This window comes from Jatropha curcas, chromosome 7 (genome assembly GCF_041381405.1).
Source record: "Jatropha curcas cultivar XTBG-Jc1 chromosome 7, XTBG_Jcur_1.0, whole genome shotgun sequence".
NCBI classification, from domain to species: Eukaryota; Viridiplantae; Streptophyta; class Magnoliopsida; order Malpighiales; family Euphorbiaceae; genus Jatropha; species Jatropha curcas.
This window is the reverse complement of record NC_143157.1, coordinates 28,145,420-28,267,315: the sequence shown is the minus strand read 5'-3', so window position 1 is coordinate 28,267,315 and position 121,896 is coordinate 28,145,420. Positions and strand designations below refer to the sequence as shown.

Genomic DNA, 121,896 nt, shown 5'->3' with positions numbered 1-121,896 from the left:
TTATATAGATATCAGTAACTGCATTTATTGGTGGCTTTGACATGCAGTGATGCAGGTATAGATCCAAACTACATGCCATATTCATTTGGTTGCCTTTTACTATTAATAAATGAAGGAAAAGTTAATTATCTAGGATTTTTTTTTTTTTTTGAGATATGAAAAACGTCATTGTAGAGCTAGGGTATAATAATCTTATTCAGTTTGGTCAATTTATGTTATGTGGAAAGTGTATGTGATAGAGTCATCGTGGTGTTGTTATTGAATAAATTACCGTTTCTTCATATTTATCATGATTTATTTTCCTTTTCACTATGCTCTTTTATCATTTCTTTTAAACTTTTCTATATTTCTATTTTTTTCCTTAAATTTTTAGTTAATGAAATTATATTTGTCTAATTCATTTTTTGTATTTCTCCATTCGAGTAGTTATCAGTTTTATACATATTAAGAGATTGTGGGCAAATTAGTTTTAATATTTTTATTTTAATTGATTTATTTTTAGTGTCTATTTGTAATTTTAATCTTGAAATTTATTTTTTAGTCATTTTCTTTCAATTTACTTTCATTTTAATTTAATTCACGTGGTAGAATTACCTGAAGGACTGTGCTACATATGTTAGATTAACTTAAAATATTAATAGAATCAATTTTAATTTTGCTTTTATTTTTCTATGTTTTATAGAATTAATATTTAATAATAATAAATCAATTATATTTTAATATAAAATAATTCAATTATAAATAATATTTATGCATATGTTATTCATATTGAATTATAAAACTTTATCTATATAGAATTATCAATTACAATATTTAAATTGTTTGAATTATAAATTTTAACTAAAATTTGGACATGATTAATTAAATATATAATTATTTAAATAAATTTAATGGAGTAATCCACTGAAAACATCTCTTAATAATATATTAAATAAATTTATAAAATACAATATATAATAATAGACCTTGCAAAACGTGGGTGTTCAACTAGTTCAACAATAAGCGTCACACATCATGTTTATATAAATAAATGTCATGTTTATATTTTCTTTTTTAGAAAAAAAAAAACAAATAGAACTTCTTAAAATAAAATCAGTGTGGTTATTTTGCTCGATGTAGAAATAGGATAAATCATAAGTATTGAAATAAAATAATACATAAAGGTTCACGATGTGCATAATAATATGCTTATAAATTGGCAATCGCACACTAGACGTGCAGGGAAGTTCTTTTCTATGTGTCTGTGGTCCGTTCTTGGAATAAGTCTTTAAAAATTATATGTGCGAACAAATTGTTCCAAAATAATATGTGTAGTACGTAATCAATGCCTAACCCAAACCCAACCACTCAACATACGCTCAGTCAATTTTACTCTAGTGCTTAGCCACTCTGTTTCAAATTTCTAATGCAAAAATCATAGATCCAGTTGTAAAAATTATTATTAATTTAAATGAAATCCAACATAAGATAACGCATCTAGAATTGATATATAACCTTAATTATCTAATTGGTACTCTGTTGTCAGCAATTGTTTACACGAAACCTTAAAGAAAACAAACAATAAATTCTAATTATGATGATTACGGATATTAACTGTAGAATGATTAATTTTGCAATTGACACTATAATTAATTCATTTTATAAAAAAATTAGTATTATAATCATGCATTTCCTAATTACTCTTATTTAATATGCATCTTTATCCATAAATATTTCACCATAATTGGATTATAAAATCTTAAAATATCAATGTCCATGTTAATCAAATCTTAAAATAAACAAATTATTAAAAATAATGAACATTTCATATTATTAGACTAGGAAAATAATAAGGGTATATTAAAAGATTAAATACAAATTAAAAGATTAAAAGACAGAGAGTATATAAATATTAATTAAAATTATATAGATTACAAATTTAAATTTAAATTTAAATTTTATATGTTAAATTTCCGTATAAATTTAAAGATTCTATATAAGATGTATGTAAAAAAAAAAAATTCTGTTTATATAAAAGACTATAATTAAGAAAAAAAGGAAAAGAAAAACTAACGGAAACTTAAAAAAAAAAGTTTTAAATTTTCATTAGTTAAAATAAATAAAAATTCTTAAAAAAGAATTAGTGTTGATGCTTGAAACAAATTGAGCCTAACTGCCCAATTAGTTACCTTCTACCTAACGCACATCCAACTCAGCCAAACGAACACCAACTGCCGCCTCTTGAGTATTGACCTGGCCTCTCCTTTCCCGCGTCACCAAAATTCCTTCCCTCTTCCCCAACTCCTCGCACTCCCTATTCCTTTCTTGCAAGACTCATTCAAGCCTCTTCAATCACTACCGCATTAAACAAAACAAGACTAATCCCCTTTCTGTCTTCAAAATCTCAATTTTCCATTGCATGCGCCAATCTCTCCGCCATGTCCATTCTTCCTTTCATCTTCTTCATCCTTTCTCTTCTCTCCCTTTCTGTTTCTCAAACACCACCTCCTAGAGGTAATGATCACGCAATCACTTCACTTCTATTTCTTTTCGTGTTTTCTTCGCTGTAAACCTCATTTTCTTTATTGCTCTGTTTTTTAGGTACTCTAATCGATTGCGGTGCCACCGCTCCTTCTACAATTGATGGTCGCCAGTGGCTTCCGGACGCCGGCTTCATCTCCACTGGGACTTCCAAGAACCTTACAATTCCAGTCCTCGCCTCTATCCTTTCCACCGTCCGATCATTTCCGAACAATGTAAACCACAAATCCTGCTACGTGGTTCCGGTTTTCCGCGGGGCGAAGTACATGATTAGAACTACATACTTCTACGGAGGGATCAATGGCAAGGCTGCGCCTCCGGTGTTCGATCAGATTGTGGACGGAACTTTGTGGAGCATTGTGAATACTACGGAGGATTATGCGAACGGCAGGTCATCGTATTATGAAGGGGTTTTTCTGGCTCAAGGGAAATTTATGAGTTTGTGTATCGGGGCCAATTCGTATACGGACTCGGACCCGTTCATTTCGGCCTTGGAGTTTGTGATTTTGGGAGGTTCGTTGTATAATTCCACGGATTTCAATCGATATGGCCTTAGCTTAGTTGCCAGGCATAGTTTTGGATATAATGGATCTCTCATTCGGTGGGTGAAAATTTAAATTGGCTGTATGAATTTGGTTCTTATTGTCATGTTAAAACTTTAATTTCGTTTTTTAACAGATATCCTGACGATCAATTCGATCGGTTTTGGGAGCCATTTGGGGAGAAAGATCCAACTGTATCGAACAACAAGAATCTATCACTTTCTGGTATTTGGAACCTTCCTCCCTCGAAAGTATTCGAAACAGAACTGACATCAGGTGGATTTGATCCATTAGAATTGAAGTGGCCACTGGCGCCGCTTCAAAACTCTAACTACTCCATTGCTTTATACTTCGCTGATGATCTTAGTTCATCTAATGGATCTTCAAGATTCCTCAATATAAGTATCAACGGAATAACTTATTACAAAAATTTGAGTGTGACACCAGCAGGCTGCGTCGTCTACGCTACGCAGTGGCCTCTTGGTGGTCTTACGACTGTAACTTTGGCACCTGTTGCTGGCTCTAGCCTTGGTCCAGTGATCAATGGTGGAGAGATTTTTTATGTGACGGAGCTCGGAGGAAGAACTCTTACTAGAGACGGTATGTTTAACACACTTTTGTTTCTTTTTTTTCTCTCTTTCAATTTTTTTTTTTCTTAAATGGGTATCATACTTCTTGTTGCAGTAATAGCTTTGGAAAGTCTGAAAAGCACTCTCCGGAATCCTCCATTTGATTGGAGTGGTGATCCCTGTATGCCCCGTCGCTATTCATGGACTGGAATCACTTGCTCTGAGGGTCCCCGAATTCGTGTGCTTACATTGTTAGTTGAATTTACTCATGTGACAGAGATTTTTTATCTATTCATCAATTATTATTGCTTCAGAAATAATCTACTCTTTAACTTTCCACCTTGTTTACAGGAATCTGACAAGCATGGGCCTTTCAGGATCATTACCACGAAGTATTGCCAGATTGACTGCATTGACGGACATGTAAGTTGTCAAAACTAAATTCATCTATATATGAATGGAACTTAATAGGGATTATTAGATTGACTATATGTTATTTTGACAGCTGGCTTGGAAACAACAGTTTGACAGGTTCCATACCTGATCTCAGTTTATTGAAGATGCTGCAGACATTGTAAGATTCCCCATTTTTCCTTTTATTTCCATTTGCTTAAATTGGACAATTGGCTCAGCATGCATTTCAATGACATTATTGACACCAACTTGAACATACTAGCATTATGCTTTTGTTGTGATAGAATACTTATAATATCCTTTATGGGCTTGCTTATATTGTACATTGCTTTATGTGCTTTATCCCAACCAATTTGTTAGAAGGTTGGGACAAGTTATCTAACTTATATATTTGCAATTTGTTTTCGCACTTCTTACCGGACATTTCCTTTCTCCTTTTAAAGGCACTTGGAAAATAATCAACTCACCGGAGGGATCCCCTCATCACTTGGAAGCATTAAACCTCTGCGTGAACTGTAAGTCTAACATGAGAATTTCTATATACTTCTTTTTCCTCTGCCTGTCATTCCATTTACATGCATTGCTTACTTGCCCCAACTACTTGTTGCATATAACTTAGCAGCCAATATGGCTGGCATCTGAGTTGTATATCCTGCTATATGCTTTTTATTGTTTCCTGCTGTAAGAGTAGTTCTTGAACAATAAGGATTCCAGGAGTCATATTCAAGTCATACGTAAAGATGTACTCACTTGACATTTTCTGAACTGGTTGTCTGTTCTCTTCAGATAGGAAGCGTGTCAATGTAAGGATTTGTCAATGTTATATTTAATTTTATCCGACAAATATGTGGTGCAGAAACATATGATTTCCATCTTTTAGGTCTACTAAATCTCATGATTCTTTTTAGGATTAGGTCAATTAAGCCATTTGAAAAAGAGATTTATGTTGTTTGCTACCTTTTTTATGACTTTTCCATAAACTTTGACAGCTTTTCAGTAGTCCTTATAAATTGAGAAACAGCACTACGATTTTTTTTTTTTTGGGTTAAAAATTTAAGCAAAATCATTGCTTTTGGAGTAAAAAACCATATCCAATCTGATTGGTTTATTGTCTATATTTTTTATATAATATATATATTATACATATAAATAGTGTGTTGAGAACGTTCTGTTCTTCTAGTCCAAAATAGTTATGCTTAGTCTGGATAAATTGTCAGAAAAGATCACCCATACAGCTTATATTTGGATGCAAGGACTCTTGATAAAATTATAAATTTTTTTGTATAGTCTTCCTGCAAAATCATTTATACATTTTTTCTTTTGGAACGTTGGAAATCTTTGACGGGAAAATATTGCTAATGGTTGAACCCTTGGTCCTGCATTACAAGGCAGGTACTTAATCACTTGGCTGTGGATCCAATGACATCCTTTAAACTCTGCTTCTGTAAATTTTCACACCTTAACTTATGCTTCAAGCTCCAAGCTCCAAGCATCAACTAGTGGTAAAATCGTTCCATGATCAACGAGCATTAGAAAAAAAATTAAAATTTTTTATGCTATTTCAGAGTTGTTTGATATATCACAATCAGGGATTTCAAATTAATTGGCATCTGTTACTGTAGATAAAATCAATAGTAAGATGTCATTTTCAGTTGATATAAAATCTTGGCTGCATCTTATAGCTATAGCCTAAGAGAAAACATGTAGTATCCTCAAAAAACCAGCACAGGAAGGAATCGATACTAGAGAACTTGCAAGTATTCCAAGCAAGTAAAGAAGTTAATGATCTCTAGCCAGATCTCAGCCTGATCTTTAGATATTTGCATTTAAAAGAGGCCGACTATCAAGAAAACTATAATGGTGACTTTGTTTTCAAGCAAATCTGGAGAAATACTGTCGTAGACTCATTTACTGCATTTTACTCCATTACCATGGTTACTTACATGGATGCAACGTAAGTCACTTTTTTATCACCTAAAAGGCATTTCTCTCACCACATTCATTTCAGTGTTAGGTTTTGGGGTGGGGATGTTGTGGGGTTGCTAGTAAATTCAGATGTATGGAAGCGTCCATTCTTTTACGATTGGTATATTTCCAGTTGCTGCCTACCCATATTAAATTCAGATCATTTTATTTATTTCAAAATCTTCAGACAAAAAAATTTAGATCTCAAATTTATTATTGATATTTGAGAAGGTGAACCTTGGTATTACTGTAGCAGTGACGCATGTCCTCGATCTATTGCACCTGATTTCTTACCTATACTAGAAAGAATAATCACAGCTAAAACTACGCTTGTTCATAGGGTTTGTAGCAAGTACTGCAGGATTACCATGTGATCTGTCTTCTTTGCTGGTGGGAGTTGGTAGAAATGCTATTTGATGCATCTCGCTGTCCTTCCCTTTTTTAATTGACAGAGTTGTTTCGTCAATTTTGGATATCAAAATTATGCATTGCATTTTTTTTGGTATCTTGTTAGCTTTTTAGTCAATTAGCTTGCTGTGCTCCTAGCATTTATTGCTTGTTTTTTCACTTTGGCTAAAGATCCAGAAGCCATGTTTTTGAATACGGTCCTAACGGTGCTATTGAATGACAGAAACTTTACACATCCGCTTGTGTTCTCCTTATGTTATCTTTTGTTCTTTCTGGATTGCTAATGTGATAATTCTGATTTGATTCATGCACCTGACTTAGCTCTCGTCTTTTCAGATTCTTGCAGAACAATAATCTGACAGGACAAATTCCAAGTAATCTCACTGGAAAACAAGGCCTGGATCTTAGGTAAAATTTAATTAGACAAGTCTTAGTATCTGCATCTATCAGTTGTTATTAATCAAGATAAGCATTATTAATTTCCAGTTTAATCTAATTGTCTAAATTGACATACGTTAGGACCTCTCCTGGAAATCAGTTAACACCTCCACCAGCTTCTTGAAGGGGGAAAAAATCAATGCAACCAAAGCAAAGGAGAAAAGGATGCATTTAGAAACCTCATCTCAATTGATTAAATCTATATATATTCTGTCTAGAGATATGTAGAGTTTTTGAAAATTTTGCTGGAGGTTTTGCCGTTAGAATCATTCTTTGATTATCTAGAAGTTTTGCGGTATCATCTTTCTCTGGTTTGGCCAGACACAAGCTGCTCAATTCAAGTTGCGGCATCTACAACTGAAGTTCACTCGGTTTGTATGTAAATTACAGGTCTATGTGCAGTCATTCTTTATTTGTGCAATATTGTTATCTTCATGTAACGTCAACATTATGTTTCCTGCACTTCATAAAATGACAGATTTGATCGTTTTGTGTGGCTTAATTTCTCCTATCATTCAGTTGAACTTACCAGTCAAGCTTGAACTCCAATTCTTTTGTTTTCTTGCTTAACATGAGGAATCTTTTTGCTTTTTTCCTTTTTTAAGTGTCTATAAGCAATTATGAAGCTTTGACATTGATGGGTAAAAATCTTTTCAATTTCCTATTTCCCTTAAAATGTACCTTTCCAATTTTACTGATTGTGAAGTTTCCTCTACCTTTTGTCCTTTGACAACTGAGAAAGGTTAGTATATGTACTGTGGAAGTAACAAGAAGCAAGAAAATGGATGGTCATAAGTTTGCCACATGATACTCCAATCTTATTTTTAAAATCAAGACCATTAATCATCAGATCCTCACATATAGATCGTCCTAATTCTCAGGCTCTGCCTCCTGCATGTGCTCTGATCTCTCACCTGCTTGTTCTACTTCTCGGTACTAAGAAAAAGAAGAATCTATGGCTTAACTAAGCTCACCTTGGCTTTGGTTCCTTTTTCAATGAATTGAATTATTTAGCTCAGAAAAAAAAAATTTGGAAAATTATTTTGTCAACAATATATATAATGTCATGATTTACATTATAATTTATCGGATCCATCACAATTAACATTAATCTAGACACAAATGGTAAAGGAAAAAAAAAAATCAAAAGTAGAAAATTTCCAAAATGAAATAAAAGAAATCAATTAACATATATTTAGCCATCCTAGAGAAAGAAAGATAAGCGTTAAACTACTCAGATTACAATAATAATTATTCTAATCTTCACCTTTCTAATCTCCCTTTCTTGAGTGGAAACAAAGGTGGCAAAGCAGTGCTCTTCACCTGTGTGCAAATAGGTACATTTATCATTGGCCTTATCCGAATAGTAGCCGATCTTGTTCTCTCCAGTCCTTTCTTCATTCTTTTCCCTTGCTTCTCTCTGTTTCCAGAACCTTCCTTTCTTTCTTCTGTCACAACAATGTCAGCTAAAGAGCTAGAAGAAGACGACGTGGAAGAGGAAGATGATGATGGTGATAAAGAAGAAGCACGTTGCTTTTTTAACCTTAACAATTCTTTCCATAAAACGGTACACTTTGGAGGTCTTGGAGACGGATCATCATCAACAAACCAACTTACTCTAGGTTGATCTTCTTTGTTGACTTCTTCTTGATCTTCGTCTTCTTCATTTTCTTTACACTTAAGACTTATTTTATGGAGTTTCTCAGATTGTTGCGTTTGCCAAAAGGGAAGTAATTTCCCTTCGAAAAAAAGCTCATCTGCAGTTAACATGGTATGACTACTCGTGTTATTATTTGAAAGAAACTCAAACTCTGCAGTTCTTGCTTTTTCTCGTTCCATCTCTTCATATTTTTCTGCTTGTGGGTTTGGACTAATGGAAATGAAGTTGTCTTCGTCAAGAAATTCTGCAGAGAAAGAAATTCTAGGGCTTGAAGTTTGGTCAATGGATCTAGAGGCAGCTTGAATAGTTTCTAGGGAGACCATTTCTTATTTTTCTTTCTTTTTGCAAAAAGAAGAAGAGGAGGAGGAAAGAAAGAGTTATGGAGTTGGGTATAGTGCTGGAAGAGTGAGTTTGAGGTTGATTGGATTTCTGAATTCTGGTATATATATATATATATAAACATAAAGGAAGCCGATGCTTTCTGTCGTGTCTTGTAAAAATTTAATTAATGAAAGCTAATTTGTATTGTAATTGTTAGTAATTTGGTTTGGACGGTGAGCTTAAAAAAATGATTATGGTCTGGTGAACCCGAAACAATTGAGCTACGAGAGTGTTTAGAATATAGGAACAGCACATGGACATCTTGGAAACTAAAGACAAACCTTTTTACTTTTTACTAACTTAGTAGTTTACATTAGTTTCTGTTTTTTAGCTTTCCGTTTCTAAATCCCAATAAAAAGAGGGATCTCAATCCATTAATTCTGAAAGAAAGTGAATTATTTTTTTAAATATTCAGAACCTTCTCCCAATTATTATTATTATTATTATTATTATTTAAACATAGAACCTTCTCTTAATTATTCAGTGACCATCGAATATCACAATATAAATACATTATTAATATGATAATAAATAATAAATTAAGTGTTTGTCTAATTAATGTAAAAATAATTAAATATGTTTCTTAATTATAAAAGAAAAATCAACTCTTGATCTTTTTTTCTTTTTTTCGTAATTATACACAAACCTGATAATTAATTAATTAAACAAGGTTTTGGTTTAGCTTAGTATAACAAATGATGATTAAGTATTGGATCAGTCAAAGATTAAGCTCTGTAGGATTGACTCTAACATGGAAAGGAAAGAGAGTCCTTAGCATGTGGTCACATGAGAGTAATTTCGTGCCATGTGATAGCTGAATCAAAGATACATGAAGATACAACCAAAAGACCAAGATACCCTTGAATGGGCTTGGCCTTTGCAGGTATGACATGCAATTTTATATAAATTAGATGGGCTTTAAAGGGATATGAATAAGTTACAGATGGTAGATATCATGCCTAATGCTTAAAAAGCTTCCATTAAGATTTGAACAGGTCTAATTAAATCCAGACAGCTAATAAACATAGGACTAATCTTTTGATTATAATACATGCTAAGTTATTATATATATATATATATGCTGAAGCATTGTGGCCCTTCGCTGTTCTATTATTGAGGGAAACAATAATGTTAAAGCTTTAAACAGACCCAATAACAACAAAAACGACATGTGATAAACAAATTAAATTAGGATTAATAATTATGTTGTATTATTACGGTTAATTTTGTTTTTTTTCAGCTTTTGCGACTCCATGATGACAATTAAACTCAGACCTTATCCTTTTCATTTAATCAATTATTATTAAATTTCAGTGTAATTTTTTGTCGAAAAAAAGAAATTATAATGTTAGTACGAACTTTATTAATAATAAATAAACATCAGTTTAAATTTATACAATTAATTCATCAGATAAATAAATAACATTACGTTAATAATTCAGTGATCAAATATTTTTTATTTTTTATAATATAATAAATTGAGATTTAAATTTTAATTATTTCCTCTTTTTAAATATGTCAGATTTTTTTTTAAATAAATGACAAATTAATTTGGAAAATTATAGGATGCCATGATTTGGTGTTTGACGAACAAAGGAGTAGAGAGCAGTGTGCAGAATATAATAAGGAAAAGCGATTGACCCGGAATGGACTCCAAGGCAAAGCAGTGTGACTCCACCTGTTGAGGAAGTAGGGGACCACAAACTCATCATTATTGGATTAAAGATTAATTAAAATTTAATTACTTAATTAATGCATGGATGTAGTCTGTTTTCATGCAAAGCCTAGCTGTTAACATCAGACACCACCTTGGTTAAATAGAGACATTAATTGTTGAGGTCCTATTTTTTTATTTTTTTAGAAAACAAGTGGCCAATAAATCAAAAGAAGAATATGAAAAATAGTTTTACATTGAGCAAAAGTAAAAGTAACAAATTGATAAAAATAGTAAAATAAAATTATTTAAAATAAGAATACAATTTCGATTTGTACCTTTATTTTTTTTTGTCACGTTTATAAATTTGAAACCCTTTTTATCACATTTTCATCAATCATAGAGTGGAACCCTATTGAACATTGTACAAAGACTTTACTTCCAACCCCACCATCACAATCATCTCTCCATAGTACCATAATATGGGGTTATGATGTTTATCTTTCTATGAAGAACAACACCTTGCAAGCTTCTTCTTCTTTCCTTAATTTCTTTTTATATTTTTCATTTAAAAAAAAAAAACTTAAAGATCTAAAAAAATCATAATATCTTACTATACAAGATAAATATTCAAATGAGATCAGTCCATCCCTCGATTTTTAAAAACAATTTACTTATTTAGCAATCAATTTTTTTTTTTTGTGTGTTAAATCATCCAGAATTTGAAATTTATTGACTCGGTTAATCCGGATTCGCGTCAAGTAAGCTTACGGAAAGAGTAAAATGCATTCCTCTTCCCTTCGATAATTGCATTTAATTAAGTAATTATACTTCTCTAGCATCTAGAGCAGCTAAAACTGACTTAATACTAATAACGTAGGAGATGAAAGAGGAACAAAAGCAACATTAATTATTATTACCTGCTTCTACGCATGTTTAATTTTTACTATGATAAACTCAACATTTTTAGACAAAACAAAATTGAACCTCAAGCCTCTTAGGCCTTAGCAGTAATTAGCAACCATTCTCTAAACCAGATCAGTTCAACCAGGACAACATGTCTGTGAGCCAGTTAAGTAGGACCTTTAATTAACATTAAATTACTCAGGAAATTAATATATGCATGCCATTATGGTAGGGTTGCATGCTCTAGATCTGAACACTACCAATACCATTATTGTGTGTGCCAAAGGATTATTATAGTAGAAGTACCTTTTTGACTGATTTTTACATTTTTGATTTCTTGTTGGTACATTCAATTAATTCCTATGCCCTGCTTTAATTATTATTATAATTTATAGGAGATTTGAGTTATATAAAAAAAATCTGGAGACACGATGAACAAATTAAATTATGAAATTTAACAAATTATAAATGAAAATCAAATTAAGGCTTCGGGTGTTAGTATGAGAAGATTTTTTTACATTAGATGACAGATATTATCAGGACTCAAGAAAGCTAATGCAATGGTCATTATAAGCTCTCAAACAATCAAAATGCTGGCCTTTTTTTCTAAGACACGTAAGTGATGACAATGAAATATGTTATGTATGGATTAGCAAATTACAAACTGCAAGGGAGAGACAAAAGGATATATAAAAAAAAATTATATAAGGACCACGTAAAATTAGACTGTGAGAGTGATGATATGTGAGCTGTCTGTGTGAAGATTCTATTAAATGACAAGTGGGTGAGCCAAAATTTGATGTAACTTTAGTTCCAATACCATAGGTTCCATCTCTATCAATCTGCCACTTCCACAGGTGTATAGCCTTATTTCTTAAATATCAACTTTGTTGTTTTCAATTTTCCTTCACAGAAGCTACGTTTTTCTTGAAAAGTACTTGCAAATGGTGGTCACCGGATAATCACAAAGCTTGGTCCCATTAGTCTCATAACAACATTTGCTAGATCAAAAACGTTTATCCGTTGATTATGATTGATTGATCATTGGTCATCCACACGTCGTTCTTGATTTTTAAACCTAAATATTAGCCAACCCACCATGCCAAGTAGGAAATGTGATCATTCTTGTTAGGATATCGACTCTGATACCAGTTGTTGGGCATCAGCTCTGATACCACTTGTTAGGCCCCGGCAATAAAATTACGAGAATAATAACACAGCAGAAAAATAAATATGACACACAGATATTTACGTGGTTCACCCTTAACTGTTTAGGGCTACGTCCACGGGACAAAAACCGAATAATTCTTCCACTATTTAAAAATAGTAGGCGTACAAAGAGAGTAATATACAAATAGTGGCACTCACACGTGTTTCCCAAAAACACCCTAAATTATCTTCACTATTTTAACTACCCAAGTTTTAGAACCCAATTCTAAAACTTAAAACTCTCTCAATCTTACTCTGTGTCGCTCTGCGTGTTGGTGCATTGAAGCTCTAGCACCATCTCCTATTTATAGGAGATGTGGAAGCTTGATTAGAGGAGAGATGGATGCGTGATTAACGCATCCACCTACCAGCAGATCACCTACCAAAGACTTTCTCCAATTTTCTTCTTTCTTTTTTTTTTTTTTCTTTTCAACTACGTGTGGTTGATTACCTACCATTATTTATTTTCAACAAAGTGTGGGTCCCACTGAGTGGGCACCGCACAACAAATCTCCCCCTGCACACTCAAGTGGGGACGTTAGTCATACCAGCTATCTTTCTGCAAGTGGCAAGTTTCTCCGTAGGTAAAGCTTTAGTCATCATATCAGCGCCATTATTATCAGTGTGAATCTTTTCAATCTGAAATAACTTCATCTCCAGCGCATCACGTATCCAATGATACCTCACATCAATGTGTTTTGACCTTGAATGAAAGGTCGAATTCTTGCTGAGATGTATCGCGCTTTGACTATCACATAGCAGAATGTACTTCTCTTGTTCTACACCCAATTCTTGTAGGAATTTCTTCATCCATAAGAGTTCTTTGCTAGCTTCTGTAATGGCGATATATTCCGCCTCAGTGGATGAGAGTGCAACGCATTTTTGCAATTTTGATTGCCAAGAAACTGCTGCTCCTGCAAAAGTCATCAGATATCCAGAAGTTGATTTGCGCGAATCAACATCACCACCCATATCTGCATCTGTGTAACCATCTAGCACAGGTCTATTATCACCAAAACATAAGCAGATTTTGGAAGTGCCCTTAAGATACCTGAGAATCCACTTTACTGCATTCCAGTGTTCTTTACCTGGATTTGAAAGAAATCGGCTAACAACACCAACAGCATGAGCAATATCTGGTCTTGTGCATACCATGGCGTACATCAAGCTGCCAACTGCGGATGCATAAGGAATCTTCTTCAATTCTTCTTTTTCTTTCTCACTTGAAGGACATTGATTGAGACTTAATTTGAAATGACCTGCAAGTGGAGTAGAAACTGGTTTCGCATTGCTCATATTGAATCTGCTGAGAACTTTCTCGATATACTTTTCTTGAGACAGCCACAACTTTCTCTTTTTCCTGTCTCTGGAGATCTTCATTCCGAGTATCTGTTTTGCCGATCCCAAATCCTTCATGGCAAAGGATTTTCCAAGCTCCCTTTTTAAGCTCTCAATTTTCTTAGCATCTTGGCCCACAATAAGCATATCATCCACATATAACAAGAGAATAATAAAGTCGCCTTCCACGAACTTTTTCACAAACACACAATGATCAGAAGTAGTTTTCTCATACCCGTGATTTATCATGAAAGAGTCAAACTTTTTGTACCACTGTCTGGGAGCTTGTTTGAGGCCATACAAGCTCTTCTGCAATTTACACACCAAGTGTTCTTTGCCTTTGACTCTGAACCCTTCTGGCTGCTCCATATAAATTTCCTCCTCTAAGTCACCATGGAGGAAAGCTGTCTTTACATCAAGTTGCTCGATCTCCAAATTCAAGCTAGCTGCTAATCCGAGCACAACTCTGATAGAAGACATCTTGACAACGGGTGAGAAAATTTCTTCAAAGTCAACTCCTTTCTTCTGACCAAATCCCTTCACAACCAATCTCGCCTTGTACCTTGGCTGTGAGTTGTTCTGTTCAGTCTTCAACCTGAATACCCATTTGTTCTTCAGTGCTTTCTTACCTTGAGGCAGTTTCACCAACTCATAAGTATGATTCTCATGCAAGGACTCCATCTCATCTTGCATGGCTTTCAACCACTCATTCTTTTTATTATCTTCCATTGCCTCCTGGTAGTTCTCTGGTTCTCCCCCTTGAGTCAACAAGTCATACTCATTAGGAGAATATCTCTGGGAAGGTATCCTACCTCTCGCAGATCTTCTCAATTGAGGCAGTTCTTCTATTGGAGCTGGTTCAGCATCATTCTGAATAGGTTCATCATCATCATCTTCATCATTTTGTGGTTCTACACCAGGTTCTGCATCAAGACTAACAGGAAACTCATTGATAGACTTTGGCTTTTCATTTTTCTCAAAGTCTTCAATGGTTTGGTCTTCCAAGAATACGACATCTCTGCTTCTGATGAGCTTCTTTTCAACTGGATCCCATAATCTGTACCCAAAATCATCATTTCCATAACCCAAGAAGATACACTGTTTTGACTTCGAATCAAGCTTGGATCTTTCATCTTTTGGAATATGAACAAAAGCCCTGCAGCCAAATATTCTAAGATGATCGTAAGAAATATTTTTCCTTGACCACACCTTTTCTGGAACATCTCCTTTGAGGGAGGTTGAAGGTGAAAGGTTGATCAAGTAAACTGCAGTATTCATTGCTTCAGCCCAAAAGGTTTTAGGAAGTTTAGCATGAGAGAGCATGCATCGAACCCTTTCAACAATGGTCCTGTTCATTCTCTCTGCAACTCCATTCTGCTGTGGAGTTTTGGGAACTGTCTTCTGAAGTCTGATGCCATGTTCCGAGCAATACTTCTCAAATGGACCTCTGTACTCACCACCATTATCAGCTCTAACACATTTTAGCTTTCTTCCCGTTTGTCTTTCAACACTGACATGAAAGACTTTAAACATATCCAGCACCTGGTCTTTTGACTTTATTGGGAAAGCCCACACCTTTCTAGAATGGTCATCAATAAAGCTAACATAATATAAGCAGCCACTCAAAGATTTGTCACCCATTGAGCAAACATCAGTGTGTACCAATTCTAGAATACCAGGTTTTCTAGATGGAGAAGGAGATCTTTGAAAGGAAACTCTATGTTGTTTACCAGACAAACAATCAGTGCATATTTTCAGAGGCAAACCTTTCAAAGATAGCATTTTCTTCTTAGTGAGAGTCTCCATTCCTTTCTCACTCAAATGCCCAAGTCGTTTGTGCCATAACTCAGCAGATGAATCTTCAACTGCATTCACTACTCCTGTGCAAACTTTAGCCTGAGTGTAGTAGAGGGTGTTGAACTTCCTTCCTCGACCGAACACCAAGTTACCTTTGGAAAGCTTCCACATTCTGTTAACAAACAGATTTGCATAACCCAATTCATCAAGACAATGAACTGAGATCAGATTGAAGTTTGCTGTAGGAGTGTATCTCACATCTTCCAACCAGAGATCATATCCAGCATTGGTTTTGATGCATACTGTTCCAATGCCGCAATTTTCCACATATGTGCCATTCAAAGTCTTGACATGGCCGTAATCTCCGAGGGTAAGTGATGAGAAATATTCCTTATTTGAAGAAATATGATAAGAACATGCAGAGTCAATAATCCATAAAGATTGTTGACTAGTGGAACACTCACTAAGACCAGCATGAGAAATCAGCGCACTACCATCACCAAGTGCGTCAGCATCAATAGCTACTGAAGCTACCTCCGTATCGTCTTTTTCTTCATCACTTTCTTTGGCTCGTTCCTTCTTCCACTTTCTACAATGCCTTTGGACGTGACCGGGCTTGCCACAATGATAGCAAGTGACTCCTTTTCTTGACTTGGATCTTCTCCGTGAATGGTCACGTTTGTCTGGATTTTGGGGGTATCTTGTTCTGCTTCTCCCCCTCCTTTCTGTAACTGTAACGAGTGCATCTGAGTTGCTACTCGTAGCATTCTCCTTCCGTCTGGTTTCTTCATTCAGAATGCTTTCCTTAACTGTGGTTAAGGTCAAATTCCCCTCCGACACATTACTGAGCGTAACAGTCAGTGTCTCCCAACTGTCCGGCAAGGAACTCAATAAGAATAGTGCCTGCACCTGGTCGTCAAACACTATCTTTGACGTCGTCAGTTGGTTTACTATTTCTTGAAATTTGCCCAAGTGTTCTGAAGCACTTTCGCCATCTCTGTACTTTAGATTTACAAGCTTTTTAATTAAAAAAGCTTTATTCTGGGCATTCTTCCGCTCGTACATGTCCTCCAACTTCTTCCAAATTGAATAGGCATCTTTCTCATGAGCGATATGATTTATGACGCTCATTTCAACAGACTGCCTGATGGTTGCGACTGCTTTTCTGTTAATCGACTTCCAATCGCTCTCATTTATTGAAGCTGGTCTGACTCCTTTCAACTCAATCGTTTCAAAGAGATCTTTGCAGCATAGAAGATCTTCCATTAATATCTTCCATACTGCATAGTTTGATGAGTTGAGTCTAACCATTGTGCCTGTTGTTCTGTCGTCCATTTTGACTTGTGCAGAATATTATCACCAATAAAAACCGTATACGTGAATAGTAGTATACGTGAATAGTGACCGTATGACTGAATAGTAACAGTATACGTAAACAGTACCTGTATGCGTAAATAGTAACTGTACACGTGAATAGTACTATACGTGAATAGTGCTGGGCTGACTTGAAACGGACTCAGCAACAGTAACGCCAATAGTACTGTTCACCATCAACTTTGAGTTACTATTTTACTATTCATCACTAAGTCGATTCTGCAACGTCTTTTCGAACGGACTGCACTAATGGACTCGGCGTAATTTTCTCGTCGTCGTGGTATATTTATTTTTAAAATATATCCACGGATCTGGTAAACCTTCGGCTCTGATACCACTTGTTAGGATATCGACTCTGATACCAGTTGTTGGGCATCAGCTCTGATACCACTTGTTAGGCCCCGGCAATAAAATTACGAGAATAATAACACAGCAGAAAAATAAATATGACACACAGATATTTACGTGGTTCACCCTTAACTGTTTAGGGCTACGTCCACGGGACAAAAACCGAATAATTCTTCCACTATTTAAAAATAGTAGGCGTACAAAGAGAGTAATATACAAATAGTGGCACTCACACGTGTTTCCCAAAAACACCCTAAATTATCTTCACTATTTTAACTACCCAAGTTTTAGAACCCAATTCTAAAACTTAAAACTCTCTCAATCTTACTCTGTGTCGCTCTGCGTGTTGGTGCATTGAAGCTCTAGCACCATCTCCTATTTATAGGAGATGTGGAAGCTTGATTAGAGGAGAGATGGATGCGTGATTAACGCATCCACCTACCAGCAGATCACCTACCAAAGACTTTCTCCAATTTTCTTCTTTCTTTTTTTTTTTTTTCTTTTCAACTACGTGTGGTTGATTACCTACCATTATTTATTTTCAACAAAGTGTGGGTCCCACTGAGTGGGCACCGCACAACAATTCTTGATATCAAGAATTGATGTTACGGGAAATTAATCTCCTCTTACCATCTTTATCTGCAAATATAGTGAAAAAGGGGGCGGGATGTTCTGCAATGTACTTAGACAAGATAGAACTTTGATCGTATATAATCAGAGTGGTTAATATATGTATCTACGTGTAAAGATCCGAGAGGTTAAAATTTTTGTTATTTATATGTGAACACATAGTTCCATTATTGTTATACATTATGGTTTATGTTCATGATTGTTATGAAATATAAATTTAGGCCAGTTGAGATTAGCTAAAAATAACAGATTACTAGAGATAGCTGTGATAGAGAAAATATTCATCGGGAGCACTTTCCTTTTATGAATCTAACCCAGTTTGAGCAGTATTAGATTTAATGAAATAGGTCCAACACCTACGGTATAATTAAAAAAAAATAGTGCATTGAGTTGATATGTTTATTTTTTTAATTTTAATATTATAATGGTTCTTGATTTTTAAGCACAGATGTAGCAAGCTATATATACATTAACCAATTTGAGATTGACAAGTAAGTATATATAAATATGTAATCATTCTAGATACTAACTATAAATGGACAAGCCCATGTACTAAGAATGAAATTTGTGATTTTGGTAATTCATAATTTTCTATTAATAAATTCAATTTTAAGAAATTTTTTTTCGAGTATTGAGGGAGGAGAATTCAAACCTGGATCTATTGACAAGTTGTATATATACTTACCACTAGGATATGCATTAGTGTGCAAGATTTTAAGGATTTGTTGGATGTTGGTAGTAATACTGTCATTAAGGAAAAGTAACATTTTATATATGTTAATTATAATCATATGTAACTAAAGATGATTATAGATGTCAATCAGATGGTGGTCTGATTGGTCTTTTTATTTATATGAGTAGTGAAAGGTCATGAGTTCGAGTCATTTCTACTACAGGGTTACCCCATATTGTGTAGTCTGTAGTGTTAATTCGGTTTATAAAAGTTTTTAATGAATTAAAAAAAAAAAAGATTATAGATAATTTGGCATGTTACAATTACAATATAAAAATAAAAACCTCAAGAATAACAAAACAAATAATTGATCTCAAAAAACTAATTTTCAGTCTTAAATTCAATTTAATAATGCCAAATAAATTACAAAATTCTAATGCACAAGCACTAAAAAGTTTGGTTTATTCTAGTGAAAACCAAGGCATTAATCAATTATTTTATTAAATGAATAAGATATATAATAATTATGTAGCTCATCAAAATCCAATTATTAATATTGGGAAAAAATTATAATGCTTGCAATTAGCAGGCAGTATATATAATACACACGTACTTGGGTTGTACCAACAGATTTGGATTCAAACACATATATACATTTTCACATTTAATTAATTTATTAGTTATATTTTCTATATCCAAATTTTAAAATTTTGGAAAATTTGAAAAAAATATATATATATGGCATAATAAATGCACCGTCTTATCCCTTATATCAGAGATTCCGGCCAGCCTGAATAAAGCTTCATTTACTCCTGTGCACATGGATGATTCCTGGCCCCACTTATTTAATTCTTCTTTCTTAAACGACAAAATCATATATACAGGCCTCTGAACCATATGCTATGGAAAATCCAAAATATGAAAGTTATTTTAAATTAAAATATCAATCTTTCTAAAATAATTTAATGCCCATTTTTCAAAATATCAAGCACAAAGAGCTAAACCCTATTCTCTTTCTTACAAAAACAAACTACAAAACGACAAATATATACTGTAGTAAAAATTAACAAGTTATTAATCCGTTATTACATATTATCGAGCTAGTAATTAAAAAGGTGTTACAGAATTAATTAATACTCCACATGCAGCTTTTACCTCCACGTTACAAGTTACAACCACAAGAGACATAAATAAAAGATTAAAAAAGACAAAACCAATATCTTACCCATGCATGTCTCTGAAAAGATTAATTAAAAGTAAATTAGCTTAATTTTCTTCAGTTAATTAAACTCAAAGATTCATTGATTAACAATTAATTAATTAGATTTCATTACTGATCATAGTCTTGTTTTGCATCATGGAGTTCTTGCAATGAGCGATTGCACCTTGAATGGCACTCTGCAACTCCTCCATTGATGAAGTATCTGCATAATATACTCCACCGCCAACCCTACTTGTTGTGCTTGAATCCATAAGCCCGCCTTTTCTAGAAAGCACGCCAGAGTGGCTTGGAGATGACCGCATCGAAGACGGGCAGCTCGACACGCAGCTTCTTCTTCTTGGATACCTCAAGTTTCCCGAGAAAGAGTGAGAAAATCCCCCATTGCTTTCTTTCGTTGTATTATTCCTGATAGAGACGTCAGATCTCTCCGATTTAATAGAGAAAGAGACACTACTGCTTAATGTTGCTGTTGATGACATTATTGGATTTACAACTCCCATTTTTTGCTGTTGTTTTTGTGAAAGTTTCTCGTACAATGGCTTCACTTTCTTGAAGTACTTTCTTATAACCTCTTTTGCCGTGTTACTCATTCTTTTCATTGAAGAACTCGATACCACGTCGTTTTCACGGTTCTTGGGTTCTTTCTTGAAAACGGAAGAAAATCTTGATAAAGAGAAGTATTTGTTGCTTTTCTTGATCTGAGAATTCAAGTGACTATAATTGTTATTAAGCCGCTTGAACTCGTCGTCTTCAGTGACCGAACTAGGTCTAGAAGAGTCACACTCACCAAGCAAGACGAGATCGTTACTGAACAGCGAGGACGTGGAGTCATTGGAACTGCCGGTGGAGTCGCGAGAGGCGATGGTGGTGGTGTCCGAAGAGGAAGAAGTGCTTGAAGAAGCTAAAAGAAGTGTGCGGACCATAGAAATACGAGGAGAGAGATGGAGAGGCAAAAGCTGCCCTTTGTAGAAAAGCTCGTCTGCTGGGCATAGAGCAGTGGAGGATTTGCGAGGAGATAAAGAAATGGTGAACTCAAAATCTGACGAAGAAGAGGAAGAGAAAGAATGAGAAGGTGATGAAGGTAAAGTTTGTGATGATCTCGAATCTTTCTCTCTTCTCCTCCCCATTTTTGCTGTTACATATTATCTACAGAGGGAGAGATAGAGATAGATGGTGGGTTTTGAGGAACAAAATTGAGTGAGAGATAAGATGGATGCTTCTTATAATGATTTGATGAGATATGAAATGTATAATGAGGGTTTTTGTTTTGGTTTGACCTCACTCTCTATGAAGGAGAGTGTAAAACAAGCGCCACCAGCACTTGTGGTCCATGTTTTTTTGAGGTCTACATTATTTAACTGGTTTTGTATAGAATTTCTGGATCTGGGTATCCAAATTAAGGAGAGGGAAGAGCTCACATGGGAACTTGTTTAGTCTCTTTCCATGTGTGTCCTTTTCATCCTTGACCCCTCTTCCTTTCTGTGTTTGCGTGATTACGTGCAGTGAAGAGTCACGTGCCCTAAACGTGAAAGGTGGGGTTGGATCTTGGATTGAGAAAATGATAACACCAACCTGAGCTAATATTCAGATAAACATTTTTAATATTGAGAATTTTAATCTTTAAGTTTTTGATCTTGCAAATCAATTAAGTTCATCAACTTTCGCTTATCTAATCACCTGAAAATGCAGTTTACTTTCTTTATCTAATTAATTAGTGAATTAACATTATATTTATCTTAATTATTTTGGACAACATCCTTAAAGTAGAATGCTGTAATTAGTATGATCACTGTAGCCAGTATTAGATGACTCATATTACAGTTGTAATAGTCCAACTTCAACACAATTTATATATATCTCCCTCTGTTGTTTCTTCTTTTAAAACCAGTTATAATTCCTGTTCTATATATATAGCTGGTCGGCTCTAATTAAAGCCTGTGGATTCGGTAATTGGTGGTGATCAATGATCAGTGGTTACGGATAAAATTTGAAGAATGGGTTCCATTATTATAACACAGTTATTTTGGGCTCTCCATACACTATATGTGTCATAAATGTGGATAGAGTTGGCAATGCATGAATTTAAAATGGGTCAACCTTAGTCTATTTTGGAAGAGTAATTATCAACAAAGTGGTTATTTTGGTTTTAACCATAGGTATATTCAACTTACTCACTTAGAATTAAATTCTGATTACTCTGAAATGATTCATTAAAGGGTAAAATATTTTCGGTGAGTATTTACTCTGTGCATGAAAATCAAACATTCGACTTCACTTAAAGTAGAAGAATATTGAACCACTCGTTCTCAACACTATAATCTCTTCAATTTTAGACCGTTCTCCAAACCTCTCTCGTCTTAGAAACAAAAAAATTCTAAACAAGTTTCGTAGAATCATGATAAAATCAAACGGGATTATTATTATTATTTTATATATATGTTGTTTGGATTATATGTTCTAATCACGTAGTTGAGTTGTTATTTAATGAAGGCAGCGATAATGAAGATCTAACAATCCACCGTCACGTGAGAGGGAAGCAAACGGTTGAAGGTTAATCCCATTTTCCAAAACACGGCCTACCATATTTTATAACGAAAATTTATTCTTTTAAGTTGTAATGGTACGGAATTTAATTAAAACATGGATTAGAGTTTTAAACGGGATTAGATTCTTAAAACCAATGGCACAACCAGTTACAAGGAAAGCTATTTCCACGACCTCTCTACAGTGTCTAATTCAAGATGATTAAGCATTTGATAATAATTTCATTTGTTTCAAAAAAAAAAAAAAAAAGCTATTCAAGGCGGTAAAAAAAAAAAAACAATGGTTAATGCGATAGGATTGGCCTTTTACATGCTTTTAGGGACCATTAAGTACATTTATCCAAGCAATTAAAAAAATTAACAATTAATTACCTTTCTTTTACATATATATATATAATAATCTTTGATATCGGATCTCTCTTTCATGATGCAACCTTGTGGGTGGTATTAAGAACAGCTAGTCTTATGATTTCTGCTAAAAACGCCAGACCAATTATTCAAATTCCGCAGGAACAAAACAACTAAGCAAAGATCATGCGCTAAACTTTAAAAGAAACATACTAGTTGTAGTATTTATATGCATATGGTGCATAGCTTTTTCTTCTTTGTTGGTGAAAAAAAATGTACCTTTATGTTTTTCATATGAAAATATGGAAAACATGTCAAGCAATATATACATATATATATATATATAAAAGAGATAAGAAAAACTTTCTTTGTTTGCTATATGATACCCATAATACTGCAAATCCATATATATTAGGTGTAAATAAGTGTTTTTCGGTGAAATAATGTATTATTTTTTAGATTTAATATATTGAATGCTTTACCTCATTCTCTTTAAGAGTAATAATTCAAATTTGATATCTGAAAAACGTAATTTTTGGAGAGTGCAACAAATTTTTATGCTTTAAACCTTGTCAATACCCTGAGTTTGAGGGCCCAACATAGATTGTAGGCCTAGGAGCCCAGCATGGCTTTTGGTTGGGCTCTGAGCACTATGGGCAAGTTTTCCAAAAAAGAAGTTCATAACGGTAAAAGTTTAAGTCCATTACATTAAGATCTAGAACAACGGCCCAGCGGCCCAGCCTCACCCCCCTTTTTGCCATCTGATAAGTTTATATGCGCACATAACATATTACGTTACATATTACATTAGGGCCCATTTAAGGGCAATTCAGCCCAATAGAAATAAGAAATCAATTTAAATTTATTTGAAGATAAAACTTATACATTAATAAAAATTGTTAAAAGACCATTTAAGAGCAGGCTAGAGCAACGAAAACTTGGCGGGAGAAGGAAATGTCTTTCTGACCATAATATTTGTGCTTCCTAGAAGTTTAAGAAAGGTTTAAAAAGTTTCTAACACGTTACTATCTAAGTTTCCTGGTGGATTGAGAAGGGAATCTTTTCCTTCTCTTTTGTGAATAAAAGAAAATCGTTTCCCTTCTCATGTATAGGAAGGGGAAAGATTTCACTTTACCACTGGCCCAACAGACTCTTGACATTAGTACATCCTGGACCAAGTCCAAACCGGAGTCAAATGGGCCCGTAGCCTGGCATGATACGCATACCGCGCACGTTAGCTAATAATTACTGTGGTCGTTGCAAATTAAATACGATTGCGGATTGGAATTTACCGAAGCAGCTAAAAATTTTTTAAAAAAAAAGGAGGAAAAGAAAAAGAAGAAAAACCTAACAACAGCTCACCGAACGAGAAACCACCGAATTTTTGGATAAGAAAGAGTAAAAAGAAATTTTTTTTTTTTTTTTAATATTCATCTTCTTTTTCTCACGTCTCTTTCTTTTGTAGCCATCTCTGTTTCTCTTCTTTTCTCCTCTCTTTACGCTTTCTTTTCTTTATTTGAAACCCTTGTAACAATCTCGCATCAGTTTCAGTTTGAAGAAAAAAAGGGGAAAATTCTCATTCGGAATTTTGATCTTTACCTCAATCACGGAGCTTAGATCTAAATTTCTAACTTATCAGGTAATTTTTGTTGTCTATAATATTTGGATTACATCTAGGGTTTTAATTCTCTAATCTAGTCGTTATGCCTTTGAATTATGGGTGCATGCTTTGTTTTGTCGATATGTTTTTGGAGGATCTGATATTTGTACTGAAATAGTATGGCTGTTGGATAATTTTTTTTTTTGGGATTTTTACGATTGGAGTTGATTAGATTCTTCTATGCTTATTGAGGAATTACGCTGATTTTTTTTTTCTTTCTGGATAGATGGTGAATATGAGTGATTGGTTTGGAATGTGAAGAAATGAAAAATCCATCTGTCTGAATTATTGGTGACCCAAACTTAAAGTTTGGGCTTTTCTTATTTAATTTGCCCGCTTTGCCGCTTCCTTGTAGGTCAACTGGCCAATATAGTTCCTAATTAATAATGTCGCAGTTTGTGTATCGAAAATGATAAAAATTTTATGAATTTTTTACAAGAAATAGACATCTTTGAGGTTTGGCTACCCTGGAGACTAGAAAACAGCTTCACAGCATTATGAGCTACTACTTTCATCTTCGTAGGACAAGTCTAATTTACATTTCATTCTATAACTTGTTGATACTTGATATTTTATTTGTTATATGGATAATGTTTCAGGAACTATGTCTTTTGCACGGAGTTACCATTCACAAGGTGGCACTCTCCATGATGATCGTTGGCACTCTCACAATAGAAACAACTACAATAACAGGAACCGAAGTATGAACACACAAAGGAACAATAACAATAACCATAATTGGAATTATAATCATTTCCATGACAAATTCAGAGACCATATTAACAACAACAACAACAACAACAACAATAACAACAATTACAACAACCCCTCTCATGGTGCTCCATCATTGAAAAGGAGAAAATTTAGTGCTGGTTCCTGGGGAGATGGTGGGAGGCATCTTGCACAGCCCATTACATATGAAAGTGCAGCTGCTCCTTCAACCTACAATAATTCTGTGCCTCCTATGCGGTCAAATGCTGAGACATCCACATCTACATGCTGCAAACGTGACCGCTCAAAATTGGAAGATGATGAACCAGTGTTTATGTCAAGAGATGAGATTGAGAGACACTCGCCATCAAGAAAAGATGGTATTGATGCACTGCGTGAAACACATTTGCGGTATTCTTATTGTGCATTCCTTCAGAACCTTGGATTACAGCTTGAGTTGTGAGTGCTTCATCTTGAGTGTCTTTGTTAATTATGTTGCTTTCTTTCTGAGTTAAAAGGATTCCTTCACTATTTTAACTACAGTTACTAAGGAAACAGCTGTTTAATTGCCTTAGGTTATTAATTTTATTTCCTAGAATTTATTTGATTCACTAATTATATGTTGATTCTTCCAGGCCACAAACCACTATAGGTACTGCCATGGTTTTGTGTCATCGGTTTTTTGTTCGAAGATCGCATGCTTGCTATGACAGATTTGTAAGTTTTCAAGTCCTTGTTTGTTCAAATATCAATAGTTCATTAGCTCTTCTTTCTTGCTTCTAATTTAATGTTTGGACTTTGCTAGTATTGTGGTTCGCGTGTTTGTTCAAGATGCATGTGTATCATATTTCATGTTCCTGGTTACAGCAATTGTGCTCATCATGAATGGTCTGCATTGTTGCAGTTAATTGCTACTGCTGCTCTTTTTCTTGCTTCAAAGTCTGAGGAGACACCACGCCCTTTGAACAATGTACTGAGAGCATCTTGTGAGATTTTCCACAAGCAAGACATGACTTTTTTATCATGCCTGCTTCCTGTTGTAAGTTTCCATCTTACAGGAGTTGTCATTTCTTGCCTTTGTGCGAGTGCATGTGTTTTTTCCTTGATAAAATTACTAGAGAAAGCACTAAAAAAAGCGTGCATGCCATTTTGAACTTTTTCATGAATGGAAACTCTGGGTTTTGGAATGTGGCAATTAAAGAATTGCCTATGACTTAAAAAAGGGGTTTCCTCTTGTTTTGCAAAAAATTTCAGATTGAGAACTATTGTTGCTCAAAAAAAAAAAAAAAAAAAAAAAAAAGGAAATACATATGAGTTGTGCAATTGCACTTGCAATAGTTGTTCAAACCATTTAAGACCCTTTCCCCCTTTTATCACGTATTATCATTGTTCAATTTTTGAGCTGTCTTCAAAAGATAAAGTAAAACTGCTAAGTTTCTAGTGGTGCTGACATGAGATGAATTGCATTATACAGGATTGGTTTGAACAGTACCGGGAGCGTGTGATTGAGGCTGAACAAATGATACTGACAACTCTAAATTTTGAACTTAACGTGCAGCATCCATATGCCCCTCTTACTTCTGTCCTTGACAAATTAGGGTTTTCCCATACTATTATGGTGAATCTGGCATTAAACTTGGTCAGTGAAGGGTAAGCTTATCATTTCATTGTTATATTACTTCATTCGATCTTAGATTTTTTACTGGTGCTTTACATTTGTAATCAGTTAGTTTTAGTGACAAAACTGAACTAATATGCTAAGGTTCTGATCGGAGCTTCTTTCTTCTGGAAGCAATTTGGTTTGGTTCTGTGTGAACATATTTATATGTGGATTTTCTGAAGAGTAATTCAGTTTAGATACTGTTTCGGGTTTAGGAAATGTTGTTACAGCTATTGTTATGTCTCAATGTAGATTTCACTGGTGAGTGTTCAATCTCAAGCTTTGAACACTTGTTGAGGTTCCGTGGTACTTGGTCCATGGAGGAGGATGTGCTGGGTTTCTTCTTGTACACTTTTGGTGTAAAACTGTGTAATAGTCGTGTCAATAATTTTCTTCTTTCGATCACCTACTCTAGCTGTAATTCTGGAATGGGATATTGATTCTTTTGGAATGCATATAATTGCAGGGTATACACAAGATTAACGTGCTTGTTAGCCGGCGGATTGATATGCTGTGCATGGAAAGTTTTTTTTAAACCTCTGAAGTTGAACTGCTGATATGTGTGGGTCACATAACTCTGGTTATATTCCCCATCAACCTGGTTATCTGCACAAAAGATAGCCTCAGAACCTCCAAAACCATTTTTGCAAAAATTTTTCCCCTTTTTCCGTAATTTTTTTTTTTTTTTGAATGATTCATCTGGCCTCTGTAGACAAACTTCTAGTTTGTGAGACATGGTTACATGTCCCACAGGTATCACTTCACACTGATTGGGGGAATTCCATTGTCTTGGCTTAGATCAAAGACTCTGTAGGATCTCTTTTGCTCCCCTCAATTATTTTTTAGCAGACATATCCGTAAAGGATCTGTGCCAGTTGTGTTTCTAACATGTGTGTATAATTGTAAGTTTTATTGTAATACAATTTCAGGTATGTTTGCAGTTGCAGCTGTACTTTCAAAATCTTTTATAGAACAATGCGATTTTTTAGTCAACTTTGTTTATCAACAGTAGTTTTATACCAAAGGAAATTTCAACCATTTATCAACAACTATTTCATTTGAGACATGATTGTCAACAGGTTGTGCAGCTGCATAGTATGTTTGGCATGGATCTGTTATTTGGGATGGTCCAGATGAAAAGTTGGTCAGTATATGGCTATATGGGGATTGGGGATACACGTCCATCTATTTATTTAAGGCCCTCATATGGATGGGTTCTTTAGTTGTTCCTGCTTATATATGGTACTTGTGTACCTAGATGACTTCCTGTGGTAGTTTCTACTTCTCAATTTTTTGTAGGGAACAATCATATGGTACCATGCCCATTCCATTTTGTGGACTTCCAGTACTGGATTTGAGGGCATAGGTGACCTATCTTTGGTTTAAACTTTAAAATTTTAGTTTCTACTTAATCTTAATTAATATCTATGCACATGTAAACATATCTATATATATATATATTAGTTCCTTATTTCTTAATCTTAATTAATATCTACATCCATATAAACATATATACTATATATTATATACATGAACAAATGTTCTCCTTTTCTCTGTTATTAATTTGGTTTCCTTTCTTTGCTTTTTGCCATCACTTATTTCACCAATTATGAAAGTATATCTGTTATATTATCAAAAGGGAACACCAATTGCACCTTCTGCTTAATTTTGTCCTCTTGATTAAAGTACCTGCATAAAACAGCATTTTTTTTAAACAAAGAATCTGCATGAAGGAAAAACCTTCATTGAGATACTAGGGAAAAATATATATATATATATATATATATATATATATATATATATAAGTGAACTTCTAAAAGAGCAAAGCATACAATCTACATTAATGACCTAATAATCATATTGTTGGAGGTAAGCATGTGATATTTTCATTTTCTTAAACTGTGGTGTCTCTTATATTATTTTTAATTGAGCTAACCCTAGCAGTTAAGACCATTATTTTATTTCTCCTTTGTTCTTTAAGATTCATTAAAGGGCAAATGGATTGGAATTTCATTGTGAGCTACACTACAGGGATAGCTTTCTTCTTTTAATAAATCTTACCAAATTGGTAAAAAACCGTTGATGGGAGACTTCGACCAAATAACTCTCACTTCTAAGGAATGATGAGACCAACTAGACCATACATAATTGGCATTTTCTTTCCTATTTCCTTTTTTTTTTTTTTTTTTTTTTGAATCCTCAGATTAAAGATTTTTAGTTAATTTTTTGATTTCTCCTAATTATGCGCTCTTTTTCTAACCTCTTTTATCTGTGTTACTTTGACAAATTTTCCTGGTTAGTGCTTGAGGATGGTGCAAGCCTACAAACAAGTATTTGAAGCTTATGTAGCATTTGTATTTTTTTTATATAGCAACTTGATATTAGCAATGTTATCTCCCCACATCTCTCCTTCACTTAAATTGTGTGTTTGGTTTCCCGGGTGGCACATTTACCAGAAACCTGCTTATTATTGTAGGATTTCATGTACCTTGTATGTGGACAATGTGAAGTACTAAACTTTTTCTGTCTATCCCTACCATCCTTCGTGATAGAAAAGGCCATGAAATAATAATAAAAAATATGGAGAAAACAAACATATTTGATTAATGGTCACATAATAACAAGATTAGTAGGTGATCTCTTTTTCTTTTTTTGCCAGTTGCATTATGTTGCTATTATATCATGGATGTTTCTTTTGTGTTAGTTCAGTTTCTCAACCTATTGCTTTCATAAGTTTATTGTGCCTTTGCTTTTTTTCATCTTGCAAGTTGTCTAAGAAATTGCTCTACAATTTATCCTACTTGAGATACAATCTTATTGCATGTGTATTCATTACCAGAATCACTTTATTCTTTTAGCTATGAGTTATAGCTTTGAAATAACACTGTATGACTTCATTCTCATATTTCAGCCGAAGCTTAGAACTCGCTTGTTATCATTGGTGGTTGGGTGTGTGTGTGTTATTCTAGCTTCAGGATGTGTATCAAATATACCTCATCTTTTTAGTCTTGTGAATATACATGTTACTTGTAGCTTTTTCTTGCACCTGCTAGAGGATTTGGGATGGTGGTATCCTATAATTGGGGTTTGATGGTTGCTTCATGAGCATTTATGCATGTGTTTTTGACGGGCCTTTCCACGATCAAGTTGTTGGGCGGAAGATGCAGATGACTGGTCTAAGCAGTTAATTGTTTGAAACGTCCACTTAGTTTCTGTTTGTTTCTTACTAGAATTGTGTATGTCTGTGGAGTTAAAAAGCCCCTGCAGCAGAATTGGGCCTGGGAGTAGATGTGTTTGTAGATGAGTGTAACTTGTTTGTTATAGTTTGCTACTCTATCAGCTATCCTGCACAGATTCTTGCAAACTATTCTTCCTGGGTTGCTGCATTTTTGGTTGGTAAGAGAAATGACTTGCTTTACTTTCTAACTTTGAATCTAATGCTTGGTTTTATTGTTGTATATTTATCTCTTTTACTCTTACCGCTGGTGTGACTTCTGTCAATGTCGGAATATATGTTAAGTTGAAGATATTGCCTGTTCATATTAATTTCGCCAATCTGGTTGGTTTCAGTATTATGCATCTATCATTTGCTTAACAATGGTGATTTTGGCACAGAACTTAAAAGTATTCTTTTTGTTTTGTAGGCTTCGGAGCTCACTGTGGCTTCAGTTTAAACCTCATCATATAGCTGCTGGTGCTGCCTACCTTGCTGCCAGGTTTCTGAATTTGGATCTGGCTTCCTACCAAAATATGTGGCAGGAGTTTCAAACAACACCAGCCATTATCCAAGGTATCTATGCATACTTTTCATTAACAGAATCAATCAATCGATCAGTCAGGATTGCTGAAACACCCTTCGTCTTTGAAAGACAAAAGTCATGTATTGGTTTAAAAAAATTGGACATCATTTGGCTTTTGCAGTTAATTTTTTGTTTCAGGTTTCTTTTAGGTTATGGAAATTATATATTAGGTTTGACCAATGATTATTTTTGCTAATTCCTCAATATTATGTGACTGCGTGATGCAGATGTGGCCCAGCAGTTGATGGAGCTCTTCTAATAAGACAATACTACTTTGGAGGCTTTCGGGTTGATGATACAGTCCATGTCTTGTTGGTAAATATTCAAATCAGGATATACGTGTTTTCATATTGTAGCAAAGATAATTGACGGTATTTTCTAATGTGAAAATGCTCGAGTGAGAGAGAGAAGATATTCTAGAATCTATCTGAGAAGTCTAAATTGGCTATTGAGAAATATATTGAGTGGCTAGTAAAAGTGCTGTCCGCACGGAATATGGCTGTGTATATTTTAATTTCATGGTGCTGTCCGTGGTTTGAATCTGTTTACTCGTAGATGTGGGTCGAAATATATGTATATATATATCTCTTCCTTTGCATGATGCGATGAGGATATAAGGAAGCTCATATGCCTTTGCATGGTTGGATACAGATTTAGGGAAGCCCTAGATCTTAAAATTCTTTTCCGTCTGAATTTAGAAAGAGGAAAGACATGCATGAACACAATCAGTCCCAAGTTGCACTTGGCGATGTCTGATCGATTCAGTCATAATCTTAGTGTGGCTATGCGCGAAAAATGCCAATATAAATCTCTCTAATCTTTGTAATAATTGGATTTCGGATATGTACACACACACGAAATGTCATTTGTTTTCCATTTTCTTATTTCGATTCCTCACCACTAGGGAAAAGGGTGTGGTGTTGTAAGGAAAACCCGATTCGAAGAGAAGAAGTGCTTCAGGCTGGTAAAGCTTTAATTTAATAGATAAGAAGCATGCTTCTATGGCTTGAATACTACTGATCTTCTAAAAAAGAGAATAATTGGTAATGTCTATATGTCAATGGTTATTTCTTTTTTCTTTTATCTTTTTTGGAGTGAAATCTTAGAATTTTACCCCATTTATTGATGGAACAAAATGTTTGGGACGAAAGGAAGGAAAGCTGCAAGAAACATGTTGGCATTTTCTGCATAAGCTTTGCGGATTCATGTTTTTTTTTTTTTTTTTCTTGTAAATGACATCAGGGATGAAGCGTTTCAATTGAAGTGTCTTTGGAAAATTGAAATATAGGTTGAGTTTTTCTGGGAAAAAAATATTTTAAAATTTTATTTTCAAATAATTAAGTGAAATTTATAACTAATTGAAACTGTTAAGAACGTGCAGCGTTTTAATAAAATTGGAATTATTTGAATATGAAAATATAAAATCAAGTACGAGAATACATATGTCTTTTTCAGAATATAATTAATAAATGAAAGAAAATTCTTATGGAAAGAAAATAATACTCACTAATAAAAAGGAGCATGAAAAGTTACTGTCCGTGGATAACTTATTTTATTTTATTATTTTAATAAAGGCTCAAACGATTAGTCTTAAGTTTATTTGAGGATGCAATTTTGTTTTTTTTTTTTTTTTTCTTTTTTTAACAAAGTGATTGTACTTCATCTCGTGAATTTAAAATATGCTTCAAATGATTTTTTTTAATTTAATAATTTTTGAAAAATTCCAATGTAAAAACTAAATGGCAATATTGGCCACGTATTCTTTAGAGAAAACTTACAATAAAGGTTTCTATTTTCTTCAATAAATCGTTAGAAATCTACTCGTCGTAAAAACATGGCTTTTACTACAGTAAAGAATTAATAAATTCTGTATTAATATAGAACTACATTTGAGCGACGCATCGTTTATTTCAATTTACTATAATATTGGTTATCTATTAAATAGGTCTTTTATTTTTTACTATTTCTTTTACATTTTTTTAAATAATTTCTTTGTATCTTTAAAAGCACCCATATATGTCTAAATTCATTATTCATTCACACATATATATATATATATATATATTATTGCGATTTATATAAATATTAAAAATCAGACTATCAAATACCTTAAAATTATATAATCTCCCATGAAAATATGTAAAATCAATTTCACTTTAAGGATAGATGATTAAAAAATTTATATTTAAATATCATAGAATATTATGGTTTATATATATATATATATATAAAATATTTAAAAGTTAATTGAAATTTTAGAATTATGCAACTTTTCTTAAATCTAAAGTAAATTTGGCATTATAAAAAACAAAAGAAAGCAAAATAATTGTTGTTAAATTTTAATAAATTTATTTTAAAGTATGAATTAAGATCTTGAAGTTTGACTCGTTTTCACTGTTTAAAAAGGTTTAAATGAAATTTTAAATGTAAAAATTAATATTTAAATAATTTAAATCTAATACATGATAAAATTGTATATGGGTATTGAAACTTTTAATTTGTTTTTATAATTTTATTCTTCTTATTTTATTAAAAATAATTGATAAAGTAAATGTCTTTTTGAATTCAAAAATAATAATAATAAATTAAAAAATGTAAGTTAATTTTTATTTCTAAAAAAATGAATACAACCCGTTTTAAAAGTAAAATGTCATTTTAATTTTTTTAAATCTATAGATTATATTTAATTGTATTAATCTAACGATGAATAAACACTTACGATTGATACAGGACATCTCAATTCTCTACACTAATTTCACCCTAAAAAATTATACTATATTTTTTATCAATTTAGTTGATAAATAAATTTATAACTCTGTTTTGGATAAATCATTCTCAAATTGTTTCAGTGAGAATTGGTGTATCCTATACAAAAAAACAATTGGAGTCCACAATCCACTATAAGAATTACTGTATTTGTGTTGTATTATCCTCTGTATATAGTTAAATTCATACCACTCTTCATCATTATCGATCATGATCAAACATTAAAAGAGAGTGATGTTTCATCAAATACTCCTATTGTTACCACTTAATATGGATAATAGAAATTGTATTTTTCACAGCGAAATGTTTAAAAGCTGTCCAGTGCTTTTCATTTTTAAAGATCTTTCCATCATGTCTAACTACAAACAACAGTATTAAACTGAGGATACTTCTGAATTCCGAACGATATAACTTGTAAGGATCGCGTCGATGAATGTCTTCTCATCTTTCGTGGCGACAAGTGATTTGCCTTATGCATGGATGCCGCGCGTACACAAGTTTTATCCAAAAATGGATATTGAGTTGGTTTTTCGCATCATAACGAATGGTCAACTTATTTCAGAGTATTCCATCACCATCCTTAAAAAGCGTGCCTTCATTTTCCTTCTCTTTTTCTTCGTTATCTCCTATCATTAGCATTTGGGATTCCCGGAAAACAAACAGAAAACAGATTATTCTCTTCGAGAACTGCCGTTGTTTTTTCTGCTGCTGCTTGCAAACATCGGGAAAGTGAGAGATTATGGACTCAGCTAAACGTCGTATTGAAGCCATTCAAGGCCATTTTATCGCCGCTGGTGATTCTCCTTCTCTCCTCCATCTCAACCCCACAGCTGACGAGTTCTTCTCTGGTAAGTCTTTCTGTTCTAGAAACAACAATGTATTTTAACTTTTATGTGTCTATTTGTGTATACCTTTGCTTTGACATAAAAAAACAATCATGTTCTGCGTTAAAAGAAATCGTTCTTTCGTCATTGTGGTTGCTCTTTTCGTTTATAATCTGCGGTTTCTGTGTGGTCGTTGTGGGTTGTGGAAAGCAGTGATTTTTTTTGTTGTAAAAAAGCATTCTTTACGAGTCGCTAATCACTTATGATTTTTTTTTTTATTATTATTATTGGATGGATTATTAAAGATCCTCTGATCTAATAACAAATAGCTCTGTTATGATTTCTTGACTGCTTTAGCTTTAGGATGCAGGCAGAAAAGCCAATCGCGTAATCAAGTGTATTTTCATTTGATCATGTTTATAATCTAATAATCAATGTATTTCAGCCTGATTGGTTCTGCGTATCTTCTGTTTGTGTACTTTTCTTGTTTCCTGTCATGTTTTTCTTCTGAATATCCTGGATTAGTATAATTAATTCTGGCATTGCACTCTGAGCAGAGCAGGGCTATAGTGTTGTGCTTCCAGAGAAATTACATGCAGGAAAATGGAACGTATACAGGTAGGTATTAACAATAATTCCTGAAATTTCTGGGAACACTCGTTAGGTCCTTTAAACTGTTCTTTATTTTATTAATTTGTTGTGGCAGGTCTGCCCATTCTCCATTGAAGCTGGTGAGCAGATTTCCAGAGCATCCTGATATTGGTACATTGCATGATAATTTTGTGTAAGAATCCTTCCTTTGCTCGATTTATTTATGTTTGAAGTTCCTCAATGTCAACTACAATTGTTTCTGTTGTATGTAGAGCATTCAGTTACCTCTGTTTAGTCTTCATACAGTAATGGTTTCCCCCACATTGTGACTGTAGGCGATCAGTTGATGCTTTTAGGGATTACAAATATCTGGGTACACGAATTCGGGTTGATGGAACAATTGGAGAGTAAGTCTCCTGTTAGCTAAATGAAGTTCATAATTTGGTATTAAGTTAACTTATCCATTTAGATTGTAGGTATAAATGGATGACATATGGAGAAGCAGGTACTGCACGAACGGCAATAGGTTCTGGCCTAATGTATCATGGAATTCCAAAGGCGAGTATCCAAACATCAATTATATGCTAAAATAAGCTCCATCTAACCTTGTTTTATTTTTTCCTTTTTATATATATATATATATATATAATGATCAAACGTAGCTGTTGTTGGTTTAATTCTTTTCTTTATATATATATATTTGTATTCTACATACAAATATCTGACTGGTGTTCTTAGTTGATCCTTCGTGACTCCTGATTATTATTGAATTGAATATTGCAGGGATCTTCTATTGGACTATACTTTATCAACAGACCAGAATGGCTCATTGTTGATCATGCCTGCTCAGCATACTCTCTTATATCAGTTCCTCTATATGACACTCTTGGTCTGTCGATAGATAAACAAGAACATTAGTTGATCTTTGCTTGCTTCTTTGGACCTTAAAATCAACAGTTGTCTACTCTGCAGGTCCAGACGCTGTCAAGTTTGTTGTAAATCATGCTGAAGTGCAAGCTATATTTTGTGTCCCGCAAACTTTGACAATAGTGAGTTAAATCTGTACCCTTCTTAGTGGCCTTGAAGATATAATATTATTTCTTTTCGGGGTTCTAAACTTTGTTGCATTGATATAGAATTAAATCTGTACCCCCCAAAGTGCTGGTTGAACCTTCATCACAATTATTCTTTCCATTTCTTCCTAATTTACACTCCTTTTTTTAGTTCTTTCCTTCTCTCTCTCTCTCTCTCTGTTTCCTCTTTTTTTTCTTCCATTTTTTTTTTTGTGTTGGGGGGGGGGGGGGGGGGGGGGGGTTGTTCATTGTGCATAGTCCAAACAAATATAATAAGACATTCTTAACCTTTCATCAATGTGGAATTGCCGCAGTCATTTACAGATTTAACATTGCAGCTTCTTAGTATCATCCCTTTAATGTATACATGTTAAATTATTGCTCGCCTTCACTACTCATTGTTTTCCTATTTCATCTTTTGCATTTTTATATATTTATGAAAGTAAATCCTTCTGAGTTCTGATTATTGCTACATGGTTGGAATTTTGCAGTTGCTGAGCTTCTTGTCTGAAATTTCAACTGTCCGTCTAATTGTGGTATGTTAAACTCATAGAATGGAAATAAATCTGATGGGTTGTTTTCCATATATAGAGCCAAGTTTGATTTTGACTGTTCTCATTTGTTTTTCCTGTTAAACAGGTTGTTGGAGGGATGGATGATCAAATGCCATCTCTTCCTCCATCAAGTAAAATTGAGGTTCTAACATACTCAAAACTACTTAGTCAGGTAACTATACATCCCTTATCGTCACATGACATCCTTAATTGTTTCCAGTGACATGCATGAAATGATACTTATCATTAAATTATATAACCACTACTTGAAAAATACAAGATATTAGAGCATGTGATTTCTCCTCTCTCTCTATATTTGCAAGATCCCATTCATTGGTGTTTAATCTTCTTTTTAGACAGCTAGTTGGCAGCTGTCTACAATGAACATTAACTTGTTGGGGCCCATAAAAAAGTGCAGGAAGCTGGGCTAGGGCAATAACTTGATCACATTGGGACTTGAAGCTATTCATGTAAATTATTGATGTCTGTTAGACCACATTCCTTGAAGCTCAAAGTATTTAAGTAGTTTACACATGCATGAATGCTTGTGGATTTGTTCATATTCCTTTATCTTGATTTGGGTGAACTCCAATTACCTTCGTTGTAGATCAAGTGCCATTTTTTGGTGTTATTTTTCTAAAATAAATCAAGTTGCTTCTAAGCCTGTGATATTAGAGAAGCTTAGGTTTTTCAAATTTTTTTTTTCACTTTTTATCATTAACATAATTATTTGTCACGCGAATGGCTTGCTTTTAGGGCCACAGTAATCCTCACCCTTTTTCCCCACCAAAACCTGAAGATGTTGCTACAATTTGCTATACAAGTGGTACTACTGGGACACCAAAGGTATGATTCTTCCATAAATTTCAACCTTTCGATTTTGAAGCTAGAGAAGTTTTTGGAATTGATTTTACTGCTTATTGCAACTAATATACAATTTTATTATTGTTGAACTATGCAAGGGAGTTGTATTGACCCATGGAAACTTGATAGCAAATGTTGCTGGGGCCACTATTACTAATAAATATCATCCATCGGATGTGTGAGTACTATAGCTTTGGCTATCACATACATGATAACCGCTTGGCTGAATTACTTGTGATTTTGCAGTTGTATATCATACTTGCCTTTGGCACATATTTTTGAACGAGCACATCAGATCTTGTCAATATATTACGGAGTTGCTGTTGGATTTTACCAAGGAGTATGTTATTGAATTAAATTTTTCTCTGTTTGTTTCTTGGATTTGTATTGTGGTTGCTTTTTTTTTTTTTTTTTTTTTTTTTTTTATATATATGATCAATATCATGCTGCTACATATGCTGATTTGCATTCAAATGATGCTTGGTCATCCCACAATGTATGTGCATTTGAGTCATAGGAAAATCCACTTCGTCTGCTGTTGACTATCTTCAGCAGTTATGCACTCACTGTAGAAGTTCTTGTATATCCAATGTTTTCATACTGGAAACGTAATCATTCTGATCCAAATGAATTCAACCATGCATTGTCAATAACTGCAAAGTAGAAAACATAGTTTTTTCATGCATCAAATTTGGTTTCTATTCCTGAGCAATAAATAAGGCTTCTAACCTATGCATGCAGGATAATATGAAACTGATGGATGATATGGCTACTTTAAGACCCACTATCTTCTGCAGTGTTCCTCGGCTGTATAATAGACTATATACTAGGTGAATTTACTATCCGCTGCTGCTGAATTTTTCTAATTTGTCGCAACTGTTGTGGTTTTGTGTTAATTGATTATATACATTTGTTACAGTATCACTAGTGCTGTAAAGACTTCTGGTCCATTAAAGGAGAGGTTATTCAATGCTGCCTACAATGCTAAGAAGCAAGCAATTTTGAATGGTAGAGAATAGTTTATGGGGCTTCTGTTACTTTCTACTGTGAGCTTTTCATTTCTAGTCAATAATATTTGTATCAACATGGTGAAAATTTCATTCATCGCTATACTATTCTGTGATTTCTGGCGGACGCTTTCAAAATTCTGATAGGTATAAGATTATGTTGACCTGTAATGAGGACAGACATTCCAGAATTTATAAATTTACAGAAAAATCTTGTGAGGCAAAAGACAAATTTCTCTGTCATTTGTATTTGAAGGTGAATTCTGAAGGCTGAGAATGAAGTAGTTGATCAATTACTGCTCTAGAAGATTAAATTTTTTCATTTACACTGGAAACAATTAAGCCAGGCAAACATTTAATAGGCATGTGCATATGCGTCTCACTATTGGCTGCACTAACACTTGAACTTTTTGCTGTTGGTGAGGGTTCATATAAACAGATTTTATATCTCTAATACCCATGTGAAACCAATGGGGCTTCAATATGTGAATGCTTGCCCATCATTACCTTGTGTTGGAAAGTAATTAACCAAAATGGGGATGTAAAAGATTTGAACCTGGCTCGCTTGGTCAAGGAAAATTCAACCTCACAAAAGAAAAAGCAAGTTCAATCCATATTTACTGATTCAGTTTTATTTTATGATTTAAACTTCAAGATAGTTGTTGGCTAAGCTAGAGCAACTTATAACATAAGGATGACATCTCTGAAATGGTTGATAACTCAAAAAGTTTCGCGTCATGCTGTATCATAAGTAACTTCAGGTTCAGCATCAGAAAGTGGATTTCAAATGTTATAATTTTGGAGCTTGATAATGATTATTATCAAATGTGAATCTCTTGCTTGCTTCTTAGATGCTTAATGGTTGTACCACATGTACAATTTTTACAGGCAAGAGTCCATCTCCAATGTGGGACAGGTTGGTGTTCAATAAGATAAGGGAAAGACTTGGTGGGCGAATTCGTTTCATGCTATCAGGTGCTTCACCCTTGTCTCCTGATGTCTTGGAGTTCCTGAAAATGTAAGTTGATAGATTTTAGCATATTGAATATTACTTGGATGCAGTTTTATTTTGCTTTCTGATTTTGTGATACTTTCTGTATTGCTTTGCAGCTGCTTTGGTGGTCGAGTAACCGAAGGATATGGCATGACTGAAACTTCTTGTGCTGTGAGTTCCATGGATGAGGGTGACAACCTAACCGGCCATGTTGGCTCTCCTAATCCGGCCTGCGGTGAGTTATGTGGTGTTACATACCTGTGAAGTTGTGTTTCTTGTGAATTAATGATGCTGCTTTGGGATAAGGTTATTATATAATTTATACTTCTGTTTCAGAAATAAAGCTCGTGGATGTTCCAGAAATGAACTATACATCTGATGATCAGCCTTATGCTCGTGGTGAAATCTGTATAAGGGGTCCTGTTATTTTCCAAGGCTATCATAAAGATGAAGCACAAACGTACTTACCTTACCTGTCGCCTGTTCGTTTTGCTGTTGAGTTGGCCATGCGCTGAGCAAAACTGTTTACATAATTATGTTGTGCAGGAGAGAAGCAATTGATGAAGATGGGTGGCTTCATACTGGAGATATAGGATTATGGTTACCTGGAGGTCGTCTAAAGATTATCGATAGGTGAAATTTTGTCTCTAAGTAATTGTCTTTCTTTGAATTAATAATTAATATTGAACCAAAGGCACGCTCCCCAGATTCCCATATACATTAGCATTGTACATAAGATTGCTATTGACCTTTAACTATTTAGAACTAGCTAGTTTATAGATCATGTTGTCTTAGTTATTTGCTATAGTTTAAGCATCTAACTTTTGCTTCTGGAAAAGACAAAGACTACTTGTTATCTTAGTTTAAGATCCAAATATTTTAAAATTGAGGTAACTGTGGAATTTTAGGCAACATCCCAATGGAGGGCAAATGTCAAAGAAGCTATATTTATTTATTCAATAATTTTTTGGTTTGGAGTTTGGTGCTTATGCTTTGGAGCATATGTGGCTTTAAAATTTGAATGGAAATACTTGTATGTTGGTTCAGGAAGAAGAACATTTTTAAACTGGCACAGGGAGAGTACATAGCTCCAGAGAAAATTGAGAATGTATATGCCAAATGCAAATTCATTGCTCAGTGTTTTGTGTATGGTAGGCAAATGAATTTTTAATTATGGTTCTTTTTCTTTCTCTCTGTCTTCACTTTGCCTGCTAAATTTTTATGTTTATATTTGCAGGGGACAGCCTGAACTCCTCTTTGGTAGCCATTGTTTCAGTGGACCACGGTGCATTGCAAGCATGGGCAGACTCTGAAGGCATTAAGGTAGGAACATTATACTTGCAAGTCAGAATTTGTATATAAAATGTTCTCTGGCAATTTGTATATACTTGTAAGGCATTAAGGCATGTACACTAGGAACTTGCTAATGGTTCTCTGGCAATTTGTGTGTAGTATGAAAATTTGGAGCAACTATGCAATGATCCAAGAGCAAGGGCCGCTGTCCTTGCAGTCATGGATGCTGTTGGAAGGGAAGCTCAGGTAATGTCTTGAAGGCAAAAGATTGTATTCATAGCTTTGAATTTTCTGCTTGAGCTCTCCATGGATCGGACAAATTTTCTTGCAGCTCCGAGGTTTTGAATTTGCAAAAGCTGTGACTCTAGTGCCGGAACCATTTACGATAGAAAATGATCTTTTGACTCCGACATTTAAGGCAAGTGTACATCTAAGAACATTTTAAACATGTCAAAACTGTAGAGCGGAAAAAACAAAAAAAGCCTTGGCAGCAACTCACAGTCTTCTCTTACTTGCAGATTAGGAGACCGCAAGCAAAAGCGTATTTTGAGAAAGCAATATCACAGATGTATTCAGAGCTTGCGACGTCTGATCCCTCTCCTAGAGGGAGGTTGTGAAGTTGGCAAACGAAAGCATTGAAAAGTCGAATCATGCCAATCAATTTCATGGCATCGTTCGCATGACAATAAGTTCAAGTTCTTCAGCTTGGATCGACATATAGAAGAGCTTATAGGCTGCTGGAGAATTCTGCAACTACTTTTTTTCCGTTTTGTTTTTGCCCCTCTCTGAATAGAAGGGCCTATAGCCTCTTGCACGTATAATTTGTTTCCAGAAAATAAATAGGAAAGAAGACATCATTATAGGAGGATGATTTTGGATGTGACAAGGCATTGCCATAACCATTGACAGCCATCTTCTGCTGCTGTTGAAACCAATCTGTAAGTTACATATGGACATCATATTTTACATATCTCAATTTGATTGGCATTTTGATAGTTTTAGGTGGACTATTTTCCTTCCCTGTTGGATCTTTACAATCTACAATAAAAGTACAAAAAATATTATCTCCATTTCTCTTTATGGAGTCCTTTCTAATTACTCTGTTGGGACGATTCATAATGAAATGGGCGTTTGCCTGCCTATCTGCCAGTCTTGTGAATGACCAATCATGGGTTAGAAGTAGTTATTACTAATTGCAAGCTTATAAGGTTGGACTCTGTTTTATTATTTAACCGGTAAGACTGACAGAATTTGTTAGATATAGGAACACGGTAGTAGTCGTTGCATCGACTTTCAACCTTTCATGAATTTCGTATTCATAGTTTAATGAGCGATTCAAAATTAGAGACTTAATTTTCAAGTCAATATAATTTTAATAGTCGAAGAGCTAAATAGTATCAAACTAAAAATTCAGTATGATTAAATTTTTCTTACAATTCAATTCGACTTGGCGAAAATAATGTTTTTTCTCACATAATATATTTCAAACATAGATGACATGGAATTTCACAAATAGCTAAATGAGAAAATACAAAATGGAATAAAATTGTTACATCTTTGATTTTGACAGATAGATTAAGAATAAGAAAGAAGCTTGGCTTTGAAGAGGAAGTAGTGTATAAGCAAAACGACAAGACAACACTGCCACGATACTGATTCCCATTTCCCAACTAAAAGTTTTTGTTTGGTGGGGGAAAATGCATGAAAATGGTGGAGTCTCTGCTCATTTCTCACTTCTCGTGGTACACATTTCTTATTTTCTCTGTGCTAATACAGGCACACTTCCATTTACGAGGTCAAATGATGTGAATTAATCTTTTTAAAAATCAGAGTAAACTTACTATTTAGTATTCAATATTTCAGAGTTGGAATATTGCTGTCTAAGAATGCCACGTGTCCAAAAAAGGGGCGAGTATGTATGTGCGTGTTTTAATTAATTAATTCATATTCGTATGACATTTTAACGGTAGGTCCAATTGAAATACATTACCTGTGTGTCGTCGAAGCATTTAAATCATATCCCATTATGCTTTAATCAAACGTCCACGTCACACGCTCCAGTAACCGACAAGATCTCACATACGCTTCGCTGTAGAAGAACACAACCCCACGGCGCACCACTACCACTCGTAATGGTATTGCCGGTAATAATAAAAGTGAAGAGTTAAATATTACTAACAGAGAACGGTAAGACACAAAAGAGAGTGAGAGAAAACGTGAAGTCTACTCAGGATTCTACGCTACTGTGACCCTTTTGTTGTCTCTCTCTCGCGCGCTTTCTCCTCTCCAACTGATTCTTCAGTTTCATTTCCATCTCTTGTTTAACAGGATTATTTACATTCAGAGACTTTGAATTCTCGCGGTGCAATCAGTTGCTTGCTGATCTGTGTTTGGTGATTTCCGGATGCTGTGCAGCATCATTATATATATCATATCCGATTTGGTGCCAATTAGGGTTTAGGATAGGGTTTGATTTCGAGAGAGAGATTGGTTGATAATGTTATCGAATCATCTACAGGATGGAATCGAGACCGCTAAGCTGTTATGGTCTCGAATTCCAAATTCAGAGGATGGTGAGTTCGAGAGAGTTGGTCTCTTGAGCACAAGCGATGGGAGACCTGTGGAGAGCCTTGATTACGAAGTTATTGAGAATTATGCGTATCGAGAAGAACAGGTTTGTGTTTCTGCTATTCTGCTTTTCGCGCACACGTATGCATTAATCGGGACTTCGATTCTTTTTTAGAAAAAAAAAAAAAAATTCTCTCCTCACTTTAATCGCTATTCGTCCTGGTTTCTTTTTTGGGACGTGCAGGCGCAGAGAGGGAAACTTTATGTTGGATATTGTGTAGCTGTGAAGTGGTTATTTGCTTTGCTCATTGGTATCGGTAAGCGTTCTTAAGATTTTGGTATTGGATTCAAGTTTATAGATCGATCTGGAAACTTTCCCGAATTCATTGTTATTACTTATTTTGCGGTTTGGTACTTTTGTTATCTGTTCATCTTTTACTTAGATATTCATTAAGTCTAGTTAGCTTTATTATGAGCTGTGCGCCTGATGTATTATATTCATATTTTCAAGAAGCGAATAGATATAACTGAAGAATAGCTTTGCGAAATTTTTTTGTTACACAGTGAATGGGGCGATCTTTAGGATTGCTTTTCTTATATATGGTCAGGCATAAACTTCACCATTCGTGCTTGTAAATTAGAATAAATAATGATATATTCGAGTATGTTTTTCATATGCCCCTGATGTGGTATTGATTATCTGCTGAAGATTCAACCAATGGAGTATGATTTCTATCGAGATTTTCCCTACAAATTTTTTTGGGGATAAAGTTGGACGAAGTAGAATTATGATGTTGTAGTTTTTAACAATGAATGTGAAGTTATAGTGGATAAAATTCGTCTCTGTAAATTGATTCTTCTGGATTTAAATTGCTAAATGTAAATCAAAATGAAGCCCAGATGCATAATTTCAATTGCTTTCACTGGAGAGCATTTAAAAGTTTAGAGTTAAAATATTTTTTTGGTGACATTTCTTCTCCTTCTTCTTTTCTGATATCTTTTTTTTTTTTTTTTTTTTTTTTTTTTTGGCTTATAGGTACTGGATTAGCTGCAGTTTTCATTAATCTATCTGTTGAGAACTTCGCTGGCTGGAAATTTTCACTGACTTTTTCTATAATACAAAAATCATATTTTGCCGGCTTCATAGTATATGTATTAATTAACTTGGCTTTAGTCTATTCATCTGTATATATTGTCACACAATTTGCGCCCGCAGCAGCAGGATCTGGTATTCCTGAAATTAAAGGTTATTTGAATGGTAAGCTGAAAAGCTCAATTGGCTTGTCTTAGTGTCACTAATCAATGAGTTATTCCTACTATAATCCATGGAGATGCTAATCAACATTAATTGTATAGGAATCGATATTCATGGAATTCTACTTTTCAGAACCTTGATTGGAAAGGTTTAATGGACTTCTTATCATAAACTTTCTTGTTTAGGATTTTCTGATTATTCATATTTCAATCTTAATTGTTCTCACTTGATGTTTATAGATATTTGGAAGTATTGGTTCTGTGGGAGGGGGTCTTGCTTTAGGCAAAGAAGGTCCCCTTGTTCATACTGGTGCTTGTATTGCTTCTTTACTTGGACAAGTAAGAATCACTTCTTGGAGTTTACTTTGTTTCAGAACTAAAACATATGTTTGCAGAACTTTTTAATGTTTGCCACAATAACCTAAGTTTCAATTGTCAATTTAGGGTGGATCCACCAAATTTCATCTAAGTTCCAGGTGGTTACAAGTTTTCAAAACTGATCGTGATCGCCGTGATCTTGTGAGTAACTTACCCCTTGATGTAATTAAGCTTTTACGTTTTGATGGGAGATTGCACTTTTGGATTTATTTGCTTGTTACATCTCCTTGGAAACCCTTTTACTCGCCAAGTGGTTGTAGCCAAATAGATGTTGGATATTATGTCATGCAGAAACATTGTAGCTTGGGTACCATTTTATTATGGTCTCTCATTTTTCTAAGAATAGAGGTGATTCACATCTTTATTGTGCTCATTTTTTGATTCATCTAATGTTTTGAAAAGGTGACTTGTGGATGTGCAGCTGGAGTTGCAGCTGCTTTTAGAGCTCCTGTTGGTGGTGTATTGTTTGCATTAGAAGAGGTTACATCTTGGTAAGACAGTTTTATCCTTGGTTATATGGTTAACCTTTTGTAACAAAGAGCAAAGAAATAAAATTTAGGTTATGTTGGATGCAATTGATTTTTAATTGTGCAAGCATGGTTTATTTGCCATTGTTATTCATCAGATATATATGCTATTGCCAATGTGTTATATGCATTCCCATGTTTTCCTTTAAATTTTTTGACAGTTTGGTCAGTCTACTCATAGTTTTATGTCAAAAATTTGAATGCCTCTTACATTTGTTTCTGTTTTGTGCTTTAAGGTGGAAGAGTCAACTTATGTGGCGTGTCTTTTTTACTTCCGCTATTGTGGCAGTGGTAGTGCGTACTGCAATGGGATGGTGTAAGAGTGGAAAGTGTGGGCATTTTGGCTCGGGTGGTTTTGTTATATGGGACATATCAGAGTTGATACTCAGACTCTTCTCTTTCCCTATTGTTATACCCTACTGTGAGCTTTTACAGTTTGTCTAAGTTCTATTTGTTGTTATTTCTTTTCTGGACAGTGGTCAAGAAGACTACTCTTTTGGGGAATTACTTCCAATGGCTGTTATTGGTGTTATTGGTGGTCTACTTGGTGAGTAACCATATCCTTACCCTGACATTGTCTTCTTTTCCATTTTCATTTAATTGCAAAAAATTTTTTATTTGTTTAATTTCGTCGCTCTTGAATTTTCAGGAGCATTATTTAACCAGCTCACACTTTATATTACTAAATGGCGCCGAAATTACTTGCACAAGAAAGGCTCCCGAGTGAAGGTAAAATTTAGGATAATCATGGAATCCTGTTCTTTCCTTTTTGGTTGTGCACTATTATCTCAAATTTCAATTTGTATACTCCAATTATAATTATAACATTGTCACAGATTGTTGAAGCATGCCTAGTCTCTGTGATAACATCTGCTATTTCTTTTGGATTACCACTTCTAAGAAAATGCAGTCCATGCCCTGAATCAGATCCTGACTCTGGTATTGAGTGCCCACGGCCTCCGGGAATGTATGGAAATTATGTAAATGTAAGAGCTAGCCTTGACATTCACTCTTTTTGGTGATTTTATTTTGTATGTCCTCATCTCAAAAATTTTCATGATCACAACTTGAACGTAATAGGTTTAGTACAACACAGTGTACTTTCTGCAGATGACCAAGATATTCTGATTTTGATTTTCTGACTTGCAGTTTTACTGTGGCAAGAGCAACGAGTACAATGATCTTGCAACAATTTTCTTTAATACTCAGGTATCATCAGAATTGTGAAAGCCCTTCTTCATTGCTTTACATTTGGGTTTCACATGTCGGTCCATTTTTTCATTTTAATGCAGTTATAATGTTCTTACAGGATGATGCTATAAGGAATCTGTTTAGTGCGAAGACAATCCATGAGTTCAGTGCCCAAAGTTTATTAACATTTCTGGTAGTATATTTTTTTTTCCTTATTTTCACATGAGAAGATTAGTCATATCGCATCTGTGATTTTTTTTAAATTGATTCAATTGTTCTCAGGTCTTTTGCCAGGCACTGAGCCTTGTTGCTCTTTTGCTTTATGCTTTAATTTTAAAATTTGAAATTAATAGACTTTTCTTCTCCAGTCACTCCATAAGTGCTGCAGCTGGCTACCAGGCTGCTTTCTGGAAAAGAAAATTAATGCTATTTTTTTTTTTTTTTTTTTTGTATTCTGAAAATGAAGTATGATGATATTTTTCAAAGTCCAAAATTTTAATTACTACAGGTCCACAATAAAGTCTCAGGAAGCTTTAGGTCTAGGTTGTTCGGAATCAGAATGGGGGATCTGTCTTGTGTATACATTTGATGGTTGTTCTTATTTTTATATTTTGAATTTCTCAAGAAAGAGCTCTAATTTACCTCCTGATGTCTTTTGTACAGAACTCAGCACTTTCTTTCTTATTTTCATCTTTGTAGTTTGTTCTGATACTCATTTTGGTTATCTAAATCCAATCCAGTTTCTTTTATACTATCTACTTCCCTGCTTATTCAGCTTATGCTCTCTGACCTTATTATGTTGTTGATTTTTTTTTTCCAATTATTTTATGGTTAAACTAACCAGAAGAGGGTTTATGATCATATTTTAATATCTTCATCCAATTGAGTGAATTTTGTGCATCTGTTTATAATGTTTACAGGTGATGTTTTATACCCTAGCTGTGGTGACATTTGGCACAGCAGTTCCTGCTGGTCAGTTTGTCCCTGGAATAATGATAGGATCAACATATGGACGCATTGTCGGCATGTTTGTTGTTAAATTTTACAACAAGCCCAACATTGAGGAGGGAACGTGAGTCTCTTGCTTTGGTTCTGTGAAATTTTCAACAGTAAGACGTATTTCGTTGATGACACATTTTCTATGCACTCACAAAAGCTTTGCTTTTATGCTGGATAAAAAACAATAACCAACTCATGGTTTTTTTCTTTTTTTCATGCATATCATAAAATTGTCCCTCATTTATTTATTTATTTATTATACTGCATTCCTTGCTCAATATGGTTGACTTTTACCTTCTATCCATGAAAAACTATTGCCTCAATACTATTTTCTTCTTTCTGAACTATGCTGTATGCGTCCTGGTCAACTTGTAGATATGCTTTGTTGGGCGCTGCTTCCTTCCTTGGAGGTTCTATGCGTATGACAGTCTCATTATGTGTCATAATGGTTGAGATCACAAACAACTTGAAGCTTTTACCTCTCATCATGCTTGTCCTCCTTATATCAAAGGTAAGCTTTTGAATTGCTTAACATATTTATTGATGAATGTTCTATAAAATCAATCTCATCTTTCCTCTGCAGGCCGTTGGTGATGCTTTTAATGAAGGTCTATATGAAGTTCAAGCTGAATTGAGAGGCATTCCATTACTAGATTCTAGGCCTAAATATCAAATGAGAAAAATGACTGCAAAGGAAGCTTGTGGAAGTCAGAAGGTTATTTTCATTTCAACTGCTTCTCATTTGTGTCTCCCTTTCGCTGGGCGGTTGTTTCAGATACCATCTTGATTGTGTAAAATGAACTACCATGAAGTATATAAATTGTGACTGCTATTGGCATGAGCAATTGACATTTGAACTCTTCAAGCCAATCCTTTTTGTCTTGGCTTTCTTATTTCTTTTCCTCTTCTATTGTGCTGCACACCATCTTCAACTCATTGTGTTTGCTCTTCCATCATTTGAAGGTTGTCTCCTTTCCTCGGGTTGCTAAGGTTGCAGATGTAGTTTCTATCTTACGAAGCAATAAACACAATGGTTTTCCTGTAAGCTTTGCACGGATCTTTGTCGTCTTCTGTTTATGCATGGGATTTCTAAACTATATTCTAATACTGTACTTGCACGTAGGTGATTGATCACACAAGGAATGGAGAAACCCTTGTAATTGGACTTGTTCTTCGCAGGTAGAACTCTTAATTCTCTTTTGGTTTGTGTTGTTTTATTCATTAGAAGCAGAGGCCATGCATCTAATTTAATTTTTGGTTTCCTTGGCAGCCACTTGCTAGTGCTTCTTCAGTCTAAGGTAGATTTTCAGCATAGTCCTTTGCCTTGTGATCCTAGAGGTGCTTCCAGTACAATCAGGTAAAGGGAAGCTTAATACTAGTTATCCTTGCTGTTACTTGATTGACCTTCACACTTGCTGAAACAAGTGGATTCTATCTCAGGCACAATTTCGGTGAATTTGTGAAACCTGCCTCCAGTAAAGGAATTTCCATAGATGATATTCATCTCAGTTCAGATGACTTAGAAATGTACATTGATCTTGCCCCATTTTTGAATCCTTCTCCATATGTTGTCCCTGAGGACATGTCTTTAACAAAGGTGAACCACTTTTTTCCTATTTGTATTTCATAATGTTGCATATGGGGTCTGGGAGTCCCCCAGTTTGTATGATATATTATGCATTTTGCCAATGGCATAGGTATATAATCTTTTCCGCCAGCTAGGATTAAGACATATATTCGTTGTTCCTCGTGCTTCACGTGTGATTGGCTTGATTACCAGAAAGGATTTGCTTATTGAGGTAGGTCGGCATTAATTTCTTCCACATTTTAAATTTAACTGGTCCAGTGTAACGATTGTTCTGTGGCGATTTGTATTATAGGACAATGAGGATTCAGCTAGTATGGAGCTCCAATCAACTAGTGTAAGGTCTCTATGCTGCTCTACTCGTGTTTTCTGTTTGTTCTAATGCATATGCATCAGGGAATTTTTAATTTTATTCAGGACAAGCTAAATAATCCTTTACTTCTGCGTCATAACCATTCAGAATGAATGTAAATTATGATAATGTTTCTTTAAATGCACTTGTCTTTTTAGATCATTGGTGCTGTCAAGCAACATGGTGTCTACTAGATCCCTAATTCATAGATGTATAGCAGTAGCGGCATTAGGAGTTTGCCTGTCAAGGCAACATGAAAAGTTTTCTTCTCTCTTCACTGTCTGTGAAATGGACATGCATATTAAATATCCACACTTTAGGGTGTTGATGTTTTTACCATTTCGGTATTTTCCCTATTTCCTTATTCATGCCTGGTGTTGCTTGATTAAATTTATTATAGACAGCCATTGGGATTGTATCCCAGTGGTCAAGTGTTTGCCCGGTGTTGCAACAGGAGAAGTTATATTACTTTGAGAATTTCCGATGTTTAAGGAAAAAAAAAAAAAACACTGTTACCAGTATTTTGACACGCCAAAACCTTATTTTCTTGTGCATTCATTAAAAAAAAAAAAAAAGAAATCAATTTATCTAATTATTCGTTAACCATCTATGCTGTTATTTAAGTTAAATTAGCGTGTAGTTTTGTTTTGCTCACTGTATTAGTCTGCTGAATTTACTGCCATAAGTGCTGCATTGATTGGTTTTCAACTTCTCTGATCATCTTTTTGATTATTGGTGGCAGAACTAAATATTTAGATAGAAGAATGTTCACTAGGAATACAGATGTGCAGCGCCCACTTATCAATGGTGTATTGATCCGAGATCATGTCCCTGCTTGAAATCGCCATCCAATTCTTCCTCATTGGATCACATTTCCAGCTGATGATGCTGACCGATTATATCCTTGAATACCAATTCTTTTCTCTCACTTCATTTTTTTTGTAATGAAATAGAATATAGATTCTCCTAGGCTTTCATCTCTGTGAATTATTATTCGCTGTCCCCTTCCATGCAGGGGTCGTGAACCACACTTGATCTTATATTTTTGTAATCTATTCAGATATGGGGGGAAAAAAATACAGAAATGCAAATGTTCTCAAAGGAAGCTTTATAGAATTATTTTGTTAGAATGGATAATGCGTTCATGAATTCTGCAAGTGTTCGTGACCAGAGTGAATGGTTCGATGTGAAGTACTTATTATTGAAAAATGAAATAAGATTATTTTATTGGTTTAAATTTAATGCATTAATTGTATGATACACATATTTGTGCTTCTAAGTGGAGCAGCCATGCGATTATCCAAATTTTGAAAATTGATTTCTTCAAAAAATTTTGTAATGATGGTATTTTGTCTGGCCTAATGCGCCTTAAAAACGATATCAAAAACTCAGAATACAATGTCGTTGATAATGAGCCCGAATAATTACGTACTGTCGTTTTTAGGCCTGATGGGCAAATTTTTACCAAAGTAAACGGGTAAATTCTTAGCAAGCAAATGGAGATTAAGAGAATAATTAATTTTTTAAAATTATAAAAAAATTTTATTTTTTATCTCAAAATTAAAAATAACTAATATAAATAAAAATGATTGAAAAAAAGGATCATTTACTGCACTTTATAATTCAAAATAATTTAAGTGGGTCATTTAAATAGACGGTAAACTATTGAAAAAAAATAGAGTTTGAAAACTACTTGTCAAATACCGATGTGTCAATGAGAATTAATGAGGCGCTACCCAGTCTTTCAAAGTAAACGACAATAACAAACGCATCTTGCACTGTCTAGTTGATAAAAAAAAAATAATAATAATAAAATAAAATGGATTGTCTATGCGGAAGAATGTGCTAAATGCCTAAAAAATGAAAACTTTTGTGCATAGAATCTATTTAGACCTTCATTTAGTCTACCAATTAAACTAATCTAAATGATCTTGTGTAAGACTAATCCTCTGAATCTATAATGTGATTCTTGTATGTTTTTCATTAAATCCTCTCTAACAAAAACAGATAATGTTACAGTCAAATGTTTAAAACTGCTAGGACAGAACAGCTAACCTCTCCTAAGCAAACGCTCTGTCTAGTATTCCCCGTTTTTAAGTTTCTAATTTTAGCAATTCTTCCTATATAAACCTATTTACAATCACATTATGCAAAACACTAGTTCCTTTTGCTTTCTTCTCTAATTACCTTTGCTTTTCTTTGTTACTTCAATTCTGAGTTAATCAGTTTCATTAATCTCCTTGCATTGCTGAGAAGTTTAATTAGTTGTGGTTAAGGAAGGTAATTAAAAATGCCAGCCATAGTAATTGCCAGCAATGGCGATATGCCAACTTTCGAAGGAAGGATGACTTTTACAGTCGTCTTATGTGTTATTATTGCAGCTTGTGGAGGCCTAATGTTTGGCTATGACATTGGTGTTTCAGGTACTTTAGTACTAATATTTAAATAAAATAAATAATCTTCTTATAATTATTTCATATTTGTTGGCAAACTAATTAATTATTTTCTTGAATATAAAAATTGCAGGTGGTGTTTCAGCCATGGATGACTTCTTGGTAAAATTCTTTCCTTCAGTTTATGAAAGAAAGAAACATGCACATGAAAACAATTACTGCAAATATGACGATCAATATCTCCAACTGTTCACTTCTTCCTTATACATTGCCGCTCTTGTAGCCAGCTTTGTGGCTTCAAAAACCTGCACTAAGTTTGGCAGGAAACCCACTATGCAATTTGCTTCCTTTTTCTTCATAGCAGGTGTCGCTTTAAGTGCCTTTGGAGTAAATATAGAAATGGTGATTGTTGGCAGGGTTTTCCTTGGCTTCGGTGTTGGATTTGCCAATCAAGTATAACTTCTTCTTCTTCTTCTTCTTCTTCTACAGAGTCTGTTTCGCATTGCTGCTGAAACTGCTTAAAAACAAAATTTAGCAGCTCAAACAGCAATGTTGAAGAGGGCTTAATTAAAATACAAAGAAAAATTAACAGAACTGGCTCATTTTTACAGGCAGTGCCACTATTTCTTTCAGAGTTAGCTCCAGCGAAAGTCCGAGGAGCGCTAAATATTTGTTTCCAACTCTTCATAACAATTGGAATATTGCTTGCAAATATTGTGAACTACTTCGTGGGTGAGATTCACCCATACGGATTTAGAATTTCACTTGGACTTGCAGGCGTACCAGCTTTGATGCTTGGTTTAGGTTCATTAATCATAGTTGAAACACCAACAAGCTTGATAGAGCGTGATAGAGTAGAAGAAGGAAGAGCAGTACTCAAGAAAATCAGAGGAATTGACAATGTCGATCCTGAATTTGATTCTATAGTACACGCTTGTGAGATTGCTAGGCGAGTGACAGACCCTTATGCCAAACTCATGACAAGACCAAGCAGACCACCACTAATCATAGCGATTATGTTGCAAATTTTCCAACAATTCACTGGAATTAATGCGATTATGTTCTACGCACCTGTTTTGTTTCAGACAGTTGGTTTTGGAAATGATGCAGCTCTTCTATCGTCCGTTGTAACAGGAACTGTTAATGTTCTGTGCACTATTGTTTCTGTTGTGGTTGTAGATAGAGCAGGAAGGAGGATTCTTCTTATTGAAGCTTGTTTACAAATGCTTATTACACAGACAGTTATTGGAGTTATATTAATGAAGGATTTGAAACCCACTGGTGATTTACCAAGTTCGGAGGCATTAATTGTGGTGGTTATGGTATGTGTATTTGTTGCTGGTTTTGCTTGGTCATGGGGTCCCTTGGGTTGGTTAATCCCAAGCGAAACGTTTCCTCTTGAAACAAGAACAGCTGGGTATTCATTTGCAGTTAGCTCTAATATGCTCTGCACATTTATAATCGCACAAGCATTTTTGTCCATGCTCTGCAAAATGCAAGCTGGGATTTTCTTCTTCTTCGCAGCTTGGATTGTGGCTATGATGGTATTTGCTCTGTTTTTCATTCCTGAGACTAAAGGTATTCCCATTGATGAGATGGTTGATAGAGTTTGGAAGCAGCATTGGTTCTGGTATAGATTCTTTGACGATGAACATGATGGTCCTGTCAAGAAACCAGCTAAGATGATTCACACTCATATGCCTTGAGATTTTCAGAGCAACCTGAGGAGTTCAATAAGGGGAAGAAAGAAAAAACAGAAAAAAAGGAAAAAAAACAATGAATAATGGAATCTTTAATCTTGTCTTTGTCATTGTGATTAGGCAAAGAATTTGGTGAATAATGTAACCAAATACACACTGCCAGTTTCAGCTAGATGGAACGGAAAGGTTTTATTGGAAAGGAAAGCTGTCCCAGTTGTGTATTTCATTTCATGTTTGACGTTTCAATGATCTGAGAAATAAAAAGACAAAAAAAAAAAAAAAAAAAAAAAAATCGCACCCTACCATCTCTTATTCATTTTGCTTCATCTATTACCTTTTATTGGACTATTATTAGATAAAATAGTTCTTGAGATAAAGAACTAAATAAAATATGAGCTACATATTTCTAGATTAGAAACAGATGCAAGGATTTGTTTTAAAAAAGAAAAAAAAAAAATATATATATATATATATATATAATATTTATTTTAAATTTACCCGAATTTCTGAGCTTAACATGTTGGAGCTTTAATCGGCTCATTTACAGTCGCTAGAGGCACATGCACACACGTTAACTGTTCAAAATCTTCACATTTTCTTTTTCATAAATATTTGTTATCTCAAAAAAAAAAAATAAATAAATAAATAAAGCCTAAGACAGTAATTAACCTTACAAATTCCAATAGGATTACGATCAGGATAAAACCTTGTAGGAAAATAAAAAATATATCAAAGAAACTTCCAGTTAAATATGCATTATTTCCTAATTTAGAAAATTAAATAATATTCTAAATTAGAGGGAAAACCCTATTCCCACCAATATCAGAAAAAAATCGTTGCCTTCATTGTTGAGAAATTCTTCCTTTATGGCAGGAAGACATACTATATATAAATATATGTGGAAAAAGAAATGAACAGACCATTTTATTTTTCATTGAGTGGAGTGACAGAAAACTAAGAGAAAGAGAAAAGAAAAGATATGGCAGAAAGAACAGAGAGAACAGTCACATAAATAGAAAATGATGGTGGTGGTGGTGATGAGAATTATCCATGGAAGATGAATCTTTATGTTGCTGTGTGTTGGATTCTTGCTGCCTTTGGCGGCTTAATGTTCGGTTATGATATTGGAATTTCAGGTTCTTACATACTCTCTATATTGTGATTCGTTATCATATTTTTTACTTTTGACTGTATCGCTTTATGTTTTATATTTTCATTGTGTATTATTCTATTACCAAAAGTTACTGCTACAGAGCTACTTGGACCCGTTAATTCTTTCTTACTAATTAAAATTTTTAATATTTTTTATTCATTATTAATATTGCAATCAGATAACAAAAATAGTTTTTTAGAAAATATTTTCCCGAATTAAGTTATTTTCCAAAAAAAAAAAAAAGAGTTTGGTAATGACAAAATTTTATTTTTCATATTTTCAGTTTTATATAAATTTCAATTAAAAAAAATATTTTTCCTATCAAAATTGTTCGCATGTTAAAAAAAAAAAAAAAAAAAAGTCAATTTTCTATCCAAAGTATGGAGATAATAATTATAATGCACTTGTTTTTATTTTTTTTACTAATTACTTAATTTATGTGTTTATGAAGATGAGGCAAAAATTAATTAGTTGACCAGAATTTTGTATAAGCATATAGGTTAGGGCATTTTAGGTAAAAAAAAAAATTGATTTATTTATTTTTTGGAAACCCAACTCTGATATTCTGATTTTAGGTGGATTGACAGCTATGGATGATTTTTTTGATAAACTTCTTTCCTTCTGCAAAGGAAAACAATTACTGCAAATATGACAATCAATATCTTCAGCTTTTAAATGTCAAAAAAAATATATATATCTTCAGCTTTTCACATCTTCACTTTACCTTGCTGCACTTTTTGCAAGCTTCGGGGCCTCAAAAGTCAAAAGTCTGCTCAAAGTTGGGTCGAAAACCCACAATTTTTCTTGCATCATTGTTTTTCCTCGCAGGAGCTTCTCTAAGCTCTGGCGCTCAAAGTCTCTGGATGCTGATTCTTGGCAGAGTTCTCTTAGGTTTCGGTGTAGGATTTGGGAATAAGGTAATAAACATTAGTTTCAGACAACATTAATATCTCTAATAATTCATAATTCCTTAAAGATAAATTCTTTTTGTTCAGGCTGTTCCGTTGTTCCTGTCAGAAATAGTACCAGTTCAGCATCGTGGAGCTGTGAAGATTCTGTTTCAGCTTTTCATTACTATAGGGATCTTAATAGCAAATCTCGTTAATTATGCCTCTACAAAATCACATCCTAATGGATGGAGAATATCATAGGGGCTCGCAGGTGCGCCTGCTGTCATCCTGTTTATAGGCTCAATAGTGATTACTGAGACGCCTGCAAGCCTAATCGAGCAGGGAAAACGAGGCCAAGGGATCAAAGCTCAAGAAACTTAAAAGGAGTTGAAAATGTTGAGGCTGAGTTTAAGCAAATTGAGGCTGCTTGTGAAATGGCGACGCAAATTAAGGATCCATTCAAGAATCTGACGAGAAGTTATAGCATTCCTCCGCTAATTATAGCCATAGTGATGCAAGTGTTTCAGCAGTTTACAGGAATCAATGCTGTAATGTTTACGTGCCTGTTTTGTTTCAAACTGTGGGTTTCAAGAATGACGCATCTCTTTTGTCTTCTGTCATTACCGGACTTGTTAATGTTATTAGCATTCTTGTCCTATATATGCGGTGGATAAGATACGCAGAAGGAAACTGCTGCTTCAAGCTTGTTTTCAGATTTTTATTTGTCAGGTTTATACATAAAAACTAAATTAACTGCTCATCTTTATTAATTGTTATTTTACCTCTGGTTTTGACTTGTTTTGATGGTGCAGGTTGTGATTGGATTTATTTTGCTACTGAAGTTGTCAGAGACAGGGAGTATTTCACGTCCACTAGCAGCCGTTATAGTGGTTCTAGTGTGCTTGTACGTTATGGCCTTTGCATGGTTATGCCGTTCTCTTGGCTGGTTGATTCCAAGCGAAACGCTCCCTTTAGAAACCAGAATTGAGGGGTTTGCTTTTGCAGTTAGCACAAATATGCTCTGTACTTTCATCATAGCTCAAGCATTCTTATCAATGCTTTGCCAGATGCGTGCCGCTATATTCTTCTTCTTCGCCGGTTGGATCATTATTATGTGCCTTTTCGTTTGGAAATTGTTGCCGGAGACTAAGAATGTCCCTATTTATCTCATGGTTGAACAAATATGGAAGAAGCATCCTGTATGGAGAAAATTCATGGATTGATGGTTATACTGATACATGACAGTGTTTAATTAGTAGCATTGTATAAAGGGAGGCCACACATTATAACTACCAATTCTTGTTTTTATTATTAATAATGGGAAATTGGTATTTCTGGTTTCATATGCTTCTGTTGAAATGAATTTTTCAACTTACTTTTATTTGATGAAATATGAAAACCAGAAACCAACAATTTGAGATAGAAGAATAGCAGTAACAGAGATCGAAAAATACATTAAAGACCACAATTGTAAATCTAATGTAATACATTAATTATTGCGTTGTGTATAACAACTAGGTTCAAAATTTGGAAAAAATTAAGCAAAACTGAACACAAAAATTCCCAAAACAGCAATAGAAATGAAAGGTTTGATTAGCACGGCTTGATTGGAGGAAGGGCCCGGTACTCTGGCAGCAGGAACTGGAGGAGAGAGCGTTGAAGGTTGAGAAGCAGAAGCAGAAGCAGAGGGAGATGGGGACATTTCTTGATCATTGCGAGGGACGTTAATATCAATCTTCTGGCCAGCTTGGCAGTGGCCAGGTACACCACAGAAGAAGAAATGGTGGCCACGAGTTTTAATGGTGATTGAGTCATTGCCTGTGGTATAGGTTGCCAATGGGGCAGAGGCATTACATGTCTTGTACATCTCGTGCGTTACTCTCATTACGTTGTGAAATTGGGAGTTGTATTCGAAAACTGATCACAAACACCAAAAAATTACCTATTAGGAGTGACAGTAATGAGAATAGAAAAACAAGAATAGTATTTGAATTAGAGAATTAACAGGTTGTAATCTATCCTATGAAATTTTCTATACAAGAATTTATAGAATTAGCAAACTATTATTGTCCTTATAGCAAGATGAAAGAAATAACCATCGAGCGAGAGTCTCAAGCTTTAAATGTATAACAAACGCTAATCTTCTACGAACTTTACACATTTTGAAATGATCGAAAAAGTGAAGTTATCGTGCTTGCAAACGTACGAGAAACATCGAAGCTACCTCTGCTTTTCCTACAATTTGGCAATAGACAGATGGATGTGACTCTCCACCTACAATTCCAACAATCATGAAATGTCTCCAAACACCATAGAAACTAAAAGGTTTGTGCCGACATTATCATGCCAATACACACAATAAAAGAATAGTGCCTGCACTGTACTTCAATATTACCTCATTGGCCTTCTTAGTGAAACCTATAATTCTTTAGGTGGTTGATTTTCTACAGTTTAATTATGCCTCGCACTCACAGATCGCAAGCCTAGAAGGTACATTAAGCTTCAAAAGTCGTACGGAGAGGACGGAAAATTTTCCTCTCAATTCACGGAAAGTTTAAAGTTTTTTCCCAAGCACGGAAAACTTTCTCTCCGATCAGGGATGACAGGAAACACTTTTCGTGATCAAGATTCAATACCTGTAAGGAAATGATTTTCTTTTTACATTTTTTTTTAAGGAGAGAGAATAATAGCCCAAATATCATGGGCCCAACAGGTGCTGAGCCCATCAGTAGGCGGCCCCACTTCCAGAGTTCTTTTAACATAACGGTACACTTTGAGTTGAGTGGGCCATTAGCACATCATGTACAATCACTAGTGTTGGTCCCACAAAATCATTATGACACACACACCAACTCTTGCTTAAATTGCTTGGGACACTTGGAGGATCATATATCGCCCTCGTGTCAATCGTATTCATACGTATGATTCACCATGTTTCCCAACTTCCTATGTAGAACAAGGCGAAGTTCATTCGCCAAAGAAAACTAAATCTGATGACTGTATTTTCAGAATTACTATGAAATTGCGAGTTCTACTATCACAGCCAAATCTTGAATAGTCTAGAAGCAAAACAAGAATATACCAAGAACTAACAAAACCCAGAATCAAGATCTAACAGAACATGAATTGTGAAGTCAGTTTAATTAGTAGGTAAAGCAATCAATTAATGGGTTTCATGAAGAAAAGAAGGAAAAAGAAACAGAAACCCAAATCCAATTCCTGATAACAAGGTGAAAAATAAGATTAATTCTTACCAATAACATCACCAACTTGGAAAGTTTTAGTAGCAGCCCATTGTTTGTAGTCAACGTTGCCAATGGTGGTCCAACCAGCAGAGTCTCCCACCTTGTATACGACTGCATCGATCACCTGAGACATGAATGCCATTATCAACAGTAGAACCACAGCTAAATTGACTGAAGCCATGGATGCCAATGAACACTGAGTGGATATGATTGATGGGTATACGTTTTGTATTTTCGTGGGTTTGAGTTGGAGACCTGAAGAGATTTCTGCTGATCGAGGCGTTTATAAGTCTTTTGGACTTATATGAGTTTTGTCGCTGGGGTCATCAATCATCAAGTGATTTTATTTTGTGGAATCAGATTTTGGTCCCCTGCTTTTTCGTATATGTATTTTAGGAACCCCAAATTTCAGGAATTTGACAATTGTGGTCCTATATGGTAATGTTGCTCATAAGTCACTCATAATTACAAGAATTTAATTACTGGCTTACCCATTTCGGTGGCTTAATAAGTTATATAATTGAGAGTCAAAATATTCTGTAATTTGAAATATTTTGATCAACAATTCTCTTACTATAAAAAACACTTGGAGTATAAATTTAAGAATTTAAAATCAAGTTCTAAGGGTTTGTGGTTCACATCAATTAATTAATGAGTGTATGGTATTGGTAGGTTGTGCTTTTATTTTTTAGGACTACAGTTTTGAAACACTTGAAAGGAAAGAATGCTGGGGATGCTAGTGGGTGGTGTGATGGCAAGTGCAAAAGAACAACTAATTTATACACCATGAATTTATTTTTATTAGTTAGTGCTATAATCATAATGAGCATACCTACCATTATATTTGTTTTTCTCCCTTCTGGTAGAGCATTGTTGCTTTATACAAAGGTGAAGCAAGAGTCTTGCAGCCTACACAATCCCATAACACGTTACAAGCACATTTTGCTTATCAAACTCCATTTACCCGATTACTAGATTATTGCAAGCAAATGAGCTCTCTGGATGTCATTACAAGCTTAATGAAAAAATATGCAGAATGGGGTGCATTTCATTACAAGCCTCCTTTGTTAGAATGGATATTCTATCTTAAACGACAAATACATATTCCTGCTTATACTTATGTTTACACTTTACAGGATGAGATATCACATGATTCGATGTCTGTCTCCTTGCTTATCAACCATTTCATTAAGTTTTCACAGTTAAGCAAAATTTGCTTCGCATTTGATTGAAATAGTCAATTTAGTGGATGTAATGTCAAGTGTTAGGTTGGTTTTAAAGCGACCATTAGATAAAGAACAAGCCGTCAAATTGGTTAAATATAGCCTCCCCTCCCCTGCCTAAACTTGGCTTCTCAAACACTTATTGCCCATTCAACTTTTTCTTTTTAAATCGTTTTTTGAGGTTCTAGACAAGCAATCAGCAGTATAAGCCAAATTGCTCAATAAAAAAAAAAAAATGTAAATGCAAAACAGTACTAGAGAAACAGAAATTCTTAATTGCTCTCAAATTATATAGTAGACAACATGGTATTGGCAAAATAATATATATATTATATATAATCTAATTTGACTGTTTTGTAGAAACTATCTGCAATTTTTTTTACAACTGGGAAACGGGATCAAATCCATTTGAATGGCCATTTTTCAGTTTGTAATCACTGATAGTGTTAATTTTTATAGTATTTTTATTATAATTTTTACTAAGATTTATAGTGTTTTTAATTTATCTAAATTAGTTTTTATATAATATTGTTATATTTTTATTTAAAAGCTTCCTTGAAACACAACTCACTTGATTTTGAGGAAAAGTGTAGGATTTTGCAAGAAAAGGACAAAAATAAGGCATAACATGGATTAGCACGCTTCAGCCCGTGCTAAGGCGCACCGTGCCAAATACAAGGCAAATCAAGCAAGAGCTAGAGGCGCGCACGCCCCAGGCCATGCTGAGTAGCACGCTTGTGCCTAAATTGCCTCAGACTTCCAAAGAGATGCACGCCCCGCCCCGTGCCAAAGACCACGCCCGTGCGCGCACTAGAGATAGAAGCCTAGCCCGTGCAGTTGAAGCACACCCGTGCTACACAATTGCCTCAGACTTCCAGAAGTGCACGCCTCGGCCCGTGCCGCCTCGCACGCCCATGCTGAGAGCCCTAGACTTCCAGAGCCTGGCACGCCCCAGGCCGTGCCAAGCAAGAAACTCTGAACTTGAGTCAAAAATTGCCAACTAATTCCTACCATTTTCACAAGATACTTTGGATACTCTCTTCACATGCTAGTCAAAGTTCAACCATATGCATTTGGAAAGCCATAATTGAGAGCAATTTATGAGTTGATTTAGAACATTTACATCTCACAAAAGTTGGACTTTACTCATTAAAGCATAAGGCTTGTTCCCCCAAGAAGTCTATATAAAGAGGGGAAGGAGCCATTCCAAGGGCATCCCATACTCTACATCTCTTCTCCCATCTCTCATAGCTTTGTATATAGTTTTGTTTCTCCTAGAAGTTAGGCATTCAAGAGTTGTGCAAAGTTTCAAGGAAGTCATCCAAGCAATCATTCACTAGTTCTTATTTCTAAACTCTTAATCTTGTTTATTTCTTTCATTATTCTTATTAATTATGAAATATTTATCAAGTATTATTGAGTCTTATTTAAGTATTATGTGTAACTAAACTCTTATACTAGGGGTTTGATGTAGCTTAATCTCTTTTCCAATTTATGCAATTAGATTTATTTTTCCTTATTCAAGTTATGATTTATTAATGAACTTAATGCTTCTAGGCAGAATTTTCCCTTAGATTGATTTATTTCAATTATCACTATCAGAAGAAGGATATTTGATAAGAAAAGGTTAATAAAATACATGAGAATAATAACTTGATGCGGAAGCTATATGGTTTGACTCATGGGGGTTTTTATGATTTATCAACCTTAAATTGTAAATTCATGAACAACTACATAACTTAATGATTTAATTCACATTTGATTGCGCTATTGGAAGATAGGTAATTAAATGGAATTAAAATAGCTAGCAATACATCGAAAGAGCTTGTTAGTGAATTCAGAGTTGTTTCCCCTACTTGAATAATTAAATTGATCAATGAACTAATGAAATAAATTGGATAGAATTAAGTAAAATCAAAACCCCTAGTAGTTTTAAATCATTGATTTCTTTAATCAATAATTGCTTGCTTAACTTCTTATTTTTACTTGTTGAATTTAATTTTATAAATAATTTCCTCATTTATCGTTTAAATAATAACAAGATAACATAATTTTGGTACTTGGATTACAATCCTCGTGAGAACGATATCTTACTCATCATATATTACTTGTAGCGATTCGTACACTTGCGAAAATCTCTGTCAATCACGATTGATTTCGGGCAGTCCCTCATCATCATCCATAAATCTCCTCCAGAACCAATGTTGCTTCCACACTCTTTCTGTCATCTCTTCAATAGGAATGTTTTTGGTCTCCGGCAGCAAGAAAAGTACGAAAAATGACATGATAAGCACCCAACCAGAGAAAAACAAGAAGATACGATACTTGAAATGGCAGAGCATGGAAAGGAAGACCTGTGCTATAGCAAAAGTGAAAAGCAAGTTGACACAAACAGTCACACTCTGACCGGCTGAACGAGTCTCCAATGGAAATGTTTCGCTAGGAATGAGCCATCCTAAAGGCCCACAAGACCAAGCAAAGGCAGAAACAAATGTGCACACCATAATCACAACTAATATTGCAAACCCTTTATGAAGGTCTTCAGAATAGTCTGTAAGTTTAATTCCTAATACTATTGCTATTATTACTTGAGAGAGAAACATTTGGATTCCAGCTTCCAGTAACAGCAGTCGACGGCCTACTTTGTCCACTGAGTCAATTGATACTACAGTAGAAAGAACATTCACTGCTCCTGTTATGACTGCTGAATAAAGAGAAGCATCGCCCCCAAAACCTAATGTGTCGAATAGGACAGGAGCATAGAACATGATCGCATTTATGCCAGTGAATTGCTGGAAAATCTGTTGCAAAAATTAAGATAAACTATTACTATTTTTTTTTTTTTCTGGATAGACATATGTGTACTTGAACATATTTAGATAAATACTGACCTGCATGGCGACTGCTATAACCAACTGTGGCCTGTTTCTACGTTTGAGGAGATTTCTGAAGGGATGTTTTACTTCTTTTGCTATACGGCTTGCCTCAAAAAGTTCTTCAAATTCTGGTTCAATCCTATCTGTGCCTCGAATCCTCCTGAGAACAGATTTTCCTTCTTCCAGTCGGCCACGCTCGATAAGACTGTTAGGAGTTTCTGATACTAGAAGAGCCCCTACAGTCAATAGAAGAGCAGGAATGCCAGCTAGTCCTAATGAGAGTCTCCATCCCCATCCTCCTTTGATTCTGTTTATGTAAGACACAGCAACAACAGCAGGAACAAATACAGAACAACCTGATAAAGAAAGAAAAATCAAAAAATGGGAATAAGCTCACTTTGCAGTTCCATAATTGACAAGGTTAGCAAAAAGAATGCCGATGGTGACATTAAGCTGGAAGAGTATGTTAAGGCCTCCACGTATTCTCGTAGGTGCTATCTCAGATAGGAAAAGAGGCACCGCCTGTGATCCAATAGAAATTTTAATTATTAAATATAGTAACAACTGAACCAAATTTGTCAATTTCATACAGATTATAGTATGGTTATTAAGGTTATCAAAGAATCAAGACAACAGATGAAAAGTCAAAATTGGTAATTAGGACAACATTTCAATTTTCAGGAAAATTAAATTATTAAAGAACCAGGACAGCAAATCCCCTAAAGTCCAACCGAGTCATTTTTAAATTTAAGGTAGCTGTTAGGTGTGTTTCAAGGTGTACATCAGCCGCAAGACTTGTCACACAGGAAGTCGAATGTAAAGTCCAAGAAATGACAAAGGGATAGGATTAAAAAATTCAAAATTGTCCACCACACAACCAATGACAAAGGGATAGGATTAAAATCCCAGAATGTATGGAAACCTTTGTTAATTATGGATTTAATATTAATAATGAGTGAAATTGTTTTTCACATTCAACAATTGACAGCTTGAAATTATAGTTCACAAATACAGATAATTTCTATTTTTAATTTATTTTTGGTAGTTAGGTGTCAATCAACTAAAGTTTAAATATAATTATATAATGGAAAGGATTAAAAAAAAAGGAAAAAGAAAAACCAACCTGATTAGCAAAACCGACTCCGCATCCGAGTAAAATCCTGCCAATAATGAGCATGGCAAGGTCTTGAGCAGCAGTATGAAGAACTACACCAACAATGAAGAAAATCCCAGCAATCAACATGGTTGGCCTTCTTCCCAGCTTTCTTGTAGTGTAGGATGCAAAGAAGGTTGCGATTAAACCGGCCAAGTACAGTGACGATGTGAACAATTGCAGCCCTTGATTATCATACTTGCAATAGTTGCTGTTGATATTAGGATCCTTTGTCTTGTCATATACGGTAGGGAAGAACTTTTTCAAGAAATCTGGCATGGATGTAACCCCACCTGCATCGTATCAAACCATAACTACATTAAATCTACCAAATCTTTTTATATTATATTTAAACCTTTTTTATATCCTTCAAAAAAAAAAACTTTTTTGTAAGAAAATGAACATGGATTAAAACATTAAAATTTACCTATGGTTACAGGAACATATTATTGTCGGGGTCTGTCTCTGTAACCAAGCAACAACCGCAACGAGATCTCTCGTCAACGGTTGTGGTAACTAAATTTCCAAAAATACCTTTATGTCGTTAAATCAAGCAAGGGATTATACGGTAATTCTAAGCCCAACACAGCCTTTTCGGCTGCTTTGCAATCTACATACAACTCCATTTTGGCGGGACAGAGCGACGTGCCTTTTTTCGTTATCCTTTTTTCCGTTTTTGAAAACTCTAAAAAAACAACAATATATTTCTTATCTTTCCTTTCTGGTTCATTGAAGAAATTATTAAATTTTAGCTAAAAATGTAATATTATTGAAAAAGAAAAGCATAATAACCTGAAACTCCAATGTCGTAACCAAACATGAGGCCACCAGTAGCAGCCATTATGCAAGAAATGATGACGATCAGCGTTATCTTCGCCTCGAAATGAACTCCTCTGGCCGACGCGGCCGCAAAACCTCCGGCAGGCATGATTGTCGATCAAAATCAAAACACCAACGAAACTTAAAACTCGAAGAAAAAATCACTTGCACTAACTATATGTATATATTTTTTTGTTTACTGTACATGTATAGAGTACCATATTGACAAATTGAATTGAATTGTAAACGCCACCGTATAGCTATCTTATAGTCATAATTTTGGATTTTTGCATTGACATTCTATGGTCAGTGGAAAATTTAGAAAACGATTTGCAACTTGTAGGTTTAGACTACACAAGATCACAAGAAGCAAGTTGGTATCTGAAAGCATGGCAGTATGTATCTTCTTTCCTATTTCCTTCAAATGCTTTAAGGCCTTTTGATTTTTCTAAAATTGATGGATTTTTATTCCACTTTAATTTAAAGGGGCAAAGGAAAAGAAAAAAGAAAAAGGAAAATTCACTATCAAAGGGATAATAATTTGAAAAGGAGAAATTTTGAACCAGAGGAAGAATAAAGTGCTTTATGCAATTCTATTTTCATTTTCAAAGAATCCATCGGTTAGTTTACCGGAAAATCAAGAATATTTTGCATTACACAAAATAATAATAATTGATCTAATCTAAAATATTTTCGCAAATAAATTAATAAGAAATGTAATTATTTTTTAAAGGAAAACTGTGGATTAATTAGTTTATCTTACGATTGATTCTGTCAACTGTATCTTCGTCATTGCTTTTATAAAATACTAATAATAGACAACATGGCATTGGCAAAATAATATATATATTATATATAATCTAATTTGACTGTTTTGTAGAAACTATCTGCAATTTTTTTTACAACTGGGAAACGGGATCAAATCCATTTGAATGGCCATTTTTCAGTTTGTGATCACCATTGATTTCGGGCAGTCCCTCATCATCATCCATAAATCTCCTCCAGAACCAATGTTGCTTCCACACCCTTTCTGTCATCTCTTCAATAGGAATATTTTTGGTCTCCGGCAGCAAGAAAAGTACGAAAAATGACATGATAAGCACCCAACCAGAGAAAAACAAGAAGATACCATACTTGAAATGGCAGAGCATGGAAAGGAAGGCCTGTGCTATAGCAAAAGTGAAAAGCAAGTTGACACAAACAGTCACACTCTGACCGGCTGAACGAGTCTCCAGTGGAAATGTTTCGCTTGGAATGAGCCATCCTAAAGGCCCCCAAGACCAGGCAAAGGCAGAAACAAATGTGCACACCATAATCACAACTAATATTGCAAACCCTTTATGAAGGTCTTTAGAATGGTCTGTAACTTTAATTCCTAATACTATTGCTATTATTACTTGAGAGAGAAACATTTGGATTCCAGCTTCCAGTAACAGCACTCGACGGCCTACCTTGTCCACTGAGTAAATCGATACTACAGTAGAAAGAACATTCACTGCTCCTGTTATGACTGCTGAATAAAGAGAAGCATCGCCCCCAAAACCTAATGTTTTGAATAGGACAGGAGCATAGAACATGATTGCATTTATGCCAGTGAATTGCTGGAAAATCTGTTGCAAAAATTAAGATAAACTATTACTATTTTTTTTTTCTGGATAGACATATGTGTATTTGAACATATTTAGATAAATACTGACCTGCAAGGCGACTGCTATAACCAACTGTGGCCTGTTTCTACGTTTGAGGAGATTTCTGAAGGGATGTTTTACTTCTTTTGCTATACGGCTTGCCTCAACGAGTTCTTCAAATTCTGGTTCAATCCTATCTGTGCCTCGAATCCTCCTGAGAACAGATTTTCCTTCTTCCAGTCGGCCACGCTCGATAAGACTGTTAGGAGTTTCTGATACTAGAAGAGCCCCTACAGTCAATAGAAGAGCAGGAATGCCAGCTAGTCCTAATGAGAGTCTCCATCCCCATCCTCCTTTGATTCTGTTTATTTAAGACACACAGCAACAATAGTCAGCAACAAATTCAGAACAACCTGATAAAGAAAAAAAAAAATCAAAAAATGGGAATAAGCTCACTTTGCAGTTCCATAATTGACAAGGTTAGCAAAAAGAATCCCGATGGTGACATTAAGCTGGAAGAGTATGTTAAGGCCTCCACGTATTCTCGTAGGTGCTATCTCAGATAGGAAAAGAGGCACCGCCTGTGATCCAATAGAAATTTTAATTATTAAATATAGTAACAACTGAACCAAATTTGTCAATTTCATACAGATTATTGTATGGTTATTAAGGTTATCAAATAATCAAGACAACAGATGAAAAGTCAAAATTGGTAATTAGGACAACATTTCAATTTTCAGGAAAATTAAATTATTAAAGAACCAGGACAGCAAATCCCCTAAAGTCCAACCGAGTCATTTTTAAATTTAAGGTAGCTGTTAGGTGTGTTTCAAGGTGTACATCAGCCACAAGACTTGTCACACAGGAAGTCGAATGTAAAGTCCAAGAAGTGACAAAGGGATAGGATTAAAAAATTCAAAATTGTCCACCACACAACCAATGACTAGAATCTGAAACCGATAATATTAAAATAATAAAAAAAAAAGGACTTTTCAAAAGAAAAAAGGAAGATGCAGAGGAAATCGGGTTCTTTTGCCACTTTTTCTGGACACATCCCAACTAAACATCTCTTTCATATGATCTCATCTGAAATAAAGCCAATCAAGAAAAAAGGGGTCTCTGTCACATGTATAAAGCCTGAAAAACTAGAATATATTAAATCCAGGAAATTAACATATAACTATCTTTACCTCCTGTAACCATATCCCAATAGTTTAATTCATGTTACCAAAATTAATAAACTTTGACATTTTAACAAATTAACTCAAATTTTCTTACCAAACATCGTCCCCAGAATGTATGGAAACCTTTGTTAATTATGGATTTAATATTAATAAATGAGTCAAATTGTTTTTCATATTCAACAATTGACAGCTTGAAATTATAATTCACAAATACAGATAATTTATATTTTAATTTATTTTTGGTAGTTAGGTGTCAATCAACTAAAGTTTAAATATAATTATATAATGAAAAGGATAAAAAAAAAAAAAAAGGAAAAAGAAAAACCAACCTGATTACCAAAACCGACTCCGCATCCGAGTAAAATCCTGCCAATAATGAGCATGGCAAGGTCTTGAGCAGCAGTATTAAGAACTACACCAACAATGAAGAAAATCCCAGCAATCAACATGGTTGGCCTTCTTCCTAGCTTTCTTGTAGTGTAGGATGCAAAGAAAGTTGCGATCAAACCGGCCAAGTACAGTGACGATGTGAACAATTGCAGCCCTTGATTATCATACTTGCAATAGTTGCTGTTGATATTAGGATCCTTTGTCTTGTCATATACGGTAGGGAAGAACTTTTTCAAGAAATCTGGCATGGATGTAACCCCACCTGCATCGTATCAAACCATAACTAAATTAAATCTACCAAATCTTTTTATATTATATTTAAACATTTTTTATATCCTTCAAAAAAAAAAAAAAAAACTTTGTTGTAACAAATTGAACATGGATTAAAACATTAAAATTAACCTATGGTTACAGGAACATATTATTGTCGGTGTCTGTCTCTGTAACCAAGCAACAACCGCAACGAGATCTCTCGTCAACGGTTGTGGTAACTCAATTTCCAAAAACACCTTTATGTCATTAAATCAAGCAAGGGATTATACGGTAATTCTAAGCCCAACACAGCCTTTTCGGCTGCTTTACAAGCTACATACAACTCCATTTTGGCGGGACAGAGCGACGTGCCTTTTTTCGTTAGCCTTTTTTCCATTTTTGAAAACTCTAAAAAACAACAATATATTTCTTTTCTTTCCTTTTCATTTCTTTCCTTTCTGGTTCATTGAAGAAATTATTAAATTTCAGCTAAAAATATAATAGTATTGAAAAAGAAAAGCATAATAACCTGAAATTCCAACGTCGTAACCAAACATGAGGCCACCAGTAGCAGCCATTATGCAAGAAATGATGACGATCGGCGTTATCTTCGCCTCGAAATGAACTCCTTCGGCCGACGCGGCCGCAAAACCTCCGGCAGGCATGATTGTCGATCAAAATCAAAACACCAACGAAACTTAAAACTCGAAGAGAAAATCACTTGCACTAACTATATATATATATATGTATATTTATATATCAACTCTTCCAATAACTTATGTAACTGAGAGTTTGAGAATGGAGAAGAGGATAGGCTTATATCTTGTGAAGTGGAAAATGGCAGGATGAGGAGAGGAGCTTATATAGACGCGATAAGAGAGTTAAATGAAATGACCGTGTGCAATTTACGAAATGGATGATGTTGGTGGGTACCACCGCCAGATCTTCCACGTGGCGATTCTAAGTTATACTCTACCTTCCACGGCTAGCAGTCAACCAACGGCTCTATCAGATTCTCAACTCCCACCTTAAAAAAAAGTTTATAATATTATCTTAAGCCATAGATTTTGAATTTCTTTTTATTTATATTATTATTGTTAATTTGATTTTTGTGTGTGAAATGAAACAGACATCCATAGAATGTAATTACGAGGGGATGCGATGGTGCCACGTCGTAAGAACATGCAGTTTAAGATTGAATTGATAGTCGGCTTATTTTTAATCAACATCAAGAATAATTAAGTTAAGTTGGAAGAAACGTGCAGTTTTTTTATTTTTATTGTCAGTGAAAACAAGAACGAGAATTTAAAATAAATAAAATGAAACAAGAAAAGAATATTTGAAAAATCAAAATTGGAGGTTATGCAATTGACTTGCTATTCCTTCTTTCTTATTTTATTCTTATTAATAAGACAAATCTTGGAAGATAGTAGGTTTTGTTTTATATGCTATGATAATAACGTAAACAAATGGACATCATAAATCAGCTTAAACATAATGAAATTATATTAATTTTTCAAACGATCTTAAGATATATTCGCCTAGGGCAATTCTGTATATTTTAAAATATTATTTTTGGAGTTTATTATAATAATATTTCGATGCTATTTGTCTAAGAATAAGAAAATCAATCAGAATAAAAAAAATAAGAAAATTGGATCAAGCAAATAAGGAAAGGATCAGAATCAGAATCAGAAAAATAAGGAAATTGAATAAGCAAATAAGGAAAATATCAAACGCAATTATTGTAAATATTCTATAATAATTATATGTTGTGTATATAAACTCTGCAATTCACAGATTAAAAGGAATGAAAAAAGAATTCTTTTTAACCCTAAAAGCTATCAATTTGATCGATTAACTTAATTTCGATATATATATTTTAATATATATATATATATATAAAGGAAAACCATCAATTAATTAGTTTTATCAATTTCATATAATGTTTTGGACAAGTGAAGTGGTTTCCAACTCCTTAATGGTAATGTAATAAGGTCAATCCCACATGGGAACCGTATGATAGCACTTTGTGGAATTGTCAATATTTTTGTTTACTGTACATGTAATGTATAGAAGTACCATATTGACAAATGGAATTGAATTGTAAACGCCGCCGTATAGCTATCTTATAGTCATAATTTTGAATTTTTGCATTGATATTCTACGGTCAGTGGAAAATTTAGAAAACGATTTGCGACTTGTAGTTTTAGACTACACAAGATCACAAGAAGCAAGTTGGTATCAGAAAGCACGGCAGCATCTATCTTCTTTCCTATTACCTTCAAATGCTTTAAGGCCTTTTGATTTTTCCAAAATTGATGGATTTTTATTCCACTTTAATTTAAAGGGGCAAAGGAAAAGAAAAAGGAAAAAGGAAAATTCACTATCAAAGGGATAATAATTTGAAAAGGAGAAATTTTGAACCAGAGGAAGAATAAAGTGCTTTACGCAATTCTATTTTCATTTTCAAAGAATCCATCGGTTAGTTTACCGGAAAATCAAGAATATTTTGCATTACACAAAATAATAATAATAATAATAATTGATCTAATCTAAAATATTTTCGCAAATAAATTAATAAGATAATGTAATTGTTTTTTAAAGGAAAACTGTGGATTAATAAGATTCTGTCAACTGTATCTTCGTCATTGCTTTTATAAAATACTAATAATTAGTTATTGTACTAAATTGGGATATGATTGCAATATAGTTCATGAAACACGTGCAACTGTTCATATTATTTAAAAAGAACCAACGGAAAGAAGAAAATATATTTTCTTTTTAAAAAATGCCTTTGTTTGGGCTCACGCTCTATTATTATATATGATGATCTTGCGTGCTAATAGGACAGGGAAATAGCGAATTACTTCTTTTTTTTTTTTTTAAAGAAATAATTTTTCAAAAACAAAAATTTCACACTGTCTAAACATTTCGAATCATGTCGGTGTAAATAAAATTTATGTGAAAATACTGTTCGTTCCTGTTATTTCAATTTATCTTAATCATTGAAAGACTTAAAATAATTCTACGCCTCAGCTCAAAAAAAAAAAAAAAAAAAAAAAGGTAGTTTGAATATTTGGAACCGACATCCAGGCATGAGGGAATCCATGTGATGAGGAAATGTTTTTGAAAATTTTGTTCAATCATTAATTTGGAATGATGATGTAAATATTACGTTACTGATGTGTATAGTATGAGAGGCTACCGATATTGACCATTTTAGCTGTACAATGCAGTGGAAGAAAAAGCTTGAGCTGTTATATTTTTAGATAAGAAGATACATGCAAAGTAATTAAAAAAAGAGCAAAAACGTGGTGCTAATTAAAAGTTTGTAGGGGAAATTAGTCAAAGAGATGAATAGCTAAGCTTAATACAATATAAAAGAAAAGGAGACTGTCTGACTGTGTACTGAGTCAGACAATTAAAAATAATAACAGCCACTGTAAAATCTGACTCGGAAACCCACAAGAAAATCATGATTAAAGATCCATGTTTCTCTTTGAATATTAGGGTTTCAACTGATGGTGATTGAGAAAATGTAAGTGCTTCCTCCACAACTACTCAACTACTTCATTTCATTTCTCGTTCTTTAACTGTTTTCTTCTTCTCATCTTAACACTGTCAACCATGGAATAACTAATTAGCTATATAATGGCTAAGAATAAGCTATTGGCCCTCATTCAAACTAAAACAACTTTTCTTTCCATATACTGATTGTTTATAAATTGTAACCGAATGGATTCATTTCCATGTTATGAGCAATATCCAAAGAAAGAAAATGCATATTGAACAAATTTCTATTTATTAGAAAGGAAAATGGATGGAAAAACAAATGATTTAGACCTAAACTCATGTGAGCAGCAGACTCATCTTGATCAAGGATCAACCTTGAACTATGGCTAAGCCAAACCAATTCCACAACAGGATTTTGATAATTCTTCTCTCAAACAAATAGATCTGCGAAATTCAACTAAACCACATACAAGCGCAGAGCAAATTCTAGAATTGGTAGATAACACAGTAAGTTGTTGGAGAAAAGAAATAAGGAAAAGAAAGACCGCTGAGAATGGGTTTTTTTTTTTTTTTCTTAACTGTTTGGTCAGTTTGATTACATCTCCATATATAATACTAAATTAACAATATTTTTCCACGTTTTTTAGGCTACGATTTTATTTTTTTTTGGAAAATATTTTCTTTTTTTTTTTTTTTTTTGAAAAGAAAATATTTTCAATTTGTAGATAGAAAAGCACTTGTTGAATATCCGCAAATGTTTTTATAACATCAGAACAGAAAAACTTATCCACATGTTTAATCCAATCATCACTAATAGTCACCCATATTGTTCATTATTAAAATACACACCAGCAATGAATCATCAACAATTACTACAATTTATTATTATTTTTATATACTTTTTCATATTTAATAATAAAATTTTAATATGAAACTTTATAATTTTTCAATTTGTTATAGTGTTATAAATTTAAAATTTTTAATTAATATTCAGTATTACAGTTAAAGGGAAAAAAAAACATGTTATTTGGAAAATAAGTTATTTACTACTGGGTAAGGGCTACATGAAATTTGTGAGCCCGAATTGATCTGGGCCAACATTCTAAGCTTTTAGACAGATTATTAGCCGCGAAAAATCGCCTTACGTGTACTGTTCTCGAAGTCATAAATTGGACGCTTATGTTTATATTTTCTTTTGTCTAATTTTCACTAACTAATATATGCAAAGCAACTCAAAAAAAAAAAAAAAAAAAATCTTATTTCACCTTTGTATATGCAATAATTAAGTAAAAGTTGTTGATAATCTTCGAAAAGAATGTATTCACCAATTAGCCTTCAAATGTAAAAATATTATAAATTTATCTTTTTACAAACCAAATAAAATTAAACTAGCGATAATCTGTCTATACTCGATTTATGAGTTTACTTATTCATCAAACTAATAAAATATAATTTTTTATTAGAACGAATGTATTTTTTACTGTTTAATAAGAAAATAAGAATAATTTAAAAAAAAAAACTCTATTTTTATAAACCATATATAGGTAAATCTAATCCACTAGATCGTAGATTTCTCTTGGATAACCCAACAATATTTATCATCAAATGCAATAAACAAATGATTTCCAAAAAAAAAAAATCATCAAAGGAGCTTTTAATGCAGTAAAGAAGGCCATATATCATAGATGATAGATGTCCTTTTCATGTTATGGATATTCCAATGAATTTTTACTTTAAGAACATGGAATTGGGGAAGGAATTACATTTTTTTTTTGCCTTTTATAGTGTTTTATTTGGCAGAGTACATTTGCTTTATTTGGGCTTAAGAATTATAAATTTATTGCAGGTAAAAACTTAGAATACAAGTCATATTTGGAAATGTTAGAGTCACATATTTGTAATTTATGTAACATAAACAAGCAGTGAATTTAGATTGATTGTATGTCAGTGATTATCATGTGCAGTTCAGTAACCTAATAAGCAGTAGGAGTTGATTTTTTTATCATAAACAAGAAGAAAGAGACCCCACTTATTATAATGACACGCTATCAACACTTGGCCTTGTCATAGCTTCTTGTGTCACCATCTGACCAAAAGAGTGTGTGGTGTGTTGGCTATCTAGTGACATAAATTTTACTGCAACTCAAGCAAATTAACTGATTTTTTTTCTTTTTTTCTTTTTTTCTTTTTTTTTTTTTGATGTTCTCCTCCATCAAAAAATTAAAAATAAATAAATAAAATGAGAAAAGAGTAATTGCATATCAAAAAAGTGGAATATAATTAGGACAAAATTTGTCCTAACTACCTATTTGCATTGCCTACCCCATAAATCATAATGTACCATCTATTGGATTTTAGATTTTAATCACATGTTCCATCCAAATATTATTTCTGCATATCTTATTATATTATATTATAATATGAATCATGTTTTACGGGATAATGTTTTTTTTTTTAAAAGTTACTCTGCAGTAATAAATTTATTTTCATCTCTAGCTAGTTCTAGATTATATGAATTAGGAATTAAATTGAATTTTATATTTCCATATCATGTATTTTTTTTTTAAAATTGCTTATTTATTATTAAATGGTAGAGAGTTTCATCACAATTCAAGAGTGACTAATTAATTAATTAAAATACTTTTTTTAAAAAAAGAATTTATTAAGATACATAGTTTTTACTAAATAAATGTATTTTACTGTAGAAAATTAATAAAAAAAAGTACACATCTCATTCAAAGAAAAATAATAATCAGGTGTCCAGCTGAGGTCTTAATTACTGAAGTGATTTTGTAATGATTGACGATCGTTACTTTTAACAAATATGGAAATGGCAATTTGTGAAAATAAATCATTGAAATTAAGCAGTTATTATTTAAAATAATAAATAAAAAAAATTAAAAAACATAGTTTGAATTCTTGGTTGGGCCAAAAGCTTAAAGATATGATTGGTGGGGTGGCATCACAATACGTCACCGTCAAGGCCACATTAGATTTACTGTAATCATAATGTTTTTGTTCAACTTCTTAATATCATTTGTCATTAAAATTAATTTCTGGATAGTGACTGTTTTTCCTTCGGATTGCATTCACAAAGATGTGATTTGTCCACATACGCCTTCTTCACCATTACTTCTTAGGTAACAATGCATTTAATAATTCCTTTCTTACCCGTTTTTAATTACTTCTTTTCTAAAATTTAAAAGGGATTAGCGACTCTCAAATCTAAGTAATTGCCGTTTTTTTTTTTAATAAAACTGAAAATTTATTAATAAAAAAATTAGTATAAGAAAATTATAATATGCATAGAATAGGAATGATACAATAAATATAAACAATTGAATTTTTTTTTATTTGGAGATTATTGTAGCAAAAAAATTAATATTTTTTTAACTATAATGTAATGAAATGTAATATAATCCATATGATAAGCATTTTTAAATATAAATCCCTCTAAAAAATCAACAATTATTCAACACAAAAACTAAAAAATCTAATTTTTCTTTTCGCTATTGTACCATTCATTGTATTTTAACGATCAATAATTTAAAAATCATGGTATATGTCTTTTTCTTTTTTTTTTTAAAAAAAAAAAGATTAGGATGTCGATATTTGAATAATTAATATTGTGCATTACAAGATTAATGATAATCTTCTCAACAAAAAAATAATAATAATAATAATAATAATAAGAGGAGGAGGAGGAGGAAAATGAAGCAATGATGGGCCTGAATGGTCCATGAACTTTTTAAGCCTCACAAGCTTTTTAAAATTTTTAAATTTAAATCCTTTTAATTTATGCGTGGTCCATGTAATATTGTAATATACCTGCTGTCACCGAACTTTCCCCTGGACGCCCACCTTTTAGTTGAGGAGTGGACCTATGTTTTCTATTCCTTTCCATTAAAATAATGATTTTTTCTTTTTAGATTCAGATTTAATCCCTAAATCGCAACGCTTAAAAAAGTAATTCCAAAACAATTACACATAATTTATTAAAAGCATACATTTTTTAAATGGAAATTTAAAAAAATTTAAGAATTATCTTTTATATGTCATGTTATCAATTAGCTAATTAGATACATAATAAAAATAAATATATTGCTTAAAACAATTTAATATGTAAATATATTTAATATACACATATGGGTCGATGGTTATATACAGATCAGAGCAAAATTAGATTTTAATTATTAGAAAATAGAAATTAAAAAAAAAAATTGAAAGCAGAATATGGACACACTAGAAGGGTTCTTTCCAAATAAATAAACAATACTGTAAAGCAATCACACAACAAATTTCGTTTTATTTATTTATTTAAATCTAATAACTCTAATTAGTAAGTAAATTAATATGTAATTAAATACAAAATTTGAATTATAAAATTATAAATAAATAAAAATGTGCATATAATTCAATTTCAAGACCCATACCATGGAGTATATTTTCCCCCGTCGATTCTTCATCATGGACAAAAATTGCCAACAAAATTACGAAATGAACCTCAACCAATCACTACATGCCACTAGATGGAAAAATGAAACGAAAATTCATTGAAGAAGACAAGATAACAACTCTAATATCACCATCTTTTTTTTATTATTATATAATAAATAAATAAATAAATAAATAAAAACTCCAATATCACAACTTTGCACTTTCTCTAGTACTGCACGTGGGTTCATTCCACGTGGCACATCCTACGTGTCCGATTAAGAATTTCCCAATTTAAAAAAAAATGATCCTCTTGCTTGGATCCTGTGATTTAAATACTATAAAGAATTGGGGTATATAGTATAATAAAAATAAGGCACGAGAAGGCTTGTCTTGAGCCACTATCATAAATATAGTTTTCTCTATATGTATTGAATAAAATAATAATAAATAAGCAACAATCATGGTAAGGTTAGGTCAAAGAAATCCAAATTTAATTCCAGTACAGGCATAAAACAAAAACCTAACAATTTTTATTATTAAAAAAAAAAAATTTTTGGTTTCATGTGGGTTAGCGAATAGAAGAAGGGAGGGGTTAGGTCCAATCGGTAGCATAGATAAGATCATAAGATCACAAATAGAAAATAGCAAGGTTTGATTATTATAAGAAAAACAAAACAATGTGGTGATAAAGTCACTGTATGATACCACACGCTTTGTCCCACTTTGTGGACTTTTTTTCCATTTCTTCTTTTTTTTTTTTTTTTTCTTCCTTTTTCATTGTTTAAGCTTTTTTAATCTTTAAAGGTTGCACAGTCAATCAACATATTATAACTCTGAAATTAGGGTTGTGCAAACACACGATCGAAAATCAAAACTGAAATTTTCTTGAATTGGAAATAAATTCGAAAATCGAATGGTTTAATAGACATTATTTTTGTCAAATGGTTCAATTTATTATTATTTTAAATGATTTAACTGATTAATTTTAAAATCTAAAATCACTGTTATTTTAAAAGATTTATTTAAGGATAAAGATGTCAATTGAAAAATAAGGAAGTAAAAATTTAAATTTGAAAAAATAAAATTCTCAAATCTTGATCGTCTTGGACCCTATGAAGCGTGTGAAACAAAAAAGATTACTTTATTTATAAATAATAAAAAAAGTCCCATTAGGAAATGTTTTAAGAAAGGGTCCAGGTTGCTTGCATGCCAGCGTGTAAATACTTGGTGGACCTTTTTTAATCTAATCACTATATTTTTATATGACCATGTATAGATATTCTTATTGTAAATACCACACCCTAAATTTTGTTGGCATTATATTAATATCTTACGTGGCATTTTCTATTTGTTAAGAAATCTAGATTAAGCAAGATTCTATAAAATAGTATTTCTTAGTTGTCTGCCAATATCAATAAAGAAATGTTAATTGTATTTTATTCAAAATAATTAAATATTACCAAGTAAATAGTTTAGCAAAAAAAGAAGTAAGAGATAAAAGTCATCACCTATGCGCTTTGTAATCCTCAATTTCTTTAATTTATGTTTATCAGCATTATTAATGTTGACATATCTTTTTATGGATTTGGTCAAATGGATCATATTAAACCCATCTAACTTATGTGTAAAAATGTGAATAAATTATTAAAAATCTATTATTAATATTTTCATCCACTTTTATTTTAATTATTTTGATTCATTTGACATTCATTAGTGGAAAAAACATCTATCAACTGTAAAATAAGAATGACCCATTTAATTCACTAAAGTGATAAAATTTTTATAATAAAAAATGTTCGAATATGAGACTTCCAGCTCTACATAAATAGAAAAATGAATAAGACTATACCTCATTGATTTTATTTTTTATTTTTACTTAATTGTACTCTATTAGTGGCTCCGTTATTATAAAATTATGAATGTAGAGAATATGCTTATTTGGGATATTAAAGTTAAATATTTTAGCAATATTTATATATATATATTTTGAATTTCTACGATTCTAATTACCACCAACAATGTGATTATTTTAATCATATTATTATATTAAGCAAGACAATGAATAGAGAAATAATAAAATATTTCATGTGCCTAGAGTCTTAGTAAGACGGGCAAGCCCAACATTAAACAATAGGGATTCTTAATAATAATAATAAAAAAAAGAACAATAAACAATAGGAATGCCCTCCAAGTGATACTTAAAATATAATATTGATTAATAAATTGCAAAGATCAAGTAATATGCTTTTAGACAATATCTTATCAATTAATTAATCATTACAACCAAAAAAATAGGTATCAGGTTATGGTCCGATTATCGAACTCTTAAATCGGTAGTTTTGGTTTAATGAAATACGAATCAATCTTTAACGTTTCATTTCAATTTCAATTTAATTGGTTTTAATTCACGTTTTGTGGAAATTTTTTTGATATAATTTTTTATTTTCAATCTTATTTTAGTTGGACGCTCCTCTAGATTGGACGCGTGGCCACCCTTTAATCTAATTGTTGGCTTCATATGTTAAAATATATTATTTTAATAAATTGAAATACTAATTACTCCACCGACTTTTACTACCAAAAATTAAATATATATTTTGATGTCCGACGTGGACAAAAATTAAGTTTGAACCTCTCCTAAAGACTAAAATAAAGGATATCTAATTATATTTATATACGTTTTTTCATATTATCATTTTATATGAATGAATAAACTGATCTCTATATTTAAAATGAAATCATAATTATTGAAAATGCCCATAATTAATTATAAATCAAATCAAATTACAAAAGATAGTACCAATGTTATATTTCGTATTTGGAATTTTATTTATTTTAATGTTTAAATAGAAAATATTATTATCGAGTGTCTAGATTTTTTAAAATTGACACTTATTAGGTATTTCATATTTAGAAAGGTAATTCAAAATTTAAATGGGACAAAATAGGTTCCATAACTGTGTTGTTGTCATCTCATTTTAGGTGATGTTTGGTTAGTAGTAAGTAGGCTAGGGAAGTATAATTCGCTGGAAAGTGTATAAAATATTTGTATTCGATTTATATTATAAATTTTATTTCTCGAAAATTAAATCGTTCAACTTCCTTTATACAATAAAAGTAAATTTATTAGAGAAAATTAAGGAAGTTGCGCCAACGACTTTACCAATTTATCATATTATCTAAACATACTAAAATTTATATTATAGACCTTATTGTAATTTGCACTTTGAAAGTAATTTATTTCTCAAAAAAATTTGATAAGTGAATGAAGAGTAAACTCATATTCCATTATTTCGTTTATTTTCTTTGTCAATTACACTTTACACAAACTTTGGAGATATCATATGTGAGATCGCCTTCTACGAAGTCTCTAAAGATCGAATTTAGTTAATAATCTCTTTCAATTCTATAATTTCCTAAATAAGTAATATTCTATTTGTATTTTCACGTTAAGCTTAAGAAGTCGAATTTTTTATGTGATTAGGGTTAATAATTAAATAAATTTAACCCTTCTCAATTCTCATGTGAAATTCAAACAAATATTACATTCACATCGAAGAGAGGAGGCAATTTAATTTGTTTATATTTCAAAGCAACCATAAATGAAGGATAAATAAAAAATTTTAATTGGTATTTTAATGAGATTTATCATGCCAAACAACATGATATGCGAATAAAGAAATCTGAATTTTCTTTTATTTATTTTAATATTAGATAGTATTTAATTGTTAATTTAAAAAATTTAGACACTCGCTAATATTCATTGTCCGGAGATCAAAATATAAAAAAAATCCGAAATTTTCAACACCAAAAATAATATTTATCCAAAAAATAGATAAGAAACAATTTTAGAAAGATTGATTGGGTTGGATTTTCGGAATGGAAAAATGTCCCATCTAGAGGCGGTACATATACATTGACGGCTAGGGTTATACACACGGTCACAACGGCTGCCACAGGCAGTACTGTAGACTGTAGTGACGTAGCAACGTGATCGTACACGTGGCGTGTTCTCATGGTTTCACGTTAGCGAGGGAATGAAAGGGCCCTTCAACCCCATTTTGATAAAAAGGGACAAAAGGAACGGGGGGATCAATTATGGTGGGTCAAACCCATTTAATGTGGCCCCAATCTGACGTGGCCACAAGGGTCTCTTAAAAATTATTTCCTTTCTCACGGTTATGGATACAGTGACCCGAGTTGGTTGGCAAATTTCCTACTACCACAATCAAATATTCCTGTCATCTCATTTATTAATATACTTTATATATCTAACTCACCGCACGTAACTCTATCCTTTCTTCGTCAAGGTAAGATTTTTACCGGCTCGTGAGTGGGAAAAGGTCGAAGGGAAGGGGGCGGGAGCGATTAACAAGATCCAAAGCGGGCGACGAATAAGTATACGTGTCAAACAACACCGTGACACGTAATGAAGGGGGCGTCGCCACGCTGGAGTGCTACTTTTTAATTCAGTGCACTTGGATGTGAATTCCGCGATGCACGCGTGGATTAAAAGCAGGAATATTTTTATATTATATTTATATTATATTTATAAATTATATTGTATAATATCTTATGTTGTCTGGTTACTTTTATCCAGGTCACACTTCTCTTTTAAAACTGAATATAATATAATACTACTGTACAACATTTTATTTTATTTTCATTAACCGCGCGGTGAAATTTGACCGGGGAGTAGGTTCTAGCTGGGTGGGTTCCCTTTTTATGTGTACAAGGTGGGACCCAACACACGTCACCAATAAGCTGCCACCATCTTGCGAACGTGAAAATAAGGCTAACGCGATGAAAAGAAATTTCAAGATGGGGAGGGGCAGCTAATATGTGAAGGGACCCACATTTCTCGGAAGTTCCGTGACCGTGACTCTAGTTTCCTGAACAGGCTCTGCATGGATCTTAACCGTTGGATGGATGATAGGATTGAGATAAACGGCAGATATCTGGCTCACTGATCAACATGAGTGCAATCGAGCCTCTTGGTTCGCTGCCAGCTCGGATTTTTTTGCTGGTTGGAATCTGGGTTGTGGGATTTGTTTAATTGATGCTCTGGCCACGTCAGACTAAAATCCAACGGTGCATATGTTTGATCTTACTCATTATGCTAGATCGCATCCATCGAATTCTCTAAATTTGGTTACTTTCACGTGGGGTCCACCTGTCTTTTTTTGGAAATATACTGTAGGTTGCTCTCATCCGTAATAATTAAATCTAATAATAATTTATATAGAAAGTAAAGAAACGTGGAACCGAAATAATGGAGTTGACCGGTTGGAACGATATTTTCTGCGGTCACCTAGATTCCTTGTGATCGTCATGTTGCTTTACCAAGGTCTCAGTTACCGGCTATTGCCGGTGACGACATCTCTTTGGGAAATTCAAGGGCTGTTATTATTATTTTTTTCTTTTGTTTCAAATTTTGATCGCGATTCGTGGGCTGCGGTTTGTTTTTTTTTTTTTTTTCTCACTCATCGTCTAGCATAGTACAAATTTAGTATTAATTTAATTATCGACTAATCAGTTTTTTATTTGTTGGAACAAAATAATAAAATACTCAAATAGGTAGTGAGGAGTAAACATGGAAGCTTGAGGAGGAAGGAAAAAGGTTAATACGTGGCGGAATTATGCAGAAAAGTTAAAGAAATCACAGGAGCAATATTGTTTGACGGTCTAGATTTTGCCATGCTGGTTTTAGCCAATGGCTTCCGTTGGATTCGTCCTTCATCCAACGCCTCAGATGAATCCATGTAATACACTAAACAAATCGCGGCCGTCCAATTAAGGCCAGAGCGGGTTTGGCTGAGAGTGAAATAGCTAAAAAGATGAGGGAAGAAGATGTGAGCACAAAAAGAGGACAGAGGAAGATTTGAGGAGAGAGAGATACTGAGAGAGAGAGAGAGAGAAGGGCACGGTGGAGGAGTAGGGTGAAGATAAGTTAAGGGAAGATCTTTTAACACTGCTTCATTGAAGATTGTTGATTGTAAAGAATCAGCTTAAGAAGGCTGAAAATAGGTCTAAATCTGCAAATTCCGGTGACCTACCCTCCGTTTCCGGTTAATAATGCTCTGGTGATGAGATATAAAAATAATACCCTTCTATTTATAACGGATTTGTTAATAGAAAAGCATAACGGAGATGGAGAGAAATAGAGAAGCTAGAAGAGTCAGTATGGCCGCTACCAATGGTTTAACATCTAGAAGGCGACACAGAAGCGGTAGCCTAAGAGACTCTCCAGGTTCAAATTTTTTTTTTCAATCAGATCTAAGCTCTTTGATTCTGATGAAACGTTGTCGTTGCAATTAATTTTTAACTGGATTTTGTTTTCTTATTGCAGAGGATGATGGTCCGATAGAGTTGCAGGAAACTGCGAGGCTACGAGATCGAGGGACGGGGAAAAAAGATCGAGATCGGGATCGCGACAGAGATAGAGACAGAGAGCGAGACCGAGACCGAGACCGTGATAGAGAGAGGGACAGGGACAGAGATCGGATGAGCAGTAGGGGTAAGAGGAGAAGAGGAGACAGGTTGATGCACGGGAGCAATAGAGAAGATGTAGGCGATGAGAGCTCGGAGGAGAGTGTAAATGATGATGAAGAGGAGGATGACGATGATGGTGGTGGTGTAGGTAGCTCTATGAGGATGCTTCCGCCAAATCCTTCGTCCCTCTCTTCATCTTCTTTGTCGAACCATCACCATCGGAAAAGCTTTCCGCCGCCTACCAAAGTTTTTAGAGCCGCTCCGGCGACAGCTCCATGGAAGGCACCCGATGAGATGATTGGTGTGTCGGTGCCTAGAAAAGCTCGGTCAGGTAGAGAGGTGGAAGAGATTTAAATAGGAAAAAAAAAAACAAGTTTGAGATTTTTTGTGGATAGCTTGTGTATTTGTATTTTTATCTCCTCGGTCGGATTGGGGTTTCAGGATTATTGATATGATTTTGTTTGTTATTTTGATTTTCAGCATCTACGAAGAGGTCTCATGAATGGGCTTCAAGTTGTGGAGTTGGTGCCGAGCAAATTCACCGGCAAGCTTCTACGTCTCCGGTGAGATCGACTGGACCAAGCGTTGCAGCGATGCTGGCTTCAGCATCGGCCTCTCCAGCTCCGGTCTCACCGTCTTCTTCTAATGTTTCTGTTAAGAAGAAGATGGTCAGTCCTGGATATTAATCTATATTCTATGGTTTTGATTTTGTGTTTCTGGTTCAATCGAGTAAGAAGTGTTTTTCTTCTGTTGTAGAAGCCTAATGGACCGAAGCAGAGACCGCCAAAATCTTCATCTAAGTTCACTTCCTCAGCTCAGGAGGAGATTGAGATCGAGATTGCTGAGGTTTTGTATGGCTTGATGAGGCAGCCCCAAGGACCCACTAAGCAAGAAATTGCAAATGATTCGATGAGGTTTGATTCGAACAGCAACAATAAGTCTACAGGGGATGCCAAATCCAGAGTGTCATCACCGATCTCCAACTCACCGTCTACGATTCCTCAGTCATCTTCGATTCCCCCCACTAATTCTAGTTCATCCACTCCCATGTCTGCAATTGGTGAGTTGCTTGAGCCTTCAAAAGCTCAAGGGGGTCCATATTCCATTTAACTACTCTTCATCCCAATGCTCTTTTTACCTGCTAAGAAACTGGGGAAGTGACAATTTGGGATCCAATTATGGTTCCTTATTTTCATGTTTCTATCAGTAGCTTGACAGGAAGGGAGTTGTGCTTTTGGTTTCTTACTGATGGTTTTCTGTGGTTATTTTGATACAAATCTGAAGCACCAAAGAGGAAAAGACCTCGACCAGTCAAGTACGAGGAGGAGAACCCATCAGTTTATCCCGTCCGAAATAGTCCCATTTCTACAACAAAGGTCGAGATAGATCAGCCTCCTAAAATCGAAACTAGCTCATCTAATTTGGATAAGAATTCAGGATCCACAGCCGAAAATGGCGTCCTCTCACACGAGATGGTAGCCAGTCAAACGGCACCGGCATCGACAGAACCGCCACAGCAGCAGGAGCTATTGAAGTCTGAGAGTAATCCATTACACGACTCATTACACGACTCAAAGACGTCAGTTCAAGAATCAGATAGTAGAGATTTGGCTGTGAACAAAGAGGAGCATCGGTCGCCTAAGAAGGAATCTCCACCTGATGGTCATAGACTGGATGAAGATCGTGAGAGTGTGACAGCTACTAAAGTGTGAGCATCGAATATGAATGCCCTTTTTAATGTCATTATTTCTTGGTAATTTTGAAGATGGGATTCTGATTTTTTCTTTCTTAAATCCAGGAATACTACTGTTCTTGAGATTGAAACCCAGCGAGAAGAGAAGTTCCAGATAGATCTGATGGTAGGATCATTTACTATTCGTGGAATCAGTTCTCCCTTTTTAGAAAATTCAATGTGGGATCCTGATACGCTCTTTATTTGCCTCCTTCAATTTTTGGGTCGCAGGCTCCGCCTCCTGTAAGATCATCACCAGAAAGGGACAGTGAAGTCGGATTCGTAGCTGTAGATCCTAAACCTATAGTCGCAAATGTTGAAATGGTGAATGGCCCACCTACTATGTCTTACTTATCATCTAGTAGTCTTGTTTGGTACGTGAAAATAATGGTATCAATCACTGGATTTATTTGCAGGAGATCAAACCAGTGGTCAAAGAAGATGATAAGGCAGTGAAAATTCGAAAAGATGTGAATGTGGAATCAGAGGACAAGAAGGCAAAAGTGGCAGCCGAAGAAGTTGAATCCCAAAAGCCAGTTGTTATTGTTAATAAAGAGAGGAATATTGATCTGCAGCTTGATTTGGAGAAATCTGATAGAGACAGCGTTGATGTTACTGGAATTGGTAATAAGGCGCACCAAAATATTCAGAAGCAACAGACACTAGGCACTGAGAAAGCTGGTAATTTATTTATTTATTATTATTTTTTTTTTGGGGTGGGGTGGGGGTGTGTTTCTTGATGGTAGACATCAATTTGTTTTCCATGAATTTTTCTCCAATCTCCCAACTTTGTAGCTGAGCTGAATCAATTTTTTCTTTTTTGTATTGTCCTCAGCTCAATCAAGTTCGTTACCTCTACCTATGTCTATGGCTAGCTGGCCTGGTGGGCTTCCTCACATGGGGTATGGTCAGATTGTTTTGTTTGTATTCTTTGATCTTTTCCTTCATCCATCCACCTCTAAACTCTTTTCTCCGGGAAATGACACAACCTTTTAATCAGCAGATATATGGCGCCTCTGCAAGGGGTTGTATCCATGGATGGAAGCACCGTTCCTTCTGCAGCAGTACAGGTATATAACTAAATTTTCTTTCGTGTTGTCTAAGGTCTTATTCTTCCATTCTTTTAATTTTGGGTCTTCTCTCAATGCTGATGATTTTTACGCTCAATTTTTATAGCCTCCACATCTGCTTTTTGGCCAACCAAGGCCAAAAAGGTGTGCGACCCATTACTACATTGCACGGACTATTCATTGCCAACAGCAATTGGCAAGGAATCCTTTCTGGCCGGCAGTAGCTGGTTCTGCTTTACAGTTTGGGGCAAAGGCCTGCAACGTGAATGTGGTGCCCTCAGCAGATTTGCATTCTGGCAGGGCTGTGAACTCTGCGCAGGACAAGGGTCAGGGTCTGGCCATCTTTCCTGGTCACTCTGGGAAGGAGAAGAGCTCTCAAAATTCCAACATTGTAGATTCTGCGCAAAGAAAGCAGATTTTGCTTCAGCAACCTCTACCCCCAGGAGCACCCAGTAATATATTGGTAAGCTGCTTTTTTTTTTTTTTTTTTACCCAGTTTGCAGCGTTTTTCATGGAGAACTATTTTTGGAATTGAATTTTGAAACAAGTTTGCTTTCATTTTTTTGAATTTCAGCATGCTCCTGCTTTTATCTTCCCATTGAATCAACAACAGGCTGCTGCTGCTGCTGCTGCTTCTGTACGACCTGGGACTTTAAAATCTGCTCCTGTTGCTGCAGGTAACACTGCTTCACCGAGTGCCTCAAATTCTGCCTCAATTAGTGCCACAGCAACTGCTGTAGCTGGTGCCACAGCAGTGAGCTTCAACTACCCCAATATGCCTGGCAGTGAACCCCAGTACTTGGCAATTTTACAGAACAGTGCATACCCAATTCCAATTCCAGCACATGTATCCACTCCAACCTATAGAGGAACCCCTCCCCAGGCAATGCCTTTCTTCAATGGTCCTTTCTATTCATCCCAAATGATCCATCCTACCCAGCTTCAAACCCCACACTCTCAACAAGGCCAACTGGGTCATCAGCACCCAAGCATTTCTAGTGGTTCCTCATCATCCCAGAAGCACGTGCACAATCAGCAGCAAAGACCACATGGCAGTAGCGTCAATGGTGGTAGTGGAAATTTGCAAGTCTTTCCAACCTCTAAAAACCAGACATCACAGTCGTTGCAGCTTCAACAGAGGCAGCAAATACAAAATCATCATATGCCTCATCAAACTCGCCAACTTGAGAGTGAATTAGGTAGTGAAGATAGCCCTTCTACTGCTGATAGCCGAGCCTCTCGTGCAAACATGAGTATTTATGGTCAGAATTTTGCAATGCCCATACACCCGCCAAACTTTACTCTGATGACTCCACCGACAATGGGTGGTTCCACAAGTGGAAGTGGCAATGCTGGGGAAAAGAAACAGCAGCAATCACAACCACAGGGCTCAAAAGTTGGAGTTGAACATTCTCAGGCTTTTGCCATGTCATTTGCTTCCATCAATGGAGCCACAAATGCTCCCAGCCTTGATATTTCGTCAATCGCACAAAATCATGCTATTCTCCAAAGCTTTCCTGAGGCCGCAAGGCATGGGTATCCTTTCATGGCTGCTGCTGCAGTTGCCCAAGCAACACAGCAGAAAAAGAATTACCGTGTTTCCGAAGAAGGAAAAACAAGCGGAAACGATGGTTCGAATGTAGAAGAAGAGAGAAAAGTTATGCCAGGGGGGAAGGCTCAAGCAACTGCTGGACAGTCTATTGCTTTTTCCCTGCCAGATTTAACAGATACATCAGTTTCAACACTTCCAGGCAACACTGTGATTGATAGTTCAGCACGAACCCTTAACCTTGGGTCTACTCCTGCTAGATCGATCAGTACTGTTATGTCAGCCTCTATCAGCACAGTGAATGCTTCAAATGTGCCGCAGCAACTGCAGCGGAATCAGCAGCAGCAGCAAATGATTCAACTTCAAAAGCAGCATCAATTTGCTGCTGCGGCTGCTGCTTCTGCTCGAAGTAAAACTCAGGCTACAAGTAATGGAAGTGTGTTCTCTGACCACATTTCTTCATCTTCATCGATGGCTGTCAAGTTCCCCAATGCACTCTCTGGATTTCCTCCAAATCTTGTCCAAAGCAACAGTAGTCCAGTTCAATCTCCACAGTGGAAGAATTCTGTTAGGACCACTACTTCTCAAGGTCCTTCTCCATCTCTTGCCTCCACTTCATCATCTCTCAAAAACCTTCCCCAACAGCAAGGCCGCATCCAACAAGGCCAGACGCAAATATCTTTTGCATCCAACCCAAAATCATCATCTGCACCTCAAGGGCAACAAGTTCCTAATAGCAATCAATCCCAATCTCCTCCAATGGTGGTTGGTTCTCCAACAACATCAATTTCAAAGAGTGCTGGTGGGAGCCCAAGGACCACTTCCACTTCTACAGGTAACAAGGGTGGGCAATCATCTACTCTCTCATCTCAGCAGCCCAAGAACTCCTCATCAATGCCTGCTCAAAAATCGTCTCCAGTTGGTGGGAGAAATATTCCTTCAATTCTTGGCCATCCCCATAACTCCACGCCTACAAATAGCTCTGGTACCAAGTCTCAGTTGCCGCAGCAGCAACAGCAGCAGCTACCAAAGCATGCACTGCAGCAAGCCCAGATGCTTTACAATAATAGTTTTATGCAAGCCCAAGTTCAACATGCTGCAAGTTCAGCACATACAACATCAGCTCCAAGTGGGTTTTATCTCCAAAGACATCGCAGTGAACAACAGCAGCAGCCACAAGGTTTGTCAGTGACCTCCTCAGCAGGGATGTTGTTATGTCCTGTTTCTCTTCCTAATACTGCCACTACAGATCCTGCAAAGGCTGTTGCTGCAAACAGTATGAAAGGTGGTGGGCTACCTTCACAGGGTCTTATCCATGCCCAGTTTGCTGCTGCACAGACCTCTGGAAAGCCACATCTTGTACCTGCTGGGCTCTCTTATGTTCATGCAGTTCCAACTGCTGTTCAGGTAAAGCCAGCAGAGCATAAACAACCTGCTGCGGAGTAAAATAATTTCTTCAGAGCACTTCTCATGGCAACCCCCAGACAGGAGGCGATGAAGTGAACAACCAAAAACTGAATTGAGATTTTGGTGAGCTGGGGGGGATCGAGTTGCATTGCCCTTTTGGCTGCCTGCAAAGAATTGCGGGAACTCATGGAAGTATTCAAGGGAAGCCTGCCATTCGGATGAGAACCCACATTTTGGAAAAAGAAGTTTAACTAACAGGTGGGAATGGCATATGTATCATGGAATTTGCTTGCTATGTGCATTGATCTCAGCATTGTGTTGATAGCCTGACAATGTTGATCTTCAAGTTTGTAATTAAATTCGATGGGCCAAGATAGGCAAAAAGAAAAGTTTGACCAAAGTGTTTTGTAGTAGGGGATGGAGGGGGAAAGACGGTGAAAATGGAGAGGAGAGGGACAGAAAAAGGACCTTCTCCCTCCTTGTTCTTTGTTAGTAAATGGAGGGTTTCTTCTTTACTCAACTTCTGTTAGATTTTTCTGTTTTATATTTGGGGGGTCTAATTTTATTTTCCAGGAGCAGTAGACAATTATCTTTGAACATATATATATGCAATGGAGGGTGTGTATGTATATGTCTGGCACATATAAGAGCAACCCTCTCATTTTTTTTATTTAAAAATCTGTCCTTGTTCTTCTCCTCTGTCATGATGATGCCACCAAGCTTTAAATTTCTTTGTGTTTTTTTATTCATATATAGTATACATATCTATAAAATTCTTCTGGGTCATTTGATTTTCGGGGTAAATACTATGAATAGAGGAGAAGAAGATGCTTGAGGTCTGTGCTCTAGGTTTTCTCAGTCTCAGGGATGATGGAGGAAGAAGATTAGATATTTGATTTCATAGGTCTATATAGGCATAGGGACTTTACAGTTGAAACTTGGAAGTGTAGGAGCTCCAGTTCCGTTGTGTGAAGAAGAATCAGTCAGGAGTCAGGATTGTTTTTTGTTTTATGCATGTGGGTGGGTCCTAATGTGCCCCACTTGGTGGATGCCCTTTATTGTTTTCCTGTTCTTGTGTGTATAAAATATAAAATTATACTATGGTGCTAATATTATTGTAAATACTAAATAGTTTGGTAGGTGTAATTGTAAATAGTGTTGCCATTGCCTGTCCTTAGGCAAAAGTGGCTTGTTGAAAAGGGTGCGTCTCATTGTTGTCAGTATCTTACACGTGGCTTATTTCTACTTTTTGTGGATGTGATGACTTTATCTTTCACAAGTACTTTATTCTTATAATAATTATAATAATAATTCTCATTATAACATTAGATTTTCAATAGTATCTTATCTATCTTCCATAAGATATATGTGTTCAGGTCCCAATTATGCCCTTGCTGACTTGGACCCTCTCCTTCTCTCTCCCTCCTTGTTTTGTAACTCTATTAATTGGCCCCACTTTCTCTTTCCTCAGTAAAACACTGGTCCTACGTTATTCTCATCTTGCCTTGTCTGTAGGTACGATTCTGTAAAGCTATTCTCTTCTGCACACGTGTTCCCTCCCACTTCTTTCGTTTTCTTTTCAACTAGTAGTATTTAGGAATAGTAAGAATTAGAGATATATATATATTTTTTATATTACCTAACAGATATTCAAGAATCGGTGGATAAATTAAACTTACCCATGGTAATTAACATTTCTTTAATTATTGTACACTCACTTTTTTGGATGAAAGAGAAGAAAATAAAGCAACTATTTTATTTCTTCAGTTCATTTTTTATCTTTGCCATGTGAATTACCGAAAGAAGAAAAGACAAACAAAAGATAGTTTTAGAAAAGAGAGTCGTCTTTGGCCTCCTCTGCCTATAAATTATCATCAGGTTAGAGAGGGAGAAAGGTCCCACAAAGAGAACCACTTAATGGGAAAGAGCAATCCCATCCCAATCCCATGTCCCTCCACTTTACTAGTAAGTAGTACTATTATTTATTTATTTATTATACAATTGCAAGATTACGTTATCCCACCCAAGATTAGGTTATCCAACCTGTTGACCCCACAATCTCCGAGTCTCCTAGAGATAGAAATAGCCAAAGGGTCACAACTCACAACTATATAAACCCTTCTCTTCTGCATGTTATCATAGAAAATGAAGCCTCATTAACTATTAACTAACAAGTTTAAATTGCATAGTTTTGGAAACAAGAAATATAGAAAATCATAATGAGTTTTCTCTTCTTTAATAAATGTACGAAATGTGGACTAAGTTTTGAGTAGTTATACACTATCGTAAGGTTTTGTGGAACAAGCAATAATATTTTCGAATACAAAAATAAGGAAGCTTCAAGTCAAGATGTGGGGTAACAATTTAACTAATCATTCTTTTGGTAAAAGAAATTAAGTTTTTGTTTTAACTAACTACTATGTATTGAACAAAATAAATAATCCGAGACTCAATACATGAATTTATCCCTAAGTTTTTATGAAAAACATATGACATTTTCAATTTTTATTTTGCCAATTGAACACCTCAACTATAAAATTAAATTCATTATATATTTATTGAATAGTTAAAAGATGTAAAAATTATTATTTCAAGGAGTTGTATTAACCATAATCAAATTAATATTTTTTATATGTAAAAGTCAAAAATTTTGAAAGTTACCATTAATTGAGATTATTAGAAAAAGTAAAATTCAAAGAGTAACGCGGAAACTCAAGAGATTAAATTTTATATATTTCACTAAATGTTATATGAATGGAATAATATGCAAAATAAAAAGAGGAGAGATAATGTGAGAAAGTGGTGTGTGCAACACACCTAGAGGCATCATAAAAAGTGGAGGGGCCCTTATTCAAAATCTTCTTGTGAGAGAGGCATTTCTTTCCGGTGGACAATGGTTCAAGATTCATCAATGATTCATTTGGATAAGCCAACAAATGAGTGAAAGCTCCTTTGTACACTACAATGATGGGTGTATATATATATATATATATATATATATATTCCATTTAGATTAATTGCTAAATTGAATGGTAATGTTACATATTTGCCCTAATAATATCTATCTACAGCTCCTAAAACCACCGGTTCACGCGGACGCAATCGTAGACAAGTCAAGTACCCAGCGACAGCGAGCCATGGACAATCGCGAGTCCATAAAAAGCCACGACACAATCTAAGGACATCGACATAACCATTCAGCATTAAACCAACCAAACCCCTGTAAATTAGCCATTTTGGACGGTCATGTTCAATGTGGCGCCGCTCCTTGTCCCCACCCCCACCTTCAAATATGGGTGGTGCATTGGTGGGTCCCTACTTGTCCACCGTAGTTTTCGGTGGTGGCCCCTCCAATCAATCAATCATTTTTTTTTTAAAAAAAAAAAAAAAGGAAAAACAAAACAAAGCAAGCACTTTGCTTATCTTCTTCCTGTGAAAAAGAAAATGGAACCTACAAATTATAAATCCTTCTAAACCTCAAGTAATAAGAGCAACTACTACTCGCGAGACAAAAAGCCTTGCAATAGCATCATTCTCCATATTTCACCATCAATGTCACAGTTATTCTTCTTCTTCTTCTAACGTTCTTTCAGAGAGAACCATTTCTTGAAGTTCTTTTCTTTTTCTTTTTCTTGATTTACCGTCACCGCAATGTTACAACTGTCCGTTTTCAGAATTCGGGTCTCGGCTACATCATCATTCCCGCCACTGCGAAAACGTCAGGTCGCCTAGAGTTTTCAATAAAACCCGAAAGGTGTGTCTGGTCTCTTTGATTTGCGTGAATTGTGATGGGACATGTTTGACATTGAAAACGTTGTAATAGCCATTTGTTGGACTATTTTCATTTAAATCACGTAAAGTTTGAAGAACCTATTATAAAATTAATGATTTAATATTATACATGTGATTGATTAGTAGTACGTCTATAATATAATAATTAAAAATGATAATTTTTTTTGAGCTGGTTGTATGGTAATGTCATGCATTGGGTATAGAATATATTTCAATATAAATATTTTATTTTCATGTAGATTATAAAATGCTAAATTGACTTTTTAATGTCTCATTTTTAATTATTACTTTCTCATTTTTTTATAATTGCTTAATTTTTTAATCAATGTCTACTTATGCCAATTAGGCCTCTAATAACAGTTTAATTATGCCATCAAATCATTTGCAGGCTGCATATCTTATTTTTTATTTTTATTTTCAAACAGTATTTTTCTACTTTTTTAAATAAATATAAAATTAATCTCGTTTCAGAATCTCGTAAATTTTTCTTCATTAAATATGTCTTATCATTTTTATAGATTTTAAGTAAATAAATTAGATATAGGTATGAGTGAGAATTGAGTCATAATCACGAATTAAGGTCATGAATTTAATTAATTAAAGCGATACCCATTGACCCACTTGCAGAAGCACTTCTGAATTGGGAAATGAAATGAGATGAACCTTTTCTTTGTTTTAAACTATAATTTTTTTTTTTTAAACCATAGTGGGGTCGACAGTGATTGATTTATAAGTAAATTTTCCATTCAACGTATAGTCAATATCAAAAATTTTCAACCTAATAATTAATTATTAAGCTCAGCCTAAATGAGACTTACAAAAAGGACATGATTAGCCAATTTACTTACAATTATTTAAATAAATACAAACACATAACACTTGTTAAGTTAATGGTTGGAAATTATTATTAATTATTTTTTTATGTTTTGAAATATATTTAAAATAATTGATTAAGTTTTATTTGTTGGATAGTGATATTATAGGAATAATATAAAATTCTTATAAAGAAGAAGCATCTTAATAGGCTTTGAAAACCAAAGAACTATTATTTAATAGGATTTAAATAATAGCATTTTATTTTTTTATATTTAAAAAATTATTTATTTGACCTTAGTGTTGCAGTCTTCCAAAAGCCTTATAAGCATCCAATTGAAAAGTCTTTGTTTAATCTTATTTATTTATTATTTTTTCCCATCTTCCTTGTGGTGGTCCACTTATCAAGTGATTGTAATAGTTTCAGCTGATGTAGTCATGACAATTGAGATGAAAGAATTTTATTTTCAAATAATAATAAAAAAAGACAAGTAATTTTCAAATTCTATTAGTAATAAAACCTTATCTATATTTGCAATAACAGCTTGACTGATCACTTCATTTTAAATTACTTGATTCATTGAATTTTTTGCTCAACTAATTATCCATTTTAATTAATTCAGGTCAATTTTAATGGCTAGTCCTTTCAAAATAGGTTAATTTGAAAGCTCAATCTTTAATTTTTTTTGAAAGTTAATTACTTAATAATTTCTGTCATTTAAATTATTAATTAATATTTTCAATTTTAACCTTATCTTCGTCGAAAATAATAATTATAATTTTAAATTTTTTTAAGACCTGTCTTATCATCTTCTTTTCATTTCTTAATTTTAATGGTAGACTAAATGGTAATTGTATTATCAAAATCGGAATAATCATATAAAATAAAATAATATTCCTTCCATCTCATTTTATTTATATTATTTGATAAAATATGTATATTAAAATTTTAATCAACAAAATTTTATCTTATCAAAGATATTAATAAAATTTCATCATTTAATAAAAGATTGTAAAGGTTATCATGAAAAAAAATAATTATTCTTATATTAAAATCTAAAAACCTCGCAAATATTTTGTAATATCCATAAAAAAAAAATAACAAGCAAACAAAATAGAACGAAAATAATAATTATTAAAGTAGACTATAATAATTAAAGAATGCACAAAGAGTAATTAGACTTTCCTTTCTTTCTGTCTTAATTTATAATCTTATTTATTTTTTTCAAAGAGAGAAATTTTATTCTATCCTATTAATTAAATTTTTAAATAGATAAAATCATTATTACCATAATCTATTTTAAACAATTCCATAACTTTTATAACCTTTATTATATTTTTATTAATTTTAAAAATAGTTTAATGAGTTAATTCAATTTTAATGAAGTGTTTATGAATCATTTAATATTAATATAAAGCTAGATTAAGGGAAAAAAAGTAAAACAAACATAAAACAAAAAAACAAAACTAATTATAGAACAGAGTAAAAAAGTATTTGTCACGACCCGATTCCATGGGCCGGACCGGCACTAGGGCCTAGGTAAGCTTAAGGCCCCCGAGGCCCGTAGTAAGCCTGAAACACTAACATTTCTATCTCAATATAATTATATCATCTATGTTAATACATGACTAATTATTCACAAATTCTACAACTGCAGAGTCATTAACTACTAGATATACATAGCCTTTTATACATATAGTTACATAATAAAATTATTACGGAACTAGGAAAATTTCTCTATTGCTCTGCGCCGAAGAAACATAGCCTAACTCAAATTAAAGAAAACTTACTTCCTGAAATTTCAAACAAGACATGTGAGATTTCCAAGGAGTAATAATTTTTGCACCACACACACAGTCACACAAATGTGTAAACATATTAATCTAGTCATCCGACTAGTTATATGCTCACGCAGCCAGTCACACAAATGGCAAGTCATCAGCACTCACAATCAATAACATCTTCATATAATCACATCACGTGGAAATTGGTTTGTGGCGTCACCGAAACCCCCGATGAGCCGTCCTCCCACATGGCCCATCCTCTCATAACGTGTGCACCAGGGAGCCGATCCCCCATACTGGCCGACCGGTCTAATCCTCACTTGACCAGCCCTCTCATTGTTTTTCCATTCCCTCTTTTCTTTTCCATACCAACAGGAGGCAACCCGGTCGTCTCCATCAAATCTAGATCATCAGGCGCTCACAACAGGAGGCCACCCTGCGGGCTGCGATCAAATCTAGATTATCAGATGCGCCCAATAAAGAAGCCAACCTGTGGTTAACAGTAACGATAACAGTAGGTGCACACGGGGGCGCCGATCTCCCATTTTCCCGGCCGACGGTCACATATCATATCATAATCAGGATCCATATCACAGACCGTCCTCACAAACCCATGGTGACCCACTTCATCCCAATCCCACACAAGCAAAGCACAGCAATATCACAACACAATTAATTAAACATTGCAATTAAATGCAAACATATTGATCAGTTGAACATCATAATGAAAGGCACAATTTAACATCCATTCTCAAATGCAATTAAATAATTAAATAAATAATATTATCAATAAACAACAACGATAAAATAACACTAATAATAATAATAATAATAATAATAATAATAAACAATGATAATGAAAATAAATAAATAATTAAATAATACTAATAATGAGAATGAAAATAAATAAGTAATTATGTAAATAATTAAATAAATGATAAAGATAATAAATAATCAAAGTACTATATTTATTATGTACCAAATTATAAAACTAGTCTAAATAAACTTATTAATTATGTTGTTAATTAAAATTTAGTCTAATTTCTATTAAAATTTCGGCAGCATCTCCCCTAAAAATAAGACTATCTACCTGTTTAAATATCATAATAATATATTGTATATTTATCAATCAATACACACAGCCCATCCATCGGGCAATTCCAATCAACTAATCCCGTCCGCCATAAATTTATTTTTCTATCATTCGATCAATCATTTCAGACAGCCAATCAGCTTCAAGCTACAGATATCATCCATCACACTTACATATACACACTTAATAATCCCAAATCAACTAATTAACAATTTATATTAACCTCTAAGCGTGATTCAATAATATTGTTAATTGCCCCTATAACTATTTACTTTAAATTATAATTTCCCCTAACGATATTTATTAAAATTCCTAAATTGACTTACATAAATATTAGCCAGAAATTCTTATCTCATTATTAAACCTCCTAATTATAATTATAGCGCATGTAATTTATTTGTCAATGTTCTAAACCAATTTGCTATTACGTTATTCTAAAGAACCTAAACCAGTTATCTAATCATATTCGCTATCGCAATTACCACATACTAACCAATCTAATCTTATTTACAAAGGACTATAAATGTTCTATATATTTTAAAGCTATTTCTATACCTAATTTCTTATTATTCAACTTAATCTATTTAATTACTCAATTAGATTCATTAATCAATTAATTCTTTTTTTATATGTATAAAAAAAAATTGAGAATTTAGTCTTAGCGCGTACCAATTAAGAATCGGGCGACGATTCCGAGATCAGCGTGAAGGGAAGAAAATCCTGTCTATCGAGGCCTCACCGGAGTGTCGCCGGCCGGTCACCGGACCGCCGCCGCCGCCGCCGTGCACGGTGGCCGGAAAATCGACACCGCCCAGAAAATTGCAAGGTCACCACCACCTGACTCCAATTTTCGCGAGGAGTTCAAATCTACCATCGGTTTGATGAGGCAGTGGCTCGTTTGGCCGGATCGACCTCCACAGTCACCTTGAAGCCGCCATCCATGGTGGTTCGTCAAAACTCAAGCAAAATCACAAATCAATGGAGGGGAATTGTTCACGTGGAGGAGAGGAGTCGATCGAGACCTTCAGTTCACCTTGAGCCCGTCGGAAATCGCGAGAAGTCGCCGGAGATCAAAGGGTATGACTGTCGGAGGAGATGATCTCGATTCGCGCCGCTGAAGGTCCAATCGGAGCGAGGGGAGGTTGGAAACGTGACCAGCATCGCCAGAAGAACCGATCGCCGCCTTCATCTTGTTGAACGGTGGCCGGAAACGCGAAGGAGAGGGAGAGGAGAGACTGTCGCGCGCGCAAGGAGGAAGAAGGGAAAAAGAAGGAGAGAAAAGAAAGAGAAAGAAAAGGAAGGAAGGAAAGTGGGCTGGGCCATTCCGGTTCGATTCAAACCGGTTCGGTCCGATTCAGTGATTGGTCTTATTTGTTTGGTTTTCGAGTTTTTCACTCGGTTTTCGGCCTAATCGTATGGTTTTCGAAAAAATCAATTTGCGTTTCGAGTCCGGTTCAATTTATTTTAATTATTTTAATTAGGTTTCATAACATTTCCTCCATTAACTAAATAAGAATAAAAAATATAGTTAGTAATCATATTTGATTTTTAGGAAAATTAATTTATATATATATATACCTACTAGATTAATTGCTGGACTTTCAGTTTATTACTCGAGAATTTAACTGTTCTCGATTCAAAGTTTTCGACATTATATTTGGGCTTGGGCCCAATTTGCAAAATTTGAACTCGAATTAAAACTGTTCACTATTTATGGCCCATACCGTCAAAAATTTAAATTTTGATTTTAAAAAAATTCAAAGGTTTCGAAAATAAAAATTCGGGGTGTTTCAATCTCCCCCCCTTAAGACAATTCGTCCTCGAATTGAAATGTAGTAGGAGGGAGTAAGAATGAACACACAGAGAATTGCAACGCCATAAGAAATTACTTCCAACACCAAGGGCACAGCTCGAGAGTAGAAAATATGAACCTACGAAAGGAAAGGGTCAAGTATTCTAATTGTAATTCTCTCGCCAACCATCTTATTTAGTGCCACCTAGCTAACACTCACAAGAGTTTGAGTTTATTACCTAAATCTCCAATCACTATCTTTAGACAGCTACTGAAATCTTTAGAAAATCTTTCTTTGAATAGAATTTGACAATAAAACCAGGTTTAATAGGAAAGTACATATCATATATCATAAATTTTTCTCAAAATCATGTAACTTCATTTGAAAATTTAAATTTTATTAGACATTCGTCTGTGAAGGCCAAACATAATTTACAAGGGCAAACAATTGTAATTATGATTTATTTGCAATCATAAGAATTAACTCGTTCAATTCACATGTGTTATTTAATAAAACCCTTATTAATCAAAACTTTTTGAAAACTGGTTGCTTTTCTTCAAAACTTTAGGCAAAATCGTTTGCAATTTCCGCTATCTATTATATCACAGGCCGCTTCGAAATAATTGTTTTTGTTTCTCATCTATGCAAATTCGATTGTCCCTATAATATCTCTACTATAGATTAGTTCATCTGTTATACAGCTCCTAAATCACTGCATCCCTTAGCTATCTCAATCCTATAAAAATTTTCACTCCTTCCACTTAACCATCAATTTCTCCTTCCAACGCTTATTCCTTATATCATCTTAATACTCATCACGAAAATTTAACTTTCATAATAATATCTCTTAGTAATTCGCACTTCCGTTCACAACCTAAATCCCATTTGATAACCTTCCATTCTACTAATGTTGCCTATTAATTTGTTAAGGATAAGAGAGTATTCTTATTAATTATTTTGTCTACTAATCATCATTAATCGCGATCTAGCTAATCACCAATAATTCAACTTAGCATTTATTACCTATCTCAAATATTCACCTTTAGCTAATACCTATCAACACAGATTTTTCAATTAAATTTCGTTAATTCCCAACCTAATACTACCTTACCATCCGAATACTACATTAAGTTGACCTCAATAACTCCTTCGAGTCTGATTTACATATACTGTTAACTTCTTTACTCTTTTGTCCATATCCTTTCTGGATTACAATTTCAAACCATAATGCTAACATTTTAATTAGTCTTATTTGACTAAGTGTTAGGCACCATGTCTAGAACTATTGACTTAACCTCTACCTATTGCTAACTTATATCAAGCTCAGATTCAACTCACCTATCTTTGACTTCATATTTGACTTTAGAATTTTCAACAACTCCTTTCCTTATCTAAGTCTAGTAAGATATTTATGAATTCTTCTAATTTTTATCTACTACTTACTCCTCATATATATATATATATTACAACTCGTCATATATCCTTCCTTATACCCTTAAATTATCCAAGTTCATTTCTATTGTTATCTTTCTCACTTATACATTAAACAATCACATTCCTCAAATCTAATCGCCACTTAACTTCTATACCAAAATCGGCCACCCGACATTTCCAGCGTTCATGTTCTCAACTTGACTACTAACTGTCTACTTACTTATTATTATCTCCACCAGTCTTATTCTTCTTTTTCCAATCTTCTCTCAAAATTTTTACTATCCTTTAATCATTTCATTTTATGATCTAATCCAATTGGCCCGTGATATAAATAGACAGCTTTCAAAAATAATTTTCTATATAAATAGTCAATTTCAAATTATTTATCATAACACAATTTGAATTCAAAATTAAAATGGGGTTTTAAATTTAAAATGTCAAATAAATAAAATGAAAACAAAAATAAAAAAAGTTTATATTTTTGAATAAACTCTAAAGAAATTCAGTAGTTGTGTTGGAAACTAGACACAAATTTCTAGTTACCTCAAAGTTATTATTTATGTTCATGAATCTACCATACCAATGAAAATCCTCTTTATTCTCTACACTATCCTACTCACTGACAGGAATAGAGTTCACATGAAAAGTAATGCATTGGGTGATCAGGCCAATCCACTACTATCCAAGTATTACTCCATTCCCTAGCCTAAGGGTTGATACCTGCTTTAGCCCCTACATGCATCGTGATAGATTTATCTTATTGTCTAATACTTTCACTTCAAACCTTGAATTACTCCTTCTATAATCTTTGATCTACGCTATAGGTGTGGATTTTCCCACCTCATAGGGACCAGTGCGTCCACCATCCCTAGGGAGGAAAAATCACACCGTTTCTTTCCTTATGTTGGTTACGGCCGATCCCAACATAAAGAAATTTCCTATACTTCGTAGTTGTGTCCTAGAACCCTAACCTAAGCTCTGATACCAACTTTGTCACGACCCGATTCCATGGGCCGGACCGGCACTAGGGCCTAGGTAAGCTTAAGGCCCCCGAGGCCCGTAGTAAGCCTGAAACACTAACATTTCTATCTCAATATAATTATATCATCTATGTTAATACATGACTAATTATTCACAAATTCTACAACTGCAGAGTCATTAACTACTAGATATACATAGCCTTTTATACATATAGTTACATAATAAAATTATTACGGAACTAGGAAAATTTCTCTATTGCTCTGCGCCGAAGAAACATAGCCTAACTCAAATTAAAGAAAACTTACTTCCTGAAATTTCAAACAAGACATGTGAGATTTCCAAGGAGTAATAATTTTTGCACCACACACACAGTCACACAAATGTGTAAACATATTAATCTAGTCATCCGACTAGTTATATGCTCACGCAGCCAGTCACACAAATGGCAAGTCATCAGCACTCACAATCAATAACATCTTCATATAATCACATCACGTGGAAATTGGTTTGTGGCGTCACCGAAACCCCCGATGAGCCGTCCTCCCACATGGCCCATCCTCTCATAACGTGTGCACCAAGGAGCCGATCCCCCATACTGGCCGACCGGTCTAATCCTCACTTGACCAGCCCTCTCATTGTTTTTCCATTCCCTCTTTTCTTTTCCATACCAACAGGAGGCAACCCGGTCGTCTCCATCAAATCTAGATCATCAGGCGCTCACAACAGGAGGCCACCCTGCGGGCTGCGATCAAATCTAGATTATCAGGTGCGCCCAATAAAGAAGCCAACCTGTGGTTAACAGTAACGATAACAGTAGGTGCACACGGGGGCGCCGATCTCCCATTTTCCCGGCCGACGGTCACATATCATATCATAATCAGGATCCATATCACAGACCGTCCTCACAAACCCATGGTGACCCACTTCATCCCAATCCCACACAAGCAAAGCACAGCAATATCACAACACAATTAATTAAACATTGCAATTAAATGCAAACATATTGATCAGTTGAACATCATAATGAAAGGCACAATTTAACATCCATTCTCAAATGCAATTAAATAATTAAATAAATAATATTATCAATAAACAACAACGATAAAATAACACTAATAATAATAATAATAATAATAATAATAATAATAAACAATGATAATGAAAATAATTAAATAATACTAATAATGAGAATGAAAATAAATAAGTAATTATGTAAATAATTAAATAAATGATAAAGATAATAAATAATCAAAGTACTATATTTATTATGTACCAAATTATAAAACTAGTCTAAATAAACTTATTAATTATGTTGTTAATTAAAATTTAGTCTAATTTCTATTAAAATTTCGGCAGCATCTCCCCTAAAAATAAGACTATCTACCTGTTTAAATATCATAATAATATATTGTATATTTATCAATCAATACACACAGCCCATCCATCGGGCAATTCCAATCAACTAATCCCGTCCGCCATAAATTTATTTTTCTATCATTCGATCAATCATTTCAGACAGCCAATCAGCTTCAAGCTACAGATATCATCCATCACACTTACATATACACACTTAATAATCTCAAATCAACTAATTAACAATTTATATTAACCTCTAAGCGTGATTCAATAATATTGTTAATTGCCCCTATAACTATTTACTTTAAATTATGATTTCCCCTAACGATATTTATTAAAATTCCTAAATTGACTTACATAAATATTAGCCAGAAATTCTTATCTCATTATTAAACCTCCTAATTATAATTATAGCGCATGTAATTTATTTGTCAATGTTCTAAACCAATTTGCTATTACGTTATTCTAAAGAACCTAAACCAGTTATCTAATCATATTCGCTATCGCAATTACCACATACTAACCAATCTAATCTTATTTACAAAGGACTATAAATGTTCTATATATTTTAAAGCTATTTCTATACCTAATTTCTTATTATTCAACTTAATCTATTTAATTACTCAATTAGATTCATTAATCAATTAATTCTTTTTTTATATGTATAAAAAAAAATTGAGAATTTAGTCTTAGCGCGTACCAATTAAGAATCGGGCGACGATTCCGAGATCAGCGTGAAGGGAAGAAAATCCTGTCTATCGAGGCCTCACCGAAGTGTCGCCGGCCGGTCACCGGACCGCCGCCGCCGCCGCCGTGCACGGTGGCCGGAAAATCAACACCGCCCAGAAAATTGCAAGGTCACCACCACCTGACTCCAATTTTCGCGAGGAGTTCAAATCTACCATCGGTTTGATGAGGCAGTGGCTCGTTTGGCCGGATCGACCTCCACAGTCACCTTGAAGCCGCCATCCATGGTGGTTCGTCAAAACTCAAGCAAAATCACAAATCAATGGAGGGGAATTGTTCACGTGGAGGAGAGGAGTCGATCGAGACCTTCAGTTCACCTTGAGCCCGTCGGAAATCGCGAGAAGTCGCCGGAGATCAAAGGGTATGACTGTCGGAGGAGATGATCTCGATTCGCGCCGCTGAAGGTCCAATCGGAGCGAGGGGAGGTTGGAAACGTGACCAGCATCGCCAGAAGAACCGATCGCCGCCTTCATCTTGTTGAACGGTGGCCGGAAACGCGAAGGAGAGGGAGAGGAGAGACTGTCGCGCGCGCAAGGAGGAAGAAGGGAAAAAGAAGGAGAGAAAAGAAAGAGAAAGAAAAGGAAGGAAGGAAAGTGGGCTGGGCCATTCCGGTTCGATTCAAACCGGTTCGGTCCGATTCAGTGATTGGTCTTATTTGTTTGGTTTTCGAGTTTTTCACTCGGTTTTCGGCCTAATCGTATGGTTTTCGAAAAAATCAATTTGCGTTTCGAGTCCGGTTCAATTTATTTTAATTATTTTAATTAGGTTTCATAACATTTCCTCCATTAACTAAATAAGAATAAAAAATATAGTTAGTAATCATATTTGATTTTTAGGAAAATTAATTTATATATATATATACCTACTAGATTAATTGCTGGACTTTCAGTTTATTACTCGAGAATTTAACTGTTCTCGATTCAAAGTTTTCGACATTATATTTGGGCTTGGGCCCAATTTGCAAAATTTGAACTCGAATTAAAACTATTCACTATTTATGGCCCATACCGTCAAAAATTCAAATTTTGATTTTAAAAAAATTCAAAGGTTTCGAAAATAAAAATTCGGGGTGTTTCGGTATTAAATATTTCATATGAAATAGACAATTATAGAAGCTGCAATGGGCAAGTTAGAAGGTAGTTAAAAAATCAAAAGGGACAAGAAACAGCATAATATGTAAGTTAGAAGCTACAAAAAAATATTACTAGGGTCGATGTATTACTGCAAGCCAAACAAAAATCCAGAAAAACAATTGAGTAAAATTTATTCTGCAATTCCCATGAGTAAGGTTAACATCAGCTACTTGAATCCATGAACATCAATGTGCAATTCATATTTTGCGTTTCCAAAGAATTCTAATCCCATTCCATTCCCATTCCATTCCCAATTACAATAATTGCTTAACAATGGGTAGAAAAAAAAAAAAAAAAAAAAAAAAACCTGAAACCAATGCTTTACCCACCCCAATGTGACACCAGCCGCCCCGCCCCACCTCGTTCCTCCTATTTCTATACAATGCTTCTTCTAACATGGATTTTTCTGATGTAGTAATGATATTTTAGGGGTCACTTAACGGGTGACTTAAGAGAGACCTGTCACCTTCTACTTCTTACTCTACTTATAACAAAGAGTGAAAAAAAAAAAAGCTAAAAAGCAACATAAAAATTTCATGCTGCTTGTTCATCAAGGAGACTATGGTCAGAATTACTAATCTCAATGTGCTGAAGACGACACATTATTTGTCAGTTCGGCTATCTGATTCTCTTGCTGTTTTTTCAGATAACTCTGAGCAGTTGCAGTTACAATCTTGAAAAAAAAGTTCAGGAGCATAAGCCACACAATGGTGTTCCATAAAGCAGCAAATGAGAAATCCCATTTTTTCATCTGGAAAAACCAGACAATAAACCAAAAGGCGCAAAGTCAAATCAGATTAGTAATACAGGTAACTTATTGTGTATATCCATACAGCATATGTTTGAAACTAAATTGAGCATTCTATGGTTGATTCACCCAAGGACATAGTATACAGTTAGATGAAGTTAATAAAGTACCTTGTTATTAGAGGGTAGAGGTGGCACAGGTGCCATATATTTTTCTTTAATTGCATGGAGTTTGGCTACGAGATCAGGCAGGATAGAAGCCAAACCAGGTACGAGACTGAGTATCATGATCAACTCATTCTCAATCCAGTTAAGGAGCTGATTATTGCAGACAGAGATAATGAAAACCGTCTGCAGAAATCAATCAAACAAAGAATTAACCAGAGAGCATCTGAAACATTTCATCGAGGAAACAAAAAATTTCACTCTTTATTTCCCTCCTACCTCAATTATCTAAAGCACTATGGTTACAAGGAGAAATTTAAAGCAATGTACAAGCAGCAAACTACAGAACTACAGCTTCCATCTAGAAGCACAAAAAACTCATCTTAAAATATTAACTGCTCCAACATACACATATACTTTTGAGCATTAAATCCTCCATAGCACAAACCTGTATATGAGTCTTGACAAGTGCCTTTCCAATCAATGTTGCGAGAAAAAACTTCCAAAATGAAATCCCAAATTGTCCACACATAATTCCAGCAAGGTCGAATAGAGGATTTGGCACCTAAAATATTAGAGTTTATCAGCATCACGTGTTAGTAAACTATGTAAAAACACATCATAACTTGAGGTCCATTTTTATGCAACAAATCGTGTTTTGAGGACGAATATAGAGTAAAATAAATGATAAGTAGGTCTGGTGTTCTGCTGTTAATAACTGGGGATTTTCATATATAAATAGTAGGGGTTTATTTGAGAGAACTTGCTAGTCTGAATAAAAATTTCAAGTGAAAGCAGGAAGACATGCAAAATTTCCATCAGCAATCGATGTGAACTTTAAACAATCTCATCTTTTTACAAAAGAAGTATATCAGAACAATTCTAGGTGTCGGTTCTGAAATACTGAAAGCAATTTTATTGAAATTTACCGATGTGAAAGCTTCTGAAGGTCATAAAGCTGCTTTATGGCAAGAAAACTTTATCGAAGGAGAGTAAGAGCTTCGAAAGCAGGTATAGGTAAGTCATCGCTCAAAGGAAAAAAATTGTCATACATCCATTTATATGGACTACTAGAAAAAGTAGATAGCAAGACAAACTAACCGAGGCAAGTAACAGAATTGTGAGGAAGTTCAGATGTTGAGCATGTGATAGAAGCCAACGTTTAATTGTATTAAGGTGAGTAGCTATTATTCCATTATCTTCAGATGAGGAAGCATTAAATTCTTCCATGGCTTCTAATTTGTTGCCCGATATGCTTGCTGCATGAAATAAACAGTTGATTAAAATAAAATCCACAGTAAAAACATTTCATCTTATATAAATTACAAGGACAAATACAGTAATTAATTCACTGAGATAAAAAGAAGTACCAATTGTTATTCACTAATATTTAAACACCTATCTATGTTTCTTGTGTCAGTTTCCACCACTGCCTTTGACATTTGACCACAAGCAGCAAAGGAAGAAAATGTAATTATAATGATATGAGAATATTCATTCTTAAACTAGACATCATACAATAACCAAGGTCAGCCTTCCTATATTTTATTGCTTCAGGAACATATGGGATGTGGGTAACTATAACTCTTGATCTGTAACAACCCCCCACCCCAAAAAAAAAAAAAAAGGTTAGGACATGAGCGGGACCAGGACAGGAGCATTTAAATAGCAATCCATTCTCCACTTCCTATTGTTGGCAAGCCTTACTTTATATGTGTGTTTACTGCTATAGCAGACATGTTGCAAGATCATTTGGTATATTTATGGAGATGCTATGCTCAATACTAAGCAGTGTTATCCAGCAATTTGAGATTTTAGAGCACATCAAGATATTTGGTCATTTGGACATCAGGAATATTAAAATTAGCATTCTTAAATGAAGACCAAATCACCAATCTTTGCCACACAAATCTCATTTCAGATTCTGAACAATTGTATTTTCTTCCCACCAAGTGATTCAAAGAAGCAGACTCCCAAAGTCACTAAATTTCTGAACAAGAATGTTTTCCCTCTTCTCTTTCCAAATACCAGAGCAATCCACAATCTGAGTAGCCTAGCTATGAAGTAACTTGGCATGCACAGAAATAGGATACATAAAGAAGGTGCCATCTAACCTCATCATCTTTAGGAGAACAGCATTCGGCACAATAACCTATAAAATACTAGTTCTCAGATCATTAAAAAAAAAAAAGGGACTCTTGCAGGGGTTGGCGCTTTCAGAAGTCAAGAAGGTTTCAGAAACCAATTCGTGCAATATAATGCAACCTTAGAGTGTTCTTATTCCTATGAAGTTTATATTGACCCTTTTGAGTAGAGTCTTAACCGCATGATTAGGCAATTACAAGTAAACTACCGAACATGAAATTTAAAGCATACCTGCTCTGGAGATAAAATAAGGAGGAAGCTCCCCAAGTGCAGTCCCCAAACCCCATAGAACAGCCTCTATTTGGACCTGTGGCAATATGCTGCTAAGTGGGACACGCAACCCATGTGATGATGGAAAAACTGGGTCTCCAAATTCACTGCAATCTTTGTCAAGCCATGAAGGACCTCTTTTCAGCTGTATTGTATCATATACAGCACTTTTTAGATCAACTCGGCCACACTGCATTGCTTTTATTGTGAACAGGGCAATATGAGGGCCCAGATAAAGGACAAAAGTGTGCAAACCAGACCCTGAAAATTAATGTGTGTAAGAAAAAGAGAGAGATTAAATTGGGAAAAATAAAGATCTGTATGATTAAATTGAGAAAAAATAAAGATCAGAGAATTTCTTTGATGAATAAACTACATAAATGGGTCTGAAAGTTCAAGCAATACTAAACGGCAGCTGCCACAACTTCAGAAGCACAGTACATAAATGAGAACCATGCAACTTTGAATTCAATAGATCAAAGGAAAAGGAAAACAATGAAACAAGGCATTATAAAGCAGAGTTCTATCATAAATGAATCTCAGTAACACTAATCATGGATGGGGACATAAAGAAACATGGCCATAAAAAAAAATTAACCACCATGCTGCAGATGAAGATATGCTTATCATCCAACTATGAATGCAATGTTTATCTCTCATTCTTACAACTCATATCATGAAGCAAATAAAATACAATAAAAGTACCTCCTTACTTGACATGATACATCAATCCTTTGAAAGAAATTTACTGTTACATTATTGGAGGGTCTTCTAACCCAAATTAATAGCTAAGTCAAAAAAAATCTGTAACACACTAATTTCTGCTGGAAGCATTTTGATACTGAGCATGCCAGAGCTTTATAGAAGAACTTCCTAGTCCAAAAATACTAAAGACATTCAACTAAAGCTGCCTCCAAAGTTAAATCATTTACATTGCCAGGGTTAATTCTCCTACATACTGCTCTTGATATATCCAAATAAATTGCTTACCAAGACCAATTGAAGATGCAACTCCAAGAGCAATCCACCATAATCCAAACCGAATATAATGAGAAAATTCCTCGATATGCTGCAAAAACTTGACATGAGGTAATCACTATTCCCAAATCCCAATATCTTGTTAGCAATAAGACGATAGATCATAAGAAGGATTTAATACCAACAAAAGGAAAAAGCTCAACCACAGGGCCTGTCACAAATGCAGTGACAATATTTCATTTTTTTGACTTGTGCTCCCTTTAGTAAGGAGATAATAGTAGTACAAATACACAAGCAAATAAAATCTTACACAGGGCAATGGAAGTAAATTTGCTTTAACAGGAATGTAGAAAAACCTCAGACAATCTGAAAACTATGGTTACCTTTTCATGAGGGCCATCAATGGTGACTAGTAGAATTCCAAGGGCTGCCACCACAGTGCTTATAAGCATTAACCAGCCACCTTTTGCCAAAAGATATAATATTGATTGTTTGCAATATTGAATCATAGCCAGAATGAAAAACTTTAATGTTTTGAATGGTTGTGTTGTTAGTGTCAGATTTTCTAGTTCCTGTTGATGCCTCTCATGAAGATCTGCAAAATATTTGGTAGGTGTTAAATCAAATCTGGATACTTTATGGTGTTTCTTCTTCACCCAAGTCTTGAATTAAAAAAAAAAAAAATTACAATGACCATAAAATTTTCCAATTAACGTAGATAACAACATCATTTCGTCCAAAAAGAATGCATTAGAAAGCATAATGATAATGCTAGTAAATTAAAATTTATCCAGAGCATAAAATCAACCATTCACATCATATGAATGACAGTAAAACAAAAACGTACTCAACCTAATAGATGCTCCTTGTGCAGGCATGGAGAAGTAAGGGACGAATATCTTATACTTTGAATGTTCTACTTTCTACATTTGTCGCCTATATGGCTGTGAAGTGTTCACCAGAATCCCAATTTACCATGATGACGCCTAAACGGTTTAGATTATCCTGTTTAGAGCTACAAGTTCTTCATCCTTTCCATGTTCCTTTTCAGCAATCAAACCTTATAACCAACAAGTTCTTCATCCTTTCCATGTTCCTTTTCGGCAATCAAACCTTATAACCTAGAACAACTAATCTCATGCTTTTTGATAGAATAACAATAATAGTCACTTTGATAGAATAACAATAATAGTCACCCTGTAGTTGCAATATACAACTATAGCAAGTGACAGTTGGTTATTAGCTAAACTACCAAATGGCAATTTGAAGTGCCTAAATCCTCAAAATATTAACTTCACTGGAAAACCACCTCTTAGAAACAGAAAAATCAAACTGTATTACAAATGTTGCAACACCCCCATTGAACAAATTCCAAGTTTTAGTCGGCATAAATTTATTTCCTTGACGAAGAACTGCGACTTCGGAGTTATTTCCCCTTTTCTTCGTATAATCTCTTTTTTTTTTTTTTTTTTTTTGGGCCGTTCGCAAATAAATGTCTACGACTACGAAAAACCTAAAACCATTAAAAATCCAGTGTTCTAAAATACCCACAAGCAAACTCGAGTTAATAGCAAAATTTACAATAGAATTCACTAAAAGCTAAAAAATCCGTTCAATTTAGACCAACCCATGTTAACAAAAAGCTCAAAGATGAATGCTCGAGCTGCTAAAAAAATTTGCTTTTTTTTTTTTTTAATCAAACCATAGATCGGATTAAGAGAGTTAAAGAACACATGGATCGAGTTCTAAGATACAGAATCCATAACAACAAGTCGAGCAAAAATCGAATTTCAAAAATAAGGCCGTGGTATCACGATTCATCTTTAAAAAACAAAACTTGGATACACAAGCACAAAATTAACAACGACAAGAGTATGAAACCATATTATACTAAATAAGGAAAATTTATTTTTGAAATTGAAGGACTTACCTGAGATTGATATGTCCATGTTTTGAGAAGATGAGGTCGCTCCTTTGCCGGACCCCATGACCATCAGATAATACAACAAAAAATCTCTATCCTTTTCTGCTTTTTCTGTAAATTATCCAACACAGATACTAAATGGGTATGTTGTGGGACAGATTTCGGTCTGAAAAAGAAAAACAAAAAACAGGAGGCAGGAATGAATTAATTTGTGGGATTTGCAACGAACATTTCTGTGCTGTGTGTTAATTTTGATGGTTTTGAAACAAATTGGAGATCCAAATATCAGAAGAAGGTCCGAAAATTCAGAGAAAGAAAGTGAGGTATAGGAGCTTTGCCGCGGAGATCTCGCAGCAGAGCTTTTATCGCTCTTCCTCTGTGAGATAAGACTTAGGAGTCGTCCATCGTCGCAACGCGTAATATTTCTACCCTGGTTATGGTAAGTAACCCTGCTTTTACTCGCAGAAAATACCGAGGGGTAAAATTTTATTTAAAATTTATACTCACTGATGGAGGATAAGGACATCCTGTTTAAACAAAAGATTTAATTCTCGAATTACTTCAATACCCCCAATTTAACCAATATTTAATTTTTTTTAGAATAAATATTTAAGTTTTTTAATTTTTCTTCTTGGAAATCATTAATTATTTTAGGTGACAATTGGAGTTGCTACTGTTATCAGGATTTCCAAATATTAAAAAAAAATACTAATAATTAATTTTTGTGGCACATGAATTATAAGAAATTAATTAACTCATTAAATTGATGAGAAAAATTAAATACGAGACACTAAAATAAAACAATAATCTCTAATTAATATGCTAATTATTTACTTTTTTATAGTAATTTTTGAACTTATTAGATAACTTTTAATATTGATTTATTTGATATATAAACTCGTCGATAGCTAAAAAATCTATTTTTTTAATATATTTTCCAATAGAGAATTTCAATTTATAGTTAAATTTAAATTTTTTATATGCCAACATTACCATATACTTTTATTATTCATTTATTAATGAAATGCTTTATAAAAAAATACAAACAAAATAAAGGTTTACAAAATAACGACAGCTGTCTCGTGTTTATTAGTTTACTTGTCATTCTTATAAGCTAATTAATACTTTTTTTTTTTTTTTTATCATTGTCATTTGATAGAAACACAGATGGTTGAGTACGAAAATGTATTTACGAGTTACTTAAGCAAAGTCATGCCTTCCTTGTAAAGCAAATGACAAATATTTCTTTTTGGCAAACCATCTATATGTATATATATTTTAATTTAAATGATACGTGTTCATCAAATGATCATCCATGAATGATGTGATAGGAATATCCTTGTTTTTTTTTTTTTTTTATTATGCTAATAATAATCCATTTATACCATTGGAATATCCTAATATAAAATATAGTTATAGAAATAAGTTAGCTGCTTGCTTTCTTGTTTGTTTGTCAATAAAGTTATGGGACTTGAAGCTTTCAAGAATTTTATCAATTTGCTAATTTCCGTAAAATGGCAATATTTAATCAAATAACAAACTTGCTTACCTTAATAAGGTATGCACAATCTATCGGTGTCAAATATTATTATTATCTATAATAAATTAATAATAATATCTTGAACAAAAAAGAATTAGAATACTGAGTGCAAGAAAATTTATGATAAATGTAAAATTATGATCTATTTAAATTTACTAATTTTTAATAATGTCATTAGTTTATAACCCTAATTTTCCTCTAAAAAATCAAAAAAATAATAAAATTTCGAAATTTTATTATTTTTTTGATTTTTTAGAGGAAAATTAGGGTTATAAACTAATGACATTATTAAAAATTAGTAAATTTAAATAGATCATAAATTTACATTTATCATAAATTTTCATGGAAATTAATGATTCAAATATTTATATTTGTGATAAATAAGAAATCCCTAAAATGATTATGCCAAATAGAAAAATCAATAGAATTTGCATAACTAGCTATTTTGAGTAATTAATTATTTTAGCAAGTTCAACATCTAGTTTATTATAAGGTTAACCAACTCTATTCTACTTTTTTTGGCTATTACAATTGGTGTTCTAACAAATTTTCAACAATAAATTGCTTATATTTATTTATTTATTAGCTAATATACATTTTGGTAATTTTAACGTACAACGTCCCTTAATTGTGGGTAGACCGACCCCAATTCCAATTCTACATACAAGTCAACGAGCGTGTGCAAGTCAAGCAAGGGATAAAGTAAGGCTTTGGTCAACAACAAAAGGGTCAAAAGCAAGGATTTTCTAATCTAAGGTACAATTAAGAACAAATCCATTCGATCTCATTTGCTTGAATCAAGATCGTCCATTTAGATGCTAATCACCACAATATTATTCAAAGGGATTTTATTTAAAAATAATAATATTCTTTCCGTCCACAGTCCACTATAATTAACATAATGTTGATTTTTATTTCATTACAATCACTCTCAGATATTACATTTACTATTTTTTATAATATATACATTAATAATTAATTTCGATGATTAGAGCATTATATAATATTAAATTAATGAAAAACAAGAATCATTAAACTAAATATATATCATTAACAGAAGTGGGCAACTAAATAAACTGAATTATGTCTTAATGGGGTGCACGTGGCGTGCATCATAAGTCACGGGAACACAGCATTTTTGTTTGGTTTTTTTAAGGGCTAAAATATTAAAGAAAGGGAGACTGTTTCTTATCTCGCTTCAGTTAGATTAATCTTTAAGCAAGTTCATTAACTATTATTATTAACTTTGAAAAATCTTGTGTTGCCCAAATTTCAATGTCTGTTTGATGCGTATTTCGTGGGGCGTTGGGACCAAAGAGACAGAACAGAAATGCCTTTTGCTTATTACAAAAGGATAGTTACGAAAACCATATCCTAACTGCAAAATAACTACAGAAACAACAATTTTATTAATTAAAACCAAGAGTCTTGCCATTTATAAAAAGAGACATCTTGTTTTATAGATGGTCTTCATTAAAACTTTTTTCGACTGTGTCTACGTATATATATTTAGGCCTCATGAAAGAAAAATAGAGAAAGTACTTTTTATGAGTATTCAAAACCATGTATATCTTTTTTTTTTTTTTCTTAAAAGGTTTATTTATTTCTTATTAAATCATTTATCATAAATTTTAAATTCTCCTATTCTTGCACAATCAAAATATGTTGTCAATGAAATTTGAAAAAAAAAAATATAATTAACACAGAAAAAAAGTTTTCTATTGATTTCTTGCATTAAAGGAAAAATATTAATTAATAATAATATGAAAAAGAAAAACAACATCTCTTAACGCCGTGGCATGTCCTCTCAAACTTGATCACGGGTTTGGAATTAGAACCTTTTCTGGAGGCCCATTTCAAAATTTTGGACGTATGATCCCTGCCCACAAAACTATGGGTCTAATGGGCTTGAAACATGGAACCATAAATTATTACAAATTTTCTTCAGTTAGGGGCTTGATGATGGGCCCATAGTAGGTCGACAACATGTAAGAGACGTACGCTAGTTGAAAGTCCTTTAATGAATATTGGTACACATATTTAAAATTCAAACACGTCCCATTTCAACATTTAAGACATATATGGAACTGTCTGTTGAAGACGACCTTTACTTTAATTAATGGGCTCCATAATTTGGTTTACACAACAACTTTTCTTTTCTTGTCGTTCTTTCTTTTTTTTTTTTTTTAAAAACTGTGACCATTAGTTATTACTCTTGGCACCCAAGCCATGCGCACAGAAATTATCTTAGCAGGGTCTTCTATTCTGTCCTATTCTTTCACTATCACAATCAAAAACGTAGAGATTTGTTCCAAAGAAAAAGATAAACACGGAGAGAAAAAAAATCTCCTCTGCGGCACTTTCGCTTTACATTCATTCATTCATGGAATGCGGTATCCAGGTTGTATACATGAACCAATATGATTATCTGGCATTGGACGACCATGATTTATTGTAAATTGAACATAGATTAATTAGGTATTCATGTATAATTAAGAGCAACTTGTATATATAATAGCCAATGAAACTTTGATTTAATGGCGAAAAGTGGAGGCAGCTAGGAATAGAAGATTAGTTTATGCCTCGTTTGTATTTATCCCGTCTTTACAAATAATATAAAATTACAACCAATAACCAAAAGTATTTAATATCTATTGTGGTAATACAATTAGGCTCCTAATTCTGCATGTGTGTACCAATATAATCAATGGACGCAAATAAAAATTCATACCCTTTAGCTTTATTATCTTTATATCCGCTAATGAATATTACAACCAAGCTGCTTTAAGGAAAGAATAAATCTTGAAAAAAAAAAAAAAAAAATTTTCCTCCTTCACTGGTGTTCTTTTTCTTTGGCTCTTTGCAGAAGAGAAGAATTAGTGAAAAGAGAAGATGGGGGCTGTGCAGTCCTTTATATCTTTTTGGCGTGGGAGCCATATGAAACTTCTCATTTAGAGACAGTCTACTTTTCTAAAACATCCTTATTTTATTTCTGTTTGCTTTTGTTTTATGTTTTATACTTGTTCTCCTATATATACCTTTCATGGCCAACAAGGAAAGTAGAATATCATTACCCCATTATGTAATTGTTAATTGTCGATGTTAAAGCAAAAGATTTTCTATTTGGAATATTTTTTAATCTATATTATAATTAAATACTTCTCCTCTCTTTAATTTATTACTATTATTATTCTGCGTTAGTTCGATGTTGTTGTTGAAAATTATACATTTTGGATAAAAATTTAGAAAGAATTCTTTAGAAGCTAATTAGCAGTACTAATCTTTAATTTAAGGCGTTTAATGTTTCAAAGACTCAAAGAACACGAAATGTATTGCTTCCATTAAGATTACGTGATAAGATGCATATGTTTATTTCAGTAGTTGGAAATTGTCAAGACTGGATTGAGAGGTTCAGCTTACTTCTAACTATTATTGAGTTTTTTTTCTTAATTAATAAAAATTTTGTGCTCTTACTCATCAAAATTAGAAAAAAATTTTATAATTTTGAAAATTCGAAGTAAGAGATATTTGATTTTCACTGCCACTGAGTACGAGCAAAAACCAAATGGCACGTAACTGTTATGTTGATAAGAAAAGGTAAATAATTTGATGTAGCAGCAGAAAATAAGTGAAATGTAAAAAGAAAGGAAGAGACAAGCTGTTGGTTGCGACCTTTAACTTTTTTAGTTGTCACGTGGGAGTTGGAAGCTAATGGTCAAGAACTATATTAGTAGCTGTGAAAACTGAAAACTGGTAGTAGTACTTTTTGTGGTTATCTTCTTACATTACAAACAAAGAAAATTTGACCAAAATTCATTTTATCGTTAGGTGAGAAAAAATGTCTTTTCCGCTTTATTAGATTCATAAAATCCAAATTCTAAATCAATAGCTCGTGACTCTATCAAATAGTACTGTTTTCTAAATAATACCAACTAAAATTATATTCATCAACGTTAATCGTGTAAGTCCCAGACATGAAGCTTTCTCTATTCTAATATATATATATATATAATGAATATTTATATATTTTTATTTTATTAATTAGAGTCTGATTTTTCAGGATTGACGAAAGTTTACAATATGCAGTGTGTTACTCTGCCCAGGCTAGTTAATTCTGGGTAGTTTTATTTCTGGGTGCGAACCCTCCTTTGTATGAAAAAAACTTTACAATATAAATTTTTTTTATTATTTTATTCAAGGAGGCCAAAATAGGTCAAAATTTAGATTTTATTTTTTTAATTTAATGGTGGATCATACTTGATTAGGGAAAAAATACAAACTATTTAATTATTTTTAGAAAAAAATTACCGCTTGTTATCGAAAATTCAGTAATTCTACGTTTAAATAATCATTTAATAAATTCAATAAGATCAAATAAATAAATACTAGTGAGAAAAATAATAGGAGACACATAAACCTTAAAAGAATTGCTATCAAACTCATAGTAATTAATACCCAATTAATTACACCGAAAGTAAATGTCTTATTCTCTCATAATTTCTTTTTCTCTCCAGTCTTATATCTTTCTTACAATAAATAGGGGCAAAGCTAGACTCCAAAACTAGAGGTGGATGGCGGCTCCCCCAGTCCCCCCCTACTCGCCACTCACAATAGAATGAGCCATATTTGTACACTACCAAAACAAAGTAAACAATTTTGTCGACTTTGCACCCAAGCAAAGTAAATCAAGCTTTGCCTCCAAGACGAAGCTTCCCAAAGTACAAATAGCAATTATTCTCTCCGTCTCGTTTTATTTATATAATTTGATAAAATATATATATTAAAAATTTAGTCAATAAAAATTATTTTACTCTTTTTCATTCCTAAATCATTAAGATATTAATAAAAATATTTCATTTAATGAACAATCATAAAGATTATTATGAGAAAAGTAATTGTTTAAATATATAAGTTTATAAACTTTGCAAATATTTTGTGACATCTAAAAAAGAATAACAAGCAAAAAAATGAAACGAAGGAAATATTAATAAAGAAAATAATAATTGTACCCTCTGTTTTGTAAAAAAAAAAAAAAATACTTTACTATTATTCTTTTAAAAATAGATTGTTTTCCTCTTATTTTGAACCCATTACTGTAAATTATACTCTGTCTAATATTTGCTTGTGGAGAGAGATTTTTTTTTTTTCTTCAAACTACCCTCTCTCTTTCCCTTTCAAAACACTTCATTGTCAAAAACCAAATCTTATCCATGGAAGAAACACAAGTAGGCTAGCTAATATCCATGAAAGAAGAACCTTTTATATATCATTCGGCTGGGTTTTCAATTAAATCAATATCAATTATTTATATATTTCTACCTGAGGAGCTACAAAAGGCAAGGTTTAACAAGTCGCTTTTCGTTTATTCAAAGCCCAAGCAAGATAAAAAGTCTAGAAGAGCTAATTAAAATAGGTAGAATCGAGAGAAAGAGAAGCTGCGGATGGTGGAGAAGAAGAGAAGAGGGAATGTTTTGCTTTTATATTTTAACCAGGGTCATTAATATCATTTCACGGTTAAAATCGGAAAAAATGGTGAGAATGTGGACATAACGTAACAGACTAAAAATAGAAAAATAGAAATATAGAGATAGGATTATAATTTGAAGAGAGCAAACTATCCCGTCCACAGTATGTATTGACCTCACGTGATATAATTTGACTATGATGCGCTCTATGTGGTACAGCAGTTGTTACTGAACAAAGCTGGTCAAGGAAATCATCGGAATTCGGAAATAACAAAAGTGGGAGACATTACAACAGATTTAATTTCTGAATTATAAGACTCGACCAACAAGTGTCAACATACGGATCGTACATTCCTTTCTTTTTACGTATTTCTATGTATAATTCTATTTATTTTATTTAGGTCAAGATTTAGTCATAGGGTTGACATGGAAGAATCTGGTTCCTTCGTTACCAAATGCACCATAGTAAGGACCCAAAGTCGTTTATTAGGACCCCACACTTAGTTTGCTATTGCCTTGCCCACCGCTACCATTGGATTGGAGACTGGACTGGAGAGCCAAGCCCAAGAGTCTGCGCATTGCAAGTCAATAGATCAACAAAATATTACTGCCTTAAACACGCGACACTCAAGGTAACTTCCTCAATTATTAGCTTTAAATATCATCTTTCCTTCCATTTTTCAACATCAGTTCCTCTCTTCAAGAACCTTTCTTCTGTTTCTCTTTTTGACGTCCTCCTTTTTTTTTTTTTGGGTTGGGTATTGTTCTGCACTGTTGCTGCAGAAAGTAATGGAAGGGTGCTGCTGTCAGACTAAGACTAAAGCCAAAGGCATGGCGGAAGAAAGATTCAAAATCAAAGGGAAAGTAGTGTTGATGAAGAAGAACGTTTTGGACTTCAATGATGTTACAGCTTCATGTTTTGATCGGATTCATGAGTTGTTTGGCAAAGGTGTCTCTATCCAACTTATCAGTGCCGTCAATCCAGACCCAGGTTATAGATTCTTCTCCTTCTTCTTCTTCTCTTTTCATTGTCTTTTCTGGTTAAGATTTTTGCATGCAATGAAAGAGCCAAAAATATGTATACGGACAAGGAGAATGGTGCGAAGGTTCTTGAATGAAGACAAACGTCTTCTGTTTTATGTAACAGGAAGTACCTCTACTAATAAGCAGAAGAGGCATTAGAAAGAGATATATATATATATATTTTTATGAAATTTTCAATGCTCAAATAGCTTTGGAGTTTGGACATTGTAGTTTAATAACGACAATGAACTTTCTCAAAGCTAAAATTATTAAACTTGGTGACGGTTTTTTGGTTCAGAGAATGATCTGCGAGGGAAGCATGGAAAGGTAGCATTCTTGGAGAGCTGGGTAAAAAAAATAACACCGATGGCAGCTCAAGAGACAGAATTCAATATTACTTTTGACTGGGATGAAAGCATGGCTGTTCCAGGAGCTTTCATAATTAGAAATCACCATCATAGCCAGCTATACCTCAAGACAGTCACATTAGAAGATGTTCCTGGACATGGTAGGGTACATTTTGTCTGCAATTCATGGGTCTACCCAGCTCATCGTTACAAGTATGATCGAGTATTCTTCTCGAACAAGGTAATAATACATTTTGGTATTGTATCTTCAATATTCCCACTAGTTTGTAGTCGGTATTTTTGTCGTGATTGTTACTCGAAACCTGATTACTGAAGGAGTTTTATTCTCTTTCTCAATTCTATGGCAAAAGTCACAATCTTCATGTATTATTCCTACAGGAATGGAAATTTCCCAGATTGTCATTTCCTTAAAAGATAGGAGCTGCATGTTTTTTCTGATATTGGTGTTTTTCTGTCATAATGTCAGCGTCCATTGCTTTAGTTAAGTGTTACTTAGGATGCGATCAGGACTAAAAGGTGGATTCACTAACAATTTTGCTATATTTATACTAGACCTACCTTCCATGCCAGACGCCTGAGTCCTTACGCAAATATAGAGAAGAAGAACTTATAAATCTGCGAGGAAATGGAAAAGGTGAGCTAAAGGAGTGGGATAGAGTGTATGACTATGCTTACTACAATGATTTGGGAAGTCCAGACAAGGGAAAAGAATATGCTCGCCCTGTTCTTGGTGGACCAGGAAAGTATCCATATCCTCGAAGAGGAAGAACTGGTCGGAAACCAACAAAAACAGGTAAAACCAAATCTAGATCATTTTAGATCCATACAAAGCTGTAATAGCAGGTGTTGACCTGGATTTCTACTCTGTTGCATACAGAATATGAATAAGAATTATTGATGACTGCATGACATTCTATTTGTGTTAGATGTGTTGATTCTAATAAAAAATGTTATTTATCACTGCACAGACCCTGATTCTGAGAGCAGATTGCCTCTTCTGAGTCTAGATATCTATGTTCCTAGAGACGAACGGTTTGGTCACCTGAAATTTTCAGATTTTCTTGCCTATGCTCTGAAGTCATTAGTTCAGGTATTACTGCCAGAGGTTAAATCCTTATGTGACAAGACTATAAATGAATTTGATTCCTTTGAAGATGTTCTTAAGCTCTATGAAGGGGGTCTTAAGCTTCCAAATGCGGCTTTAACCAGTAAAATACGGAAGAGCATCCCATGGGAGATGCTCAAAGAACTTGTTCGTAATGATGGTGAGAGATTCCTCAAATTCCCAATGCCTGATGTAATCAAAGGTATAATAGACCCACCTCCTCCCCCACCTTTTTTTTTTTTTTAAATTCGCTTAGAATTCCATATCTGTTTGAAATTTTACTTTCATGGTATATTTCTAGCGGACAAGTCTGCGTGGAGGACAGATGAAGAGTTTGCACGAGAAATGCTCGCCGGAGTCAATCCAGTCATCATCAGTCTTCTCCGAGTAGCCTAACTTCTCTTAAACCTGGTAACTTTTCCGGTTTATGGACTTTTAGCCCTTATATTTACTAAAATCTACCTGCAGGAGTTTCCTCCAACCAGCAAGCTAGACCCTAAAGAATTTGGAAACCAGAACAGTACAATAAGGAAAGAGCACATAGAAGGGAACATGAATGGTCTCACAGTAGATCAAGTACTAAACAAAATTCATTTCTTTGCATCTTTATTCATATTAAAAAACCAATGTCTCAATCTAAAAACAAAGAAGTTGATTACCTAAAAGTGGAATTTTTTTTTTCCTTAGGCAATCAGAATCAACAGGTTGTTTATATTAGATTATCATGATGCATTGATGCCATACCTGACGAAAATAAACTCCACAACCACAAAGACATATGCTACAAGAACGATCCTTTTACTGCAAGATGATGGGACCTTGAAGCCATTGGCAATTGAACTAAGCCTCCCACATCCTCAAGGGGAACGCCATGGAGCAGTCAGCAAAGTTTTCACTCCAGCACAACATGGTGTTGAGGGCTCAATCTGGCAGCTGGCCAAAGCTTATGCTGCTGTAAATGATTCCGGATATCATCAGCTAATTAGCCACTGGTACGATTCATGAATGAGGCAAGTTAGCGGCACAACGTAGAACCTTGTTCTAATTCAAGAATGCATAAACGAAAGCTTCTAACTTCGTTTGCAGGTTGAACACACATGCTGTAATAGAGCCATTCATAATTGCCTCAAACAGACAGTTGAGTGTTCTTCACCCAATATATAAACTTCTGCATCCCCACTTCCGCGATACAATGAACATAAATGCCTTGGCTAGGCAGATTCTCATCAATGCTGGTGGTATCCTTGAGATTACTGTCTTCCCAGCCAGATATGCCATGGAACTATCAGCTGTTGTTTACAAGAACTGGGTTTTCACTGAGCAGGCACTTCCTGCTGATCTGCTCAAGAGGTAAATCATAGAAACTTGAACTTTAAAAACGCTCTCGTGTCCAAATTTTGAATCTTTAGCAAAACAAACTTTACCCGAATTTTGCAAAATTTCAGAGGAGTTGCAGTTCCAGATTCAAGCCAGCGTCACGGTCTCAGGCTTCTAATAGAAGATTATCCTTATGCAGTTGATGGTTTAGAAATCTGGTCAGCAATTGAAACTTGGGTTGAGGAGTATTGTGATTTCTACTACCCAACAAATGACTTGGTTCGTAACGATAGTGAACTTCAGTCGTGGTGGACAGAGATCCGCAATGTAGGCCATGGTGACAAGAAGGATGAACCATGGTGGCCTGAGATGCAGACACGAGCTGATCTTAAGCAAACATGCACTATAATCATATGGATAGCTTCAGCGCTTCATGCAGCTGTTAACTTTGGGCAATACCCATATGCTGGCTACCTCCCTAACCGTCCGACAGTAAGCCGCCGTTTCATGCCTGAGCCAGGTACCTCCGAGTATGCTGAACTTGAGAAAGACCCAGAATTGGGTTTCCTGAAAACAATCACAGCCCAGCTACAAACCCTCCTTGGCGTATCCCTAATTGAGATTTTATCAAGGCATTCAACTGACGAGGTTTACCTTGGGCAGAGGGATACTCCCGAATGGACTTCAGATCGTGAACCCCTGGCAGCATTCGAGAGATTTGCAAAAAGACTGTCAGTTATTGAAAACAAAATTATGGAAATGAACAATGATGAGAAATGGAAGAACAGAAATGGTCCTGTAAAGGTTCCTTACACCTTGCTCTTTCCTAATACCTCAGATAAATCGAGAGAGGGTGGACTCACTGGCAAGGGAATTCCTAACAGTATCTCTATATAATGTATTGATTTCTTTTATCGCATTAGTAATTAAATTTTGAAACCGTAAGCTGTTAAAAGTAGTCTTTTGAAAATTATGGTAGCCAAGTGATTTTTATTTCAATATTTATTTTGTTCTCTCCTTAATAAAAGGCAAGTATATCTACAGAATTTTAGGTTAATCGGATAGAATGTTAGCCCAGTTAAGGTCAAGTTCACTGGCAAAAGTGTATGATTTGTAAAGGGAGTATAGGTGGATAAATAATGTTTACTTGTGATTGTTCTGTGTAACTTAATTTCTTTTAATTTAGAAGATATAAGTGAAGTAAAACTAGCTGTTTTTTTTTT

At 34.1% G+C, this 121,896-nt stretch overlaps 13 protein-coding genes and 1 pseudogene across 26 annotated transcripts; 8 read left to right on the top strand and 6 right to left on the bottom strand.

Moving 5' to 3' along the window:
• The first annotated feature begins 2,198 nt into the window (after positions 1–2,198).
• LOC105631955 (Leucine-rich repeat (LRR) family protein) lies at positions 2,199–7,358 on the top strand. The gene is made up of 9 exons (XM_012214194.3): positions 2,199–2,493; positions 2,581–3,121; positions 3,199–3,662; positions 3,747–3,882; positions 3,983–4,054; positions 4,137–4,205; positions 4,489–4,560; positions 6,755–6,826; positions 6,938–7,358. The coding sequence occupies exons 1-9, from the start codon at positions 2,418–2,420 to the stop codon at positions 6,978–6,980; spliced, it is 1,545 nt and encodes a 514-aa protein (XP_012069584.1). The 5' UTR covers positions 2,199–2,417; the 3' UTR covers positions 6,981–7,358.
• Positions 7,359–8,022: 664 nt separating this feature from the next.
• On the bottom strand, positions 8,023–9,025 carry LOC105631957 (uncharacterized). The gene has a single exon (XM_012214195.4). The coding sequence runs from the start codon at positions 8,837–8,839 to the stop codon at positions 8,120–8,122; it is 720 nt and encodes a 239-aa protein (XP_012069585.1). The 5' UTR covers positions 8,840–9,025; the 3' UTR covers positions 8,023–8,119.
• A 10,850-nt stretch (positions 9,026–19,875) lies between these two features.
• MAKR1 (membrane-associated kinase regulator) lies at positions 19,876–21,278 on the bottom strand. The gene has a single exon (XM_012214196.4). It carries the CDS (start codon positions 21,173–21,175, stop codon positions 20,147–20,149), a length of 1,029 nt encoding a protein of 342 aa, XP_012069586.1. The 5' UTR covers positions 21,176–21,278; the 3' UTR covers positions 19,876–20,146.
• A 2,954-nt stretch (positions 21,279–24,232) lies between these two features.
• On the top strand, positions 24,233–31,318 carry LOC105631959 (cyclin-T1-5). 4 transcript variants are annotated; one of them, XM_012214199.4, is made up of 8 exons: positions 24,233–24,337; positions 24,485–24,578; positions 25,199–25,769; positions 25,946–26,027; positions 26,215–26,349; positions 26,785–26,960; positions 30,615–30,760; positions 30,998–31,318. In XM_012214199.4, the coding sequence occupies exons 3-8, from the start codon at positions 25,204–25,206 to the stop codon at positions 31,027–31,029; spliced, it is 1,137 nt and encodes a 378-aa protein (XP_012069589.1). In that variant the 5' UTR covers positions 24,233–24,337; positions 24,485–24,578; positions 25,199–25,203; the 3' UTR covers positions 31,030–31,318. The 4 variants fall into 4 exon arrangements, 3 of the variants coding, with proteins under 3 accessions (XP_012069589.1, XP_012069590.1, XP_012069591.1); XR_001046755.3 differs by lacking the exons at positions 24,233–24,337; positions 30,615–30,760; positions 30,998–31,318 and adding exons at positions 27,223–27,339; positions 27,437–27,963 and having other exon boundaries at positions 24,345–24,578; XM_012214200.3 differs by lacking the exons at positions 24,233–24,337; positions 30,615–30,760; positions 30,998–31,318 and adding an exon at positions 27,437–27,963 and having other exon boundaries at positions 24,344–24,578.
• A 2,703-nt stretch (positions 31,319–34,021) lies between these two features.
• Positions 34,022–41,806, top strand: LOC105632205 (long chain acyl-CoA synthetase 6, peroxisomal). Its single transcript, XM_089724524.1, has 23 exons — positions 34,022–34,384; positions 34,918–34,978; positions 35,067–35,144; positions 35,287–35,358; positions 35,428–35,509; positions 35,735–35,840; positions 35,924–36,000; positions 36,516–36,560; positions 36,664–36,750; positions 37,335–37,424; positions 37,541–37,620; positions 37,689–37,782; positions 38,184–38,272; positions 38,362–38,450; positions 39,338–39,467; positions 39,560–39,678; positions 39,780–39,903; positions 39,990–40,076; positions 40,491–40,594; positions 40,681–40,766; positions 40,896–40,982; positions 41,068–41,154; positions 41,255–41,806. Exons 1-23 carry the CDS (start codon positions 34,276–34,278, stop codon positions 41,351–41,353), a joined length of 2,082 nt encoding a protein of 693 aa, XP_089580650.1. The 5' UTR covers positions 34,022–34,275; the 3' UTR covers positions 41,354–41,806.
• Positions 41,807–42,917: 1,111 nt separating this feature from the next.
• Positions 42,918–50,827, top strand: CLC-D (chloride channel D). 2 transcript variants are annotated; one of them, XM_020678478.3, is made up of 23 exons: positions 42,918–43,410; positions 43,549–43,621; positions 44,341–44,562; positions 44,661–44,707; positions 44,799–44,897; positions 45,003–45,077; positions 45,339–45,427; positions 45,700–45,840; positions 45,940–46,010; positions 46,113–46,192; positions 46,300–46,449; positions 46,613–46,672; positions 46,773–46,847; positions 47,575–47,726; positions 48,029–48,164; positions 48,237–48,368; positions 48,617–48,694; positions 48,777–48,832; positions 48,924–49,010; positions 49,094–49,250; positions 49,351–49,452; positions 49,534–49,575; positions 50,333–50,827. In XM_020678478.3, exons 1-23 carry the CDS (start codon positions 43,234–43,236, stop codon positions 50,336–50,338), a joined length of 2,307 nt encoding a protein of 768 aa, XP_020534137.1. In that variant the 5' UTR covers positions 42,918–43,233; the 3' UTR covers positions 50,339–50,827. The 2 variants fall into 2 exon arrangements, with proteins under 2 accessions (XP_020534137.1, XP_012069592.1); XM_012214202.4 differs by having other exon boundaries at positions 49,534–49,580.
• A 924-nt stretch (positions 50,828–51,751) lies between these two features.
• On the top strand, positions 51,752–53,909 carry LOC105631961 (sugar transport protein 8). Its single transcript, XM_012214204.4, has 3 exons — positions 51,752–52,013; positions 52,117–52,436; positions 52,595–53,909. The coding sequence occupies exons 1-3, from the start codon at positions 51,881–51,883 to the stop codon at positions 53,687–53,689; spliced, it is 1,548 nt and encodes a 515-aa protein (XP_012069594.1). The 5' UTR covers positions 51,752–51,880; the 3' UTR covers positions 53,690–53,909.
• Positions 53,910–55,444: 1,535 nt separating this feature from the next.
• Positions 55,445–57,067, top strand: LOC105631962 (sugar transport protein 8-like; annotated as a pseudogene). The gene is made up of 3 exons (XR_016321876.1): positions 55,445–55,753; positions 55,832–56,455; positions 56,539–57,067. The product of XR_016321876.1 is annotated as a sugar transport protein 8-like (transcript).
• Positions 57,068–57,154: 87 nt separating this feature from the next.
• LOC105631963 (Cupredoxin superfamily protein) lies at positions 57,155–59,475 on the bottom strand. The gene is made up of 2 exons (XM_012214205.4): positions 58,981–59,475; positions 57,155–57,643 (listed from the first exon to the last, which is right to left on the bottom strand). Exons 1-2 carry the CDS (start codon positions 59,150–59,152, stop codon positions 57,264–57,266), a joined length of 552 nt encoding a protein of 183 aa, XP_012069595.1. The 5' UTR covers positions 59,153–59,475; the 3' UTR covers positions 57,155–57,263.
• Positions 59,476–60,503: 1,028 nt separating this feature from the next.
• On the bottom strand, positions 60,504–65,727 carry LOC149495127 (sugar transport protein 13-like). 2 transcript variants are annotated; one of them, XM_089723959.1, is made up of 6 exons: positions 65,016–65,727; positions 64,194–64,516; positions 63,468–63,592; positions 63,086–63,377; positions 62,362–62,995; positions 60,504–60,659 (listed from the first exon to the last, which is right to left on the bottom strand). In XM_089723959.1, the coding sequence occupies exons 1-6, from the start codon at positions 65,149–65,151 to the stop codon at positions 60,574–60,576; spliced, it is 1,596 nt and encodes a 531-aa protein (XP_089580085.1). In that variant the 5' UTR covers positions 65,152–65,727; the 3' UTR covers positions 60,504–60,573. The 2 variants fall into 2 exon arrangements, with proteins under 2 accessions (XP_089580085.1, XP_089580084.1); XM_089723958.1 differs by lacking the exon at positions 60,504–60,659 and adding an exon at positions 64,651–64,908 and having other exon boundaries at positions 62,077–62,995; positions 65,016–65,137.
• Positions 65,728–65,871: 144 nt separating this feature from the next.
• Positions 65,872–69,328, bottom strand: LOC105631966 (sugar transport protein 13). Its single transcript, XM_089723957.1, has 5 exons — positions 69,026–69,328; positions 68,184–68,506; positions 67,127–67,251; positions 66,740–67,031; positions 65,872–66,652 (listed from the first exon to the last, which is right to left on the bottom strand). Exons 1-5 carry the CDS (start codon positions 69,159–69,161, stop codon positions 65,942–65,944), a joined length of 1,587 nt encoding a protein of 528 aa, XP_089580083.1. The 5' UTR covers positions 69,162–69,328; the 3' UTR covers positions 65,872–65,941.
• Positions 69,329–82,293: 12,965 nt separating this feature from the next.
• Positions 82,294–89,403, top strand: TIC (time for coffee). Of its 7 annotated transcripts, none has more exons than XM_012214212.4 (12): positions 82,294–82,699; positions 82,799–83,272; positions 83,422–83,504; positions 83,701–84,001; positions 84,226–84,649; positions 84,740–84,800; positions 84,905–84,997; positions 85,090–85,354; positions 85,509–85,575; positions 85,674–85,743; positions 85,850–86,206; positions 86,318–89,403. In XM_012214212.4, exons 1-12 carry the CDS (start codon positions 82,600–82,602, stop codon positions 88,736–88,738), a joined length of 4,716 nt encoding a protein of 1,571 aa, XP_012069602.3. In that variant the 5' UTR covers positions 82,294–82,599; the 3' UTR covers positions 88,739–89,403. The 7 variants fall into 7 exon arrangements, with proteins under 7 accessions (XP_012069602.3, XP_012069601.3, XP_020534184.3 ...); XM_012214211.4 differs by having other exon boundaries at positions 83,698–84,001; XM_020678525.3 differs by having other exon boundaries at positions 83,422–83,609; positions 85,677–85,743.
• Positions 89,404–103,732: 14,329 nt separating this feature from the next.
• KMS1 (SNARE associated Golgi protein family) lies at positions 103,733–110,271 on the bottom strand. Of its 2 annotated transcripts, none has more exons than XM_012214214.4 (8): positions 109,862–110,271; positions 108,315–108,526; positions 107,944–108,031; positions 106,915–107,214; positions 105,640–105,797; positions 104,987–105,103; positions 104,545–104,724; positions 103,733–104,377 (listed from the first exon to the last, which is right to left on the bottom strand). In XM_012214214.4, the coding sequence occupies exons 1-8, from the start codon at positions 109,923–109,925 to the stop codon at positions 104,207–104,209; spliced, it is 1,290 nt and encodes a 429-aa protein (XP_012069604.1). In that variant the 5' UTR covers positions 109,926–110,271; the 3' UTR covers positions 103,733–104,206. The 2 variants fall into 2 exon arrangements, with proteins under 2 accessions (XP_012069604.1, XP_012069605.1); XM_012214215.4 differs by having other exon boundaries at positions 107,944–108,022; positions 109,862–110,270.
• A 7,086-nt stretch (positions 110,272–117,357) lies between these two features.
• Positions 117,358–121,672, top strand: LOX5 (PLAT/LH2 domain-containing lipoxygenase family protein). Its single transcript, XM_012214216.4, has 10 exons — positions 117,358–117,492; positions 117,644–117,851; positions 118,182–118,471; positions 118,804–119,044; positions 119,220–119,558; positions 119,658–119,743; positions 119,825–119,932; positions 120,044–120,348; positions 120,443–120,706; positions 120,802–121,672. The coding sequence occupies exons 2-10, from the start codon at positions 117,650–117,652 to the stop codon at positions 121,568–121,570; spliced, it is 2,604 nt and encodes an 867-aa protein (XP_012069606.3). The 5' UTR covers positions 117,358–117,492; positions 117,644–117,649; the 3' UTR covers positions 121,571–121,672.
• The last annotated feature ends 224 nt before the right edge of the window (positions 121,673–121,896 follow it).

What these genes read in the sequence shown, in the direction of transcription:
- LOC105631955 (XM_012214194.3), top strand. Translation starts at nt 2,418, where the DNA reads ATGTCCATTCTTCCTTTCATCTTCTTCATCCTTTCTCTTCTCTCCCTT. An exon ending in TCAAACACCACCTCCTAGAG is followed by an intron (nt 2,494 to 2,580) that starts GTAATGATCACG and finishes TCTGTTTTTTAG; the next exon opens with GTACTCTAATCGATTGCGGT. An exon ending in TATAATGGATCTCTCATTCG is followed by an intron (nt 3,122 to 3,198) that starts GTGGGTGAAAAT and finishes GTTTTTTAACAG; the next exon opens with ATATCCTGACGATCAATTCG.
- LOC105631957 (XM_012214195.4), bottom strand. Translation starts at nt 8,839, where the DNA reads ATGGTCTCCCTAGAAACTATTCAAGCTGCCTCTAGATCCATTGACCAA.
- MAKR1 (XM_012214196.4), bottom strand. Translation starts at nt 21,175, where the DNA reads ATGGGGAGGAGAAGAGAGAAAGATTCGAGATCATCACAAACTTTACCT.
- LOC105631959 (XM_012214199.4), top strand. Translation starts at nt 25,204, where the DNA reads ATGTCTTTTGCACGGAGTTACCATTCACAAGGTGGCACTCTCCATGAT. An exon ending in ATGCTTGCTATGACAGATTT is followed by an intron (nt 26,028 to 26,214) that starts GTAAGTTTTCAA and finishes GCATTGTTGCAG; the next exon opens with TTAATTGCTACTGCTGCTCT. An exon ending in TATCATGCCTGCTTCCTGTT is followed by an intron (nt 26,350 to 26,784) that starts GTAAGTTTCCAT and finishes TGCATTATACAG; the next exon opens with GATTGGTTTGAACAGTACCG.
- LOC105632205 (XM_089724524.1), top strand. Translation starts at nt 34,276, where the DNA reads ATGGACTCAGCTAAACGTCGTATTGAAGCCATTCAAGGCCATTTTATC. An exon ending in CTGTTGGATTTTACCAAGGA is followed by an intron (nt 37,783 to 38,183) that starts GTATGTTATTGA and finishes CTATGCATGCAG; the next exon opens with GATAATATGAAACTGATGGA. An exon ending in GTCTTGGAGTTCCTGAAAAT is followed by an intron (nt 39,468 to 39,559) that starts GTAAGTTGATAG and finishes ATTGCTTTGCAG; the next exon opens with CTGCTTTGGTGGTCGAGTAA.
- CLC-D (XM_012214202.4), top strand. Translation starts at nt 43,234, where the DNA reads ATGTTATCGAATCATCTACAGGATGGAATCGAGACCGCTAAGCTGTTA. An exon ending in TGTATGGAAATTATGTAAAT is followed by an intron (nt 46,450 to 46,612) that starts GTAAGAGCTAGC and finishes TCTGACTTGCAG; the next exon opens with TTTTACTGTGGCAAGAGCAA. An exon ending in GAAAGGATTTGCTTATTGAG is followed by an intron (nt 49,453 to 49,533) that starts GTAGGTCGGCAT and finishes TTTGTATTATAG; the next exon opens with GACAATGAGGATTCAGCTAG.
- LOC105631961 (XM_012214204.4), top strand. Translation starts at nt 51,881, where the DNA reads ATGCCAGCCATAGTAATTGCCAGCAATGGCGATATGCCAACTTTCGAA. An exon ending in CTATGACATTGGTGTTTCAG is followed by an intron (nt 52,014 to 52,116) that starts GTACTTTAGTAC and finishes TAAAAATTGCAG; the next exon opens with GTGGTGTTTCAGCCATGGAT. An exon ending in GTGTTGGATTTGCCAATCAA is followed by an intron (nt 52,437 to 52,594) that starts GTATAACTTCTT and finishes TCATTTTTACAG; the next exon opens with GCAGTGCCACTATTTCTTTC.
- LOC105631963 (XM_012214205.4), bottom strand. Translation starts at nt 59,152, where the DNA reads ATGGCTTCAGTCAATTTAGCTGTGGTTCTACTGTTGATAATGGCATTC. An exon ending in CCAAGTTGGTGATGTTATTG is followed by an intron (nt 57,644 to 58,980) that starts GTAAGAATTAAT and finishes GTTTGTGATCAG; the next exon opens with TTTTCGAATACAACTCCCAA.
- LOC149495127 (XM_089723959.1), bottom strand. Translation starts at nt 65,151, where the DNA reads ATGCCTGCCGGAGGTTTTGCGGCCGCGTCGGCCAGAGGAGTTCATTTC. An exon ending in GTCAATTATGGAACTGCAAA is followed by an intron (nt 63,378 to 63,467) that starts GTGAGCTTATTC and finishes TTACATAAACAG; the next exon opens with AATCAAAGGAGGATGGGGAT. An exon ending in TTATAGCAGTCGCCATGCAG is followed by an intron (nt 62,996 to 63,085) that starts GTCAGTATTTAT and finishes TTTTTGCAACAG; the next exon opens with ATTTTCCAGCAATTCACTGG.
- LOC105631966 (XM_089723957.1), bottom strand. Translation starts at nt 69,161, where the DNA reads ATGCCTGCCGGAGGTTTTGCGGCCGCGTCGGCCGAAGGAGTTCATTTC. An exon ending in GTCAATTATGGAACTGCAAA is followed by an intron (nt 67,032 to 67,126) that starts GTGAGCTTATTC and finishes TTAAATAAACAG; the next exon opens with AATCAAAGGAGGATGGGGAT. An exon ending in TTATAGCAGTCGCCTTGCAG is followed by an intron (nt 66,653 to 66,739) that starts GTCAGTATTTAT and finishes TTTTTGCAACAG; the next exon opens with ATTTTCCAGCAATTCACTGG.
- TIC (XM_012214207.4), top strand. Translation starts at nt 82,600, where the DNA reads ATGGAGAGAAATAGAGAAGCTAGAAGAGTCAGTATGGCCGCTACCAAT. An exon ending in TTTCTGTTAAGAAGAAGATG is followed by an intron (nt 83,610 to 83,697) that starts GTCAGTCCTGGA and finishes CTTCTGTTGTAG; the next exon opens with AAGCCTAATGGACCGAAGCA. An exon ending in GGTGGGCTTCCTCACATGGG is followed by an intron (nt 85,576 to 85,673) that starts GTATGGTCAGAT and finishes CCTTTTAATCAG; the next exon opens with CAGATATATGGCGCCTCTGC.
- KMS1 (XM_012214214.4), bottom strand. Translation starts at nt 109,925, where the DNA reads ATGGTCATGGGGTCCGGCAAAGGAGCGACCTCATCTTCTCAAAACATG. An exon ending in TTATTTTATCTCCAGAGCAG is followed by an intron (nt 105,798 to 106,914) that starts GTATGCTTTAAA and finishes TATTTCATGCAG; the next exon opens with CAAGCATATCGGGCAACAAA. An exon ending in CAATTCTGTTACTTGCCTCG is followed by an intron (nt 105,104 to 105,639) that starts GTTAGTTTGTCT and finishes CTAATATTTTAG; the next exon opens with GTGCCAAATCCTCTATTCGA.
- LOX5 (XM_012214216.4), top strand. Translation starts at nt 117,650, where the DNA reads ATGGAAGGGTGCTGCTGTCAGACTAAGACTAAAGCCAAAGGCATGGCG. An exon ending in TCGGAAACCAACAAAAACAG is followed by an intron (nt 119,045 to 119,219) that starts GTAAAACCAAAT and finishes ATCACTGCACAG; the next exon opens with ACCCTGATTCTGAGAGCAGA. An exon ending in TCATCATCAGTCTTCTCCGA is followed by an intron (nt 119,744 to 119,824) that starts GTAGCCTAACTT and finishes ATCTACCTGCAG; the next exon opens with GAGTTTCCTCCAACCAGCAA.